The 121,011-nt window shown below is 37.0% G+C and overlaps 4 protein-coding genes across 10 annotated transcripts; 1 reads left to right on the top strand and 3 right to left on the bottom strand.

Annotated features, from left to right (window-relative positions):
* Positions 1-21,661: 21,661 nt before the first annotated feature.
* Positions 21,662-57,835, top strand: LOC132145008 (collagen alpha-2(XI) chain-like). Of its 6 annotated transcripts, none has more exons than XM_059555681.1 (65): positions 21,662-22,103; positions 28,368-28,529; positions 29,226-29,436; positions 29,728-29,890; positions 30,823-30,945; positions 34,602-35,375; positions 36,619-36,747; positions 38,129-38,350; positions 40,283-40,336; positions 40,521-40,562; positions 40,759-40,821; positions 41,851-41,925; positions 42,115-42,201; positions 42,299-42,355; positions 42,460-42,513; positions 42,680-42,733; positions 42,939-42,992; positions 43,155-43,208; positions 43,383-43,436; positions 43,594-43,638; positions 43,771-43,824; positions 43,998-44,042; positions 44,231-44,284; positions 44,372-44,416; positions 44,576-44,629; positions 44,831-44,875; positions 45,118-45,171; positions 45,689-45,733; positions 45,843-45,896; positions 46,049-46,156; positions 46,380-46,433; positions 46,537-46,590; positions 46,812-46,856; positions 47,050-47,103; positions 47,278-47,322; positions 47,423-47,476; positions 47,564-47,617; positions 47,709-47,762; positions 47,901-48,098; positions 48,230-48,283; positions 49,054-49,161; positions 49,246-49,353; positions 49,442-49,495; positions 49,687-49,740; positions 49,826-49,933; positions 50,026-50,079; positions 50,187-50,240; positions 50,411-50,464; positions 50,563-50,616; positions 50,743-50,850; positions 50,931-50,984; positions 51,135-51,188; positions 51,283-51,336; positions 51,513-51,566; positions 51,653-51,760; positions 51,851-51,904; positions 52,084-52,245; positions 52,819-52,872; positions 53,081-53,116; positions 53,271-53,324; positions 53,464-53,743; positions 53,835-53,947; positions 54,058-54,126; positions 54,626-54,862; positions 56,221-57,835. In XM_059555681.1, exons 1-65 carry the CDS (start codon positions 22,022-22,024, stop codon positions 56,365-56,367), a joined length of 6,069 nt encoding a protein of 2,022 aa, XP_059411664.1. In that variant the 5' UTR covers positions 21,662-22,021; the 3' UTR covers positions 56,368-57,835. The 6 variants fall into 6 exon arrangements, with proteins under 6 accessions (XP_059411664.1, XP_059411659.1, XP_059411660.1 ...); XM_059555678.1 differs by lacking the exon at positions 34,602-35,375 and adding an exon at positions 32,254-32,352 and having other exon boundaries at positions 21,664-22,103; XM_059555676.1 differs by lacking the exon at positions 36,619-36,747.
* Positions 57,836-65,422: 7,587 nt separating this feature from the next.
* LOC132145016 (SLA class II histocompatibility antigen, DQ haplotype D beta chain-like) lies at positions 65,423-71,848 on the bottom strand. The gene is made up of 6 exons (XM_059555694.1): positions 71,728-71,848; positions 71,252-71,336; positions 67,482-67,751; positions 67,046-67,327; positions 65,643-65,759; positions 65,423-65,556 (listed from the first exon to the last, which is right to left on the bottom strand). Exons 2-6 carry the CDS (start codon positions 71,313-71,315, stop codon positions 65,531-65,533), a joined length of 759 nt encoding a protein of 252 aa, XP_059411677.1. The 5' UTR covers positions 71,316-71,336; positions 71,728-71,848; the 3' UTR covers positions 65,423-65,530.
* A 1,736-nt stretch (positions 71,849-73,584) lies between these two features.
* LOC132145011 (bromodomain-containing protein 2-like) lies at positions 73,585-84,497 on the bottom strand. 2 transcript variants are annotated; one of them, XM_059555685.1, is made up of 12 exons: positions 82,317-84,497; positions 79,592-79,886; positions 79,348-79,485; positions 79,013-79,157; positions 78,020-78,219; positions 77,433-77,897; positions 77,219-77,347; positions 76,190-76,411; positions 75,786-76,048; positions 75,371-75,693; positions 74,103-74,231; positions 73,585-74,010 (listed from the first exon to the last, which is right to left on the bottom strand). In XM_059555685.1, the coding sequence occupies exons 1-12, from the start codon at positions 82,346-82,348 to the stop codon at positions 73,880-73,882; spliced, it is 2,472 nt and encodes an 823-aa protein (XP_059411668.1). In that variant the 5' UTR covers positions 82,349-84,497; the 3' UTR covers positions 73,585-73,879. The 2 variants fall into 2 exon arrangements, with proteins under 2 accessions (XP_059411668.1, XP_059411667.1); XM_059555684.1 differs by having other exon boundaries at positions 76,178-76,411.
* A 26,823-nt stretch (positions 84,498-111,320) lies between these two features.
* Positions 111,321-120,363, bottom strand: LOC132145017 (proteasome subunit beta type-8-like). Its single transcript, XM_059555695.1, has 6 exons — positions 120,140-120,363; positions 119,848-119,927; positions 114,004-114,077; positions 113,358-113,469; positions 111,655-112,211; positions 111,321-111,488 (listed from the first exon to the last, which is right to left on the bottom strand). The coding sequence occupies exons 1-5, from the start codon at positions 120,278-120,280 to the stop codon at positions 112,070-112,072; spliced, it is 549 nt and encodes a 182-aa protein (XP_059411678.1). The 5' UTR covers positions 120,281-120,363; the 3' UTR covers positions 111,321-111,488; positions 111,655-112,069.
* Between the last annotated feature and the right edge of the window lie 648 nt (positions 120,364-121,011).

Here is a 121,011-nt window from a genome sequence, read left to right on the forward strand (position 1 = left end):
TGATTATCTTTGGATCTTCTAGTTCAGCTTCCCCATGTGTTTGTTTTGTTGAGGCCAGTGATAGGAAGAATCCTGTTTCGAGTCTTTTCAATGTGATCAACAACTGACTTCTAGTCCTTAAATCTGGCTTCCCAGTAGTTTAGAGTTTTCTGTATTTTCTTGCATGTTTTGTCTACCAAGTTTCCTTTTATCCAGGAATTGGAGCTAATTGGGTTGATGTTGATAGTCTGCTTTATATCTGAACAGTGGGAGCGAGGCTTATTTGATTGTGCACTGTATGCTTGTGTTTCACATGGGTTGTCAGTCAGCCTATGGTGTGTGTGTGTGTGTGTGTGAGCGTGAGCGCGCAGCAATGCAGAAGTAGTCCTATGTGAAAGAAGCATACAGGAGTCGTTCCTTGAAATGGATTTTGTCTCCCATTACTTGATTGCAGTTTGCCATAATCAACTTTCGCTTGGATCCATATGAATCCAGACATACTCTGTGAGCTTGTGTGTTCGTGTGGCCGATCCTCCCTGTTTTTTGGGGTCCACTTTTATTTTCTCTCCCCAAAAACGTACTTTTTTTTTCATGATTTGTTCTTTTAACAGCTCTCTAGGGATGCAAAGCATTCATAAAAATGCATAAGGCTTGCACAGGTTTTGTACCATGTGTCTCATAACCCTTGAATTACCCATGATGCACCTGAACTGATTGAGCACTGCCAAACAGGTGTGAGGGGCGTGTTTTCTTGGGTGTCCCTCCTGACTAACCCCTACTGGTTGACTGTGTACTGTGATGATCACTAAACATAGCCGCTGTTGCAACTATTTATACAGAGTCAGAGATCTGGAGGGTTTTGTTAGTGTGTTTTTCTAAGGCCTCATTGCTGCAATTTTCGTCAGATGCGGGAAAGCCCTCCTGTTCGTGTGTCTGAAGCCAAGCAGGGGTGCTCTGAAATATGCACAATGCAAACTTGAATTAATCTCTGCCTGAGAATGAAGTGGTTATGCACGTTTTCTGCATCTGCGTTTGTGGTGTATCGCTGAATGTTTGCTTGTTTTAAGAAAGAGAAATGCATTAAGATATGAGTGAAGGTGAAGTCAAGAATGTGTCTGGGTCATGCTTCACCACAAAATCGTAATGTATAGTCTATTTTAGGACATTTTTAACGCACATTAGAAAAAATTTATCACTGTAAAATGATATTTAAATTGTGAATTATGCTGATTTAAATCAAAATCATTGACATACAATAGTGAAAATCACCATTTAGAATAATTGGAATGGTGCTTTTTTTTATATTACATTTTAAAATATTTTTCCCCATTGATTTTGAGGTGAAATGTGACCCGGGTCTGAGATTCAGTCATTCAGGATCATGTTTGATGGATGTACAGCTGAAGGAGGGCTATCTGATGATGATTTTGTATTTGTAAATGGATGGCCGATGAAAATGGTGATTGTTCAGTGGGAGGCTTTAAGAGATTACACTTGATATGAAAGAGCTTTCTTAATTTACTCCCACCAAAAGAAAAAAAAAATATTGCTTCTCACTATATGTTTTCTGACTGCTCTTTTCTTTTCTCTGTGTATCCTGACGTATTAGTGCAAAACTGTTCTGTTATTTGGGCTCTTTTCCCCTCACACCCTTCCCTCTTCATTTCTCTTGTCTAGTTTTAATCTGTCTCCAGCAGTTGTGCAAATGATTGACTGTACTGAGTGTGGAGAAAGAAAATGTCTTTCTTTTTGCTTTATTGTCATTCATTCAGAATCTGTTTTTGTTGGATGTATCATGTGTAAGTAAAGGTTTTAATACAGCAGCACAGTTGTCAACTTTTTATCTCCTCTTCACAATCTGCCTTCTCACAATCAAGTTGTTTTTCACATCACTTACCAGACCTATAGGTGTTTACGGTAATTGCTTTCGTTTTAAATAAGATGCAGTGCGTAGTATTCATCAAACAGTGTCGTGTTAGGTGGCTAAATCTAAAACTTAAACAGTTCTCTAATTACTGTAGTTAATGATTAATTATTTCTTGATTAGTTACAACATCTAAACTTTTTCTAAAGTATACAATTTAATATAAATAAACACTTATAAAATATTTTAGCCTGGATTCTTAATGTTAAGGCATGACAAAGATTTTAATGGGAATGTGAATTTAACTTAAATCACTGTTCTTTTAATAGGATTGAGATCCTATTGTAATTTTTGTTAACGTATCATATGTTAGTCATATGTCACATGGGTATATTAATAGCAATAGCCAACAATACATTGTATTTTTCTTGTGCCAACAAATAATTAGGATATTATGTAAAGATCATGTTCCATGAAGATGTTTAGTAAATTTCCTACCATAAATTTATCAAAACTTTAATTTCTAAGAACTTCATTTGGACAACTTCACAGGTGATTTTCTGGTTGTTGTTTTTTTTTTACCCTCAGATTCCAGATATTTAAATAATTGTATTTCAGCCAAATATTGCCCTATCCTAACAAACCATAACTCAAAGGAAAGCTTATTTAGCCAGCTGCCAGATGATGCATACATCACAATTTCAAGAAACAAACGGCTGGCTGGTTTTGTGGTCCAGTGTCACATATATATATATATATTCTCCTTTCATGTTAATTTGAGAGTTTTAATAATTTTGTTTTTGTCAATTGTTTGTGTTGTTTTATATGTCTAGTCCTTATTTTAATTTTCAATTATTTCAAAAACGTTTTTTTATGGGTTTAGATAACTTTAACAACCCTGACTCAAATTCCGATTTCCTCTTTTTAAATCATATTGTTAGTTTTTAAAGTGTCTCTCGACTGCTGTGGTTGTTTGTGGTCCCTCGGGCGGGAGGTGAGGTGCTCCTCTCTTCAGTCCAGCAGGACCCCCGGGCCTCGAGCGCTGCTGTCGCTGCAGTGTCGCTCTGCGGCCGCTAGAGGGAGGACTTCTGCAGCGCCACTCCTGGAAAAAACCTCCTTCACTTCCTTCTCCCTTCTTTTCTAAATTCAAGGCCATGCACACAGGAAAAAAAGCATTTTAGATAAGAGATTCCGAATGTCCAGATCGAGGTATTTTTAACGTTACATTTTACCAGTTATAGCAGTCAGAGAAATCTGGATATTTTAACCCATTTAATCTCACTATAAAAATGATTTTAATTTATGAAGCACTTACTTTGGTGCATTTCCTGCAGATGTGGAAAAATAAAGGGTATAAATTAAATATGTTCAGTTTCAAATTGTTAGTGCAAATTGTCACTTGACCATAGCAGTTTATTTCCTGTTTGCACCATGAGAAGATGATGACTGCATCAGAACTCCGAGATAAAAGGCTGGTAAAGAATGTTGACAAAGATTTTTGATCCACGTTAGCTTCAAGGTGTCTATTAATAATATATGAATTCTAATTTATTACGTTTTATTGAGTGTTTTCATAGATATAGAATGAGATTATATATATATATATATTTGGGACCGACCATAAAAAATTTTTCACACTTTTCCAAAAATAAATATTTCAAAGGGTTACTAATGACATATCTGTCTGGAAAAATTTGGGGTTAAACGGGTTAAGTGATCAAACTGACAAATAGGTGCCTTAACTGGTCTTAATTTCCGTTTTGATAGTGTAATGTATGTATTATATCTTGATATTAGATCTGCGTCTTGAAGCATCGCTCAATGAAAAGCGTGCCCCGTGTGTGTGAGAGACAGAGAGAGAGCGAGAGAGAAAGAGCGAGATGCGCCTGCAGTCCCTCTGTCCGCCGTCAGGGAGCGCTCTCACAATGACTCCTCTGTACTGGAATGATGAGGGCAGCATGTTTTCGCAGTTATATTTGCGCAGTAAACGTTCTGCAGATCTAGGGCTGACGCCAAAACCTAATCCTTAACAATTTAGAATTTTGTTTGCAACAGCAGCTATTTCTGTGACATTTCACGAAAAATAAGGCACGGCAAGCCATTTTACCCCTATACCTTTCCAAAGTAATTTGATTGAAAATATGGCTTATTGCTGGGATGGTGATTTTTTTGTCATTACCTGTTCAGCAAAAATTACCTTTCTTTTGTTATTGCAGTTTTAATGTATAGGTTCAGCTTTACATAAGTGATGTGACAGTAGGACATTTACAGCTCCAGTAAACTTAAGACGCACATGTTAAGTTCACTGTGGACTCCATTATCGCTCCACCTTGCAGCCGGACTAGCAGTGGTGTGAGGTGAATGCAGGACAGAAAGCTCACTGCTCTCTGTCAGGGACCATCACTGCTCCTTAACATGCTGATCCCCAGCAATATAGACCCTGTGTTAGCCATACATTCAACATAAATAAATCTGACCTTACTGATGTTAGTGTTGTAGTTATTATTATTGTTACTAAAATTCCACTTGCCTAATTTGACAATGCTTGCAGAAATATTTTTTTTATGTATTTTACAATATTTAATTATATTTTTATTTTGTTTTGTTTTAAATGACTCTTCTTTTCCAAGGAATGCTACAGCTGTTAAATATTCTACTGGCTACAAGAAGTGGACAAAATGATGTGAGTGTTATATGACGGAGGAGCTTAACTAATGAGTATTTGCTAAATTAGAGCTGCAGAGATGAGGGTTCTTGCAAATGAACAGTATGTATCAGCCATAAGAGGTTTGCAAATTAGCACTTTGGTTTGAGAGTTTAAACAGCAATGTGAGGCCAGTGCATTGGACACAAACACAACTGAAGTAAAATCCAAAAACAGGACTTTTTTCTTTTCTCCTTTGTCCTTTAAGACTTTCTTTTTCTTGAATAGTGGTGAAGTATATTCAAATGTGAATCTATTATAGTGGCAAAGGTCTTTATGGACATGTTTTTTTTATATGTATCATTTAAAAATATATCTTTTTCTCATTTTGATCTGTGCAGAAGTTGTTGATGTTTGTGATTGGTTTGTTTCTGGTTTGGATTGTGTTAATGTGAGGAATGCATATTTTAAACTATAGAATTATAGACTAAATTATAGAAACGCTACAGTCTGGGGACGCTGTGTGGCAGTGTGGATGTCCCGAGGCTTGTGTTCTCTTAAAAACACTACTGCTTATAGGTTCTTTTTTTCTCAAATGTAAATTTTCTCTTCATCTTGTGCAAGCACACTAGAGAACAAATGAAAACAAGTGCATGAGAATATAGAAACCAACACTATAATTTGGTGTAAAAAAGTGAGTGATGATCAACAGGTTTATTATTTCATGTGTTTGTTTATTCATGAGGTCACTCACTAAAGCTGCTGGAATGACTGGAAAAGTGAACTAAATTGGAGCAACTGACCTTTATGCCAATTAGGTTTTCTGCTGCTAAGTTTTTCTTCAAAAGGCATGTTTTTTTTAAATGATTTTTGTCTTGACCTGGTTACCCAGATAACTTTTTTTTAATCATATGTATATATTAAAGTTTTATTGGACTCTATTATTGGATCATTTGTTCACCTTTTTTTAATATGGAGTTACTTACATTTTTGTTAAATGATAACTAGGGAAATAAGCATCAACTATGAGCAACCTAACCTAACTATCAGCAGGTTAGCAGTTAGCTTTGCAACCATTAATTAAAACTTTACAAAAAATAATGTACACTGTGCTTTTTAAAAGTCTGGGTTCAGTAAGGTTTATTTTCTTTGAATTAATTGTATAATTATATTCAGCAGAGATGCATTAAACTGATCAAAAGTGACAGTGAAGAAATTTATAGTGTTACTACTTGTATTTTAAATGAATTCAGTTCTTCTTGCTTTCTAGACATGAAGGAATTCTGAAAATATGCTTCACGTTTTCCACAAAAATATGAAGCATGCTAATAATAAGAAATGTTTCTTGAGCATCAAATCCTCATATCAGAATGATTTCTGAAGATCATGTGACGCTGGAGTACTGTGCTGAGACTGGAGTAATGATGCTGACAATTCAGTTTTGCATCACAGAAATAAATTACATTTCACAATATATTCACTTAGAAAATAGTTTTTCAATTGTAATTTTATTTCACAATATTCATGAAATAATCATCTAAATTATCTAAAGAACATGACACCATACGTATCATACTTATAACACAGTTAGTGGTAACACAGCCAACCCTTTAGGTCAATTTTGTGTAAATTTGTGAGTTCATCGCAACAAACCATATTTGGTTTGTTTAGCATAAACCTATATTTTTAGGACCTAAATGGCCAGGTTTGGTTGTTTTGTGAAAGCCTCACTCCCTCCTCACATCTCTCTCTGCCTCTCAATCTGTGCTTCTGTCCTCTCCCATCAGGCTTGTACTGTACCTACAGCTCTCTGTCTCTCTCTTCCTGCCTCACAAAAGACCCCTCTGTTCTCTGTGCTTTACCCCTGCCCCCCCACCCCCTTCCTCAACACCCAAGTGGTACATTCCCTGTCCTCCTCATCCTCCCCCTGCAGCGTGTCTCATTGTGAGGCTCTTCTCCTCACCTTCAGCTGTAGTCCGGCCACAAAGCGGCATTATTACGGTACAGTGCTGCAGACACCTGAAGCTGATGTGTGAGATCAGGCTCCACAAACAGAACTGTTGTCTCACACATGCTCCAGAGCGCAGCGTAACGCTAAGACACTTGTCTTCTTCAGCTCTGAAGATAGAGAAACACAGAGAATCAGTCATACCTAACTTAGCTTAGTATGATACACTGCTTTTAAAAAACGTTGGAGCTGGTATTCTTTTTTTTTTAATGATTTTGTAAGGATATTTAATGCTTAATACTGCAGTTATTTATCAAAAATGAAATATAGGGAATTAAAATATATATTACTATATGAAATCATAAATCATTTTTTTATATATTTTTGTTAATATGTTTTGTTTTTGACATTTTTTATAGTTTTTAAAATATGTCTTTATTTGTGTTTACTCTACATATTTGTACATTATATATATGCTATATTTCTTTACTGCCACTTTTGATCAATTTACTTGATCCTTGCTGAATGAAAATATTAATAAAAAAAAAACACCCCCCAACTTCCTGAAGGGGAAAAAGGTAGTAAATACACAAAACAGAGTTTGAAGTTTGATCATCACATTTATCATTGTGCTTGACTGACGCATTCAGCTCTAGGTTGATTCTGAAGGGGTTTTCCTGCAATTAGTGTTCTGGAAATTGCATGTTGTTTTTGTAGAACTTTCTGCTAAATGACATGTAAGCTCTGTTCCAAACTCCTGCCAGCTGCCTTGCTGTCTACTCCCTAAATCAGCTACTTTCTAAGGCAGCTTCCCAACCACAATAAAACCAATAAGAAGACCTGACCCACACGGATCTGAACACACGAAACTCCACTGATTAGAATATTAATCATTCACAAAAGTCCTAAATAAACAAATCCATCATTAAGACATTTTAACTTTGAACCGTCGCTTCTAGCCAAAATATGAGTCCATAAAAACGTTTCCTCCAGTGAAAAAATCACATCAAAATCCACCCACATATTAGTTTACACTTGTTTAATTGGTGCTTGATCTGTGCATATTTCTCTCCTGATAAAGATAATGTGACCTGGAGAAAGCAATATTATAGATGGCTTGTATTTTAGCTGGAATCAATGGTTTGAAGTTAAAAACATCTTAATAGTGGATTTGTTTCTTACAAACATGCAGCTTTTTACTTTACAAGTCAATAACTGATGGACTGGAGTGCTGTGGATTGTGATGTTTTTATCAGCTGTTTGGACTCTCATTCTGACGGCACCCATTCACTGCAGAGTATCCACTGGTGACTCGTGTCGTGAGCAAGTGATGTAATGCTATACTTCTTCACATCTGGTTGAGAAACAAACTCATCTACATCTTGAATGACCTATGGGGGGGGGGGGGGGGGTGAACTATCCCTTTAAAATTGTGTTTCTGTGGCTCAAGTGGTAGAGCATCGCATTAGCAACGCAATGTTGTGGGTTTGATTCCCAGGAAGCACGTTAGGTAAAAAATGTTAGCCTGAATGCACTGTAAGTCGCTTTGGATAAAAGCATCTGCTAAATGCATGAATTGAATTGAATTTTTTTTATTATTTAAAATTCATTTAATATATTTAGTATAAAAACTGTGGATGTTTCTCTTTTACTGCCATGTATCAAATGAGATTTTGAAAGGGTACTGCATCCAGGAAATTTTCATGACATCTCTCCCTCTCTCTCTGTGTCTCCTCCTTTGACTCATCAGTATGTCCCCATATTTCCACTTAAGTCAGTGGGTCATATGAACCAACCTCCTCCCTTCTGCTCAGGACTCTCTCCCATACCACCTCTCTCTCTCTCTCTCTCTCTTTCTCTCTCTCTCTCTCTCTCTCTCCATCAATAGGCCTCATTCATTCCCTCTCTCCTGCTGCATGCCATTGGACCCCCTTACCTTCCCTATATTCATTCCAGTGAATTTTTTCTCTCTGTGAAGTTTTCTGTGACTTCTTAAATAGCTCAGTACCTGCTCTCTCTCTTCTCACATCATCTCTTTCCATAATCATTTTCAGTATTTCTCTTCTCTGTCATCCTCCCACACTTGTTTGTTTCACTTGTTTTGAATAAATGTAAGTAGTTCTGTGACATTGGTTATTAAGCTATGATAAATACTTCTCTCTCTTTCCCTGTCTCAGAAAATACACACACACACACACACACACACACACACAATTAATCAGAAATGTTAATTTAAAATATTAATTTCTTCAGAGAAATAAAAATAAAGGGAAAGATGCTATGAATGCTAACAAAGAAAGACTTTACTGCTCTTAAATGAACCTTGGAAAAATGTGATGAGAAACGTATGAGTTTATAATGAGATCTCCCACATTTTCTGTTGCACACTAATTTGGCACATCCGAGTAAAGTTTAAGATCTCGCCTCAAACTCCACACGAGACGTGGGTCTGGAGAGTGAAGTTAGGTCAACTCTCCTTTTGCACTCCATTTAATCTCATTGCTTTCTTGGTGAAACTGTATCATATCTGTTCTCAAATGTCCATTACATGAGCTCTCAATGTATGTTCCATTCCCTGCACGCTTCTATAAGTGTCCATTAAATAGTCGCCATTACTGAGGCGACTGAAGAAGCTGAAGTAAATTTGCTTAATGATGCATAATTGTGCTAAATGATCTGAGGCGCATTCAGTGGCTACATTTAGAAAATCTGAAAAAATGAGTCAAACCGAGAGCTTATGTGAGTGTTCACACGCTCACACATGCTATAATGATCTGCGCAGCAAACAAACAAACATTTATTTGTTGCTTTAAACTCTTACTAGCGTAACTGACGGTTTAATATGGCTTTTTATAAAAAGGCTGGCATTACACTTGCTTCCCAATTTAGGGTATATGAGTCCGGCATCCAAAATCACTGAGCCATTCTCTTTGACTCTTTTATTTTGCTCTCTTCTTCTGGGTCTCTACTTACTGGGAGCTCTGTGTAGCATAATACATAGGTACATACATAGGCATTTTTTTTCAGTGCTCCAGCTGTAACCCTGTACCAACCCAGTCCATTTCCTCACAAACACGCACACATAAACATACACATGCCAATCTCATTCCTCCCCCCTTCTCCAATCTATTTTAGTGTGTTGTAGTGGGCTAGGGTGTGTGTGCGCGGTTTGCAGCCCTGCCCAGTAAAATACAGACTTTTTAAAGGAAGTCTGCAATATAATCTGGTCGCTTTATTGTAATTACAAGGTCCCCATTTTGGAAATAACCAGGCTGTCCGCAAGCACTTGCCATGTCTGACTCCAAGGAAAGCTTGAGTTAGCTTTTGTGTGCCCCCCGTTGAACTGCTTTATGCCCGGCACATAGCCCTATTGAAAGATAATTCATTTTCTCACACACACAGCGAATCTCAGATGATGTCATAAAATCTGTTAGCATGGGTGGCCTATCAAAACCTACACAACCGCATGGCTAGTGGCCTATCGTCAAAGCCTGCAATTACTGTGGACAAATTAGTAGGCTGTATTAATCCGAACAGCTGTATTCACTTAAGGTGGGAAACATCTGTCTTGAGGATTTCTCTGTCAGAGTCTGAGTGGCTTTTTACCTTTTTGATTTCTAAGTTTTATCGGTTGCATGGTTTGTACAAAGGCCAAGACATTATGTCAGTCGTCTATCTACAGTATGTGGATGTTCTCAAGGTACTTTGCTGTGTTTGAGCTGAAGTCCTCTGGATGTAAACTGGTCTCAGGCTATTTCAACCCAGCTGTATTTTAATACTTTTTCAAGGTCTGTGCTCACCTGTATGCCATCCTCTGCTTGGTTTCATACTTTCTTAATGTCTGTGTTCACGAGTGGTTTCAGAAAGACCAATGGTAGGCATTTTAATGCATTTAATTATTTAATGTCAGTTTAGAGATTTTTTTCTTTTTCCCAAAAGCTTTTCATGATTAAACTGTAATTATGAACAACACTGCTATTTTTATACTACTCGGCATAGTCGGAATCATACTCTAGATTTAATAGTGTCACATGGAATTGATGTTGATAGTGTTGAAATTATGCAGCCAAGTGATGATATCTCAGATCATTATTTAGTTTTGTGCAAACTTCATATAGCCAAAATTGTAAATTCTACTTCTTGCTACAAGTATGGAAGAACCATCACTTCTAACACAAAAGACTGCTTTTTAAGTTATCTTCCTGATGTATCCAAATTCCTTAGCATATACAAAACCACAGAACAACTTGATGATGTAACAGAAACTATGGACTCTCTCTTTTCTAGCACTTTAAATACAGTTGCTCCTTTATGCTTAAGGAAGGTTAAGGAAAACAGTTTGACACCATGGTATAATGAGCATACTCGCACCCTAAAGAGAGCAGCCCGAAAAATGGAGTGCAGCTGGAGGAAAACAAAACTAGAGGTATTTCGTATTGCTTGGCGGGAAAGTAACATATCCTACAGAAAAGCATTAAAAACTGCTAGATCCGATTACTTTTCTTCTCTTTTAGAAGAAAACAAACATAACCCCAGGTATTTATTCAATACAGTGGCTAAATTAACGAAAAATAAAGCCTCAACAAGTGTTGACATTTCCCAACACCACAGCAGTAATGACTTTATGAACTACTTTACTTCTAAAATCGATACTATTAGAGATAATATTGCAACCATTCAGCCGTCAGCATCAGTATCGCATCAGACAGTGCACTATAGACCCCCTGAGGAACAGTTCCACTCATTCTCTACTATAGGAGAGGAAGAATTGTATAAATTTGTTAAATCATCTAAACCAACAACATGTATGTTACACCCTATACCATCTAAGCTCCTAAAAGAAGTGCTTCCAGAAGTCAAAGATCCTCTTCTGACAATAATAATTCCTCATTGTCATTAGGATATGTCTCCAAAACCTTTAAACTGGCTGTTATTAAGCCTCTCATCAAAAAACCACAACTTGACCCCAAAGAACTAGTTAATTATAGACCAATCTCGAATCTCCCTTTACTGTCCAAGATACTAGAAAAGGTGGTATCCTCACAATTATATTCCTTCTTAGAGAAAAATGGTATATGTGAGGATTTCCAGTCAGGATTTAGACCGTATCATAGTACTGAGACTACTCTCCTTAGAGTTACAAATAATCTGCTCTTATCCTCTGATCGTGGGTGTATCTCTCTATTAGTTTTATTGGATCTTAGTGCTGCGTTTGACACAATTGACCACAACATTCTTTTGCATAGACTTGAACACTTTGTTGGCATTAATGGAAGTGCATTAGCATGGTTTAAATCGTACTTATATGACCGCCATCAGTTCGTAGCAGTGAATGAAGATGTATCATATCGATCACAAGTGCAGTATGGAGTACCTCAAGGCTCAGTACTAGGCCGCTACTCTTCACACTTTATATGTTACCCTTGGGAGATATCATCAGGAAACATGATACTCAGCTCTATATTTCTCAGCTCTATATTTCTTTTATGTTTTTTATATCGGTAGTCCGATATAAAAAACTGGATGACGAGTAATTTCTTACTGCTAAATTCTGAAAAAACAGAGGTGTTAATTATTGGAGCTAAAATCTGCTTGTAATAACCTAGAACACTGTCTAAGACTTGATGGTTGCTCTGTCAATTCTTCCTCATCAGTTTGGAACCTAGGTGTGCTATTTGATCGCAATCTTTCCTTAGAAAGCCACGTGTCTAGCATTTGTAAAACTGCATTTTTCCATCTCAAAAATATATCTAAATTACGGCCTATGCTCTCAATGTCAAATGCAGAAATGTAAATCCATGCATTTATGACCTCAAGGTTAGATTATTGTAATGCTTTATTGGGTGGTTGTTTTGCACGCTTAGTAAACAAACTACAGCTAGTCCAAAATGCAGCAACAAGAGTTCTTACTATAACCAGGAAGTATGACCATATTAGCCCGGTCCTGTCAACACTGCACTGGCTCCCTATCAAGCATCGCATAGATTTTAAAATATTGCTTATCACTTATGAAGCCCTGAATGTTTTAGCACCTCAGCATTTGAATGAGCTCCTTTTACATTATAAAGCTCTACGTCCGCTACGTTCTCAAAACTCAGGCAATTTGATAATACCTAGAATATCAAAATCAACTGCGGGCGGCAGATCCTTTTCCTATTTGGCGCCTAAACTCTGGAATAACCTACTTAATATTGTTCGGGAGGCAGACACATTCTTGCAGTTTAAATCTAGATTAAAGACCCATCTCTTTAACCTGGCTAACACATAACATACTAATATGCTTTTATTATCCAAATCCGTTAAAGGATTTTTAGGCTGCATTAATTAGGTAAACCGCAACCGGGAACACTTTCCATAACACCCTATGTACTTGCTACATCATTAGAAGAATGGCATCTACGCTAATATTAGTCTGTTTCTCTCTTATTCCAAGATCACCGTAGCCACCAGATCCAGTCTGTGTCCAGATCAGAGGGTCACTGCAGTCACCCGGATCCAGTACGTATCCAGACCAGATGGTGGATCAGCACCTAGAAAGGACCTCTAATGCCCTGAAAGACAGCGGAGACCAGGACAACTAGAGCCCCAGATACAGATCCCCTGTAAAGACCTTGTCTCAGAGGACCACCAGGACAAGACCACAGGAAACAGATGATTCTTCTGCACAATCTGACTTTGCTGCAGCCTCGAATTGAGCTACTGGTTTCGTCTGGTCAGAGGAGAACTGGCCCCCCAACTGAGCCTGGTTTCGCCCAAGGTTTTTTTCTCCATTCTGTCACCGATGGAGTTTCGGTTCCTTGCCGCTGTCGCCTCTGGCTTGCTTAGTTGGGGTCACTTCATCTACAGCGATATCGTTGACTTGATTGCAAATAAATGCACAGACACTATTTAAACTGAACAGAGATGACATCAATGAATTCAATGATGAACTGCCTTTAACTATCATTTTGCATTATTGACACAGTTTTCCTAATGAATGTTGTTCAGTTGCTTTGACGCAATGTATTTTGTTTAAACCGCTATATAAATAAAGGTGACTTGACTTGACTTGACATAGCAGTTAGGTTTAGCATCAGTGCTGATTTAAAGAAAATACTTCAACCTGCTTTCCCACACATCCAGAAGTGCTCCGATTTGCTATTAAAATCTTGCCACATGGCTGCATGCTTATCTTTTTATTAATTTAATTTTTAAATTGTTAATTTAATATTTATTAATTTTAGATGAATTTTATATTTATATATATTTATTTTATATTAATTTATATATTTAGTTGACAAATGTGAGCAAGAGCATTCTGTACACCTGATTCCCACTTTCCATCCACATCTCTCATTTTCCATGATCTTTTCTCACATTTTTTAAAATACCTTTATTCTTTCTCACATTCTCCTCTGGCCTCTCTGTGTCAGTGGGAACACCACATATTTAAAGCATATGATTATACTGTTTTATTATAGAAATGTTAGTGAGCACCAGAGGCCTTACCAGAGGATTGTCTCCTTTAGGCCATAATGGGCCACAGAATATATTTTTCCTGCAAATCAGAATTTCCCTGCAGGGAAAAGCTCTCGTCAGCTCCTAATAGAGTTAGGAGTTTTAATAGAGGAGCTCATGTTGATTGGTCGCTGCTGACAGTATGGCATTTTATTACTATTCTCTTCCATAAATTTTTGTTTTATGCATTTGAGGAACTTTATTTATTTATTCTGGAATTTGTGTAAACCAAGACTCATTATAATGGGTTGGTTCTTCAAAAGCACAGGTGCTTATAAAGATCTTTGGACAGAGTATAGGCGAAACCTAAATAAATGACTGGGCTTCTTTTTTTATCCCTTACTTCAAAGAACGGCAGTTTGCTGGATCTATAGGAGGCAACTAAAGGAAAAAAAGAAGGAAAGGAAAAACATGAATTGGTTTCTTTGGTGTATCAGAGAATAAATGTGAGCGAGCGCATTACTTTAGTAATTTTTGAAACTTCAAAGATCTGCTTGTGTGTAGGGCTATGACTTTTATATAGCCCATAAACTAGACTGTTTGAAGCAAATATCATGCTTTACTACAGCTAGTATAAATTCTGGTAAATTTGGCATCTTTTGAGAATTAGAAATGTATTTATTTATTCATTTTGATTTATATAATTAACAAAATTAACATAAATAATGAACATACAAACATACAATAAACATGTCTTCAATAATGGTGTATGACTAACCGAAATTATGTTTTGCTGACAGGGATATACGTTCATTTTGTGCCATACCTGCTGGCGTGGTCATTTAATTTGAGTAACCGAGTTGGACCGAGCCTTTTTTTTTTTTAACTTTATCTTTTTTTTTTTTAACAAAATCTTTAACTTTATCCATCATCATAGTGTCCATTTCTATTTTCTTTTCTTGCTATTTTCTTTTTACTGTTTAGCTCCGTGTAGCTGTTTTTATTTAATTTTTTTCTCTAGAATCTTTATCTTACTATCACTCTCTGTTTTTTAAAGTGGTAAAATATAACTTAATTCACACCATATTTCTGATATTATCGATCAATCTTATCAGATTAACTTTGATCGTTCACTTTTATTTTATTTCCGTGAGTGCAGTACACCTGCAAAGCGTTAGCACTCGTTAGCTTGTCATTAGCGTCTTCATTCGAACCTATCGCTGTTTTCTTTTCTCCTCTCCCTCGCTCCAGTTTTTCACAAGTTCATCAAACAACCGCAGTAAGAATATTTCATCAAGCACGGTGAGTAATGGCTTCTCCTATCATTGTTTCTTGCACCTCTTGCCACATGTACAGTTTATCTATCTCTGTCGCTGATGAGGGATTCACATGTAATAAATGCAGGGAAATAGTTAGGCTGACAGAGAAGATTTCAGAATTAGAGACACGCATCCAAACTTTAATTGAGGACAGTAAGAATGTTAGGGCTCTAGATACGGCTTTGGATGCGTCTAGCTCAGGGATTCCTATACATTGTTCGGTTCCGGAAACAGAGCCCCAGCAGCAGGGCAACTGGGTGACGGTGAGGCAGCGTAGTCGTGGGTCAAAACACCGCTCTTCTGTTCCGATCAAAACATTAAACAGGTTCTCCCCACTCAGTGATGCACCCACTGAGAAACCTGATGAAAGTGCTCTAGTTATTGGTGATTCTATTGTACGGAACGTGAATATAGAGACACCAGCCACCATAGTCAAATGTTTACCGGGAGCCAGAGCGCCTGACATCTTGGCAAATTTAAAAGTGCTGGCTAATGCTAAACGTAAATACAGTAAGATTGTTATTCATGCCGGCGCTAATGATGTTCGACTTCGCCAGTCGGAGATCACTAAAAATAACATTAAAGAGGTGTGTGAACTTGCAAGCACGATGTCAGACACTGTAATATGCTCTGGTCCCCTCCCTGCTTACCGTGGTGATGAGATGCATAGCAGATTGTCATCACTCAATGGCTGGATGTCTAAGTGGTGCCCACAGAATAACATAGGTATCATAGACAATTGGACGAGCTTTTGGGGCAGACCTGACCTGTTTAAAAGAGATGGTCTTCATCCCTCCTGGGGTGGCGCCACTCTTCTCTCTAGAAATATGGCAAATAGTCTTAGTGTTTATACTTGACTAACTGGGGCCCAGGTCAGGAAGCAGACAGACTGGCTAAACCGACCGTCTGCTAGCTGCCTCCCGTCACAGAGGTCAGTTAATTCTCAGCACATAGAGACTCTTTCACCTAGATATCACACTATAGAGACTGTGTCTGTTCCCCGAACTAGAAAAAACAAAAAACGTCCAAACCAGGTTAAGATTAACAATTTAATTGAGGTTCAACAAATAAAAAACAGAAGCAATATGGATAAACAAATGATAAAGCTTGGCTTATTGAATATCAGATCCCTTTCTACGAAAACACTTTTTGTAAATAATATGATCACTGATCATAATATAGATGTACTCTGTTTGACAGAAACCTGGCAAAAACCTGATGATTACATTATTTTAAATGAGTCCACCCCCCAAGATTACTGTTATAAACATGAGCCACGTCTAAAAGGCAAAGGTGGAGGTGTTGCTTCAATTTATAACAACGTTTTCAGGATTTCTCAGAGGGTAGGCTACAAGTATAACTCGTTTGAAGTAATGGTACTTCATATAACATTATCCAAAGAAACAAATGTTAATGATAAATCCCCTGTTATGTTTGTACTGGCTACTGTATACAGGCCACCAGGGCACCATACAGACTTTATTAAAGAGTTTGGTGATTTTACATCTGAGTTAGTTCTGGCTGCAGATAAAGTTTTAATAGTTGGTGATTTTAATATCCATGTTGATAATGAAAACGATGCATTGGGATCAGCATTTATAGACATTCTGAACTCTATTGGTGTTAGACAACACGTTTCAGGACCTACTCATTGTCTAAATCATACTCTAGATTTAATACTGTCACATGGAATTGATGTTGATGGTGTTGAAATTATTCAGCCAAGTGATGATATCTCAGATCATTATTTAGTTCTTTGCAAAATTCATATAGCCAAAATTGTAAATTCTACTTCTTGTTACAAGTATGGAAGAACCATCCCTTCTAACACAAAAGACTGCTTTTTAAGTTATCTTCCTGATGTATCCAAATTCCTTAGCATATCCAAAACCTCAGAACAACTTGATGATGTAACAGAAACTATGGACTCTCTCTTTTCTAGCACTTTAAATAAAGTTGCTCCTTTACGCTTAAGGAAGGTTAAGGAAAACAGTTTGACACCATGGTATAATGAGCATACTCGCACCCTAAAGAGAGCAGCCCGAAAAATGGAGTGCAGCTGGAGGAAAACAAAACTAGAGGTATTTCGTATTGCTTGGCGGGAAAGTAACATATCCTACAGAAAAGCATTAAAAACTGCTAGATCCGATTACTTTTCTTCTCTTTTAGAAGAAAACAAACATAACCCCAGGTATTTATTCAATACAGTGGCTAAATTAACGAAAAATAAAGCATCAACAAGTGTTGACATTTCCCAACACCACAGCAGTAATGAGTTTATGAACTACTTTACTTCTAAAATCGATACTATTAGAGATAAAATTGCAACCATTCAGCCGTCAGCTACAGTATCACATCAGACAGTGCACTATAGACCCCCTGAGGAACAGTTCCACTCATTCTCTACCATAGGAGAGGAAGAATTGTATAAACTTGTTAAATCATCTAAACCAACAACATGTATGTTAGACCCTATACCATCTAAGCTCCTGAAAGAGGTGCTTCCAGAAGTCATAGATCCTCTTCTGACTATTATTAATTCCTCATTGTCATTAGGACATGTCCCCAAAACCTTCAAACTGGCTGTTATTAAGCCTCTCATCAAAAAACCACAACTTGACCCCAAAGAACTAGTTAATTATAGACCAATCTCGAATCTCCCTTTTCTGTCCAAGATACTAGAAAAGGTGGTATCCACACAATTATATTCCTTCTTAGAGAAAAATGGTATATGTGAGGATTTCCAGTCAGGATTTAGACCGTATCATAGTACTGAGACTGCTCTCCTTAGAGTTACAAATGATCTGCTCTTATCCTCTGATCGTGGGTGTATCTCTCTATTAGTTTTATTGGATCTTAGTGCTGCGTTTGACACAATTGACCACAACATTCTTTTGCATAGACTTGAATACTTTGTTGGCATCAGTGGAAGTGCATTAGCATGGTTTAAATCGTACTTATATGACCGCCATCAGTTCGTAGCAGTGAATGAAGATGTATCCTATCGATCACAAGTGCAGTATGGAGTACCTCAAGGCTCAGTACTAGGGCCGCTACTCTTCACGCTTTATATGTTACCCTTGGGAGATATCATCAGGAAACATGGTGTTAGCTTTCACTGTTATGCTGATGATACTCAGCTCTATATTTCTTCGCAGCCCGGTGAAACACACCAATTTGAAAAACTAATGGATTGCATAGTCGATATAAAAAACTGGATGACGAGTAATTTCTTACTGCTAAATTCTGAAAAAACAGAGGTGTTAATTATAGGACCTAAAAACTCTGCTTGTAATAACCTAGAACACTGTCTAAGACTTGATGGTTGCTCTGTCAATTCTTCGTCATCAGTTAGGAACCTAGGTGTGCTACTTGATCGCAATCTTTCCTTAGAAAGCCACGTTTCTAGCATTTGTAAAACTGCATTTTTCCATCTCAAAAATATATCTAAATTACGGCCTATGCTCTCAATGTCAAATGCAGAAATGTTAATCCATGCATTTATGACCTCAAGGTTAGATTATTGTAATGCTTTATTGGGTGGTTGTTCTGCACGCTTAGTAAACAAACTACAGCTAGTCCAAAATGCAGCAGCAAGAGTTCTTACTAGAACCAGGAAGTATGACCATATTAGCCCGGTCCTGTCAACACTGCACTGGCTCCCTATCAAGCATCGCATAGATTTTAAAATATTGCTTATTACTTATAAAGCCCTGAATGGTTTAGCACCTCAGTATTTGAATGAGCTCCTTTTACATTATAATCCTCTACGTCCGCTACGTTCTCAAAACTCAGGCAATTTGATAATACCTAGAATATCAAAATCAACTGCAGGCGGCAGATCCTTTTCCTATTTGGCGCCCAAACTCTGGAATAACCTACCTAACATTGTTCGGGAGGCAGACACACTCTTGCAGTTTAAATCTAGATTAAAGACCCATCTCTTTAACCTGGCATACACATAACATACTAATATGCTTTTATTATCCAAATCCGTTAAAGGATTTTTAGGCTGCATTAATTAGGTAAACCGGAACCGGAAACACTTCCCATAACAACCTATGTACTTGCTACATCATTAGAAGAATGGCATCTACGCTAATATTTGTCTGTTTCTCTCTTGTTCCGAGGTCACCGTGGCCACCAGATCCAGTCTGTGTCCAGATCAGAGGGTCACTGCAGTCACCCGGATCCAGTACGTATCCAGACCAGATGCTGGATCAGCACCTAGAAAGGACCTCTACATCCCTGAAAGACAGCGGAGACCAGGACAACTAGAGCCCCAGATACAGATCCCCTGTAAAGACCTTGTCTCAGAGGAGCACCAGGACAAGACCACAGTAAACAGATGATTCTTCTGCACAATCTGACTTTGCTGCAGCCTGGAATTGAACTGCTGGTTTCGTCTGGTCAGAGGAGAACTGGCCCCCCAACTGAGCCTGGTTTCTCCCAAGGTTTTTTTCTCCATTCTGTCACCGATGGAGTTTCGGTTCCTTGCCGCTGTCGCCTCTGGCTTGCTTAGTTGGGGACACTTCATCTACAGCGATATCGTTGACTTGATTGCAAATAAATGCACAGACACTATTTAACTGAACAGAGATGACATAACTGAATCCAATGATGAACTGCCTTTAACTATCATTTTTGCATTATTGACACTGTTTTCCTAATGAATGTTGTTCAGTTGCTTTGACGAAATGTATTTTGTTTAAAGCGCTATATAAATAAAGGTGACATTGACATTGACATTTTAAGAAATTGACAGCGAGGGAAGAGAGCATGTGACGTCACGAGCGGATCAGAATCTGATTGGCGGATGAAATCCTTCATGCCTACGGACCCATCGGTCCTACATGGTTCAGCTGTGAAACAGAAATAAATACAGAGGAATAAACAGCCAGATCTACATGCCAATCACTGGCACGTTAACATCAAAAGCTCATTTGATATTTTGGGTTATAGGCTATAGATCCTTTCATAAGTTCTTGAAATGAACGTCTGTCGATACATAACAAACGTGTAGAAAGCCGCATAAGTCCCCATACCATGGCTGGACTGGCCATTGGGCATACCGGGCATTTGCCCGGTGGGCCGACGTGCTTTTTGGGCCGATATCTCATACTCATACTTTTTTTTTTTTAAATGGCCCATAAAATTTGTACATCGGCGGCCCATTCGTTTTGTTTTGTTTTGCTTAATTGGCGGCGCTGGGTTTGTGCCGGTGTAATGCATTGGTCAAAGTCAGTGTTAGTTTTTTTTTTCTGACAGACCAGCCCATGAAACACGTAGATCAGCGGCCCATTGGCTCTTTTCTTGATTGACAATGGACTGTCCCAATCACAACTTTAAACGAGTGAGCGAGCGGCAGCAGTGTCAGTGTGTATCTGTAAAAAAAGATGGAGAAGAAACGCAAGGAATGTGCAGATAAATAGCGTGAAAAAATAGAACCAGGCCCTTAAAGCAGACACTGTAAACTGTGTCAAAATATATGTTTTCTGACCTTCATCAGCTCCTGTGACGGATGATAATAGTGAGGACGGAGGATCAGGAGAGAGATGAGAAAGTGTAGAGCCTGCGGTAAGCATAACTACTTTCAAAACACTGAGGCCATGTCATGAGTGTAGATTATTTCCACATCTGCATAGTTGACGATTACCGCAATTCACTAGAAATTTAATAAGAGGCGTTTGTAAACCATGTTTTCCGCCAAAATAAAAGCTTGATGCAGTTTGCTCAAAATAAAAGATCATGTGCTTATCTCTTTCAAGTATAGAAATTGGTACAACTAATTAAGAAAGTTTCCTTTATTTTTTTGTGCATTTGTTTTACAAAATATGGCTATTACTGTCATTGGATTAATATTATAACTATTATTATGTATAGGTGTAATGTAAATAGACACTGTAACTAAAAGAGGTTTGAATTTTTCTTTGTTTAATTTGCACACTGAATATGGGTTGGAGCTTTTAATTTTGAACTCTCAAAGTGCATCAGATTAATGAATTTAACATTAAAATGCACAAAATTTTCTCACGGGGGGCATGCCCCCGAACCCCCCTAGAAGGACCAAGGACACACCACCATAGTTTTAATAAAAATCCTGTAAGAAACACTGGTATTGCTATGCCAGAGCCGCTTATAGCTTGTTTTAGGATTCACCGCTGTGGAGTATAGTTCAACTGTATTAATAAATATACAATTTTGACTTATTTCATCTGTTAACTCTCACTCGTTCCTGTACTCACTCATTACATGGCATTAGTGGTTTTAATGAATAGGGGTTGGTATGCATATAATTAAGGGCGTGCAAAGATGGGTGGTGTTTATGATCATATAGTGGGCCGGTCTGGGCAAAAATGCCCGGGCCGATTTTTTGTCCCAGTCCAGCCCTGCCCCATACATGCATTTCCCTCCCTCTTTTTAGCTCTCTACCCTCTCATTCACTCTCTCTCCACACACACACACACACACACACACAAGCTCCCTCGTATTTTGTGGGAGAAAGTAAGAAGAGGGAGAGAGAAAGAGAGAGATTGAGAGAGAGTGATTGGAAGCCTCTCTCTGCTCTCTCCGCTTTTCTGTTCACTCAGACTCAATGGGGCTCTAGCATTAGGGGTTTCAAGCTGTAAAACTAAATATTTATTACCCGTTCCCTTCTTTCTTTTTACGCTTTGTACATAACACAGATAACTTATTGAAGAACAAGGTGGGTGTGCGTGTCAAGAAGTCTCTTAAGACGCACCAAGTCGTTGATGTTAAAAGAACGAAAAGGCTAATTTGAAACTGTCCTGCCTTGTAGTCCAACCAAACTGGTCAAAAACTTGGGAACTATGGATATTCGGAAGAAGCGGAGGCCGTGGTGCACGGAGAGCTCGTTCTTGCTCCTCCTGTGCCTTACTCTATCACACGCAGGTGAGCATTTAGTTTTTTCGGTTTGTGTTTGTGGGATTTGACAGAATAAATTGTAACGTGATTTATGTAGCCATTTTTTCCTCAGTGCAACATTGGGTTTTGATGTGCTTTACGCACGCCAGGTATCCACGAGATTACGCAGGTGGTTGTGTTTTAGTGTTTCCAAGAAGATTCTTGAATCTTTTTGCGAACGTGTCTTCTGTTAAAGTGATTTAAGTGCGTGTTGGATACCTGGCTCTTGGTGAGCCCATATTAGTAGACTAATATTTGGTTCGAGTACCTTAAGTTGATACCACTCTTTCATAATTTTTCAAGAACTGAAATATGCACAAAACAAATAGAGCCATGAGTTGAGCTCCAGGCCGCGTTGGCACACGTTATGTGGCATCCCAGACGGTGGCATGGGACAGGACGGTGCTTTCACTGACAGGGTTTCACATCCTGGTATGAGCTTCATTTCAGTGCACAGCATCTTGAGAGGATGCGTTGTTAGTGCAAACCAAAAAACCATTAATCGTATCGTGAATTAAAAATATATCGTTTATTTTTATTTATATATATTTTTAACCAATTGTTGTTATTGTAACTTTTTATTAATTATATGTCTTTCTGGAATGCTTGATTGTGATTGGTCAGTCTCGGCATTTAGCGATCAAATATTTTTGAATAATTAATTAACTGACTGCGCCTCCGAAGCGTCGCCAGCTCTTCACGTTTCCTTAAAAATCATTTAAAAAAACAATATTTAATGCGGTTTTTTATTTGTAAATTTATAGCCAAAATAACTCACTTCAGATGGTCCCAAAACATTAACTTTTCATTAATTTTTTTTTCTTTTGGCTGACTGGACATTATTTCTTACAATATTCACCTGCTCTGTAATGTTATTTTTATTAATACGAGCGTTTTTCATCTATGTACATATAACGTTATGAACTTTTATCCAATGCGCTTTTTGTTGCAGTAGGTTTTTGTTTTTTAAGTATAAAATTAATCCATAATTAATATAAGAAACACCATTTGCAGTTAGTATTTTATTTAGCCCAGCCGTTTAGACATTAATTTCTGCACATACAATTTTGTAGTTGTTGTTGTTATTTTATACGTGAATCGTCAGCTGCGCTTCTAGTGTTCACCACTAGTCGGTGAGTGGCGCTCGATCCAGATGCTTCTCCACAGACATTTCATTTACAGTGGAAGCACATAATCAGATACAGTACATTTAACACCAGATTTGGACGGACTTAATTTATATTTAAAGATTCTGGTTGAATTAAAAAGTAAACAACAAAACGATTTTGTATATAATGGTGTGCACCTAACATCCCTACGGCTTGAATGTAATTCCAGATTTCTGATTTGATCGCTCATTTTTCTCTCCTTTCCCTCCCTTGTGTGTTTAGAGGAAGTCTGAATATTTGTGCCCCGCATGAGTAGGTCATTATTCTGCCCTGTGGTTCACAGAGATGCAGTGAATGAGTCAGTGTCTCTGTGTGAGCTCAGTGATATTTGTGTAAACGCACACATCTATTACACCTGGAGAATTTTCCACAGTATGCCAGTTTTAGGCCAGTGAATGTTGCACTGTGAATATTCCACAGCAGCCTGTTGTTACTGGTTCAAATATCATCTATGATTTTTAACACCAGTACCAGATTATGTTTTTCGAAACTGAACTCCAAAAAGTTATGTACTGTAAACCAATGCACTATTTAGGATTCCCTTTTTATGTTCAAGTCCATTTTTATATATGCTAGTTAACTTTAAGCAGTCATCGTTGATCCATATTGTTAATTTTGGGACAGTAGACAGACTTTTGAGAGTGCAGTGTTTTTTAGGTGGGGAATATTTATTTAACATGGATGTTCCTTCAACCTCATTTCAAAGGCAGGAGACTCAAAGAAAAGTCTGTCTCACTTCTGTTAACCAAAACACCCTCAACCCAATGCAGCGAATGAGGACTGAATGGAGCCACTGTGTGTGAAGGAAATGCCTGGAATATTCGTGTGTATATTCACAGCACGTGAGAAAAGACTGTCCTCATGGGTGTGTCCATCATTCCTGACAGTTTATGAATGTCATTGTGTGTTACTTATTGCTAATCTTCCCCATCACTACCTTACTCTTGTCCTGAAGTGCACTGGAAATATGAGGGCTGGTGCTCCTCAGATCCCTTATTAGATTTGTTGAATTTATGCATGCATGCATGGAAAGAGCAGAGCATCACTATTATAATTGTGCATCCTTGGTATTAAACTGGTAACTGTCACATGGATGATACCTCAAGCTAATTGTTGTAGTGAGCTGTGCTATAGTTTTCTAAGTGATCAGCTTTATGCTTTTCACTCTGAGCAACCTTTTCTTTATTATTCTTCTCCCTTAACTAACAAACAAAACTAACCCTAGTGACTCAACTGCAGCTGTAGGAACCTTTTCACACTCTGACCGCAACAGGCCTCCAGAAGCCTCACACTTCCACAAACGGCTCTGTTGACAACAATACTGTTCCTCTGGTTGAAGAAGCACAGCTTTGCGGTATGTCTTAGAGAGATAGCTAGTCATCATGTCTTCAAGGCTCAGTCCACACAATCATTTTAGAAAGGGTTGTTTTTGAACCTAAAAAACAGAAAGTTGGCTTACACTGTTAAAAAAAGGTTCCAGGCCCATAGAAGATCCATTTTAGTTTCCCAAAGAACCTTTCAGTGAAAGAACATTTAAATAATATAAAGAACATTTTCCACTTTACAGAACCTTTTGTGGAATGGAACATTTCCATTGAAAACCACTTTGCTAATATAGAACTCATATTTTTAAGAGTGTAATGTCTGAGCCATTAATACCTTAAATAGATCGCTGTATCTCTCTTCCAGACATGCTTCAACTTTCATTGCATTGTGTGGCTGATTATTCTGGAAAAAAATCTTAAAAACAGAAACATGCAATGAAAATGTCTTTACCAGGATTGTTGCAGCAGGTTTTATATATCACAAGTTTCAAGGATAGTTTAAAATAGTTTTTTGGGAATGTACACATCTCACCACGAGAGGGCCCAACTCATGCTCAAGCTTTTCAGCTCAATAGCACCACAGCTAAAGGATTCACTGAGCACATAATAAGCACCCTCTTCCTTTAGTCTGGCTTATTTTTTTTTATTTACATGTCTCAGGGAACTTAAACTTCTGTGCATGCCTTAGGATTGTACGGAAGTATCTTTATGGTTGTAAGCTGATGAAAGCCATCTGTTTTCACACTTCTGTGCTTAAGATCACAACTGATTCAGTTAACCATATTATCTTGGATTGCTATTAATATACATTTAGTTTGAGTGATACTTAGTAAAGTATTTTAACCTTTCTGTGAGTAGTGTATACTTTGGTTTACAGTGATGAGTGTATACAGTAACTGTGGGGAGTCTGTATAAACGCTCAATCTTTTTTAGTTTGCATGATGTTTAATATAGCGGCCGTGTGGTCAGTTTATCCATCCTGGCAGAGGCAAGAAGAGGCGCACTGTAAACCACACACACACTGACTCATACTGAGCAACCTAGATCCAGAATATACGCTAGCACATAATATATATATATATTTGTGCACATAATATTAGTATGGCATTATAATGTATAATAATAAATTCACAACCTTTGTTTAAGGCAATATATGTTCTAAAGCAGTTCTTCGCTGACTTTCAACAGGCCAGGCCCGCCATCTCTTGGGCATGAGGATAATATTAAGCAGGAAATAATTATTTGAAAATATTGCTGAATGTTTTTTTTCATGTTGAGTTAAATAGCTTTCTGCACTTGAACTGAATGGACACATTATTTTGACAGCACATATGAACTGGCCTATTGTTTAGAGGTAGATTACTGAACGCCTGTTTTAAAAAGATCACATGTTTGTGTCATAAAAGTCCTACATTTTTTGAGAAGAACATTGATTCACTTCCTGGAAAGTATCACTAGTCAGGCTAACGTGCTTGTGTCAGCCTTTAGCTTTTTTATTTCCTTTCATCAAGATAAAAAAAAAACATCAACCACACTAACACACTTGGTAATCTGTGAACATTAAATAGTCGTTTGATATATATGTCTCTGTAACCCCATATTATGCCAGGAGTTGGAGGCATAGCTGTCTGCGTATTATAAATAAATCATAAATATAGAGAGCCATGATTTAAATTATAACCTCCACACAGGCCTGTACATGCACGCCTAACTACTGTGGTCGGCGGGAAGAGAGAATGAGACAGGGGAGACAGATCTAGACAGCTCGATGGATTTATCTTCCTGTCTTTTGCATCTTTTGAAGTTGCATCTGTTGTCACATTTGTTTGATACATCTGCATGTGTTTCCTACTCATTTGTTCAGAAAATGTTCAACCTCTCCTCCATCAACATCTTCATCCTCAAATCTATCCATCTTGCCCAAAACAAGGGCATCTTTGTGAGAAGTAAAGGTGAGAGTTGAAAAGGTCAAGGTGTCAGGTGGTATGTCCCGCTGGTATTTAGCACAGTTATTTGAAGCTCGCAAGAAGACACTAGAACACCAAAGCTCAAAGAAAGAGGAGATGGAGAAACCAATCTCCTGGAATGTCCTGGGACAGAGTTCTGGTGATGGAGGTTTGTTTAGGGGTCACCTTGACTGCTAATGACTCGCTGTTGGGAATGTTGGCTCTTTGAGAGCCATTGTCTGTTCCTGTGTTTGCGGACTGTGTGAGCACACAGTGTTTGTTTGTGTGAATGCATTGTGAGAGCATCCAGGGACATGTTTGCCATTTACAAAACATTTACTAAGCTCTGTTGAATGTTGGTGTTTGGTAGATGAAGTAGAAGCAGCAAAGTCTTCTGTAATGAAACATGGCTCAGCAGAAGTGATTTATTTATTTAGCTAATATGAGCTATTTTGAGATTATTTTCACCTAGTTTCCATTGACAGATTTATATTTAGAAAGTGTGTTTCTTATGATTTGGAGCAATTTTTAGATAAATGCTCATTCTGTTAAACTTAAAATAATACATTTCCATTTTAAAGCAATATTTCAAAATTGCATTCTCAAAATAGTTTTTTGATCTAATTAAATGATATATAGTGTTTTCATTCACAGTTTTTTTTTCTCTTTTCACTTTGCAAGTGTGTTATTTTATTTTTGCACTACGTGCCCTTATTCCCAATTCTGCTCTATTTGAGAAATGCTTTTTGGGCCTTTCCTTCCTTATTTTATTTAATTTAGCTGAGAAGGCCCAGTGGACATACAGTAAATAGGGCTGTGGTGGAGGTCTCAAACAGTGCCACACATTGTGCAGGTTGTCTCTTTTTCTTTTTCATCTCTTGCTCGCAGTTATTCAAACGTGTGTTTGAATAAATTCACCTTTTGAGAATCAAGGAAGCATTGCATTTTAGCTATAGAAGTGCCATTTTAGACTATTTCTGCATTCTTGACTCTGTTTCCTTATAGTATTGTGTTGAATACTGTACACTAGCTACTCCTCTAGTCTATTATCCTCTTGCAAACATCTGTCTCTATATTTTTTGCATGTCTAACTGTGTACTTGTGTTTTAATTAGTAGAGTTCCTCGTTTTTGGTTTGAAATATGAATATGCTAGTTGCTAAATGCAAAATGACTTAACTACCCATTGTGGTAACTACACAGACCACATTTGGTCAATGTGGTTATAGGGAGCAAAAATACTGCCAGAGCCTCAGAGGAAAATGCTAGCGCTAAAATGAAAGGAAATCGAAGATTTGTCAAGCCCTAGGAAGAGTGTATGGAGACAGAGCCAAACATGCTTAACCTCAAATAGGTATTGCAAATACATTAAGACTTGGTAGAGTGTTTAACACAGTTTTAGACAGTTAATAATGTAGTACACATTGTGGGTTGAGCAGATGGCATCAGGATTCATATGAATACCATAAAGAGCAACAGAGCTGCCAAGAGCAATAGGAAGATGGAAATAGACATAAAATGTTATAACCTGTCGGTGTGGGGTCTGTTGAACAATTCAACATCTGTTTGAACTCACATTTGAACTGTGTAAAACAGAAACAAGTGGATTTATCTTGTCTGAAAATTATGTTATTTAATTTTTAAGGCTCATACCAACAGAAATATGTGCTATGGACTCTCTTTGGATCTAAATGAACAGAAACTGTTAATATGAATGCATAATCATGTTTTATAAATTTAATGAATGATCATGTTGAAAAGTGTGTTAATGCACTTTTCTATTCTAACAGTGATGTACACTTTTACTTCTACAGATCCGATAGATGTTTTGCGGGTGCTGCAGTTGCCTTCGCTCCCTGAAGGTGTGCAGAAGGTCCCGGGTTTCTGCGCCTCTCGACGGTCCAGCACTCCTGATCATGCCTACCGCATCACTAAGAAAGCCCAGATCACTGCCCCCACCAAACAACTATTCTCTGGTACGTTCTTTTAACATCTAATCGTTTCAATAACATTACTCACAAAAACCAGATGTGAAGACATGCTGTTGTGTTCATAGACACACAATTATGTAACTTAATGTTTATCTGTAAAAACAGCAATAGGATCTTAGTTATACTGTATGTATCTGAAAGTCACTTATGAGATGTCAGGATGTGTCTGGAATTTGGAGGAATTCAAAAAGAACAAGGGTATGATTTGTGTAAAAGATAGGTTCATAATTGAAAGGCTTGAAATGAAAAGTGCTGAGACACTGAGAAAGCAGCATACTTTTGTAGATGCTTGTATATATAATTAGGATTTGTACATTTTGGTTATAGAGAAAGTGCATTATATATATATATATATTCTCATACTGGTTTCAAGTGTTTTTTTTTTTTGGATGCTGTTTTAATATGCTTAGAAAGATTACTAGGTCTAGGTGAAAATTGTTTGGGTCTCTAACATTCAATTACACCTCAAAAGCAGAATGAGATCTTTTCAGTAGCTTATGAGACGGTTGCATAGTTAAAGCTAAATCTGAATGTTAGCGTCAGTGAATTGTGTGCAATTTCTGCAAGTTGAGTCATGAATCATAGGCTTATCCCAGACTGCAAATGTGTCTGTGCTTAAAGTAACCTACTTTTTTTGTCTTAAATCTTCATATTTACATTTTTTATTTCGAATTCTTGTAGGACGTTTTCCAGAGAACTTCTCCATCATGACTCTGGTAAAGGCCAAGGCTGGTCTTCAGGCCTTCCTGCTGTCCATCTATAATGAGCAGGGTGTCCAGCAGCTCGGTCTAGAGTTGGGACGCTCACCCATCTTCCTGTATGAAGACCAGAATCGCAAACCTGCCCCAGAGGACTACCCACTGTTCAAAGGGGTCAACCTGGCTGACGGCAAGTCAGTAACCAATGCCTGCTGAGCCCCATCAGCCCATCCGGTTTCAAATAAATTATAATCATTTGTGTTGTGCAACCCTGATGCTGTTAGTTTCCAAGCAATGTGATGTGTAACTGTTGTTTAAATTGTAAACATCACATTTTAGACTAAGAAATGTATGCTGGTGCTGAACGGTTCCTTACAGTTTATATTAATTGCTCTAGGCAAACACAAATTATATACAGGAACCCTTTGTAACTATCTGCCCAGTTCACGCAATTTAAACTTTCAATATCTCCTCTCATCCTTTAGGTGGCACCGCATTGCCATTTCTGTGCAGAAGAAGAACATCACTCTGATCCTTGACTGCAAGAATCGTATTACAAAAACTCTGGCACGTAGCAACAAACCAGTCTTGGACACCAAGGGCATCACTGTGTTTGGAGCCCGTCTCCTGGATGAAGAGGTCTTCCAGGTCTGGTATACATTGTGCAAGAGAAATTTTAATGAATTCTGTGATAGACACTTTGTGATTGACAGATGATAATTAAAGGGAGAGTTAACCCCCCCCCCCCCCACACACACACACACACACACCCCATGATGAGTAAATGATAACAGGAATTAAATATTTTTAGTGAACTACGCCTTTAAGGAGTTTTTTTTTATTGTCTGCATGATATGAACTTCAGTTTATGGTTATGCTATAGGCAAGTCAAATAACAAGATTTGTCAACATGAATTCAAACTGATCTTATTTCCTGGGTTAATACACATTCCTGGACTAACCAAATTCAGCTAATGGTGAATGGTGAACATTTTCAAATGTTTTCATTTTGCATCTTCATGCATTTATCTTCACAAAGCTAAATAGTTTTTTCACTAACAGGCCAAATGCTTTTGTTAAGTCAACTTACAAACTAGTTGAAAATGTGAAAACCTAACATGTTAAGTTGAATAAAAAATCATCAAGTCACCAACTTTGAAACAGCTAAACTATTAATACATTTCTACTGCGTACTCGTGTTGCATGCCCACTTGGCATGATGCAGTCAATTGCTTATGGATTAAATTAAGTCCTGTCTTACATTTTCTTATTGAATCTTATTGAGTCTAAAAAGTATGAAAAAAAGTATGAAAAGTCACATAACAAGGTTGAAAATTTCATTTTATTTTGACTTTAAATTCCTCCTATATGGTATATTTAGAAAATCACATGTGAGACAGTTTTGTTGCGCTTCACTTATTGCTAATGCTATTCAAATACAATTTTAAAAAATCTTGCACACATACTTAATGCCTTAGTATCCCACATTACCTGAGTTTGACCTCTGGTAATAAACTTGATTCTTTCTTCACATCTTGTTGTTAAAGTGACATCTCTTCTTTTTCTTTGCTTCTCTCCAGGGTGAGATCCAGCAGCTGCTGATCGCATCCAATCCTCAGGCCGCTTTTGACTTCTGTGAGCACTACAGCCCCGACTGTGACTCCCCTCTGCCCAAAGTTCAGTCCCAGGACCCAAACACCTACGTGAGTACCACGGCACATTTTTACAGTGAGCAAAGTGTCCTGGTGTGAGATATCAAAATCACTTCTCAATGCATCAGTGTATGCTAAATGTGCGACTCATCCAAATATTTGCTGTAGATTCTTCCTTGACTCATTAATCATGCCATTCAAAAGCTGCATCTGTATTTGACTTGGATTGGATTTGCACTAAATGCAAATTTGTATGTTTCAAAGCACATAAGTATCATGTTTCACCTACAGTATAATAGAGCCCCTCATGTGAGTCAGACTCCCCTACAACACATTTTCATACATCCTCAGATCTTCCACCTCATCAAAGGTGCTCTGTCCTAATGCAGTCTCAGTTTCTCATCAGTGCATGTGGCTTTCTTGAGATTTATCTCTTACAAAGTATACAAGAGGAATCTCACTGCAATCTTTAGGTCAAATTGGAAATGAGGAAACCTAGAGGAGCTTCATATGCACCGTGGTTAAAGATACAAATTTAGTATGTAGTTTTTATTATTATTTTGAGTTTCCTTTTTAAAGTTTGTTGTTTTGTTATTGTAGTAGTCATTTTCTATATCTATATCTGTCTAGATAGTTTTTATATTTGTCAGTTTATTTAAAATGAAATATTGCCTAGCTAAAAAAAAAAAGTTATGTAATTAATGATTTTTTTATATATATTTTATACTATTCAAGTTAATGTTTATTTTATTTAAATTTTTTGTATGGTTTACTTTTAGTTTTATATACATATAATAACCCAGAGACGGAAATATGATAAATTACTCCAATGTTCAATAAATAGTGATATTCAATACAATGGCTTTTACCTTTTATAAGGACTTCAAGCACAGCTCATACAATATGAATTTAGGGTGAAAACTATTTTTTAACGTCCGATTTAATCTAAATGCTGAAACTAGATATAATAGCTTCATTTTGCTTACTGCTTACATTATACCCTTGTGTCATCTTTTCATATGAATGCATTTGTTTTCTCGTTCATGAAGTTCCCTGTGTGTTTTGCAGTAACGCAGAAACATCTGACTGTTACTCAAAGCCATGAGTCTGATGAACAAATGATAAAGCCATTGTGCTTTCATCTTGCCCTCATTTCTAGTTTCTACATCTCACTTTACTCATCCTTCACTTTTCTCTCATCTCTCCCTATTATTCTCTCAATCGTTTTCTCTTTCCAAAGTCTTCTTTTTTTCCTCTTGTCATTTGCTCCATTCCCTTTCTGTCACTCACAAGGCCTCTCTCTCCTTCCCTGCATTCCTCTGGCTTCACTGCTCCTTTCTCTCCCCCCATGTCTCTCAGTTCTTTGATGAAGAGCGGGATGATTATGAATACCCCTATTATTATGAAGGAACTACGAGTGTCCCTCCCTCCGTCCCAGCTGGGGACCGCACCAAAGAGGTAAAGAGGGAGATCACAAAATGGAATCACAAAGTGAATCAGAAAAGAGAGGAGGAGAAAGACGGCATGATACCTGATTTAGGATAAGTGTCTACAAGGCAGAAAAGAATATTGTTAACGTTTTAAATAAATTTAATAGTTTTTAAATCTGCATTTTTGTCTTGTTTTCTAAACATTTCTCTGACAAAACAGATCTAACTCAATTTTATGAGGTTTATGATAGAAAGAAGACAGCAGGGGGGAAAAAAGGAAAATAAGTCTTTAAGTAAACATATTTATTTTAAAGATGTTTACTAGAAAACGAGATAAAATATTTATTGCTTTAAAAAAAATTGCAGTGTTTACTGTGACTGTAGGCTTTAGTTTTGGGTAATGCATTTATATCAGAAAAATTGACAGAATATAGATTAAAAAAAAAACACAATATAGCAAATTAAATAAAGAACAGCAATATGAAGTCAGCATGCAAATATTTCTATGACATTGCTGTGCATTCAAATGTAAAAAATGTAAAATATTGGACGCAGAGAGTTTAATATGAAACTCCCCTGTCTCTTTCAATTGAATAGGTTCATCCTCTCTTTTCTGTTCACTCTTGTCTCATATTGTCATGTGATGTCCCACCTCTTTCCATTCGTCACCTTGTTTCACGTCGCCCCTCACCTGTCACACTATAATATATTGATGTTGCTTGTGTCATTTACATGTTGTCCTCTGTCATATATTTGTACCAGTATAGTGTCAGAATGTTTGTGTTGGTCAGTACATGATTGTGTGTATGTGGATTTTTAAGGGGCACTGGAGGTTCAACACACACACACACACACACACACACACACACACACACACACACACACACACACACACACACACACACACAGACAGTATATCACAGATCATGGCCCCACTGTGTTAAACCAACAGCTCTAGAAAAAGAGACAGAAATATTGATTTACTAAACAGTGAATATAGTGTCTATAGATCCAACTTTAAATCTGGTTTAATTTACTTTTTTTTTATGGCTAAAGTCCATATTCTAATTAATTGCTGCAATTCAGTAATTTAACCAAAAACATTTTGACCATTCAGAATTTTAATGTGCATGCAAGCAGGGTCATTGTAACTTATTGATTTGATGCTGACATAATAGCTCAGGTAAACAGAGTTTTTTAAGAGAAAGACTTTTCATTCTTCCCAGTTGCATGGTATTATTCTTCTTAAACCTGGTTTCCGTCTTGTGTATTTGCATGTTTTAACAAAGTGTGAGTAACAAAACTTGTGAGTTCGCTTGTGTCTTGTGTCACTCTGATCTGTTATCATGTACAACGAGCGTCTGTGTCTATGTGTTTATTCATATCCACTTCTTCACTTTATAGGTTTACTTTCACTTTGGCCAAGATTGTACTCTCATTTATTTGTAGTGTTGTTTTCTTGCCCCGTGGACAGTCATGTCTTTATCTTGCGTGCTCACTGAGCTCTTTAAAAAGCTATTTTGTGTTTTACTGTGAGTATAGTTAACCTATACTAGTTTAATTTAGCTCAGTATGTGTCTACTTGAGGATTAGTCTTGTTAATTAATATGCCTGTTTTATTTTCTGCAGCTTTTGCTTTTGCTTATGATCTGAATCTGGGTAGTCTACGCCATTCATTCCTTTCTCATTGATTGGTGTCTAATATCTGAATCAATAATCAGATTTTTATGTTATTTACTTAAACAGTTTTCTTTAATGATTTGCTAGCAATGTAATTTTTATGGGATTATGAATGGTGCATTATGACTATCTCCCTTCCTTTCCTTGAATATCCCTCTTTTCTTGTGCAGTTGGGAGCACAGTGTACCAGCCATGCATCTGTTTTATCAGCAGATGCTATTTGAGCAAACTTTCCCCCAGTGCCTCACAGCGTTACATCCCCATTCGCACATCATGCTGCTTTTTTACTGTGGAGATTGGCATTATTGGAGAAAACAGTATAAATGATTGACATTTCTTTAGGTATGATTGAAGTTCACAAAGTCTAAACTTATTAAATGACTAAATCTGATTTAGCTTCATACTGTATCCAGTAATGCCAGTGAAATCTCAGTCAGCCATTCCAGCAATCTTAAATTCATTGTGTTGTCTCTCTCTTTTTCTGTCCATCCCCACTGCTTTCAATCCCCCATCCCTATCTCCCTCTCATTCACTCCCTTCTCATCAACGCTGACCTGACACTTACACTTTTAAATAAAAATGATATTAAACAAATAGGAGGGAAAGGCGAACAATGGCAAAGCTGATAAGATAAAAACTGCCCCAGCCAAAGCTGCTCCAGCTAAACCAGCTAAAGTCAAGCCAACTCCAAAGCCGAAGGCCAAACCTACTGCTGCGCAAATCTTGATCTCAAAGATAAAACCTACTTTACCTTCTAAAATAGCATCCAAACCAAAAGCAGCACCAGCCCCAAAGACTGAAAACAAAAAGAAGGCAAACGACAATGGAAAAAATAATGGTCAAACTAAAGTAAATGGTAATGGCAATGGTAAAAACAATGGGAATGGGAAAGATGCTAATGGTAAGGCTAAGGCTGGCAGCAATGGCAAAGCCAATAACAATGGCAACGGAAAGGCAACTGTGGAGAAAAAAGCAAATGGAGAAGTTAAAGCTAATGGCAATGGTGCAAAAACAGTGAAGACTGAAAAAGCAGCAGTGACCAAAATAACAGTAGCAAAGAAGTCAGAGACAACTGCGAAGAAAGCAGAGACCAAACCACAACTAGCCAAAGACAAAACAAAATCAAATGCACCACCCACAAAGCCAAAAGCAACCAAACCTGTGCTAGGAAAGGTTCAGACCAAAGTCACTAAAACTCAGAAACCCACCCATGCTCCTTTGCCTCTCCCTCCAAAGTATAAGGTTTTGGATGTCAATAACGTCAAATCAACGTCCAAAAATGTCCCACCCTTCGACAAGGCTGCTGTGAGTGGCACGACCATGTCTTCTCCAGCAATACCCAAGAAGAGACCCACCAATGGTTATCAACAGGTACAAAATCAAGAGCCCGCGTTGGCTTTCCAGAGCTGTATTTCCAACCTCGCCATCCTGGTAGTCCAGGACCGTGTTCATAAAGTATCTCAAAGAAATTGTTGATCTGGGATATGTCTTCATTGAAAATGTTGAAAGATCTCAGATGCAACACATACTCTGGTGTGCTTTGTGAATAAGGTCCAACATCTTGCCTTTCAGGTTTTACATACTGCACATTTTCAGTACTAATGTCATTCAAAACAGTATTAGGAAGGTGCAGAAAAAAAAGATTTTTACAGTATAATCTTTTGTACTTTATTACTTTTCAAACAGTGTGTAAAACCATAAAGGTATCATGAGATTGACCAGCTGTGAGGTTGGAGATATACAAACCCACTGGATCTCCTCCACCCTTTCATACATCAAATGATCTGAGAGATCATTAGAAGGATATGATAAGCGGTATAGACTGAGTCATCATCACATGGCTATTTGTACAGTCTTTTATCTGTCTTCTTTTCACTTCAAAACTACACTCTGTACTCGGTTAGTTTTTAGAAAGTAGATCAGCAGGTAATACCGATTAGAGCATGTGATCAGTTAAGAAACATAAGTCAGAGTCATTGGTAGAGCTCAATGTTACACATGACACAACGAGTCTCTTTCTTCGTCTCACTTCATGACTTCAGCCTGTTTCTCTTTTATGTGTTGTTTGTTAAATGCTGTCCTGTCAGTAGTATGTGAATGAAGCAGTTTCACAAAACAGCGACTCTGTGACGCTGCACTCCATGATTATCAACTCTTTCTGTCTTTGTTAAAGATCTGAAATTGTGGACAAATGTTCGAAAAGTTGTTTACTAATGCTGTCAAACTGCTGCTTCAATGGTTTATTGACATCAACATCAACAACTTTAAAGTCAAGTTTTGACCCAGCTTGACTATATTTTATCCTTGACATGGCAAAGTGGCTAATTAAACCAAATCAGGTTGAAAGGAAAATCTGGGAAGGCAAATCTTATAAGTCTTTCACAATGTAAAGGCTTTTTACAAGATTTCTGATTCCAGCTGCAGTTTCCTGTCCTGATTTTACTATGATATGAGATCAATGGTGTTTTTGTGTGTCTATTGGCAAAAACACATTGATTTTTTCTTTCTACAAGTTCATCAGACCTGAGCTTGTTTTATACTAATCAATCTCTCCCCCTCAAATCTGCTTTCCTCCTCCCCCAACTCCTCCCACCTCTCGGCCTCCTCCAATCAGGACGTAGATCCTGCTTACTCAGAGGCTGACCACACCCCCACAGAGACCGATTATTATTATGCAGTAGAAGAAGAGGCGAGCCCACAGCCAGAGAGTGATCTGACTGGATATGAAGAAACCATTAACAAGGTAACACACACCCAGATTACTGAGAGAGATGGAGTCACAGTCTCTCAATTACTCTAACCCATTACAATGGAGGTGAGACCAGCCTGTATATAATTTACCTTAGCCATTAACCATCCTGCAGCCACCTTTGCCATGATAAGTGCTGTATTTGAATGGAAAATGAATGCATAGCATCCATTTTATCAGATATTCTTTTGTGATTCTAACTGCCTCAAGATTATCCTCTTGTTTCTATGTCAAACTGGACTTGACACCATCTTAACATAAGAACAGAAATCTTGAAAAAACAAAAGAAATGGTATAATTATGGAATGAATACCATGCATTCATTTCTGGACAGCTTCTTTTGAGATATTTTCTGGGGTTTCAGACACTGCCAATAAGACTAAAACATTTCTTGTCTAGAGTGGCACTTCTTGGTCAGGTTTGAATTTAAGAATAAACAAGATGTTTAGGAATAGTTTGGAAATGGACATGGCCAGAAAATGTAAATGAAAGAGTCAACAATACAATGGTAAGAGACTATAGGAAGTAGTGCTTTAGTTTTTGCCTCAGAGTAAGTGTGTTGCCATAGACCTGAGTGATTCTGTGGTCTCATTTTTAAATTAATTAATTGATTTATTAACAATATTTGAAAAAATTCACAAGAAAAAGGATTTCAGTTTTATCTTGAGACACAACACTCATAATTATGGTCACTCATATTGCTAAGTCAATGCCTTGATGATGGAGAAAAAATGGACAAGTGCTTTCTTAAGGACCATTCACATCAAAGATGATAACTGTAACTATACATTTTGAATAATCATTCTTATTCTACATTACAACACAACTATAATAGCAACAACACAGTGGAATGACATCATTGGAATCACTTTTAGAACTTTATTTTTTTTTTCAAATGATGTGATAAAGAGCAGGATTCCATCCTGCTTTATAGAGCTTGGATGTAAAGTGGCTGTGCGCAGTTATAATAAACAGAACACTATCATCCATTATGTGAATGCTAATATGATTAATGTTACAGTTATCATTATAGTTATTGTTCTTGGTGTGAACGGGCCTTCAGAATCAACAATAAAGTGGTAAATAAAACTATTATTTCATTGGGTAAAATCAGACATGAAGAAGACTGTGTACTGTCTGTGTGTATGTGTCCGTAAACCTGTGCCTGTGTGTGGATGTTTGTCCCTCTCTCATATCTGTTTTATAGCAGGTAAGATTTATTATTCTGATTATTCTGTCTCATTGCCTTCTAATTTCTGCCTTCCCCTCTATTTTCCTATTTTCTATTCATTTATTCCCCCATCATACCATATAATCTTCCGTCCTTCAAACCATCCACTCCACCCCTACCTCTGCTCCCAATGGTACGGCCCAGGTTGACGAGACTGTTGGCGCTGAGGAAGTAGATGCAACCAAGACAGGTGGTGAAGGGGTGTCTCAAACACCAGACGAGCCCTTCACTGAGGAGTACATTACAAGCGACTTTGGAACAAAGGAGTATGACTATTCCTACAGGGACTACAATGAGCCCATCATCGAAAGCAAGACAGAAGACACCTTTGGTCCTGCTCTGTCTGCTGTGACAGATGAGGGAGGTGTAAGTTACCTTGTGCTTTCCAACAAATTCACTTTAAAGCTTTGATAAAAGCTTAAATGGAATTTGCAGTGGCTTTAAATCTTGCAGAGGAATCCAGGGGTAGTTAAGATCAGCTAAGCGCTGGTGCTGGTCTAAATACTGGTCCAAGACTTGAGCTCTGTTTCAAAACCTAGTTAATTGCCTAGACAGAAATTTAAGGTAGAATGTGATAACAATTCAAATACCTTGTTTGAAGACAACATCCCATGTGTCTTTACGTTAAAGGCAAATTTAGAATTAATTTAAGATGGCAAAAAAAAAATAATATTAAATATAAATGTTTATATTTAATGAAATTGACAATGTTGATCAAATGTATTGATATGACTATCAAAGTATCACATGGTTTGCTTAGCAACATGTTAAAATGAAAGTGAAAAAAAAGTGAAAGTGACATGACATTCAGCCAAGTATGGTGACCCATACTCAGAATTTGTGCTCTGCATTTAACCCATCCGAAGTGCACACACACAGAGCAGTGAACACACACACACACACACTGTGAGCACACACCCGGAGCAGTGGGCAGCCATTTATGCTGCAGCGCCCGGGGAGCAGTTTGGGGTTCGATGCCTTGCTCAAGGGCATCTAAGTCGTGGTATTGAAGGTGGAGAGAGAACTGTACATGCACTCCCCCCACCCACAATTCCTGCCGGCCCGGGACTCGAACTCACAACCTTTCAATTGGGAGTCCGACTCTCTAACCATTAGGCCACGACTTCCCTAAATCAAACTCTTGTTATAGTCATAGATTTACTATAATAGTATTTTGAATTGGCTTTCATTATTATATTTTCAGTTTTAATTTAAGTTGCAGTAATTATATGTACTTTGTCATTTTTTTTTCTTTTTGTTTATATATTTTTTTCTTTATACAATTTACATGATTTAATTTATTTGTATTTATTTTTGTACTTGAAGGAAACATTTCAAATTTTAATAACTTTATTTATTTATTTTAGATTTTCATCTAGGCATATTTGTATTTCAGCTTTATGTCAAATTTTGAGCCTTGCTCATGACGTGAAAAAAAAATGTAGCCACAAATTAGAATCCATTCTAATATTTTAATAATTTAGACATATCTATATCTAAAACAAGAGAATTAACTGATTAATCATGAGATTGAATTCTTAATCTGTGGCCACAATATCTTTGATTTTGTTTCCACATGTGTCATGTCCATGGCTTTTGACATTCTTTTTCCTTTTTCATTTTAGTTAACACTGGTAGACAGTTGACAGCAAGGCTGCTCACTAGTTTTTGGAAGAGAAGTTCAGAGTCAACAAATTTGCATTCAGTGTTTACTTAAGACTAAATCAAGTTTGCTAAGAGTAATTATTTATAAAGTTATGCCAGCAAACCTTGTTTATCACAAGACTTACACACTACTTCTCCTGCACAAGATTCCTCTGCAAGACTGCATACAGTGCTTAGTTCAGTAGAGCTCCATCAGTATTGGTTGACTCCTCTGCTCTTATGCTGATCTGAGAGCAGCTCTAATCTCGATCAACATAGAACAGCTGTCTCTTCTTGGAAGAGTACAACAGTGTTTCTGCTTGACGTCAGCTCCAGAGCTGAACAGTATGTATTAACATGCTGTAGACCCGAATATACAAGAAACAAAATGAATAGTGGTCACTTGCATTTAGATGGATGGCCTCACAACAGCAGATAAGTAAAGTTTAAGCCAGCTAAGTATCTACTTAACTTGTCAAAAAATGTCAGTCAAGGTAAATCTTAAGTTTCAGTGATTTGTGTATCACGTCCAAAACCACAAAAAGGGGTTCTAATGTATAATGTAGGTGGGTACCTGAACATCTAGGACTGATGGTTTCTTCTCTTTGTATATTGACTGGGCTCTGTTTTGGGTTACATATCTGTTTTCCTCAGGCCTCCGTGCGAGCCCAGAAGGGAGAGAAGGGAGAGCCTGCTGTCCTTGAACCTGTAAGAGTCATACTTCCATAATCAAAACATTACTCCATTATGACAACTGGAAATAATCAAGGCAACTGATTTATCTGTTAAGACATGTAATTCATCCAGGCCAGCAGAGGGTGCTACAAAATAACATTGTGGAGTATTTCATGTGTTAGTGTTTTCTGAATGTATTATTTTTGTGTTTTCACAGGGCATGTTGATTGAAGGACCACCTGGACCAGAAGGACCAGCAGTATGTCCATTTTATTTGTTTGTGATTATTTAGCATTCTTCGTCCTCCCCGAAATTAAGCTAATGAACAAATAACGTTTGACTCCTCTAATTGAAAAGCATTGCAAGTTATCCAGTTTGTTTTTTCACCACATAGTGTATGTTATGATCAAATGTAAGTTTCACAGTTGTTAATTATGCAAACTTTCTCTGTATAGGGTCTCCCTGGCTCCGCTGGCCCCCAGGGACCCCCTGGTTCTGTTGGTGATCCTGGTGAGAGGGTGAGTGCACAGTTTTTTGTGTGTTTAAGGCTGTTGTTTCTCTGTTTCTATCTCAAAATGGAGTTTGGGTTCCTTGCCGCTGCTTAGTTGGAGCCTAAAAGACATTTAATATTCATTCACTGATTTGATGGCACTGATGCTGGCGGATGAGAAGAAAAAACTGAATCGACCTAAATAGCTCTTGTCTTTTGAATTATAGCTGACTTTAATTTACTTATGAATAAATTTTGCAAGATCGACACTTATTGAAAACATTGAACTGACTTGAGCTGAATAATGACATTGCTGTCTTGAGTAGAGTAGTGATGATTTTGTATATGAAATGTAGCAACAATATGTCAGAAATATATATATTTTATTTTTATATGTTATTTATATAACTGTTAAAACAATATATATGCAAACATTTGCTTGTTTCTAATAATTTTTTAATACATGTCTGTCTTTTTTTTTTACTTACATAATATCAAGTGTTGATGGATTTTAGGATAGATATACATGTACATGACATGTATGTCCAAAAATGTATTGCACGTAATCATGCTTATTTTGTGAAGGCTAGAAAAAAAATAATATTCATATACAAAAATTTCTAAAAGGTTTCACATGTGTTTTTACTTCACATGACAATAATATGAAAATGTAATATATTACATTTAGGTATGCGTGAACTTTACACAATTATTGAACTAAACTTAACAAACGGTGAACTGACTAGAGCTGAATGGTGACACCACTGTCAGCTTTATGGCAGAATTTAGATTTGCCTCATTTTTGACGTTTGCATCATTCTGTTACTTTCCTGTTTAATTCTGAGAAACTGCTTTGAAACGATCTCTATTGTATAAAATGCTATAAAATAAGGGAACTTGACTTTACATACTAGTTTTTGACTATGCTAGTTGTAATATGCTGTGGTGCTCATTGTTTCAACTTTGCATATCTCCTTGTGAACATATATGTTAGGTTTAGAGTGTTTATAATTTGAGTTAAAAGCAGTATTATTCATTCTGTTGGTTGTTTCTGTAGGGTCCTTCAGGTAAAGCTGGTCTACCTGGAGCGGACGGGCTCCCAGGACCTCCTGGAACTTCTGTCATGCTTCCTGTAAGTCTGTCTATCTTTCTTTCTTTCTTTCTTTCTTTCTCACCACTAGATGTCACCATTATTCCATTATGATTAAAGTTAAATGTGACTTTATTCTGAACAGTCTCCCCATGAGTTCCTTCATCCACGTTACTTAAAAGAAATCATTTCAAATCCTTAATTTGCAAAACTCTTTTCTTATTCTTGCAGTTCCGTTTCGGACAGAGTGCTGGTGAAAAAGGGCCCATTGCCTCGGCACAGGAGGCCCAAGCTCAAGCCATCCTGTCTCAGGCTCGGGTTAGTAGCAGCTGTCATATAGCAATAATTGAATTTTTATTCATTCATTTTCCACATTGAGGTCTAACTTTATGCATCTTAATTTTCTTCTGTCTAGTTGGCAATGAAAGGCCCACCAGGGCCAATGGGTTTCACCGGCCGTCCAGGACCTACGGTAAAACAACTACACACCGATAGATAAATAACACAGGCATGTCTGTTACAGTATTACAGTGTTGTTTTCAAGTGCTTACATTTTGTTGTTGTGATCCTGTATAGGGAACACCTGGAAGTCCTGGCTTAAGGGGAGAAAGCGGGGACCCTGGTCCTCAGGTAAAGTCCTTATTGTTCCCTACATTATAATTTTTAGCCATGCTTAAAGAACACTAGCAGGACACTGAACCATTCTGAGATGCTCTGACATTCAGAATGTGTAAATATCTTGGAGTTAAAGAGACAGCCTTCAAATGTATCATGCATCCCGATTGTGTTCTTGCAGGGCCCCAGAGGTCCTCAAGGATTGTCTGGTCCTCCTGGTAAATCTGGTCGGAGGGTGAGTCTACTACAGTGTTCATGTACATTCAGGTTTACTTTGACACAGGCCTAGAATATCATAGTAACTTCAAAGCAGTAACAAAAACTGCCTAGCAACAACCCAGAACACCCTAGCAACCGCATCTTAGCATCTTGGTGGTACTACTTGCCTTGCCCTCAAGCTATCTAATAATCTAGTTGCTTTTATTTGATATTTCCTGCAGGGTCGGGCAGGTGCTGATGGAGCCAGAGGGATGCCAGGAGAGACTGGAATTAAGGTCCGACATCTTAACCATTTTTGGTTAAAATTGTCTTCTGTGTGTGATTCATTTATGTATTTTTGTGTTATTCCAGCTCTGAAATGTCTTCATAGAGATAACTTCTTCTGAGCAGCGTCTGTGGCTTGTAAAGTCATGTATGTGTATGTTTTTCTGTATTAGGGCGACCGTGGCTTTGATGGCCTACCTGGTTTGCCTGGTGACAAGGGTTATCGTGTAAGTGTCGTGGTTAATGTTCAGAAGCCCTGTTCCAAAAAATAGTGATCTTTTTAAGGCAATGTAATTACAGATACCTTTTTTGGGCCAAAATCAAAATGCAGCTTCCAATGCATACACAGTAGACAGCAGGGGTTTTGCTGGATTCTTTATGTATTTATTTAATTTTTTAAGGGTCAAACTGGTGGCATGGGACCCATAGGACCCCCTGGAGAGGACGGAGAAAGGGTACTTCTCAAGGATTTTGTACTTTTGTTACAGTAAATTAACATGAATGGATATGATGTGTTCCTGAACATCATTTTGATCTTTGTTGATCATTTTTTCCTTGAATATCTATCATCATCTTTTTGTAATTGTCCTCTTCCTCCTTGATAATTGTCAGGGAGACGATGGGGACATTGGACCTAGAGGTCTTCCCGGCGAACCGGTGGGTGTTTCTGTTTCTCACACCTAAGACGTTGTATATAATAGTACTGACCTGTGTAGTGCAATTTAAAAACTGTAAGGCTACTTAGATTTCTTTGTACACTCTTTGATGAACCTCTTTCTTGTTCTTTAGGGGCCCCGTGGGTTGCTGGGGCCTAAAGGGCCTTCTGGTCTTCCTGGACCTCCTGTGAGTATTCATTGAAAGATCAACCACGAATACTGCATTATAAAATGTACATTTTTAAAAATGGCAATGGCTGCACAGCAACTTCCATAAAAATGTAACATTTATAAAATAAATATTTATAAAGGGATGTCAAGATATTTCTTTAATTTCTCCGTATGATCTGTCTCTGCCAGGGTGTTCGTGGAAATGATGGTCCACATGGTCCAAAAGGAAACTTGGTCAGTAAATTCTTTGAGTTCTTTAACATTACCCTAATGCACTCTGACTACTCTGTGAACGCTCTTGAACAGCGTAAAAATATGCAATAATTAACATATGTGTGTAAAAGGTTAAATAAATGTAATGTAACAGAAAATGTAACAGAAAAAAAACAGTATATGTCCTCATTCTCCTTGTTGTTTTAAAGGGGCCTCAAGGAGAGCCTGGTCCTCCAGGACAGCAGGGGGCTCCAGGAACACAGGTGAACTATGAGTCTATTACATATGAATGACAAATGTACAAAATCATAGTGAAGTATATTAAATATTATTGTTTTTCTGTGTCATAGGGAATGGCGGGTCCCCAGGGTGCTCTTGGACCACCAGGAGAAAAAGTGAGTGCTTTGTGGAACACAGAGCTAAAATTATCAATAATCAATTAAAAAGTGCTTTACAGAACTACCACTTTGAATTCTGCATACATGTCCAGTCTTATTCTGAGATCAAGTATTCAAGTATGACATTATAATGACATTCTGTATTTCTTCTTAAAGGGGCCCACAGGAAAGCCAGGTCTGCCAGGAATGCCCGGAGCTGACGGTCCTCCAGTGAGTGCTAGAGGGGGTTTTTAACATTCAAAACAAGCCTGTTGGTTATGTGTTTTAACATCTTTTAGTTTATGTGAATTAATACTTTTAGAACAATTGTCAGTTTATTTAATGAGGCAAAACAAAATAAATACAGAAGACATGCATGTGTTTATTATATCTGTGGAAAAGAGTAAAGAATAGCTGTTCGTGTTTTAACAGGGTCATCCCGGAAAGGAAGGCCCCGCTGGGACCAAAGGAAATCAGGTGAGGCCATATGATAATGCTGCTAAGTAGAATTCTCTTTATAACTTCATAAATTAAATTTCAATTGTGTCTAAACTGTTTGTATGCTTTGTGCATTTGTGCACTTTTGTAATCAGCTAGTGAACAAATATATGTGTATACATATCTTTGTTAGATATATAGACAGACATTTTCAGGGCAGACATGTTCATAAGTCCCAGCGTGTTTATATGTTAACATTTATTATTCTTGTTCATATTTAGGGTCCTAATGGTCCTCAGGGGTCTATTGGCTATCCTGGCCCTCGGGGAATTAAGGTAAGATATATATCTTCTTTAATCAGTTTGGATGCATATGGCTTTTGTTTTGATTATTGCAAGTATTATTAAAATCCTTTAATCACCCTGTGTCAAAATTTTTTCTTTTATGAAATATTTTTATTAAACAGATTGTAAAACACAAATGTAATTTTCTTTTTTAACAGGCATAATAAACCAAATTAAAAAAAACAACACTATCCCAGATTAACCCACAGGAACTAAAAAAGTTAAAATAAAATTCTCTAATGATGATGCAGTTTCAACAAAATAAAGGACAGACTTCCACATGTTTTAAAATGAGTCTCTAATTGTGAGCTGAATTTTTTTCTGGGTGTAGAAAGGACATTAAGTCCTCTAGCCAGGAAAAGTCACAAGGGGGTCATGACCCCCTGTCCGTGTCATTTTTATATGCAGTTCTGTCTATGGTGATTTTTATGTATTGGTAATGCCTTTTGATATCTGCTTTCATGTGTAAGACTCAGATTAAGGTATCAGACTAAATGTTTTATTACAGGGTGCTCAAGGTATCCGTGGACTGAAGGGCCATAAGGGAGAGAAGGTGAGGGTTTTTGGTCCTAAACATCAACATAATCCAAAACCATTTTGTGCTACAGTTTATATGAATCAATCAGTGCTAAATAACTTTTTTTTCTTTACTTTACTTTCAGGGAGAGGACGGATTCCCTGGAATCAAAGGAGACTTTGGTGTGAAGGGAGAGAGGGTATGTCTTACATCTCACAAATCATCAGTGTATAGAAGCTCATCCATTAACGTGATTTAGCACAAATGTAAAATGATAGGAAATGGTAAGGAATCGCTTGACTTTATTGAGCCATTTTCAAATGCCCATTGTGATTTGTTGTGCCCCATCAGGGAGAGGTGGGAGTGCCTGGCCCAAGAGGAGAGGACGGTCCCGAGGGGCCGAAGGGTCGTGTCGGTCCCCCTGGTGAACTTGGTCCTATTGGCCTGCTGGGAGAGAAGGTTAGTTTGATTATACAAAATGAGTCATGATTTCTAATTTGTTGCATTTTATACATACTGTATAAGCTACGTTTTGCATTGCCATTAATATTGACAGTAAGCTGTAATGAATGTAATGTAATGTAAATGTATTGTTTGTTATTTAATTACAGGTAATATATAATTAATATATTTTAGTTGCTAGTCTAAAGATTATTAAATCGTACATATTATGCCAATCCAGGGTAAACTTGGTGTGCCTGGGCTGCCTGGATATCCTGGAAGGCAAGGAATTAAGGTGAACAAAAATAATACTGTTTATGATGCATCATAAGATATATAGCCAAGTGTTTAATCAAATTGAATGCATTTTTAAATCAATTTAATGCTTGTATTTTTAGGGCTCCCTGGGTTTCCCAGGATTCCCTGGTGCTAATGGCGAGAAAGGCGCGAGGGTAAGGATTTTTAGACTAAATCAGATTAAAATTCAACAGTTCCAGTAGAAGCATTTATAGCTCACAGGGATGTCAATGAAAGGTCTGCATTAAAGTTCAAAGTTGAGTAATGTGCTTCATTCACCTTTAAAATGTAAATATTCCCACATAGACTATCTTCCTTTATTTTGGAAAATAATTAATGATGCTGAAATATTCTGAATTGATCTTTCTCTTTCCAGGGTTTGACTGGAAAACTTGGACCAAGAGGACAGAGAGGGCCGACAGTAAGGGCCTGTTTTAATTCTTCACTTTTTAAACAAACACTTTTTGTTTTCTTTTGATTTGAAAGGGTCTGATTTGTTTTGTAGATTAAAGTTGCGAGTTTTGATTCAAGCAGATGATAGATTTCAAATCAGTTGACCTGTAAAGCAATGCACAATGATTTTTCTTTCTTTTTCCCTTTTTTAATCTTTTTAGGGTCCCAGAGGCCAAAGAGGACCCCGTGGGGCAACAGGAAAAACAGGTGCTAAGGTATGAGATTCATTTGAAATTATTTTCGTTTTTATTGCTATTTTAAATTTTTATTGTTGTCAAATTAGTGGACATTGTTTGAGGAGCTGCTCAAATAATTTGTATAGTTTTTCAACAATGACAATAAATATCAATTGATTTCAATCAATCAATGTCTTCGTTCTGGTGTTTTAGGGTGGATCTGGCAGTGACGGGCCTTCTGGACCACCTGGAGAGAGAGTATGTTTATTTCAGACCTTTATTTTATTTATTTAAAATCTTTCAGTCTAGGTTTTTGCTTCAGATTAAATTTATTTATATTGTTTCTGCACATTTTCAGGGACTAACTGGACCTCAAGGTCCAAATGGATTCCCTGGGCCGAAGGGACCTCCTGTAAGGAACAGTTGATTAGTTTGATCTGATGCTTAAAAGCTTTCATTTTTCTCTGTTGCTCATTGATATGTGAATTGATTTTTGAAGGGACCTCCAGGGAAAGATGGACTGCCTGGACACCCTGGACAAAGAGGCGAAGTTGTATGTGTCTTTCATTTTTATCATCTAAAGCAAACAATTCACTCTGATCAAAGTTAAACAGCAACAAATATTTTTCACATTGCATCCTTAGGGTTTCCAAGGCAAAACTGGACCACCTGGGCCACCAGGAGTTGTTGGACCACAGGTGATTTTTTGTGCTTTTATCAAGCAAAATGGGTTTCTTTCTCGATATATTTTTAATAAAATTCCTCAGAAGTCTTTAAAATCAATTCAAAAATGTATGGGCCTGTACAAGCTTTACTCAAGTCTAGTTCTTGTTTAGGGTCCCTCTGGTGAGACTGGACCAATGGGAGAGCGTGGTCACTCGGGACCCCCAGGACCACCCGGGGAGCAAGGTCTTTCTGGGCCTTCTGGTAAAGAGGGAACCAAAGGAGATCCCGGTCCCCCTGGCGGTCCCGGTAAAGACGGACCCCCTGGACTGAGAGGATTCCCAGGAGAGAGAGGACTTCCAGGAACCCCAGTAATAAGTCTCACCCATTCTAGTCAATTTTATATTATAAAACCATTTCGAAATGTATTTTGTCAACCAACTTTAAAACTGCACATGAATTTTTCTATACCTAACTGAGCTGTACCTTTGTGTTTTCACAGGGCACTGGAGGACTGAAAGGAAATGAAGGCCCTGCTGGACCACCTGGACCTGCTGTATGTTCCACATAATAACCAGAATCTGAAATATTAAGCAGATACACTCTTAAAAATAAAGGATCTTTATTATTATTTACAGTTCCATGAAGAACCTTTAACATACATAAATAATTTTCATCACACAACAGGTTTTTTATACTGAAAAAAGGTTCTCTAGATTATAAAATGTTCTTCACACTTTAAGAAAAAATGCCTCTCTTAAGAACTGAAACGTTCTTTGGGGAACTCAGAATTGTTTTTCTATAGCATCACTGCAACAACATCCTTTATCTTTAAGAGATTATAGACATTGATTAGTGCCCCACTAACTTATGAATTCATATTGAAATTGCTCGTATTTCACACCAAAATCAAAAGGAAATATAATAAATTACATTCTGCATAAAATAAAGCCATTTTAATTTCAATCTGTATCTCTATATATTAATCATTTAATTATTTTAAATTAGCATAAATTTAAGTTAGTATAATAAATACAATACTGTAATGTAGAATGTACTTGTTTGCAATTGCAATGTTTATAGGATTTAAATTAAAAAATAATTTTTTACAAAATATATTTTTCTTTATGAGAACTCTATTTTCACATTACATTGGGCTAGAGAGAATCAATTATGTGCTTAGTTGTTATGAAAATTTATAAAAAAAAAAAACATTTTTGATTAAATAATAATGATAAATAATGAGGTCTATGATCTTATTTTTGATGAATTAATAAATTAAATGATGGCCTTTCAGTATGTTACCATAACTGAATTTCTATGCAGGGATCACCTGGAGAGAGAGGAGCAGCTGGCACCGCAGGTACTGTCGGCCCCCCTGGACGACCCGGACCTCAGGGACCCCCTGGAGCTGCGGGAGAGAAGGGCGTGCCAGTAAGTGTCTGCTTTAGGTTTGCTCCTTATCTTTAATACGGATTTATATATAGGCCTGTCAAACCAGATAACTCTGTTTTACAGGGAGAGAAAGGTCCTATTGGTCCAGCTGGCCGTGATGGCATCCAAGGCCCAGTCGGTCTCCCAGGCCCTGCTGGACCTCCAGGTACTGCTGGAGAGGATGGAGACAAGGTCAGCGACCTCTCATATCTCAGTCTCAAATCAGCGCAGTTATGTGGATGATCTTGACAAATGTACATTTGAATTGTTATTTTTATAGGGTGAGGTTGGAGAGCCAGGACAAAAGGGCGGTAAAGGATCCAAGGGAGAACATGTGAGTAAATGAGCTTTCAGCTCGTGAAATCATAATGTTCAAGAAAAAAACGTGAGCTTCCTGTTTCAATAGAATGCGTAAAGCAATTTCAGTTGGTCTTAAAATGTGAAATTTTTGCATTATTAGATTTTGTTTTACTTATTTTGGTGGACAAAATATAATTCTATAATCAATTATTTGTATGTTTGCAGGGTCCTCCTGGTCCACCTGGGCCAATGGGTCCTGTTGGACAGCCTGGTGCAGCTGTGAGTGTGGTGCAATGCAAACAAATTCATGCTACTATTTACAGCTAGTCAAAAGTAATATTGGCTGGTGTGAATCTCCTCTCAGGGTGCTGATGGGGAGACAGGTGCGAGGGGTCAACAGGGACCATTTGGCGCTAAGGGAGATGAAGGGACAAGAGGGTTCCCAGGTCCTCCAGGCCCCATCGGACTGCAGGTACTGCATTCACATTGTGTTTTATTCACTCTTACTAATGTAATTCTGCAAACTGGATGTTTTAGTTATTTGTACTTCATTCACATCTTTAGGGGTTGCCAGGCCCAGCTGGAGAAAAAGGAGAGACGGGAGATGTTGGTCCATTGGTGAGTCAATAAACAACATATGATGTTTCAGCATTTTGAATCACCCTGAGAATGAATATATATGATGCCTGTATGTCCTAATGTTTTCTGCTTATATATTTCTATAGGGTCCTCCTGGTCCCCCAGGTCCACGTGGTCCAGCTGGTCCTAATGGTGCTGATGTAAGTACCTTCATTTGCACTATGAATAATAATTTACAAATAAGTTCATTATTATGTTTTATGATCATTAAGCAATGACTCTCTAGAATAGTTTATTCATATTGGTCAATCATGGCATTCTGTAGTCAGTCAATTTTTGTCTAATTTAATGCACATCCTTAATTTTTCAGGGTCCTCAAGGTCCTCCAGGAGGTTTGGGTAATCCAGGTCCCATCGGAGAGAAGGCAAGTATAAAAGAGTTCAACTTTCTGCATGGATGATACTTTTATTGACAAGATCAGTAAAAACATGGCACTTGACATCTTTTTATTTGTATTGACAGGGTGAGCCTGGTGAATCCGGACCACCTGGAGTCGGCGGAGAGCCTGGAAAAACTGTGAGAATTTTAGTCAAAACATTTTTGTTGACCTCTGAACCTGTGCAAAATGCTTACATTTCTATGTATTAATTTAATAGATGTAAAATAGCTAACACTTTATTGTTTTTTTTTATCTGATGGCAGGGTCCGAGAGGAGAGCGTGGAGAGAAGGGAGAGGCTGGGCAGCCGGGCACCTCTGGTCCTCCTGGTGGAAAAGGACCCCATGGAGATGACGGACCCAAAGGAAACCCTGTATGTATTAAACATGACAGCTTTGAAATGAGAACAGGTCCATGTGTGAGTCTTCAGCAGCTGATTTTTGTGTTTTCAAGGGTCCTGTTGGTTTCCCTGGCGATCCTGGACCCCCTGGTGAAGTCGGACCACGAGTGAGTAGAGCTGTCATTTGTATAATTAAACATGATTTGCTTAAAGTCAACATGAAATTGAATTTGACCCATTCTTCATACATGTTCCCGGTCTTATTGTATATGATTCATGCAAGAAAAAATGTTTGACTGTCTTTCTGATCTTTGCAGGGCCAAGATGGTGCAAAGGGAGACAGAGGAGAGGATGGAGAACAAGGAGAAGCTGTGAGTGATCTTCCTCCTATAGAGCACTTCTTCTTATGCACACTTATAAGGTGTTTTTTAGGATATACTGAGCACTATTTTTGCATGGCTTTAGGGTTCACCTGGACCAACTGGTGAGAACGGACCACCTGGACCACCAGGAAAGAGAGTAAGATCAACTTATTTTACAACAGCCCAACATTACCACATCATCTGTAAACTCTGTATTATTGTATAATGATCACTGATGGTGTATTTCACTGTAACAGAGAGTAAGTTAAAAAATAAGAAATAAAAAAGTACTAGGTCTATTATAAAAATGCATATTTAATGTTCATTTTTCAGGGTCCTCCAGGCACAAGGGGACCGGAGGGTCGTCAGGGAGAGAAGGGAAGCAAGGTAGGACTATAGAAATTAAAGGACAGATGCAACAAATAAGCAAGTTTTCTGTAGTTTTTTTTGTCCTCATGTAACATGTTTTTTAGGGGGATTCAGGTGCCCTTGGCCCTCCAGGAAAGACCGGCCCCGTGGGGCCACAGGGTCAACCAGGAAAACCAGGAACTGAGGGTCTAAGAGGGTTGCCTGGAACAGTGGTAAGATACTGGAATTGTGTTTTTAATCGGTTTATTTAACAATAGCTAATGTGGTGTTCATCAAAATGATCTTCTGATCGTTTTATTTAGGGTGAGCAAGGTGCTCCAGGTGCAGCTGGCCAGAAGGGTCCTCCTGGACCGATGGTAAGAGCCTCTGTGTTAGAGCATCACAGCAAACACACACCTCAGTGAGGTGCAGGTCAGGGGAAAAGACTGTACTGTCAGTGTGTTCACTATACAAGTATTGATTCCTGAATCACTTACACTAAGAAGTGAACTATTATTCCTGTTTCATGAGATACATGTATATATATTGAATCCAGGGTCCTCCAGGTTTGGCAGGTCTTCGTGGTGACTCCGGTGCTAAGGGTGAGAAGGGACATCCAGGTATGCTTGGTCTAATTGGGCCTCCGGGAGAACAAGGAGAGAAGGGAGACCGAGGCATGTCGGGCCCTCAGGGATCTTCAGGACCCAAGGGAGAAACGGTATGTGATGTCTGGTCATGTCCTGTGCACATCACTGGTGACATTAGTGACATTGAAGATGTATAATGTTGCAAAATATTCTACTTCATAGATATGCTGTCATCAAAAACTTTCTATTCATTCAAGAATCCTGCTAAATAAAATATATCATTTTCCACAAAAATATAAAGCAGCACAACTGATTTCAATATTGATAATAATGTTTCTTATAGTGTCATAGTGTTTCTTGTTTCTATAAATTAGGATATTAGAATGATTTCTGAAGATCATGTGACAATGAAGACTGACGTAATGATGCTGAAAATTCAGCTTTGATTGCAAGAATAAATCACATTTTAAAATATATTACAATAGAAAACATTTTTTTTAAATTGTAATAATTTTTAACAAATTTTCATTTTTTTACTGTTTTTTAATCAAATAAATGCAGTATATAAAAGAGACCTATTTCAAAAACCTTACAAATCTGTCCATGTAGCAGTAGTGTACATGGAAACTTTCCCAGTTCATATCCTGTTCATATCTTCAAATGCCATGTTTTTTCTTCTAATTTCTTAATGTGTTTTCTTGTAGGGTATGCCTGGAGGAACTGGTCCTCTTGGTCCTGCAGGTCCTGCTGGTATGCCTGTGAGTAAACCTTCACTGCCGTTTAGTAGAGCTGTTCATCATACTGTATTTTGTCTTATGTACTTAACGGCACTGATTCTTCATGCTCAATCCTTTTAAATAATCTTGAAACTATGAGTACTCATCTTGAGTACTGACGCACCCAAATATATCATCTCAAACACTGGTGTCTTTGATTAAAGCTGAATGGATGTGATGTTTCTCACAGGGTCCGAGGGGTGTCAAAGGAGCTAAAGGTGCCACTGTGAGTATTCTTTCTTTAAATATTTGTAAATGTGTGAAAAGTATATCATGAGCCATATTATGTGAGGTAGTGTTTTAATAAAGTATTATACATAGGTCACATGATTTTACACTAAAATGACACTGGTTTTGTATGCCTTCTCTCTGTGGTGCAGGGCGGAGGCGGTCCTAAAGGAGAAAAGGGTGTACAAGGACCACCAGGACCACCTGTGAGTTATATCTGTTATCTATCAAACAAAATGCACAATCAATATTGGGCAGTAAAATAATTGTGTTGATATGAACAAATTATAGATCAGTGAATCCCAATGTTCCTTGAAATGCAACTATCTTCTCCTTTTTCTTTAGGGACCCCCTGGTGATGTCATCCAGCCGCTGCCCATTCAGATCCCTAAGAAGTCCAAGCGCTCCGTCGACGGCAGTAAGATGCTCTCTGAGAGTGACGCTGAGGCTGCCGACGCCACGGGCGCAGAGTTCCTGACCCGTAACGAAGGAATGGAGGAGATCTTCGGCTCGCTCAACTCGCTGCGGCAGGAGATCGACAGCATGCGCTTCCCGCTGGGGACACAGGAAAGCCCCGCCCGCACCTGCCAGGACCTCCACCTCAGCCAACCAGATCTGAAAGACGGTACGATCGTCATGGTTACTGTGTGATTGACACATTCTTTGACCAATGGCAAGCCATTTCCCATTCAAATCATTCTTATTCTTTCATTTAGGCGAGTTCTGGATTGATCCGAATCAAGGCTGTGCTCGGGACTCGTTCAAGGTTTACTGTAACTTCACCGCTGGAGGAGAGACATGCCTGTATCCCAGCAAAGCTGTGGAAAATGTAAGAACTTACTGTCATTCCCTTTTATATGTTCATGTTTAACTGCAAAATACCTAAGACTTCTGAAATCTGGATTGGTCTGAATTTATGAGTCCTAAATTCTGCCATAGGTAAAGATGAACACTTGGCCAAAGGAGAAGCCTGGGTCCTGGTTTAGTCAGTTTGCACAGGGCAGCAAGGTGAGGTTATCCCCTCTAAACTCATCTCTTCAGTCCATATGTTTAATTTAGACAAGTAATATACGTAAATGAACCAAAAGCTCTTTATTGCATTGATACTTCACCCAAAATGCTGTCATCATTTACACAAAATAAGATATTTTGAGGAATGTGTATCTTGTCCCCCATTGACTTCAATAGTATAGAAAAAATACCATGGAAGTCAATGGGGACCAGCAATTGTCTAATTACCCAAATTCTTCAAAATATCTTAACTCATACGTAGATCATACAGGTTTGGAATGACTTGATTTAAACAGAATTAAAATTTTTGGGTGAACTATCCATTTAAACCATGTTCACACTGAGAGTGATTTGATTGAGAGTGACAGAGCATCCGGAGGTCATTCATTTTTAGTTCATTCAGTGTGAATATTATTTAGATAAAATCTGAGAAATATTACATTGTCCAATGCATTATATTGTGAATCATGAATTCATATTGTCCTTCCTGCTGTAGTTTTCATATGTTGACTGGAGTGGAGAGCCCGTGGGTGTCGTACAGCTGGGATTCCTGCGACTGCTCAGTGTTCAGGCTCGTCAGAACCTGACCTTCCACTGCCAGCGGTCAGTGGCCTGGGCCGACCTCACTGCCGACGGCGGATACGAGAGGGCACTACACTTCCAGGGTGCTAACGATGAAGAGCTCAGCTACGAGACCAGCCCCTACATCAAAGCCCTCACGGACGGCTGCTCTGTAAGTTAAAAAAATTGACAAACAGACGGAGACTGCAGTATGATTGTTTGCTAGATACAAGCAAGTATAATTTCACTGTATAATAAGCATTTTAAGGCATGCAAATAATATATGTTTATACATTAGAGTCATATTAAATTTACATTAAATAACAGTTATGTAACTTTTTTTACCTTTGTGGTCAGTAACAGTAATGTTTTTTAAGAAACTTTTCTGCTCAGTAAAAACAGTAATATTGTGAAACAGTGTTACAATCTACATTTACCAGACGCTTTTATCCAAAGCGACTTACAATTTGTTATATATGTCAGAGGTCGCACGCCTCTGGAGCAACTAGGGGTTAAGTGTCTTGCTCAGGGACACATTGGTGTCTCACAGTGGATTCAAACCCAGGTCTCTCACGCCAAAGGCATGTGTCTTATCCACTGCGCCAATACCATCTAAAATAACTGTTTTCTATTTTAATATACTGTACTGTCAAATGTAATTTATTCCTGTGATGCACAGCTGTATTGTCAGCATCATTACTCCAGTCTTCATAGTCACATGATCTTCAGAAATCATTCTATTATGCTGATTTGCTGCTCCAGAAACATTTCTGATCATTATCAATGTTGAAAACAGTTGTGCTGCTTCAGATGTTTGTGGAAACAGTGAAACATTTGTTTTCAGCATTTATTAGAAATTTTTTTGTAATATTATAGTCTTTACTGTCACTTTAGATCAAGTTGAAGTGAATACTTTCTGAATAAAAGTATTAATTTCTTCAAAAAAAATTATACAAGCATTATAGATTATACAAGAATTATACAAGCATCAAATTTATTCAGAAAGTTTTTTTTACATAAATAAATATAAATAAAGTTTAAAAATTCTTTTACAAAAACGTTGTAGTTTGATCTTATTTATGAAATCAAATTCAAAAATAGTTTGTTAAACAACTAACTTTTTGTATGTAAACTGCAGCTCGTGTCTTGATTACACAATTTATTTTAGGTTTATTTTTAGAAACCAAAATGCAGCGTTATTTAAAAAAATATTGTGGTCAAACAATGAATCGCATTGAAAATAAACGTTTTTGTTTACGTAATATATGTTTCTGTACTGTGTATATTTATTATGCATATATAAATACACGTGTATGATATATTTATTATATTTAGTTTTATTATATTATATATTTATTATATTTAAGTTATATTTATATATCAAATTTATGTATGTGTAATATCAGTTATAAGAATATAGATATGTACATATTGTTATTATTAAAAACCTTACACACACCCCACCCCCAACCCCTTAATAATCTAAAGGTGTTCTGTCCCTAACTGTGTTTTGGCCTCTTCCCCCTGCAGTATCGTAAAGGCTTGGACAGGACAGTGCTGGAGGTGAACACACCTCAGGTGGAGCAGCTCCCCCTGCTGGACATCAGGATCTCAGACTTTGGGGAGGACAATCAGAAATTTGGTTTTGAAGTGGGACCTGTCTGTTTCCTGGGATAAACACACACATGCAGAGGGCGAGGGGAATACAATCACCAATACAATCAAGAACACAAACCCACCCACCCACACACACACAAACACACACACAAACACTCATTAATCATGCACTTACAACCTAGACATAAGTATCACCACATAGAGATGTGCCAACACTAATGAAGACATTTGAAATCACATGTAACAAGTGGGTACACACATAGATTCACACACATACACACATGCACACACACACACATTGTTGTAAAACAAAGTTGCACACAGAGTACACGCCCAGGGAAAAACACTCCCAGCAACAGAGGAGAAGAGAGCCATTCTCGCAGGAGACAAGAGAAGATGTTCTGTGATGGAGCAGATACTACTGGCCCTGTTTCAGCCCCCTCTCTCTCCTACAGATCCCCTCCCCACTGTTCCTCTTCTGAGACGTCCCATTCTTCCTACCTCCACGCCTGAGCGCTCCCAAACAGTCCTGTGTGAAGCTTCCTTCCTTCCTTTTTTTAATTTTAATTTAATTCCTTACATAAACAAAATAGAATGATCTGCAGGTGCAACATTTAAACTGAGGAACGGAATCTGAGCGTGAAAGTTCAATTAGAACCATTTCAAATCCCACCAGCAACTGTCATCAACATACACAATCAAAAGCCATTTACAGTGTAAAATTGTATTGAATTTGATATCGTTGTGCATTTATTATAGAACTATAAAATCTGTAAGAATTTTTGATATTTTTGTTCATGCCATGAACATGCTGCCAATTTACCCGTCCAGTATTTTTAGTAAACATATATAAGCTGGTTATTGTTTCATTACTTTCAACATTGTGCTATTTTGACCCACAGCCAACCCATGGGTTTGTGACCTTTGACCTTTCGTGTGGACAGTGTTCAGGCTGGAATTGTGCATGCGAGCCATTTGTACAGAAATATTTTATTGTATTTATTTTGTGAAACAAACAGGTGCTCAAAACAAAATGACCAACACTTGCAGTCCAAAATAATGTGGTATTCATCTGTAGTTTTTTCATCTATTAAATATGTAAATGAAACCCCAGAAAGCAAATCTGCCTTCTCTGTATGATATATATTTATATATGTGTGTGTACATTTGGTGAGCTCAGCTCTTGCTGCATTATTTCAAAGCGTTTACGTCACAGCCTGAGGTTTAGGAGAGACAGAAATGTCTGGAGACTCAGACAGCAGTGGAGAAGGGACAGGAGAGGAAAGAGAGGGAAGGAAACTGATGCTGGTTTGTTTTTTATGTATATTTTTTGTTTCTTTTTCAAAACATGGCAAGGGGAATGAAAAGCTATAAAAAGTATTTGTGAATGAAAAGTTGTTTGTGTGGTTTTCTCACAAGGACAATAACTGCGAGGATCAAATCTGTCTTTATAAAATATGGTGCTAAAACGTGTTCTATGTAAGTACTTCAGAATCTGTTTGTGTAATATATAATCTATTTAAAGAGCTGTTGGACTCCTTCGTTGTTCTTTTCCTCGTTTGTTTCCTGTTGTCATGGTACTTTTGCTCATATTTCATCTGCCTCTTCACTCCTCTGAGCCAAACTCCTTTTCACTTTTCAACAAATTAACAGCAAGTCTCTCGTGTCTCAGAAAAAACACAATATGTAATCTGGCCCTTTTCCTTCAAAGGACTCTTAAACCCCTTTTAAATGATGAAGTCTGGGGTTTGAAATGTTAACTGTTTTAATCCTTTGACCTGATGTTGTTTTGGTCCATACGTTCCCATTAAACCACACATCAACACATTTCCTCCTGTGTCAAATCAATTGTTTTATAAAAGAGGGTTTTAGTATAAAATATTCAAACTTTAATTGTATATATAGAATTTTAATTTCCATTTGCCACATTTTATACAATATTTTACTGCAAATAAACAATTTACACAAGGACAATTTGACGAAGATGAAGGCACAGATCTGCTGATCAGTTTAGTGTTGTTCAACAGTTTTCAGCCAATGAAGAGTCCACCTGTATTGATTCAAGAGAAAACTCCACATCAGCTCAAAACACTGAGAATGAAATAACAATTTTTGCTGTTCAGCAAGAGATCAAGCGTCTTACCAGCAACTTGAACGCTGACTCCAGAATATATCCACTGTCATCAGAAGCCAGCAACGCACATGCATCAGCTACATCTGCACAGACAAGCAAGGGTGAGAAATAGATATTTATATAGAATTATTACGTATTTTCTCGATGGCTTTCTCAGGTACTTTATCTGTTATGGGTGTAGTGATGAAACCCAGCAGGACACAGTTGCGGCGAATGCCAAATCTACAAGAAACAAAATAATTTTTGTCATATAAATTTATAAAAATATAGAACTATAAAACTGTTTTCAGTTTAAGAGCTCAACCAGCTTATAACATACATAAGCAGACCAAACCCTAAAGCAAAACATAAAATAGATTTAATGCAGCTGTGTAAATGTTACTGTGTGATGTTATAGTGAAATGCTCACACACTTGCTCAGCTCTTCAGCAGCGGTTCAAGACCCTCCACTCCAGCTTTACAAGCAGATCAATTCAACTGCCCCATATTCCCAACCAAAGAAAAAGACACTTAAGACACAGTATGCAACTCAAACTCTGAAAATGTTACTGACTTTATTAACTGCCTGTGGGGTAAAATTTTTAAATGTGCACTATAATAAAACAGTGAGAAATGAATCCAGTGTGTCCTTGTCCTATATGCTATTCACAGTGATGATTGAGCCCTTCACAGCGTCTGCAGAAACTAAAGCCTTCGAGATGGCCTGAGTCATGAGAAACCTGCCCTGAAAGACATCAGCAGTGCCGAAGATCAGACACAGACCTGCACACTGCCATGATGTACTTATAACATTCTCAGAAACACTATGTAAAGAGGACAGTTTAATGGGAAAACCTATAGCCCATATATACACTACTATTCAAAACTCTGGGCTGAAATAGAAATCTTCAAAGAAATTCACTTGTTTTCAGCGAGGAGGAATTAAATAGATTTTTTATTAGTTTTTTTTTTTTTTACAAATGTTATTTTGAATGTTCTATTCGTAAATGAATTATGAAATGATGTATCTTAGTTTCAACATTGATAATAATCAAAAGTGTTCCTTGAGCAATAAATGAGCATATTAAAATTATTTCTGAAGATCATGTGACTATCATTTCTTTACATCACAGAAATAGATTACATTTTAAAATATTCACATAGAAAAATTTTAGTTTTCAGGTTTTTTTTTCATCAAATATATGCAGCCTTGGTTAGCAGATAAGACATTTAAAACAAGTGTTTTTGTTCTTTCACAAAATGAGTGACTCTTGAATTTGCTGGTAAGATTGAGTTACTTTTGTAAAAAGAATATGTATCTATTTTCTCCATCACATCTAGCTCTCAGAAACTCTGTAAAACACTGATCAGAGACCCTTACTGCTTCTCAACTGTAGATAGTGACATGTTCATAATTAAACTCCACAGTTAGACTCTGGACTGCAGTACCTTCAGATTACCCTCAATGACTGTCAAAATCATCTTCTTCCATCTTGAGAATTCATCTTGCATGATCCCAGCTGCGTTTACACAGACAGACGGTGGCTGGAAGTAACGGTGCTGCAATAAAACAAGAATAAACATGTGAACTTTCTATTTTATTGTTTGACCCCTCAGAAGTGTAAAACTGGTGAAAAATAGACCTGTGGTGCTGTTCAAAATACAAACATCAATATATTTCAATTAAAATATAACTCAATTTAGAGTTTTTTTTAAGTATAATACAATATTTTTAAAAAAAAAGTTGTAAATAATATATAAAGTCTAATACACTTTACTATATGGTTCAAAAACACTATAGTATTTATTATAAATTACTATAGCATTTTTTCATGTGGGTTCCTACCGTAAATATAACAAAACTTAATTTTTTATTAGTAATATGCATTGCTAAGGACTTAATTTGGAAAACTTTAAAGAAGATTTTTTCAAAAATATTTTCAAATAGTCGTATCTCGGTCAAATATTGTCCGATCCTAACAAACCATACATCAATGGAAAGCTACTTTATTCAGCTTCAATAATAAAAAAATAAATAATAGTAAAAACCTTATGACTGGTTTTGTGGTCCAGGATCTAAATATTCATGATGTTACACTACAAAAATCTAGTCTAATTCCAAAGGTTGGAAAAAAACGCATTTTATGTATTCTGCTTGATCTATAAATACTGAAAACAATGTGGTAGCTGTAGCTTTAAATATTGCGTTCGTTTTCACTGTCAATCTTCAGTTTGCATGATCTACTACTGTTTCACAAGCACTGAAAGCGGTAGCTGTATGACTCGTTTGACAAAAGTATCAAACTATGAAATGTTACTATTAATTTAAAGACAGTAAAATATATACATGTGTCCATTAAGACAAATGAAACGTTGTTAAATCTCAGCTGTCACTAATGTCAGCCTGGATATGAGTCGAGAGGACGCCGCAATGCTGCTGTTGTACAGTGGGTTGTAGTAGCTAATGATGTCCGCTAGAGGGCATCAAAACACAGTTAATTTATTTCCATATATTTCTTTCAAAGTTATGAATGGGACAAAATATTTCGCACAGGCTGCACAGCTGGTGTTTTCTTAAAGGATCTGTGAAAATAAAATAAATATACTCACATTTATCCCACTTAAAACCCTTATTACCTTCTTTGATGAGTTAACTGAATGTTGAAGCAAACAAGGGCGTCTGAGTATAAATGACACGGTTTAAAAGTCAATTTAAGGTTAAAATAATTTATTTCTGTTTTTTTTTTTGCGTTTCTTTGTGGTAACTTTAACTGTTGTGACTACTCGATTGTTTCTTGTGCATTAAATGCGTGGAATCAAGTAAAATTAGTTCAAAACGGATTTTACAAATGTCCAGCAATACTGTCTCTGACCACAGGAGGGCGGAAGTATACAACTGGAAAAATAGACCTGTGGCGCTGTTCAATATGGAAGCACATGGGTAGCGATATTCAATTTGCAATGTAATATGCAAAATGACAATGCAATATGTAAAATGGTCATGCATTTCTGTATTTACCTTTACATTTTCCAATACATTTGTGCAACGTTTGGTGCAAAATGAAAATGAAAATTAAATTACATAATTTTCATTTGGCATTTCATACACCAGTTTTAATATGTAAAATTAATACTAATTTTAACGCTTTATAAGTTGCAAAATTAAAATGAAAATGTATTACAGAAATGATTAGATATGTATAACATGTTCAAGCAAAAACTGTGGCAAAATTAACATTTAAATGCTATTTTTCTTAAATGCATTAACACTCACAGTCAAGACACTTACGATTGCATTTTCATTCAATGTCCCGCAGTGAATATAGCAAAATTCAATGTGCACATTGAAAATGCATTCCGAGCCGATCACGTGTCCGCCCCCTCCCGCCATGTCAATCACTGCGTGAACAAGGCGGGGCTTGCAGAAGGTCAGAGACTCAAATCTCAAGAAGAGGATTCAAGTGAGAGAACATGGACAAGACAGTTGGTCCGTGTACGTTTTGATCATTTTGGTTTATGGCTTCAATATTACATTCGCACTGGTGGGCGGAGCTGAAACGCTGCTTTCATCTGATTGGTCGAATCGCTCCACCTTCAGCTCGGTCTTTTCATTCTTTCAGACAGAATAAGAGTCAGTGCGAGTGAAGCACTGTAATGTCTGAAACCAGCGCTCACTGTTAATTAGCATAATATTTGAATCAGATGATGCTGGCCACATAAATCGTGCTCCTGCGACTTGCAAGAGACCCAGTTAAATTATTTCTAGGTTATAGTATTGTATAAATATTGTCCCACTGATAAAAACAGTGCAAATAGTTCTGTCTCCTTGGATAACAGTGAAGTGGAAATAAATATAGTTAAATTTATGAAATAAATAAATTTTAATAAATTTTTTGGGAAGGTAAGTCTGGCCAGTTATTCAGCAACACGAGTCAGACGAGTCTGAAGATCTGAGCTGAATTTGGTGAAACATTAAAGTTCTAGTCTGTGTCAATTACTCTCATAATAAATAATAATAATAATAATGTTACCCGTATTTTTCGGTATAAGTTGCATCAGTCCAAAAATACGTCATGATGAGGAAAAAAACATATATAAGTCGTATTTATTCAGAACCAAGAAAAAACATTACCGTCTACAGCCGCGAGAGGGCGCTCTGGGGTAGGCTACAGGAGCACTGAGCAGCATAGAGCTAATTTTACTATTTTTATTTAGAAATGTAACAATATTAATTTTTACAATTATTTATTAACGTCACACACACATACCTAGTGCCTTATGACTTAAAAGATGAGAGTGGTAAATGTTACAGACATGGAACTGTTCAGTCTATTATTGATTTTTATTTCCACTTCACTTTTTTCCTCTTTAGCCCGGAGGACACGGCGTGCGTGATTTCCAACAAGAATGTCAAATTTGGACTCGTCTGACCATAAAACACTATTCCACTTTGAAATAGTCCATTTTAAATGAGCCTTGGCCCACAGGACACGACGGCGCTTCTGGACCATGTTCACATATGGCTTCCTTTTTGCATGATAGAGCTTTAGTTGGCATCTGCTGATGGCGCGGCGGATTGTGTTTACCGACAGTGGTTTCTGAAAGTATTCCTGGGCCCATTTAGTAATGTCATTGACACAATCATGCCGATGAGTGATGCAGTGTCGTCTGAGAGCCCGAAGACCACGGGCATCCAATAAAGGTCTCCGGCCTTGTCCCTTACGCACAGAGATTTCTCCAGTTTCTCTGAATCTTTTGATGATGTTATGCACTGTAGATGATGAGATTTGCAAAGCCTTTGCAATTTGACGTTGAGGAACATTGTTTTTAAAGTTTTCCACAATTTTTTTACGCAGTCTTTCACAGATTGGAGAGCCTCTGCCCATCTTTACTTCTGAGAGACTCTGCTTCTCTAAGACAAAGCTTTTATAGCTTATCATGTTACAGACCTGATATCAATTAACTTAATTAATCACTAGATGTTCTCCCAGCTGAATCTTTTCAAAACTGCTTGCTTTTTTCGCCATTTGTTGCCCCCGTGCCAACTTTTTTGAGACCTGTAGCAGGCATTAAATTTTAAATGAGCTAATTAAGTGGATAAAAGTGTAAAATTTCTCAGTTTAAACATTTGCTATGTTATCTATGTTCTATTGTGAATAAAATATTGGCTCATGTGATTTGAAATTCCTTTAGTTTTCATTTTATTAAAATTTAAAAAACGTCCCAACTTTTCCGGAATTCGGGTTGTAAATTACTATAGCATTCCTACAGTAAATATAACAAAACTTATTTTTTAATTAGTAATAGGCTATGCATTACTAAAATCTTCCTTTGGACAACTTTAAAGAAGATTTGATTAATATTCTGTTTTTTCTTTTTTTTTGTACCCTCAGATTCCAGATTTTCAAATAGTCGTATCTCGGTCAAATATTGTCCTATCCTAACAAACCACACATCAATGGAAAGCTAATGTATTCAGCTTCAGTAATAATAATAATAATAATAATAAATTTGACTGGTTTTGTGGTCCAGGGTCGCATATACCCTTAAATATTCATGATGTTACTCTGCAAAAATCGAGTCTAATTCCTAACGGTGAACAAAAAAAAAGACTTATGCATTTTATGTATTCTTCTTGATCTATAAATACTGAAAACAATATGATAGCTGTAGCTTTAAATATTGCGTTCGTTTTCACTGTCAATCTTCAGTTTGCATGATCTACTGTTTCACAAGCACTGAAAGCGGTAGCTGTGTGACATGTTTGACAAAAGTATCCAACTATGAAATGTTATAATGAATTTAAAGACAGTAAAATATATGCATGTGTCCATTAAGACAAATGAAAGGTTGTTAAATCTCAGCTGTCACTAATGTCAGCCTGGATATGAGTCGAGAGGACGCCGCAATGCTGCTGTTGTACAGTGGGTTGTAGTAGCTAATGATGTCCGCTAGAGGGCATCAAAACACAGTTAATTTATTTCCATATATTTCTTTCAAAGTTATGAATGGGCCAAAATATTTCGCACAGGCTGCACAGCTGGTGTTTTCTTAAAGGATCTGTGAAAATAAAATAAATATACTTACATTTATCCCACTTAAAACCCTTATTACCTTCTTTGATGAGTTAACTGAATGTTGAAGCAAACAAGGGCGTCTGAGTATAAATGACACGGTTTAAAAGTCATTTTAAGGCTAAAATAATTTATTTCCGGTTTTTAACTGTTGTGACTACTCGATTATTTCTTGTGCATTAAATGCGTGGAATCAAGTAAAATTAATTCAAAACAGATTTTACAAATGTCCAGCAATACTGTCTCTGACCACGGGAGGGCGGAAGTGTACAACTGAAAAAATAGACCTGTGGCGCTGTTCAAAATACAAACATCAGTATAAATATATTTCAATTAAAAAAATAACTAAATGTATAGTAGATGTTGTTGTTTTTTACCTAGTTACACACGAAATCTTTACTTGGAACACAATTTCTGAAAGCTCAAACAGCAGAACCACACACCAAATCTGCAAAACCATACACTAATTCTGGTTTGGACTGTTTCATAAAACACGTTTTGCAAAACACAACACATTCACACAGTTCTCTGTGTAACACTCAAAAATCAATCAGGAATTAATATTATGGCAAAGGCAACAAAAAAAAAAAGCAAAGTTTTGAATATGTGTGTAAGCAGTTGAAATAAACTGCAAACTTCCCAAGAGACCCTCAATATGTCTTACATTTATATAAAATAGTTACATTTTAAAACCTTATGTAGAATCTAATAACAATCTTTTTTACAATTATTTTTAAATGAAATTCAAAAAAGTTTGTCAAATAAATTAAATGTAAAATAGAAATTCTTCAGGGAGTCGTTAGCTTTAATACAAAGAGCTTGTTGCAATTTGAGGCATTTATTTTGGATATTTTTTCTGTCTGTCCCTATGTTTTGTTTAGATCTGTGGTTTTGATATGTAAATGAGCCAGAGGCAATCATGCACAGCTAAGTTAAGCCATTAATTCTTTATTAAAATGAGCAATAATATGGAAATAAAATATTTAAATACACACACACACACACAGAGTGGATGTTCAATGGTTCAACCCAGCTCTCAATTGAGGGCAAGAGAGGTAAAACCTGGGAAAGAAAAGAAAAGATTTTACACATTCCTGCATTATCATAGTTGTATTATTATTTTCGGACCAATAGTGGTCGAGGTTTACCTCTGTGCCGTTTCTTGTAGTGCCAGTATGCAGCAGAAATAGTCACAACAAGGCCGATAAAGAAACAAGAGCAACCCACAGCTAACTTTATGATTCTGGTTTCGAGAGAGGTCGAGTCTGAGCGTGAGAAAACAGTGACAAAGACACACACAACATGTTTAACAGTACATGCAAATCAATACAGCAACAGCGCAAGAAAAACACCCGGATATCATGACTCCATGCATTTCACAAGCTGGAAACTTCTTCAGTAATGCCAGCAGGATGACAGAAGAACTAGTATTTCATGAACACAAACAAATACAGAAGCATTTGAAGAAGTGGCTTTGTATTTGCTGACAGAAAAGAGGAAGTGATACTTTGGACTGGACCACATTCGTTGGGTAATGGACAGAGTACCTTGTCACTTCCAGTGCTATATAATATTTATTTATTTGCCAATATTATTTATTTGCTTTTTTAATTAATATTTATTAGTCTTAATTTTTCTTTTCATTTAGTTTTTAAGTAATTTTGTTATGTGCCAGACCACATTTATCAGTTGTGGACAAAATGCCTTGTCAATTACACTGTCATTTTAATATTATTTATATATTATTATAGTTATTCATATTTTTAAATGACATCCATGCTTCTATTTTAAATTTTTAATTTTATTTTTTTAGTTAATTTAGTAAATATTTAGTAATTTTGTTTAGCACCAGACCACATTTGTGGGTCATTAACAAAATACCTGCACAGTTCAAGTGTCATTTTAATATTATTCATATAGTATAATTGTTTAAATATAGTATATTTCTTTTTTCATATTTTGTATCATTATTCATTATTTTAAATTAACCTTTATTTTATATATTTTATATATCATATATCATTTATATATTTATTTTATATTTTATATATCATATATTTAATTTTAGTGTATTATTTTAGTTACACTATTTATTATTTTTACTTAATTTTTAGTCATTCTGTTATGCACCATCTGTTGAGTCACGGATACAATGCCTCTTCCCTTCAAGAGTTATTTTAATATTATTTATATACAGTTTTTGTTTTGCACAATAATTAGCCTTTCATTTTTTTTTTCAGTCATTTTAATTTTTAGTGATTTGGGGCTAATTTTTATTCGTATTTATAAATATTACAATTCAATTTTTATTTCTGTTTAAGTTTTAAGTTTTGCATGTACTATTTATATTTTTATTTATTACAGCTTTATATAAATAAATAAAAAAAGTTATTGTAAAAATGTACTTAATACCTTTATTGATCAGTAATAACCCTGGTCAGTTCTTCTGCAGGAGTCAGATGTAACATGTGCACTGACAGTCATATGATCATGTGACTAATGAGCCGTGGTGAGCTGCATGAGTCGTCTAATGACTGTGAGTGTGTCTCACCCCACTGAGAGACGAGGGGCTCCTCCAGAGCGCTGTGCTCCACTCTGCAGCTCACTGGGACTCCTCTGTGCAGCACCAGCTCCAGGTACGAGTGCATCTGGTAGCTCCAGTCACCGTTATCCATCAATTCAGTAGAGACCACGTCTCCAGTGACCTCTGACCCGTCCAGCAGCCAGGTGATGTTGATATCCTGGGGGTAGAAATCGTACGCATGGCACTCCAGCGTGGTCAGCTGACCGTAACGAGCTTTACTATCGGAGCGTACAGTAACAACGGGGGGCACTGGTGAGAAGACGAGAGAAATGAGAAGGAAATCCATCAAATTTAACTGATGCATCTCTTCAATCAATTCAGACTCTCTCATAACTCAAAAAGACATCTTTTATACTCCGGCTCAATAACCTCATCTAACATGTGAGGAGTTGAGGTTGCTTACCCTTTCTCTTTTCACTTTTGATATAAAGTCTGGCATTAGCTCTGCATATTGTTTCCAGCTCCTCCTTCCGCTGTTTCATCTTCCAGCTCTGATTGTTGAAATGCTCAGCACTTCTGATCCCAAGCTCATCGTAACCAACGTACTTCCCCAACCTCGAGTCATAGCTGCACAGAAGCTTTTGGTTGAAGACCAGCTTCACTGTGTAGACCATGTCAGACAAATCTTCTCTGATAAACTCACATTCATCGATGTCCTGGAACACATAAACATCTGAAGGGAACAGAGAGTTACTCAAACAAATGTCAGCATGTGCCAGTTAAGATGCACTCTTGAGGGTTCAATATGACATAGAAGACCATTTCTGGTCCCTTTCAGTAAACGGAAAAGAGCATTAATAATCTAATGAATCTTCTTCCATTGTAAACAACCTTTTGTGGATTGGGAAGGTCCATGAATGTTAAATGGGTCATGAACTATGGAACGCCGAAGCTGACTTAATTAGAAATAAATAAAAAAAGAAATTTACAAATGAAAAGCAAATGATAATAAATAAATAAATATACAAAGAAAAGTAAAAAAGCAAAAATAAATAATTATTTATAATTTTATTTTTTTCCCCACATTTATTTATTTTATATTTTATTTTTACATTTATGTATTTATTTCTATCTACATTTATTTATTTATAAATGTATTGATTTTCACATTTATATATTTCTAGATTTATTTATTACTACATTTATATATACATTTATGGATTTCTAAAATAAAAAAATATATAATAAATAAAAAAAAACCTTTACAATGTCATTGTGATATAGAAAAGGAAAAAGAAATATGGGCACAAAGATGAAATTAAGTCCATTCTCAGGATTTGTAACTCTTGTGTTGTCCTCTGTCTATACAGTATAAGCTTTCCAACTGAAGATTCATGAGATGAACCTTTGAGCTATTTCAGAGAAATGGTTTATCTTTGGTTTATCATCTACATTCTCTTCATTAGTAAAGATTCACTTGCACAATTCATGCCAAATTTACAAAAAGTCTAATAATAATGTGTAAAAATACAAATAAAAAGTGTGCTTGGCAGTTTATGACAACTAGATTAACCATTTTGCATTGAATGACTTATACGATGAACTAAAGACTATGTTTTGAGGGGTAAGACTATTGCAAAGAAAACTATATAATACATTTGGAGCAGCATGACATTAGCAACTAATAATGTAGGAAACTGCAGATAAATGTGCGTAATCAATTGCATGAATGTACAAAAGCAATCGCAACTTGTTCAAAAGAATGAGGAACTGGTTTTATGATGTGTATAAATGACTGGATGATGTGGAGGTTGTACAAGTAGTTTTGAGAATTTCATTTCTGATCTGGTCTAGTTTTTCAGAGTGCGAACCATCAACAGTCTCTTCCACATTTTACTGGTTTTCACGCACCTGGACTTACAACCAGCCTTCATCTGAGCGCAACAATATTCCCTTGTCATTTCTGATCTGAGAAATGCACCAAAGTGACTGAGAAAAACTGTAATATTTGTGACTGACACCATCGGTTGTATGCAGCTGTACAGTGGAGATGTTCACTGTCAAATATCATTCAGAAAGCATTCGTTCTAAAATGATTTCACATTTTTTTCTTGATTACAAGAAAAAAACTAAATTGTTCTTGTGGTGATTTATTTCTTGTTTTTCATTTAATTCATAAGTTAACACTGCAAATGAACTGGTTTCAGGTTTTTTCTGCAGTCGAGGAAAGTATGGCCTCAATTATGTCAGTGATCGCTCTCATTTTAAAGATTATCAAGAATGATTTTTTTCGATCTGCAGTCTAATAAAATGTATTAAATTAGCCTATAGTTTAGACTACAGGCTAATTTAATTCTTTCTTAACTTTTTACTTAACATTAGTTCTGAAGAATTTTAAATCAACTTCATAATAAAAAGGCTATGGATTTTTGTCATAAGAAATATAGGTAACAAACATAATGAATACCCTAGCTATTAGTCTAGAAAAAAAATCACAAATCACGAATATGACTGAACAAGCAGCAATAAGCTGCTTATCATTGCTCTTTTGTTGATTCTGACTGCTTCCATTGTCCTCATCTATAAGACGCTTTGGATAAAAGCACCTGATAAATGACTAAATGTAAATGCAGAGAGGAGCACACACCTAACTGAGTGAGTCTACACACGTCCCGACTGGACAACACTGAGAACAACATGGCGCTTTCAGCTATTGAAACGCTGGGGTTTGCTTTACTTTTGGTTTGTGTTTTCCTCATGTTGGTGTTCCTGATAACATAAATAAGTTTCTTGAATATGTGTTGCATTAAGACCGATGCTTCTCTTTCTTTTTGGAATTATTGCTTGAGAAGACAAGATATTTATTTCCCTTAATTATAACATTTCTAGTATTATTTTTAAACATTTAGTCAAACAATAATATATTATCTCATGTATGTCTAATATCAGGGCTTAAAAATAAATTGGTTTTAAGTAGAAACAATTACATTTCCCGTGTTACAGGTTAGAACTTTCAATGTATTATTTTTTTTTTTATGAAAATGTTGTTTTATAGAATAGCTAGGGTATTCATTATGTTATATTGCTTATGACCAGGGCTGTCGAAGCTCAGTTCCTGGAGAGCCGCAGACACCCAGAGTTTAGATCCAACACACAAATCAAGTTTTCGATTGAGCCTGAAGGACTTGATTAGCTGGATCAGGACTGGGGCTAAACTCTGCTGGGCTGTGACCCTCCAGGAATTGAGTTTGACACCCCTGCTTATGATGAAAATTCATTAGTCCAGTGCTTCCCCTGTCCTGCACCTTTTGTATTCCTCCCGAATCAGACACACCCCATTTAGTTCTTGCAGTCTCCACTGACCAGCTGAAGAGAGGGATCAGGTGTGTTAGATAAGGGAGACATACAAAAGGTGCAGGACAGGTTTGGGAAGCACTGGATTTATTATGAAGTTGATTTTAAATTCTTCATAAAGAAGTAAAAAAAAAAAAAAAAAGAATTAAATTAGCCTGTATTCTGATCTATAGGCTAATATTTTAACTTTTATTAGATAGCATATCGGAAAAAAAAAATTCTTAAAGATTTTTTAAATGAGAGAGATCACTGACATAATTTAGGCTAACCTTTGCGTAACACTTTGTGCCCTTTGTACTTATGAATTAAATGAAAAACAAGAAATAAATGACAACAAGAATTTGTGATCAAGAAAAACATATGTGACATCATTGCATGGCATGGCGTGTGTTTCACTAGCTCCATTAATAAATAAATGTGGAAAAAATAAAAAAGGAAATAACCTTCCAAATAATTAAATATTTTAGATTTTTTTTACTTTTCTTTGTATATATATATATATATATATATATATATATATATATATATATATATATATATATATATATATATATATATATATACATACATACATATCTTTGTACATTTATTTATTTCTAATTAAGTAAGCTTTGGCATTCTAGAATGAACTGCCTGTTTTTTATTCTGTACAGTTCTCTAAGGTCTACTTATGATGTTATCAAGATGTAAACATAGAATCCAATTATTTCAGTCCAGAAGATTCCAGAAATCAGCAATTTGTCATTTCACTTATCCGGATTGAGGTTTGGAACAAACCATAAGAAACAGCTCAAATGTATTTGATCCTATGTTAAGTCACCATGAAATGGCCAGACTGGCACTACAAGTCAGTCCAGTTTTTATAAGAACTAAACTCACCTTTAGACGAGACACAACAAAAAACAAAGCCCACCAAGACAAGTCCAAGTCTGAATGTCCTCATCTCTGTGTTGTTCTTCAAGTGCTGTTCGAGGAGAGAGTTTAGTAATCAGTCTGAATAATGACAGCATTCATAAGCTTCGCTGCTTGTGGATACTTCCTCATGATTTAGTATCAATCACGCAGAAACCAGGAACAAAAAGTACAATGACTGTAAACACTCTTTCAACAATTTTGTCTTTACTAAAACACATTTCAATTATAAGATCTTGTTCTTAAACATCTTTTCACACCACTATCATTTAAACTTTTTTTTAATAATAAATTAAAATACAAATCAAAGAGCATTAAGTGTGAATTAACTAAATTAAACAATAGTTAACAACTCAGTTTGACAACCCAATGAACTACTCTCTGACCTAAATAACACAAACCAATCTATACTTACACTTGTGTTACCCAAATATAACACTTACCTCTCAGCACAACACACCACTGTCTGGGGAAGTGTCATCGAGATGAACGGGGAGGCTAGCAGATGTTAATGCTAACATGATTAATTGACTTACTGACGATATTCAGCGGATAAAAAACATCTACTGCCACCTTCTGATGTAGATCAAGATAATATCCTGATCTGTGTTATGCATTTTTACAGATGTTTAATACATAAACGAATTATAATTTGTTTTAATTCGTGCTATCAAACGATTAATCGCATCGAAATTAAAAGTTTTTGTTTACATAATATAGGTGTATACTGTGTATATTTATTATATACAAACACATGCATGTATATAAGAATATATATATATATATATATATATATATATATAAAATATATTTCTATATTATATAAAATATAAGAATATTAATATGTAACTGTATAAATATTTTAAAAATATATACTGTATGTGTTTATACATTATACAGTACACATATAATGTAAACAAAACTTGCACTGATTTTAATATATACATGCATAAAATCTCTTTAATAATATATATAAATAAAAAATAGTGTCTTATATACATTACAGTCATTTTTTTATTGTTTATATAGTTTTATTGAATTAAAGTATTTAGAACAAGATAAATTAAGTGAGCCATTAGCTGAAATATTTTTTTATATACATTTTGTTTAAAATAGCAATTTATTTTCATGGTTTTAACTAAATATAATATGCCTAGATGCAATAAATATTCCACTGAAAATCATAGAAATGAGATCATTAAATAGCTTGCACCTGAAGTAACACACTGAGCCACAAGTTTGTTTTAAGGACATATCACCCTTTATATTATCGTGACATTTTTCAGATGAGAATAATGATCGCATGGAGCATCGGTTGAGATGATGCTTACAGCTTGAGGTTTCATTTCATGGTTATGTTTTGCTGTTGTCTTCTTAAAAAAAAAACACACAATGAGCTGTGGAAAAAAAAAACAGCCACAATACTAAAGAGAAGAGCTGAAGATAGTAGAAAACAAAGAAAAAGAAATTATGCAGGAAACAGAAATCAGGTCATATTGACAGATGCAAGCTGCGAAGTCATGAAACTTACATATGTACAAATTTTGAAATTTTTTTTTTTTTTTTTTTTACAAACGTCAGATATTTGTTTTGTTATGACACAAACTATATTTCCAAGTATTTAATTTCTAAATATGAGGGTAACTTTGTTAAAACCATAAACTGTGCATTAAAACAAAACCAGACTAAAACTCAAAAACCAAGATTTACAAACAGTATTCACATCAACACCTAATCAAGCAGCTGTGCACCTCTCATAGTGCATCTAAGACTCTGTTATGCTCTAGAAATCATGACCGAAACCACATGAACATAGAAATAATTTATGCATCCACAAATAAAACCGAATGCTCATGTTGCCCAGCTAATTTCAAAGAGCAAGATTCTGCATGTTTGTATATAAAACACTGGAGGATTTGAATGCATTCAGTTGACCACAGGGAATAAAGCAGGCTGGATGGAAAGTTATCAGATTCAAGTTTAAACACGCCACTAAAGCCAACAGCTCGCCCCACTGGACAGAGACGGGTGACGTTTCTCCCTGTTCTCATAACTTCTGGGTGTACAGGTGCCATTTGAACAGGTAGAGCTTTGTTTTTTCAAATCCATGTATGTGTGAAGTGTGTAAAGAGGAAACCACGGGATTCAACGGCACACATCACAATCACTCATGCACACAAAAGTGACAGCAGCTTCCACTCCAAGCCTTTTGTTTTCTTTAGGACAAACTACTAAAGAGTCAAACGAAGAGGGGGGGAGGAGGAAAAAACCAACAAAATACTCACAAAGAAAAACTCAGATTTAAGTTTTCTTCCCTACCAGGGAATAGCTTACAATTCTTCTTTATAAAAGAAAATAGATATTTATATATCTTTGTACATGTATATACACAAAGTAAAGAAGGATGGACTAACAGAAAGGTCTGCCAGTTCCTTCTCAGTCCAACATTTCCCAGAATTCTCTCTGACCTGCTTCTACACATCTAAAGAGAAACACTGCTCTTCTTTAAACATAATTTCATTAGTTACTGTTATCAAGAGCAGAACGCTATTCTATTCTGGGCTGGAGTGCATGTTTTATTTGATGTCCGTTCTTTCAGTCTGAGTCTGAGTCACTGGTGTCAGAGGAGGAGGAAGAGGAGGACGAGGAGGAGGAGTCTGAGCTGGAGCTGCTGGCGCTGAGACGAGACGCCGTGGCATGAGCCTCCACCCCGGTGGGCTTCTCCACTGAGACAGAAACAGAGACGTGTTATTCGGTTAGTCTCGATTAACCTGACTCTGAATCAGCGGTGATCATTTAGAAACATTTCAATCCCTACCTTTGGTTTTCTGTGGTTTCTTGGCAGAGTTGAGCTGGCCGCTGACGTCCTGCAGTCGTCTCTCCAGCTCTCTCTTCTTCTCCAGAGCCAGTTCCTCACGGGATTTGCCTGCAGTTCCTTTGACAGACACTGGAGAACACAAGAAGCACATTCAGTCTTCACAGCACGATAGAAGAGCACATTATGTGATAATCAGTCAAGAGAGTCTCTACCTATACAAGTGTGACAGCAAGATATTTATATTGCCTTTTTTTCTTTCAAATATTTAATTGAACATATATTATTTGTTTTTTGAAATAAACTTTTTTTTGTTCATTGGAGAATACTGAATTTCCAAAAAACATTAAGCAGCAAAACGGTTTTCAGCATTGTTGATATTGTCATCAAATCAATGAATTAGTAAGATTTCTGAAGGATCATGTGACACTGAATACTGGAGTAATGATGCTGAAAATACACAGAAATAAGTTACATTTAAAAATATATTGAAATTGAGAAGAGTTATTTTTTTAAATTGCAATAATATTTCACTATAGTATTGTTTTTACACCATTCTTGATCAAGTAAGAGCCTTGGTAAACATGAGTTTCTTTCAGAAACCTTTTTTCTTTTTAAATCCTATAAACCTCAAATATTTAAACAGTAGTGTATTTTTCTTTTTTTCTTCCTCTTAGCATGTAATTATTAAACCTCGCACATATATTGATACACGAGTCACTTCAGTGATAACTCTTTCTGACAGCAGTGGAGGAATGAAAGAACGGCTTTGTGTTTGTTCACAGGAAGAGTAAAGGGCAGATTACTCTCTACCTGTAGAGAGTGCTGAATAAAACCAGGAAAGGTGGGGCTGACACAATGCATTATGGGTTAACATCTAGTATCAGATTCCCATTAGCTGCTCAAGAAGAAACCTCATTTTCCCAAGAAACTCATATCATTTTAAGCAAATCTACTGCACATATATAAAAAGGGTCTGAATTAGGGCTGGTCACCTTTTTTTTTTTTTCATATAAATAACATAATATGCCAATTAATCCATGTAATTAATCACATATTAATTTCAGCTAAGAAACCACCCCCCATAAGAACAGATTCATTCAAACATCTGACTAATTCAGAAACGAATTAACATTTGAATGCATTTTACATCCATAATTACATTGCTCCAAATTTTAAATAGAATTAAGTAATCAAGCTATGCAATTAATAAATTATTCCCTATGGATAAATGGACAACCCTGGTCTGAATCCTCTCTGAATGCTCTCACCGCTAGGTTTCCGTGGTTTCTTGCGTAAGCACATCATGACGTAGTTCTCCAGCTCACGCAGCGTGGACGGCTTGAGCGTCTCGAAGTCGATCTCGATCTCCTCGGGGTTGGTGTCACGCAGCGAGGGCTCTCGTGATTGGATGATGTGAACGACGCGTCCCAGTTTCTCGCCCGGCAGCCTGTTGATGTCCAGACTGAGCTGCCGCTTCTCGTCGTAGCTCATGGGGCTGGTCTCCTCTTCCTCCTCAGAGTCGTAGTGTGGCGTGAGACCTCCTTGGCTCATTTGAGAGTTAAAAGAAGGGGCTTGAGATTTCTTTGAGGATCTAAAGAAAAAAAAGGAAAAAAAGGACAAGTTAATGTTTTTGTTGACATTGGGGTTTAAATGAGTTCTACAGAATCAGTGTTTGAGACATACTTGCTCTTGCTGCTCTTCTTATTGGAGGTCTTCTTGCTCTGAGTGGAGCTCGCCGCTTTGCTGTTACTCCTGCTCTTTGGTGTCTTGGAGAGTTTTGGCGTTTTGGGCGGCCGGATGAGTGCATCATCCTCCATCATACTCCTGGGCCGCTTGTGTTTCTCCAGCTTCTTCTTTTTCTTCTTGTCTTTCTTTTCTTTCTTCTTCTTGGGCTTGATGATGGGTGTAGAGGACAGCGCAGCCAGCTGCTCGTGCACCGCTCTCAACTGCAGACAAGCGAGTGAGTGAGTGTCACTGTGTAAACCCACGCTCACTGCAGCTCTCAGTAATGTATGACTATGTCAAATCTGTCAGTGCCAGTTTAGCGGACTTTGCTGGAAAAGTTCAGTCGCTACCGGTGTACACACCTGTTCCTGAAGCTGGGCCAGGCGATTCGCTCGCTCCTCCTCGCTGTCGGAGCTCGGGCTGCTCTCGCTCTCACTCTCGCTGCTCACGTCGCTCTCTGATGACGAGGAGGAAGAGGAGGAGGAAGAGGAGGAGTGACCGCCCAGGCCTCCGCCCAGAGACGCAGGTGGGTGGGACACCAGGGGCTCGTCTGGCATCTTGGCGAAGCGGAACTCAAAGACATCCTGAAACAGAGAGAAGACATTATTAATATTCAGCTTTTGAATGGGTTATCAAGGGAAGTGGAAGTAGAGCTACACAGTTAATCGTATTTCAACTGTTCTCTCAATTAAGCTTAATAAAACACATTGGCCCGCTGGTTAATTAATTATCCTGATTTTTTTTTTTCTTTAGACAATTCTGTTATCTTGCATTGGTAACAAACCAAGTTGCCAGATCTCAAGAGTTTAAATCCTCCAATCAGAGCTTTGATTCCCTTAAAGAGTAAAGGGTTTTACTAACCCATGAACGTATTTTCATTGGAAAGCTCAAAAAAGTGCTGGTGGTCTGAATACACAACAAGCAAGTATGTTGACGTTTACTGATTACCGATGAAGTCTTAATAAGGTCTGTTTGTTTCTAGTTGAGGGCACTTAAGCTATGCGATGCATCTAAATTTGCATGCAAACCTGCTTAGTGATAACATTTTTATGATTGTGATGAACGAATTCACATAGGCACACTCTGAGGTACAATACAAAGTCTTTTCTGTTATTTTAATAGAAAACTTAAAAAAAATTTTTTGAGATAATAGACAGGGTAGATTGACAAAGCTGTGAGTGAACGTCTACAGTATTTAAAATGGCACACACTGTGCAATGGTTCAAAATCACAAGGTAATGAGTAATTACTCTTGATTTGCATTAAATTATTGGCTGTTTTGTCTGCTTTCACAAAGCTTTAACCAGTTTTCATAATGCAGGGAGTGTTGAAGTGTATTATAAATATGATAAATTAGAAAACTAAATACATTTAACTGCAAGCATCTGTACCTGTAATTTTCGAGCCATGGCCACCACATCGTGATCTGGGGGATTGTACTTGTAACAGTTGGAGAACATTAGCCTGATGTCAGCAGCAAACTGCAACGCATCCCTGTACTCACGATGATCCATTTTCCTCTGCAAGATAGAGCAAATCATCAGGTCTGAACATGCACATGGTTTCATATTATCATGTAACACATCTAAACGTCTTTATACACACCTTAATTGTGCTTAGATCCATGGGATACTTGATGATATCATGATAGTCGTGCAGTCCCAGTGAGGAAGCGTCCACTGGCTTGTAGAAGGGCCAAGCGTAGGCCGCATGCTTCTTTGACAGCAGCTCTTTGAGAATCGTGCTGCAGTACCGAAGCTGCTGGCTCATCTTCCCGCGACGAACCGGCTGATGTTGGTTCTGGGAGTCGGGCAAGTCTTTTCGTGGTGGTTTGATGGGCCTGCCACTGCCACCTCGTCTTGCCAGTACTTTGTCTCCAACCATGCCTCCACCAAGACCCATGCCCAGGCCCAGGGACAGGCTCTGTTTGGGGTCGCCACCCAAAGCGGAGAGGGTGAGAAGGGAGTCACCTCCGCCCATGCTGAGACCCATCCCACCTACACCCATAGTGAGCGGCATGCTTGTGGTGGTGGGGGTGGTCGTGTCTGCCTTGCGCTTGACACCCTTTTTCTATTAAAAAAAATGGAGAAGAATGAGCTAAACCCGTGTGTTGGCATTTCAACTAGGTTATGCTGCATATGAAAACTGATATGCATAAACAGATGTGATTAGGAAAGAGGCGGTGGTGTTACCTTTGCAGTCGGTTGGGTAGGGGGCAGGCCCATCAGTGCAGGGGTGCTGTGTAAAGTGGGAAGCAAAGTCTTGGTTATAAGCGTCTGCGGTGGGGTGGAGAAGACCGAGTCTGGGGTGTCTGGAGTGGGAGGGGAGTAGGCCAACAGGGACACGGAAGATATCGCAGGGACCTGATGAGCTGTCGTGAATCCACCTGATACTAAAAAAATATATATAGAAATGCATGAGCATGAAAACACGCAAACAGACAAATATTAGCACCAATTAAATTTGCAGGCAAATCAATTGTAATTACTCAGTTTTTTTAAATCATTTCAAACAAGTGATATAATATAATTGAATTCAATTCAATTTAATATAAGTAAAAGGTGATAAATCTACATTTTACAAATACATAATTTAAACGATACATTCATATATTTTACTATCTGAAAATGTAAATTTTTTACATCTGAATATACTATTTTATATACTCAGGTTTATTGTTAAATAGTTTCTGTTCTATAAATTATTTTTTTTTTTTTTACATTTTCCAAATTACAAATTAATTCCAAAAGTTACAAAAATTAACAAATTCCAGAAACAAAATTATATGATTATATATGATATGATTCCAATCATATGTTAACTATTTACATAATTACATTACAATTCATATAATATTATAAATTACATAATTACATTATATCAATACCTATAATTAAATAAAATGTATAATGTATATATAAGAACTTTATAGGATGTTGTTCATTTCTGTAACTTTCGAGGTCTGAAACTGTATTTCGACTAGATATCTTATCAAAAAAAGATATCTATAAAAAAAAATTATATATTATATATATATATATATATATATATATATACATACATACACACTATATATGTTATAAATGTTATTTTCAAGTAGCAATAAAAACCATGACCATGGAAATCCTGTCAACTGCTGTCTTTATCAGATTATTCAGGTTCATCAGTTTTCCCTGCAGTCTTACTTGATTTATGGCCTTTTTGAGGTTTGCCCTGTTTGCCCCTCGGGACAGGGGCGGGAATCTCTTCCTCCTCTTGGGGCATCTGTGCAACCTTCTGCAGGAAAGCCTTCTCCAGAGACTGAGCCATCAGGACGATGTCATCTGTTGGCTGTAATAAACAGACGACTATGAGATCACATGGTATTTCTAGACGATACCACTGATGCAAGTAATTGCTCCATAATAGGTTGTGCAGAAGACCTGAGCAACTTGATGGTGAACAACAAAATAGATCAAGCACTGAGAACTGTCTGAGCACTTACAGAACCTTTCACCTAAACATAGACTTACTGACTGACCTTGTTGTAGATGTAGCAGTTGGTAAACATGGTGTTAAAATCCTGCAAGCACTCGCTGGCACTGCAGTAATAGTTGTTTTCCAGTCTTCTCTTGATAGTCCCCATATCCATGGGCTGTTTAATGATTTTGTAATAATCCTGCATGAGACAATACAGTTGAGTTTAGACCCATAACTCTTGGTATTTTATGCCATCTTGTTTAATATTTAAACACAGAGCCTAATAACAAGTCCCTAAATCTTACAGGCAGGTTGAGTTTGGTAGCATCCACCGGCTCATGGAAAGGCCAGGCAAAGTGATGCCTCCAAAGCGTCTTCTGCAAAGCCTTCTGGAGGAACTGCAGTTGGTTGGTCATGCGGCCCTGTCGAGCGGGGTCCTGAACAGGGGGTTGAGGGGGTCCAGATTGAGGCATCTGGGGCAGAGCAGGTCCCTCAAACCCCTCGTACAGCAGCGACGGCTTGCGGATGCGTTTGCCGGGAGTGGAGATGCTCTGCTCCATCATGATGACCCCCTGCATGCTGTCGCCCCCGCCCAGAGAGCTATGGAGAACAGGAAGATGAGAGTGAGCCATGTAGAGAATAAACTAATTGTCTAACTATACATAGAAACAGAACAATGAACAACATTGTGACTAAATGAAATGAAACATGCATTAAAAATGAAAAGTCATCATCATCACAGTACTCGTCATGACTCAAACTCTGACTAAATAGAACATATTGCTAATATGGACCTTGCATGAAGACACAACTGCAGTTTATCTGTCCCGGCTGGGTGAGTTATGCTGGTACACATTCCACACCCATAAACCACTGTCCTACGGGAAACTAGGGGCGGGGCTTTAAACAGACCTAATAACCCAGATCAGGTCACGTGTGTTTATCTGAGGAATTAGCCAATGAGATTTGAATGAATCAATCATTCCTGTCCTTTGGACAAATTTAATTATTCACCCTAAGATTTTCTCTCTAAACCGTTAATAAATATACCATTATTTTAATTGATCCTTCAAAAAAAAAAAAAAGATATTACCCGTTCAACTTCTCTAAAGTATTATACTGCTTTTATATACATAACTTACCTCAGATATGAATTCATAATTTCAAAAAAGATTCGTAACTTTATAATATCATTATTTAAAAAATGAATAGGAATATACAACATGTATATAGGATTGTATGACATTTAACACTGTAGGTGTTTAATAACTTTAGGTTTCGGACACTTTTTTTTTTAACTGAACCGAACTTCCTCACGAAAACTTACCTTCTGGAGCCTAATCGTTGAACACTTTAAAGGGAACTTGTTGGTAGCATCCAATTTATTACGTGCATCCTCTTGGGATTCATTCAGTGTTTGCACAGATAGCACATAATGATGCAACATTTATAAAGCCATTGCAGCAGTTACTCGATTTTAATAACAAAAACTGCAGAGACAAAACACTTGAAGTGGGTGTTCACTCCTTCTGCAGAGATGTTGCACTAATGCCTTCCAGTCAGTTTCTGTAAGTGGTTTTCATACCTGCCCCAGTATGGACTGAGTGTCATTTAACTAAAGAATACTAATGCAGACAGGCTGCTTCTAGAGAAGTCATCTTAGTAAATACATATCGATCATCTCAATTCACATTTGTAAACTTAAAATCTTTAGTCAAGTTAACGTAAGCGCATTAAGCAAAATTTCTAAACAAACTTGGAGTTGAATGTTTAATTTAAACCGTGCTAAATGATACAAAAACACAAAGTGTTCATATTTAAAACTTTTATTTTCAGTCAAATAAAATGTTGGCATACAAACAATGTTTGGAAAAAATAAAAACAAATGATAGGTCTAATTATTCTGTCCCATCTAGTGCATGCTTGTCAAGAGGGGGCAGATGGCAGGCTTCATGTGGCTCCTTTAACTATTTGAGTTGCTAAGCAACCAAAAGCGAAACAACCCCACAAATGATTGTTTGTCGTTGTCGTGATGTGATCAAAGAGGCTCGAGCACAGAGCTTCGGCCTCCACGCGTGGAAAATGTTGACAGAAGTCCACGTGTTGCGAGGCGGAAGCGCAATAATAGACGAGTTTCAGAATGACTAAAACCTTTGGCGAAACTAAAATCGGTCAAAATAAATATATCTATAAAGTAATTAAAACAATCACAGCTTAAAACAAAAATAACCCCCGATGCTGAGATATAATCACTAGTTTTTGAAGTCAAGGCACCGCCTTACGACCTAAATCTGTAAGTTACATATCATCTAGGTTAACGTTACATAGTATTGAAATATCGATCTAATACCACAACCCCGGTATCATAATCTACCGGAAAAACTCACATGGTCAAGATAAGACATTAGCGGAAGAACGGTTCAATGCACCACAATATTATTAATACATCAGAACACACTTTCCCCAAATCACATTTCTCTATTTTTTTTATAATAAAGAGTCGACAATCACTGCTGTGAATTAAAATGTTGAATACTAGAAAATACTACTAGACGCTGGTCGCTGTTAGCACTAGTTAGGCAACCAAGCTAACAGTTAATTTCCCGTTCGCACTCCACGCGTAACGACCCACGAACACTTATACAACTCAATCGAGTCTCATGTGAAAAATAGGTTTTGTATTGCTCAAACTCGACAGCCTTTAACACGGACAGAACATTTGTAAATAAACTATCTGCCCGTTTCATTGAGCGAAAACGCGCCTGCGCACTAAACGCGCCCAAAAACTTGGACTTTAAGACTTTAAAAACTTGGAAGACTAACTTAACATTAAAAAATAGAGTCTCCAACATCAGTATCATTGGAAAGTGTAAGTCAATGCAGTCTTAATACTCCAGTCTTTCATCTGATGTTATAGCGACAGTTTGCAAGTGATTAAAAGAAAATTCCGAGCGATGCCAAATTATGACAAGGTTCCAACAACATTTTCGTTCACAGAACAAGTGCAATGCCATTTACTCCAACCGGTACCTGTCAAAGAGCGGGCTAATGGCCGTCTCCATCGGGATGGATCCGTACTCCGTTTATAAACCGGTTTCGCTCGCGGATCGGAGTTTCTTGACCCTGTTTTCCCGACTTCCTCTATTCTCCTGCTCAGAGCTACAATGAAATGGCGACGTAAAGGCTCCGCCCGTCTTTTTATAAACCCATCGACGGCTCCATTGGCTCATGGAACGCCAAACGTACACGCCTACGCGAATTCTACTGGCCGCTCTAGCTGTCAATCAAATATACCACGCCCGCGCATCCCCCGGCGACCGATTTGTGGATTTAAACCAGATTATTTCACAAAAAACACTTGCCTAAGCAATGCCACTGCCATAGATATGAGACAAACATTCAGTCAAACATGTCGGCGAATAATTTAAAACACTCAAAGACGCGGTAACTTTTCCAGAAATGCTGCGTTTCTTAACAGTTGTGTTACGTCAACAGACTTCGCTGATTGGCTGCTCAGAACTAAGGCGCGCTCATCGAGAGCAGGTTGGAGACACGCCATTGGCCCGACCGATCAGTCACGCGTAAAAGACAAATGCGGCACGCACACGTACCACTCCCCTCGGCTTACAGCCCGCTTCTCATCCACTGCCTGAAAATTACAAAAATACCACATAAAATCCCCAACATCTAAACTAGGCAACCTCGTGATGTAAAGTAGGAAGTAGAATGAAAGTAAAACAGCAAATCCGAGGCCTAAAATAAACAAAAACAATGCTACGTTGACTTTTTAACCCAGTGTAAGAAAACACCTAACGTTAGCAAACTCAGACTCTCAAGCAAACAAAAAAGCCGATGCCCTTCTCTGTGTCGATCCAACATGGCCTTCAAGGAGTGTCCTTCATAAATGACGCAGCAACTTCGGTTTTTTAAACGACGACACGTAGTTTTGAAGACAATTACCGCACATATAGGTTTAAACTCAGTTAAATTGATCTAAAGTTACGTAAACATTCGAATTACTTTAAAAAGTTACACAAAACTTCGAAAAAAGACACTATCGCGATTAGGCCAGCATCGAGCTCTAACTACCAAAGCCAAAATCATCTACAACACCGAAAATACGTATGATTTGCCTCAAATGTGTGTTTATTATAATAAAAGGCCATCATATAATAAAAGGCCATCATTACTAACAAATCACGTCGAGGTTTTCAAATAAGCCGTAATACTTTTTTTAGAGGACACTTGAAACACACAAATTAAGACTTTCTTCCAGAAGCCACTAACCAATGTTAAAGTATATTACAACGATTACAACCTGTATTTTCAAACGATTTTTAAGTGTAAACACTAACAACGGGTTTTAGTCAAATATCTTTCCGCCCATCCCCCATGACAAGGTTACAGATTTGAAACAATGTCACAGATTGTGGGAAACAAAATACGCTAAACCGGTCAAATTGTTCGTTATCTATAAATTATTTAAACCAAAACGCCTGATTTGAATTATTAACAATGTTTTACAACTGAATTTTGTTTTCTAAAAATAAATCTAAATCTTCTAACATATACCTCTATCCACATTAAGTGAATTGAAAATATAAAGGAAAAGCATATATGTCGAATTCCTCATTGTTTGGGTAAAATCCTGATTTTCTTCTTGTCTTCGGCCACGTTTCTTTATTCAACACATTTCCCTCAAACATGTCCGACTTCTTCTTCCTCTTCATTGGATCAAAGTGGGGGCAGGGAGAGTCATGTGACACACCAGTACTCGTGTGGCTTCAACTGGTTTTAAGCAGGAAATTCCGAGAACAAGTCTTCTTTTTAAGATACGTTGCATTCGAAAGCATTCCTTAGCGATTAAAGACGCGATATTTAAACAATCCATAAACTTTAAACTAGCAATTAGTCAGTAACGTTGATAAATCCAGAACAAAGAAGACATGGCTGTCGTTGTCGCACCATGATTGGATAGAGTCGGTCACGTGTCTCGCGAACCATCGCGCCATGGCAAAACATTAAACCTGGATATTTTTGCACTGAGATTATCTTCTTGGATGATATAATCCGATTCCATTCGATCCCTTTCCAAATGCTCTGAATAAAATAATTCCGTTTAGAAAACCCCCTGGCAAAAAGTTTATTAGGAGCACGAAAAATCCACGTAATCAATAGCTTTCATCTCCCTTGAATGGAATCCTCTCTGCGCATGCGCAGTTTCACTCGACTCCCTTCCACACGAAACCCCACAGCAGGCTCTTTGAGCTAAAACTGGAAACTTGTTCTGTGACTAATTTATTTTGTCTGATTAAAAAGTATAGCTACGTTGAAACTGGAAATAAGTTTTAGTAATAACTAAAGCAAACAAGTACTTTTACTTGTAAATTAAATTTATGCATTTAGCAGACGCTTTTATCCAAAGCGACTTACATTGCATTTCCTACTATCATGTGTTCCCTGGGATAAGAAGCAAGATATCCGCTGGGTACATTATTCAAGTTATATATTTTTTACAAAAGGGCACAGATATGCTAATTATCATTTTAACTGATTTTCTAAACTAATAAAACCTACCATATATAGAGAGAGAGGGAGAGAGAATGTGAATTCTTCATATTGTGGTTCTCAAATATGACTTCTGTAGGTTTACTTTTTAATAACACATTTAAATATTACCAGACAGTTCTTTGACTATGTTGTCTTACATCTAACAACAACAGCATGACGAATGGGAAAGTACTGTAGCCTTGCCTGTCACTCATGTCCCACACAAGTGAGCACAGACAGCACTAACCCAGTCTGACTCAGCATCACAAGACTTGGCCAGCAGGGAAACGGTTGCTATGGAGGCTCTCACTCACACACTCTTTTTTCCTAATAGCGTGATGACACTGCTCTGAAGGAAAGCACACACTTTTACAGTTTAATGCTCAGTGATTGGGTTTAGGTGAGGGGTGTTATATCCATTTGCATCTTTTGTTTAAATGGACTAGTTTATAGAACCTTTAAAGAAAATGACAAATAAATGTAAAAATGTTTGTTTGTTTGTTTGTTTTTAAATATCATAAGCCTATTTTATACATCAGGCTTTTATGGCTCTTATCTGATACAGTGAGAATATGAGCTCCTACTTGAGGAAGAAAGAAAAAACACTTAAATTCAGAGGCTCAAATTAAATATACTGCAGATGTTATTTATACGACCAATAGGCAAGATTAAGTTTATAGCTTGTGCTGTAAATCAATTAAATTCTTAAAATAATAAAACAGACTGCTAAGGTGCATATACATGTCAAATGTCACTATGTGCAAATTATATGTGTTATTAAGATTTTTAAATGCTTAGTTTTATGCTAAAAGCTCTTTATTTATTTTTCTTTGTAGGAAGTTTCTTTTATGTTGCAAAACAATGATTTTAAGATTAACAAATAAATGTTCCCCAAAAGCCAGATGTTCCATATTTTATATTTACATTTTAACATTATTTTTCTAAAAAAAAATATCATTTAAGGTGCTTCAGACCAGTATGTTCATCTTGAAATATTTGCATAATTAATATTTCTACATTTACTTTACCACAAGGATCAGAAATCCTTGTCCTGATCATGTTTTAGAGGTCTTAGAAATTAATGCATCAAATATGGGGATATAGGGATAAATGTAAACATACCTTTGACAATATCTATAATCTATTCTTTCAATTCAATAATGATTTAAGCAGCAGAGTTATGTTATTGTCAGAAAAAGCCTTCTAGTTCATAAAAACATATTCTCCGAATAAAATGTTTACCCTGATTCAGTTTCAGTCAATTATTTTACAGAGGCAGGTCTAACACTATACTGCAATGAGTGCAAGAAGTCCATTCTTTGAGGTCTAACATACTTTTCTGTGACGTCACTAGCTATAATTATGGAGCTATTAAGAGTGATTCTAACAGCTATTCGCACTTCTATTCTGAACACAGACACAATGAGCCTCAATAGCTCAGCTCTGCACAGGTGTGAAGTGTTGCTATGCAGAACCATTGTTGCATTATCTCACATTCACCTCTGCAATGATGTGTGGGAAGAAAGCTGAACCAAACCCATTAAGCACAGGAGCATTTGATATATTTATTACACTGTAGCTTTTGTGATACATTTTAAGCATTTGGTTCACATAAATGGCATTTTGTGTATATTTCTCTTAAATGTCGTAATATAAATATTTGCTTTTAAACTGTCTACTAAGATTGTTATATTTTAGTCAGTTTATTTGTGCTTTCTTTTTCAGATGTGTTGTATGAGACATCAGATATAAGTGATGACCTACAATGTGTGTCAGTGGCATATGTATTTTAATATGCCTTCAGATATTTTGTCGTAACTCTGAAAGGGAAGCACAGCAACAATTGAAACTATAGTACACATTAACACTGAGCCAAGCAAAGTTAACAATTATCAGTTTCCATCTGGCAGTATGCAATCACTTTTGGATTAGGCAGAAGCTTCAGTGATGATATTTCTCACATTTCTCACCACCATTGTTATATATCTGAGTAAAGCTTTTTAACTCGTCATGTGAGTTTCTGACTGCATCCAAACAGTAAGAGGTGATTTATTTCTTTACTCAGAACCGTTCTTAATTGTGTCATGTCAAATATCAGGATGATAGAAAAACAAAACTGAAAACCTTCATAATATAATACTTTAGATAATACTAATACTTTTAACATATTCTAGAATTTAATCTGGAATTGAGGTTGTAAAATAGAATCTTCTCTCCTCATTTTATTTGTGATGTCAGAGCGTCTTTAAGTGCTTAAATCAAAGACAGATTATAAAATACTTTATAAAAATAATTATAATTTTAGTATAGGAATATATAATACTTTGCATAATTTGCCACATCCGGAAGATTTTATTTTGTGTACAACAGTGGCATCTAGTGTTTATATTGGGAATAATCAGAAACTTCAAAAATCAGCCTTGTGTGTAAATGAGTAGATAATAGATAATCTTTTCAACATTTTAAAGTCTTTACATCGAAGTCATTTTTCTAAAAAAAAAAAAAATGTAATAGTGCAATTATAGTCCATATAATATCAATGGAATATAACTTTTAAAAGGACATAAATAACACTTTAATATGTCATGACCAGTGTTGGGAAGGTTTACAGATTACAAGTTACCCTATTTAAGATCTAATACAAGTTTTAACACTTCTTTTTACTTTGAGATCATTCTGCTTGAAATTCATATTTAAAATAATGAGATATAGTTGAATAGGTATAATTTTTTTAATTAAATCCTTGCATAGACAGGAAACACTGGCATCTAATAATTCCATGAAGAAGAAAAAAACAGTTAATCTTTAAAAAATAAAGCATAGACATCACCATTAATAGGAAATACAACAGTTTTCAAGCACGTGTCCTAAACTCCTGAAACATTGGTGTCAAATTTTTTTAGAGCAGTTAATGCAAACTTGGAAAGAAATCAATCCCATCTGTATGTGTGTGAAAATATTCAGATGTGTAAGGGTGAGTTCCCTGGTTCAGGCTGTAGGATCGCTGAATGACTAAAGAAAAAGGGAGAGAAAGGATAAAGCACCAAGAGGAGCTCCAGTAAAGAAAAGAGTCAGCAAAGAACCAGAGCTACAGTTAGAATCTTATTTTAGAAGACTAGAAACAACTGTGAGACATTCAAACTGATTAATCAGCAGATTACAGTTCCACCCACTGGGCAAAAGATGTGACAATTAGCAGACAGGCCTTGATCGTTATCAGCACCTCTGTGCCTTCAGGAATGCCAAATGGCCCTCGAGATAGGTTTGGGACAGGAAAGCAGAGGTCTTTGATTATTTTAGATAACCCCCTTCGTAATAATTTATATTTTCATAAGTAACTGTAATTTACTTCGTTTTTTCTTTTCAGTAACTGTAACAGATTACAGTTACATTTATTTTGTAATTAAATTATTTAGTTACATATAACTAGTTACCAGGCATGTGCACACAAAGAAATAAAAAGGGGCTTTACAATGTGCCCTGTTTTACTGGGGAGATTTTTTGTTTGTTTTTGTTTTTAATAAGTGATTATATATATGTGTGTATGTTTCAGTTTGTGCACAGCTTTCCCTGTCAAACAAATAAAAAATAAAAATATCAGGTTGGGTCTGGAAATGTTGAGAATTTCTCCCCTCTGCGCAGAAGCAGCACAGCACTGTAGCACACATTGATCAGCACATGTTCATCACTGACAGACAGAGAGCCTCTTTTACCTGATGAACAACAGACTAAGCTACCTGTCCCTCAACTTTACAGCTAATCATCCAAAAGATAAATACGGTTATTTTTTCTTGCTAACATCCATGACTCATGAGAGAAAGTAAGTCAGCTAAAGTTTAGCTAAGGCAATGGGAAGTCTAGTTTAGACCAGTGCACGTTCTTTAGCTGCATGCTTCAGTTTATTAAAATACATTTAGAATTATCAAAACATTCAAGATATGGGGGCAGAAATGTATATATTTATATAATTTAATATAGTTAATCAGTATAACGTGAAGACGCTTTCTTTCACCAAAAAGCAGCATGATTACAAATGTGAAATTGATTATTATACAGCAGTTCAATAAACAAGAATTTAATATTACAACACTCCCTTTTAGACATAAAATTGACTGTTTTTGCTCTATTTTGCCAACAAATATTATTCAAGTTTGCATCTTTGAGCCATATGAGCAACATGATGTTGATCCTGAATGAATCAATCAATGACTCACTTATTAACAGTTACTTGCTGCCACCTACTGGCAGTTTTAATTTTACATTTAAAGTATCTTTTTATTTTTTTTATTATAATTTCAAATATCAGGAGGCATATTCAACGTTTTATATTTAAAATATCAAAACATTATTTATGCATTTGCAACTGCAGGTTAAATGCATTCATGTACTGCATTAAACAGTGTAAATGCATCTAAATGCCCCTTCAGATGCAGCTTCTGTGTTTCCTCTACATTGAAAATATTAATTTTGTCAATACTGATTTAATTTGCTTGTTAACAGCCCAAATGACTTGTAATTCTAATTGTCTTTTTCAATTTAATAATTTGACTGAAAAGATGATATACACTTAAAATTTTAGGTAAAAATGCCCATTAAATTTAAACAATCTATTTAAACTTATTGTAAAAGATTAATTTCTCTCACTGCTGTGAACTAATCACCACACAGAATATAATAAAACTTTAGGAGTCAGCTGTCCATGATAGTCCTTAAAATATCAGCACAATATTATACTTATCGAGAAAATCCCAGTAAATATTGAGATATATTTTTTTCAATATTGCACACCCTTAACATATTTAACGTTTTGTTTAGATTTTTTTTTTTATTATGAGAAGTGCCCTTATTTCCCACCTGCCCCTCAAAATGTCATCTTTTCAGTCAAATTCTTAAATTGAAGTCATTTAGAATAATAAGTCACTTGGGCTGTCACCAAGCAAATTAAATTTTAAAATTGATATTTTAAACATTATACATTGAATACTGATATTAAAATATATATATATATATATATGTATATATTTTTTTATATGAAGATACTTTTAATGTGAAATTAAAACTGTCAGTAGGTGGCAACAAGTCACTGATAATAAGTGAGTCATTGCGACTGAACCGAATCATTTAAACGGTTGATTCATACAGGAACAAAACAGCACAATTTTGCTCAGGGATGAAAATTGAAATGAAATTTGTTGATGAAATAGATCAATGTGTGCTACACTGCTGTCCTGAGTAAAGACTCGGCAGATACAGGGGATCTGATCTGGCGCTCGTCTAGTTGTCCTTCATGTCTACATGTGCACGTCCGCAGACTGTTGCTGGCCCCTTGATGACCGCCCCATGGAAATATCCCTGCACTGCCACTGTCTAAGAGGGCAAAGAGATTAAGCAATTCATTTCTGAGTATTTGCTATTTTAAATTGTCATTTTGAATTAGGCCATCTATGTGATTCAGGTAGATCCAATAAACTGAAAACTCTTCCTACTTCAATACAAAACAATGCTGAACTTTGACAATAAAGGGATTTTTAAATGCTATAATAGTGCTTTTATAATGTCTAAATATAAATCCATTAGCAAAACACATGAAAATAACTATATGCCGGAAAAGGTAAATGAGATTTAAAAAATAAAAAATCCTCTGCTGCCATCTAGTAGTCATAATGGGAATCATGACATTCATCTTAAAACATTTGCTAGTTTCCCATGAATTAACTCTATAATAAGTAAAAATGAAAAAAGACAGATGTTATTTGAAATTAATTTATTATGTTCTCATATAAAATATGAATAACTGCGATGCAAATGAAAAATATATACATATTAAAAAAAATATTTTTTTTTTTTTCACATTTGGCTCCCAAATTCTGGAATAGCCTTCCTGATAATGTTTGGGGTTCAGACACACTCTCTCTGTTTAAATCTAGATTAAAAACGCATCTCTTTCAACAAGCATTGGAATAATGTATCTTAAATTGTGAGTGTAGTTGCATCTGATCAAATGCACATTTTTATTCTTTAGCTTGGGTTAAACTAATTAATTTTACTTTGTTGGATCAGCAGCTATGCTAATGATGTCTCTATTTGTTTCTATGTTTTGCCACAGGATGTAGGATTTACACAAGCTCCAGTCTGGATCCAGAACACCTGAGAAGAGATGATGCTGACCCTCAGAGGACCTCAGATGATGCTAACCCTGAATCAACAAACAGAACTAACAAATATTACTACAAGTGTGATTATGTGGCAGGATGGCTAGATCCCCCTATATTGATTGTTAGGATTGTTGGCCTCAGTAGTTATGGATGAGCATATAAAAGGTGGAGTTGTGTCACAAGGATGTGTTGCTCTTATTTCATTTGTTTATTTTAGTTTAATTTATTCTCTTGTGAATGTTTTGTTTGGAATTGTAAATTGTCTTTTTTTTTTATCTGGTTTGTTCATTTCCAGGTGCTTTGGGTCAAACCCCAAAAGGGCAGAGAGGCAGATTTCCACATGTGTGCGGTGGTGGTGCTATCTTGTCACCGTGTGCAGTGTTGTGGCGTGTCGATCACCAACCAAAATCTCACTGGGTATCGAGTGGGTGTATGTGAATGAATGGGTGCACCGATAGTGTGTGATAACTGCATTTTGTGATTTCTTTAGGAGTTGATTCCAGCTGACCACAGCACTGTAAATCTTTACTCTTTTTGTGTGATCAGCAACAAGTAACCAAACATTAAGTATGCCAGCGCTCATGTGATTTCCCTTTTCTTTTTTTTTGTCATTTATTATTTGGATTAATAAAGCTTTGTATTTTGGTACCCATGTCTCTCGCTCTATTTTGTGGAACTGAACCTGTATTGCCTTGATTAGCACCTGTGAGTGCGTAGTATTTCCCTGGGTGCAAGTCTTGGTGGCGTAGTCCTTTGTCTAGTGTTATAGTTTCTGTTGCCTATGGCCATGCTGCCACAATTACATTTAATAATGTTCATCGTCTGGCTGACTACGTCTTGTATGTATCTTTCTGAAAAATCCTGTCAGACGTGCACAAACTGAGTCACCACTTAAACTACTACTAAATATTGTAGAAACATAATTTTCTCTAAAGTTGCTTTGTAATTTGTATTGTAAAAAGCGCTATAATTGAATATACAGCGGGGAAAATAAGTATTTGACACATCAGCATTTTTATAAGTAAGGGGATTTCTAAGTGGGTTACAGACACAATTTCCACCAGATGTAGCCATTAAGCCAAATATTGAATTCATACAAAAGAAATCAGAACATTTAAGTATACAAGTTGAGTCATAATAAAGTGAAATGACACAGGGAATAAGTGTTGAACACCCTTTATTTAATTCTTTGTAGAAAAGCCTTTGGTGACTACAGCTTCTAGACACCTCTTGTATGGAGAGATCAGTCGTCTGCATTGCTCAGGAGTGATTCTGGCCCATTCTTCCACACAAATGCTCTTTAAATCTTGATTGCTTGGGCCTCTTTTATGAACTTTGATCTTCAGTTCTCTCCATAAATTTTCTATGGGATTTAGGTCAGGTGATTGACTGGGCCATATAGTTTCCTTGGCCTTGTGTTTGGGATCTATGTGTGCTTCTCAATGCTTATTTTTGCATCCTCATTTCCTTTCCTCCCTTACTTTCCTCATGTCTTAGCTCTACCCCTTCAGGATGCGAGGGAAGGACGCAAGGAAAAGACGTGAGGCTGGAGGACTTGAAATGATTTATCCTCACTCCCTTCAGCGTTACTTCAAAGTGTCATCAGCTGTGATTAAAGGGATCTGCCCTTATGTTGTTCAAGTTTGTTAATTAAGACACTCATAATACATATTAATAAAGCAAGATGTCCTGTTTGATGAAAGGACAGAGGATCGAGGAAAGGAGGAGGGATATTGAGAAGCACCCACTGTCTTGCTGAAATGCCCACCCTCTTTTCATTTTCAGCTTTCTATTAGATGGCAGCAGATTTTTATCCAGAATGTCCCGGTACATTTCTCCATTCATCCTGCCTTCTATAATATGACTGCCAAAAAGAAGATTAGAGGAAGATTAGACCCTTCCTGTCAGAGCAAGCCACCCAACTTCTTGTCCAAGCTCTTGTTCTCTCCAGACTGGTTTATTGTAATGCTCTCCTGGCGGGCCTTCCTGCATGTACTGTCAAGCCTCTGCAGTTGATCCAGAACGCAGCAGCGAGGATTGTCTTCAATGAGCCAAAAAAAGCTCCCGTTACTCTCCTCATCAGGTTACACTGGCTACCAGTAGCCGCTCGCATCAAATTCAAGGTACTGATGCTAGCCTACAAGACGACCACTGGCACGGCACCAACATACCTAAACTCACTGGTTAAATCTTATGTGCCCTCCAGAAGTTTCACTCTGCAAGTGAACGACGCCTTGTGTTGCCATCCCAAAGAAGTTCAAACTGTGTCCAGCTGGTGGAATGACCTCCCAATCTCAATTCATACAGCTGAGTCTTTACTCATTTTCAAGAAACAGCTAAAGACTCATCTTTTTCGACAGCACTTAACCAACTAACACTAGCACTTTTCCTTTTCTTGTCTTTTCATTTAAACAAAAGAAAAAGAAAAAAAAAAACCTGGCTATGCGTTCAGTACTAGACTAACTGAGACTTGTCATGGCACTTGTATACTGTTGTTGTTCTCTTGTTGACCTGACTGCTTCTATTGTTCTCAATTGTAAGTCGCTTTGGATAAAAGCGTCTGCTAAATGATTAAATGTAAAAAGTTCAATTTTGCTTTCATCTGACCATACTATAGTCTCCCAATAATCCACAGACTTCTCCAAATGCTCTTTTGCAAACTTTAACCGAGCCTCAACATGCTTTTTGTTCAGCAATGAAGTCTTGCATGGTGAGCGTGCATGGATGCCATGGCGGTTCGGTGCATTGCTTATAGTTTTCTTTGAAACAACAATACCTGCTGATGCGAGGTCTTCCTGAAGTTCTGCCCGAGTGGTTCTTGGCTCTTGGAGAACTCTCCTGATTATTCTTTGAACTCCTCGGACAGGGATCTTACGTAGAGCACCTGATCGTGGCCGGTTTATGGTGAACTGATGCTCTTTCAATTTCCGGACAATGGCCCCCACAGTGCTCACAGGAACCTTCATAATTCTGGAAATGCGCCTATAACCATTCCCATCAAAATGCTTTTCAACAATAAGATTACGAAGATCTTGAGAGAGTTCTTTGCTTTTACCCATCATGAAGTCTTTCCTGTGTGCCTCCTGGGCAGTGATGGTGTGGCCGGGATCTATTTTTTCGGCCTCACAGACACTGCTACCGCTCGCTCCCTTTGCTTGACAACATACTTACTGAAGTCACTCACTTTACGCTCGTGCATGATTTGCGGGCTAAATGTTCACATTTGGAAAATTTGCCCCGGATCGTGAACTACACGAATTTTGCATCTAATGCTGGAAAGAGCAGCGCTAAATGTTGTGTGTGTAATCACACAATCGAGGAAAAGACTGGGACAACTTCAAACTTTAACAGACACCTGTCACGGATGAACCCAGAAAAGTAAATAAAATGCTTTCCATTGGCTAACGTTAGCTTTTAAAAAAACTATTATTGACTAATGCATATGATAATAAACACGTTGCTTTCTGACCAGTCGCGTGCCGTCACACACACACATTTACTTGAACACATAAAAACGCACTCACGCTAAATCACTCGGTCACTCACACACAAACGCACTCTCTCCCTCTCTCCCTCTCCCCCCCTCTCTCTCTCTCTCTCTCTCTCTCTCAGTATATCGTATTGATTTTTATGTTTTAAGTATCTTTAAAATACAGTCCTGTAAAGTGCATGTTTCTTTTTTTTCACCGAGTGTATTTCTATAATACAGTGTTAAAGGATTAGTTCACAAAATGAAAACTTCCTAATCATTTACTCCTCCCAATGCCATCCAGGATATCCATGGCTTTTTTTCTTCAGTGGAAAATAAATGTTTTTTTAAGGAAAACATTTCAGGATGTTTTCTTCATATAATGGCCTTCAATGCCTACCAACAGTTGGTTGCTATTGTTTCCTCAAAAAACGGGACTCGGACTCTAGTAATGGTGACTCGACTCGGACTCTTCTTTGGTGACTCAGACTCGACAGTTCGTGACTCGACTACAACACTGCTCCTGGGTAATGAGAAGCCTTTATAGGCCATCAGTTAGGACTAAAGCAGCTGATATCAATTAGTACTGATGGGAGCGGGGGTTTCTCTCTCAATTCTGACAGATTTCAGGATGATTCTTGGCTTTCTATGCCATTTTGCACCTTGTTTGGGGGAAGTCGTGGCCTAATGGTTAGAGAGTCGGACTCGCAATCGGAGGGTTTGTAGGTGAAGGGGAGTTCATGTACAGTGCTCTCTCCACCCTCAGTACCACGACTTAGGTGTCCTTGAGCAAGGCACCACACCCCCAACTGCTTCTGGGCTCCGCAGCATAAATGGCTGCCCACTGCTCGGGGTGTGTGTGCACGGTGTGTGTGTGTGTGTATGTGTGTGTGTGCGTGTGTGTGTGTGTGTGTGTGTGTGCGCACAAATTCCGAGTATGGGTCACCATACTTGGCTGTATATCATGTCACTTTCGTTATCTTCATGTGTTCAATACTTATTCCCTGTGTCATTTCACTTTATTTATTATGACTCAACTTGTATACTTAAATGTTCTGATTTCTTTGTATGAATTCAATTTTTGGCTTGACGGCTACATCTGGTGGAAATTTTGTGTCAATAGCCCACTTAGAAATCCCCTTACTTACAAAAATGCTTATGTGTCAAATACTTATTTTCCCCACTGTATTCAAATTACCTAACTAAAAAGTGAGCAATATTACATGTGTTTGAAAATAAAAATTAATTTAAAAAATGTGTTCTACTGTCTGGGGTCTGCCATCAGGAGTTAAAGGGGATGTTATGTGACACACATTTTTCTTTCTTTCTCCCTATTGTATTGAAAATGGGTGAAGGGGGTTCAAACATTCAATCAGAACTTAGAACACTTTGTTTTATACTTTCAGGTTTCTCAAAGAGTCGGTGTGAATCATAGCCCTTGAAAAAAGTAAAAACATCCCTCCAGGATCCTGTATTTGAAATATAACTTTGTAAAAACCAAATAATCTTTACAGATCTTTATTGGAAAAGGTATAAACAGTATTTTTCATACTTGTTCAATGAACCATAAACAATTATTGCACGTGCATCTGTGGAACAGGAGCAGGAACCTTTAAACACTAAATCATCTCCCCGATGTATCAAATTATGCAAAAGTATTATATAGGCCTATTATAAATAAAAAAGAAAATGAAAGGAAATAGGTCAAAAGTCAGGACAAATTACTATTTTACATTTTAGCAAGAAGTCACTTGGTCATCAACACTGCGTTTATTCAATCAAGATTTTAATATACTTTTCAAAATACATTTAATGCCATGTTGATCTATCTTTAAGTTTTTGTTTTTTGTTTTTATTCAGCAAGGATTTGTTAAACTGATAGAAACGGTGGTAGTAATGATTGTAAGTGTTAGAAAACATCTCTAGTTTGAAAAAAATTGTGTTCTTTTTTTATTTTAGTTTTTTATTAGTGAACCCCAAAAAAGGATAATAGGTTCCATATATATAAAATGAAAAATTACTATATTTAAATAATAAAGAATAAGCACCACATCTGTTTCAACATAATAAATAAGCATATTAGAATAAATTCTGAAGGATCATGCACTGAAGACTGGAGTAATGATGCTGAAAATTCAGCTTTTCATCACTGGTATAAATTATATTTCAAAGTATATGAAAATAGGAAAGCATTCTTTTAAATTATTATTATTATTTAATCAATTAAATGCAGACCTGATGAGCAAAATAACCTTTCATAATGCTGAAGAATGATCAAAAATGGTAATTTAATAAAGGTAATTTAAAACTTTCACTCGACTACACTTCACACAACAGTCCTGTAGGTGGCACTCGGGCTTCATTAACTGTGAGAAGTGGGTTAAAACAGGGTGCAACATTTTGAACACAAAACCTTGTACACAGACAAATGAAACTACATTTATGCACCCTCTATGTACTAAACTACTGAGCTATGCTTTGATTCAACCTCCCAACTTTTCTCTTTTTTAATCAAAATGTGCTTTTTAACCACAGACTGTAATATAATTTCATCTTTATCTTTAACAGCAATTAAGATGTTTAACATTTCAAAACACATTCTAATGTTAGCAGACACATTACCCTTTCACATGTGACCAACAATTCCTCAACAGATATAAAATATCTTACCCCTGGTTTCACAGACAGGGCTTAAGACTAGTCCTAGACTAAAATGTAAGTCTGAGCTGTTTCCACTGAAATAAACTTGCACTGACTGATCTTAAAAATATATCAGTGCCTTTTTAGTTTTAAGATGGACATCGGTAATGTTTTTTTCTAAGCATGTTTATAAAAATTACTTAAATGTCCTAATTGATCTATGGTCTAATCCTGGCTTAGTCTAAGCCCTGTCTGTGAAACCGGGCCATAATGAAATATTATCAAATTATTCAGATGACGGAGTTGACACATCTGACGGTGGTGATGAAAAACATGAATTTTCTAGTCATTTTAACTATCAAATACATTGAATCGATCAGTTACTGTATTAAAAAAACACAACAAACAGTGAGTATGTTACTGTTTATAAAGCTTTTATTCTAGCGTCATTATTTTGATCACTGGAGCACAAAATCTTACAGCATTTCTATCACAAAACAAATAAAGTTCATGTAGTGATGCATGATGCTAACAGAACCTGCTTCAAGAGAATAATATTATCTAAATGTTTCAAATAATTTCCTCTGACAGCTGCCCCTGATATTCCCTGATTTTATTACATTTTAAAGGGGTCATATGACATTGCTGAAAAGAACATTATGCAGTGTATTTGGTGTAATGTACCAGTGTTTATGCAGTTTAAGATAAAAAAAACACACATTATTTTCCACATAATGTACATTATTGTTGCTCTTCTATGCCCGGCCTTTTTAAAATTCTAATTGTTCTGAAAAGCAAGGTGTGCTCTGGTTGGCCAGCTATACAGTGCATTGTGATTGGCTGAATGCCTTAAGCGTGTGACAGAAATGTTACACCCCTTAACTTTGATATCACGACCAGAAAAAAACTATAAAACACATTACAGACGCAGCATTTGTTGCATCCAGTGGAGACATTATTACTGATTATAGTGACTTTTTAGTGTGACTGTAGCTTTATACTGTATTTTTACACGTTGTGTTGCTTTTTGCGCCGCGTAAGCATAAAACCATGTCTGCATTTGTGATTGGAGAAATGACAAACAATCAGCACTACTCTACACTACTCACATTTGAATCATCATCAGAAAATTATATAAATATAAAAATGTACTTACAGGCTGTGAGTCAGAAGTGCCAGACTGTCCTTGCAAAGTAGGAACTGCCTCTCTTTATAGAAACAACCTTTGATCACAGACTCAATGTAGACTGCTCTACAGGTTCAGGAAACAGTCCTCCATAAACTGCGTCACACAGCATCACACACTTCAGGCTTGAGTGAGGAACATTTGGGCGGAGTTATGCAAATCTCCCCACACAGTGATGTAGACATGTGGGGGCGTGTTTAAACAAGGTGTTTTAGGAGAACGTGGACAAGTCTCAACTTTTATAAAGAATATCACTTTAGATTTGAGACTTTAGTCTTTGCAACTTTACAGACCTTATTTATTCACCAAGAGCTTGTAACACTCCAAAGAGAAAGGAAAAATGTAAATCACATCATATGACCCCTTTAATAAATGTCTGACGGTTTTGGCAAAAAGTGGAGACACAACTTTGAAACCTTATGAAACATGCATGTGTCACTGAAAAACAAGCTTGCTTTGATATGAGATATTATTAAGTGTTTCTTTTGATAAAACAAGCTCTTTTTCATCATTAAAAAAACATTTTTAGCCATTATAAAGCATATGAATGATTGAACCCTTCTCTGTGGACAAACTGTTTTAAATGTAGTCAGAAGACTATAAGTGTCATAGATTTCACATAATAATGATAAAATTAAACCCGAAAGGGATAACAGTAAATGTGTGTATCATAGTCAATTTATTACCGATTGTGACTTTTGGCTCTGCAAGGATTTGTGCATTGCTTTTGTAGTCATTTAGCATTCATCATTCTCAGCGATGTAATTTGATTTATAATATGAGACAAACTGCAGCTACAGATCGCTTCACAAGTGTGAGCTCGTCTGTCCATGTAATTTTTAAACTGATTTATGAATAAGAACAGAAAATGACTGCTCCACTTCACATTAATGTTCAATAAAATTGAGTATTATAGGTAGGCCTACATGGCAAATGGGCATTGATGAATTAAAAAATATTCTAAAATATAAAGGCTTAAATAAATTGACTCATTTGATTTAATTATTGATGAAAAAAGTTTAAAATATCCTTTGGTTTATTCCTTACGTTTACCCACTCTCTTGAAGAAACATGGCTTGAGAGAGCCATAGGTTTCCGAACAGACTGGAATATCAGTCAGTCAAGCAAAATGCACAAATAATTCAAATAAAAATCAGTGCGTTCATCAGTAGTTGATGCAATGTTGAAACACTTCTTAAACCTAAATTGATTTTTGTAAATCCAGTGGTCAAATGCAATGTCAGGTGACTAATAACTGATCTTTGTGTGAATGTCCACAAAACTTTTTGATTTTTGGAATCAGTTTTTAATCCAGATTATGTAATCAGTTGCTACCTAGCTCTGTATATATATAAAGATAAAAAACATTGTGCACTCGGAATGTTTTTCTTAGAATGCAGTTCTATGTTATCATACAGAACATATAAGAAACACCTGCCACATGCCATCTAACCCACGGTTACCACATGACTGCAACAAAACTAATTCATTGCATATGTTTGGTTGACTTACTAACACACAAACCACAAACCATGACACCTAAAACCACATGTACTTCGGTACGACAAACAATTTGAACAATAACATCAATGATAATAATATGAAATATAGATACTTATTTATCTACTGTAAATATAATTTATATTAGTTTATATAACTGATCTTTAATGAAATTTTGATAGAAACACTAAATAATGGCATGTTATTGAGAAGCAGTTCAGATGTGCTCACAAGAGGGCGCCAGTGTCTGTGCATTAGCGTTCAGGATGAAACAGCAGATTTGACGCGTTGCATTAGTTTGATTTCTGTTGATTGGTTGCGTCAGTCGTAAGAAGTTGCCATGTGCGCGAGGACAAAACAGGTTTGGATTACACAGAAAACAATGCATGTTGTTTTTAGGTCATGCATAAAATACAATTTTGGGTGATGATATTCTCTGACAACACTATTAAGATGAAGTCTTATAAAAATGAATAGCCTACATAAGAAACGTTTATAAGAAACTATTTACTGACAGAAACTGTCTTATATTCGGTCAGGATGAAGTGAAATCTATTTCCTAGTCTCTAGGAGGAGCTCTCTATCAGCCAACCACCTAAATAACGATTACTGCAGGGGGGGGAATTTCCAGACTAGAACAGCTCATCTAGATGAGTGCCATTTGACCACATTTCTGTTGATAATGTAACCATAAAGCTACACACCCCTCCAATTCCCCCGCTGGGAACTTTAGGGGTTTTATCAGGTTTAATAATCCGAAGCAAGCTGAGACAATCTCTATGTGGCCTGCTCCTGAAACAGTGTCATATTAACTCCTGTTTTATATACATTTATAATAGGGCTGCGACTATCCATCCATCCACCCATCTTTTATTTTAGATGAGATAATTATTTGAAAGGGTCATAATTAAATTATATTTAACAGGAAAAGCTGATTTGTATTATAACAACCTCGTAGTCTCACACATTGTTTTGTCTATAGAGCATAATAGTTTTGGGTGAAAAGCATGAAACAGCATAACAACAAATAACATGTTAACAACACAGTGGATCTCACTGAGACAGGTAGTGCATGAATATTTAATATTTAAAAATATTATTTCAATTTAGCATTTATATGCTTAGTTCAGCCACACAGAAGCTATTTTTGATTGATTGCTTTATTAAGGTTGTCTGTTTTTCATAAAGTAGGCTATGTCAGTATTGTGTTGGTATTAGTCAGGACTGTAAAAGCCCAACCCAGTGGTTTGTTTAGTTTCATTATCACAGGTCATTTTTGGAAATTAATTTTTTTGTTGTTTGTTTGTGATGACTCAATGAAGCAGGCTCTTTCAGATCCATCTGCAAACCTGTTTTCACCAAGTATAGTAAAAATGCTAAGAATTTCCCCAAGTTTCCCTGTAACGTCCTCTACAATATCACTTCATAATTTTTATAATATGAACTGATTCAGTGGCTATAAAACTGAATAATCATTGATCAGATTCAAAATAAGTTCAGAGTTTAAAGATCATATATTTGCAAGGGAGCAGTGAGTTTGCACTTGATCCATCTCTCCGTCCCTTCCCTCCCCACAATCACAGAGTCACATGACGTGAGCTTGGCTTTGGCTTGGCATCACCAACAAAATGGAAAAGAAAAGAAAGTGAAAGAGTGCCGGCTCGGGACTTTCCAGGGTGTTGTTATTATGCTTGGCATGTGATGTTCAGCCACTGCTGGCGTGATTATACAACCAAACCAAAAGAGGAGCGCGGGAAAACGCTTAAATGCTTTGTCAGGTCCCAAGGAGACAAGAAAAAATGTATATTTTAAACACACTCTTACTTGACACACCGATGCTCGGTTACCTTATAGGGATAGTTTACCCAAAAATGAAAACTCATCATCATCCATCATTTACTCACCTTCAAGTTATTCCAAACCTCTTTCTTTTGTTGAACGAAAAAAAAGAAAAGAATATATTTGGACGAATTCTTATAACTCAACAGATACCGGCAGCCATTGACATTTATAGTAAGGGAAAAAAAATACTACGGAAGTCAATGGCTACCAGCAACTGTTTGGTCTTTTACATTCAGCAGGAGAAAGACACTCATACAGGTTTGGAACAACTTGAGAGTAAATAAATAATGACAGAAATATCATTTTTGGGTGAACTGTCTCTTTAACTTAGCGTGAGCTATTGTCTCGTTGGTTTCGCTGGTGTCTGTTGTTTCGTTTTTGTCTCTAGCATGCATGGGCAAAACTAAAAAGTACCTAAATATTTGTCAGGCATTTCATAATATCCCATCACTTCAGAAAATGGCTGCCTTTACTCTGCTTTGTATGCTGAAATAACAGTCAGTAACAATATAATATATTTAATTTAAAAGCCAAATTATAGAACTGTAAGTCTGCAACTTTAAGCTTTATTACACATTTTTTTAAAGTTATGTTGCTCAACTTCCATTAAGCATTAAATCCTAATGTTCAGTCTCATTCAAAAGAGTTAAAAATAATGCTTTTGAGTTACAACAGAGGGACAGATCATTTAACATTTTGAATAAAGTCCTCAAATCCCTGAAAATGTTTGATCTCCATTTATTTCGGCAGCAAATATTATTTATTGTGCAATGTAATGGCAGTAATTTTGAGGCAGTACCTTGTACTGGGAGGCCAAAATATCACCGAAACCATTTCTTGGCAGCAGAATGGTTTCCAATAGGGGGTGATAAAACACAACAGCGTTATCTTGGAGACACCATGAGACGGATGACACCAGGCAGCAAACTAAACAGAACAAGTGCAACCGGGACTTTCCAAAAAGACAACGTCTCAAGCCAAAGATGAGCAATAAATATAGCAACAATCTGAATATTTAGGGGAAATTATTAAGTTGATGTATCATGACAACACATATAAAATGGTGGCATGGTTTTAAAATGACTTTTAAACGATCATTGGAAAAACTACAAAACTTTTGTTGTCATCCTGAGGATGTTGAAGGAAAGAATATGTGCATATGCAGACTCTCAGTCTCTTTGCTGAAGAGAATAAGTTTGATATGTGATGAGATCCTTTCACTATCACCTGAGCTTCATGATTTCTTTTGATTTCAGGTCACAAAATGTCCGGCGATCACAAAATGGTGCCGATAATCTGGACTGGCAACCTGGGCATTTCATGGAAGTCACGTGATTTCACAAAACCTAATGGTGCACCTTCACTGGCACGAATAATTCTGCCAGCACTTAACTCATTCATGGCCAGTCGCTTTGTTTTTTTGTTAGACACACACACACACACACACACACACACAAAAACAACCTTTCAATACTATTATAGTATCCATGTAAGTCAGAAATCAGTCTTTATCTTTCTGCCTTCCTGGTTTGTATGGCAATAGATGTTTTATATGTGAAACGATGGTATCCTTCATTTGGCTTGTTTTTTATGCAATAAGGTAATATGGATTCCTTTCACACTATAACATTTCACATTTTGTTACTGAAATCTACTCAAACAATATACTGGACCTGCTAACTCATTGCAATTTAAATCTAAACCACTATTCATCACCAACATGCTTTCATGTTATAAGAACACCGATACATAGACCTGCATGAAGGTATACATGATGTAATGAAAAATGTTGACAACCATTTTTAAGGTGGGTAGAGACAGAGCTGTCAGTGTCAGACATGTCTGTCCCGCAGGCAACAGGGGGTGATAAAACAACATCGCAACCGTGGACGTACCAGGCAGCAAAACACACCTACAATACCAAATCAAGAACAATAGGTACTTTCCGACAAGACAATATAAAAAAACCTAAGGAGATCTATAAAAACAGCAGCACTCTGAATATTAGGGGAAATTATTGCAATGTTCCACGACAACAGGCTAGTAAGAAGTGAAAGAAAATATTAAATGGTGCTATTGTTTCAAAATGACTTTGGCAAGTAAAAAAGAAACGGGCACACAAAAACAACAAAACCTTTTGTCATCCTCAGGACATGAAATAAAAAACACACTCTCACTCTACCTTCTAAAGAGAATAGGTTTTGTATGCGATGGGATCCTTTCAATGTCACCTGAGATTGGCAGTTTTTTGTTTTTTTTGTTTATTGCGACACACACACACACACACACACAAAACTATCTGTAATTTTACAGTATCCTGTGAGTCATAAAATAAGTCTTTATTCCCCTTACCATCCTGATGTGTTTATGTCTATTGAAATGTTGGTATCTTTCATTTGGCTTGATTTTATGCAATTAAGTAATATAGATTCCTTTTCAACTATAACATTTCACAGTTAGGTACTGAAATCTACCAAACAATATATTGGCCCTTGCCAACTCACTGTAATTTTATTCTGAACCACTGTTTATCACCAACATGCTTTCATGTTATAGGAAAACAGATACATAAATATATAGACCAGGAAGGCATGTGCAATAATGAAAAAGGATGGCAGCCATTTTAAGGTATGTTGTCAGGGCTGTCATATCTGTCCCGCTGGCATTAGTGGTGGAACATCACCAAATGAACCAGGTACAGCCAGGCACCAAGCCAAACACACAAATGTGTAATCAGGTGAAACAACAATAGGTACTTTCCAGCTAAACAGAGTTTGCTTATTTGGTAGATGATCTAACATTTATTTCTCACCTGCATATTGACCCATAACAGTGTGCATATGTGTGGTGAAAGCTACATAATGAAAGCTAATACATTTTAATTTTATGGGTATTGTTAGCTGATTATGTGATAACAGGAAATGTGGTCAGACTCATTTTTTTCTTCTTATAGAGCAGGAAGAGCTTAATTTGGGTTCAGTTAAAAATATATACACTAAACTTTCTTAAAAGACATTATACATTTTTTATTTAATATGACTATATAAAGTTGCTGTGATAACTTTAAATTACATTTGCAACTTTTGACTGTGTTTGTTTGTGTGTGTGTGTGTGTGTGTGTTTTGCATCAGCACAAATTCAAATCAGGGTAACTATCACAGTAACAAAAAGATGCTGTCAGGCAGAGCGCCAATAAACAGGACTGGCAGCTTGGGCATTTCAAGGAAGTCACGTGTTTCACAAACCAGTTGTGCACTATTTCTGACCTTGATTCTGTACGCACTATTTTTTCAATTCAATTCAAGTTTATTTGTATAGCGCTTTTAACAATACAAATTATTGCAAAGCAACTTTACAGAAAATTAATTTTCTACAATATGTAGTAGTAGCTTATCAGTGGTGACTGTCAGTTTATGTGCATATGACAAACATTTTCAGAAAAATTAATACAAGACGTAGTCAACCAGACTATGAACACTATTAACAGCAATTATTATATGATGCAATCACACTTGTAGCAATATTTGTTAGTTCTGTTGTTGATTCAGGGTTAACATCATCTGAGGTCCTATGAGAGTCAGCATCATCTCTTCTCAGGTGTTCTGGATCCAGACTGGAGCTTGTGTAAATCCTATTTAAATAGGGAAGTCGTGGCCTAGTGGTTAGATAGTTTGACTCCTAACTCGAGGTTAGGACTCCTAAGGTAGTGGGTTTGAGTCTCAGGCCAGCAATACCACAACTTAGGTGCCCTTGAGCAATGCACTGAACCCCCAACTGCTCTTCATGCGCCGCAGCATAAATGGCTGCCCACTGCTCCGGGTGTCTGTTCACAGTGTGTGTACACTGTTTTTGTGTTTGTTCACTGCTGCTGTGTGTGTGCACTTTTGATGGGTTAAATGCAGAGCACGAATTCTGAGTATGGGTCACCATACTTGGCTGTATGTCACTCACTTTATGTAAATCCTGTGCCAAAACAGAGAAACAAATTGAGACATAATTAGCATAGCTGCTGTTCCAACCAAGTAAAAATTAATCCAAGCTAAAGAATAATAATGCGCATTTGATCAGATGCAACTGTAGTCACAAATTATGAGATGCATTATTGGAATGCTTGGCGAAAGAGATGCGTTTTTAATCTAGATTTAAACAGAGAGAGTGTGTCTGAACCCTGAACATTATCAGGAAGGCTATTCCAAAGTTTGGGTGCCAAATGCGAAAAAGCTCTACCTCCTTAATTGGACTTTGTTATCCAAGGAACTACCAAAAGCATTTAGGGCCTTATAGGTAAGTAATGATAATTTGTAACTGATACGGAACTTAATAGATAGCCAGTGCAGAGACTGTAAAATTGGGGTAATATGATCATATTTTCTTGACCTGGTAAGGACTCTAGCTGCTGCATTTTGGACTACCTGTAGCTTGTTTATTGAAGAAGCAGGACAACCACCTAGAAGTGCATTACAATAGTCCAGTCTAGAGGTCATGAATGCATGAACTAGCTTTTCTGCATCAGAAACAGGTAACATGGCCATGCTTGTACATAAGTAATATCCCTGTCTTATCTGAATTTAATAGGAGAAAGTTATTGGCCATTCAATCTTTTACATTTTTGACACACTCTGTTAGCTTAGATAATTTAGAAGTTTCATCAGATATATTGTCTTTGTTTAAAAAAAAAAAAGCGGGAACTCGTGGCCTAGTGGTTAGAGAGTTTGACTCCTAACCCTAGGGTTGTGGGTTTGAGTCTCAGGCTGGCAATACTACGACTGAGATTCCCTTGAGCAAGGCACCGAACCCCCAACTGCTCCCTGGGCGCCACAGCATAGATGGCTGCCCACTGCTCTGGATGTGTGTTAACTGCTGTGTGTGTGCACTTGGATGGGTTAAATGCAGCGCATAAATTCTAAGTATGGGTCACCCTACTTGGCTGTATGTCATGTCATTTTCACTTTTTTTTTAGTTTATTTTCTAATAATATTACCAAGGGCTAACATGTATATTGAAAATAGCAGAGGACCGAGGACAGATCCTTGTGGCACTCCATATTTTACTGGTGATAAATGAAATGACTCCCCATTTAAATAAACAAAATGGTAGCGATCGGACAGGTAGGATCTAAACCATCTTAGAGTCTGCCCTTGAATACCCGTATAGTTTTGTAATCGTTCTATGAGTATGTCCTGATCTATGGTGTCGAACGCAGCACTAAGATCAAGTAAAACTAGCAATGAGATGCAGCCTTGATCTGATGCAAGAAGCAAGTAATTTGTAATTTTAACAAATGCAGTTTCTGTGCTATGGTTTATGGTTTTTGCACTTCTGCCCAGACGGTAACGCTGAGACATATAGTTAATATCAGTGATATGCAGCATGCAATATACAAGGAAATGGTCAGTAACATCATCACTTTGAGATACGATATCTATATCAGTAAGATCAATTCCATGCGATATAATTAAATCTAGTGTATGATTAAAATGATGAGTGGGCCCGGAGACATTTTGCTTGACTCGACTGAGTTTGTTAGGTCAGTAAATGCAAGTCCTAATGCATAATTTGTATTATCAACATGAATATTAAAATCTCAGACAATTAGTGCTTTATCAACTGAAACCAAAAGGTCTGAGAGGAAATCTGCAAATTCTTTTAGGAATTCGGTTGTATACGGAGGTCTATACAAAGTAGCCAGAGCAAGAAATACAATAGATACAATAGATTTCTTTTGCATGTCTGACAGTGTAGCATTAAGCAGAAGTATTTCGAATGAGTTAAACCTGTAGCCTGTTTTCTGGGTAACATTGAGAATATCACTATATACAGTGGGTATGGAAAGTATTCAGACCCCCTTCAAGTTTTCACTCTTTTGCAGCCATTTGCTAAAATCATTTAAGTTCTTTTTTTTCCTCATTAATGTACACACAGCACCACATATTGATAGAAAAACACAGAATTGTTGACATTTTTGCACATTTGTTAAAAAAGAAGAACTGAAATATCACGTGGTCCTAAGTATTCAGACCCTTTGCTCAGTATTTAGTAGAAGCACCCTTTTAATCTAATACAGCCATGAGTCTTTTTGGGAAAGATGCAACAAGTTTTTTCACACCTGGATTTGGGGATCCTCTGCCATTCCTCCTTGCAGATCCTCTCCAGTTCGGTCAGGTTGGAGGGCAAACGTTGGTGGACAGCCATTTTCGTTATTTTAGCTGTGTGCTTAGGGTCATTGTCTTGTTGGAAGGTGAACCTTCGGCCCGGTCCGAGGACCTGAGCACTCTGGAGAAGGTTTTCATCCAGGCTATCCCAGTCGTCCTGTCCCTGCAGCTGAAAAACACCCCCACAGCATGATGCTGCCACCACCATGTTTCACTGTTGGGACTGTATTGGACAGGTGATGAGCAGTGCCTGGTTTTCTCCACACATACCGTTTAGAATTAAGACCGAAAAGTTCTATCTTGGTCTCATCACACCAGAGAATCCTTCAGGTGTTTTTTAGCAAACTCCATGGGGGCTTTCATGTGTCTTGCACTGAGGAGAGGCTTCCGTCGGGCCACTCTGCCATAAAGCCCTGACTGGTGGAGGGCTGCAGTGATGGTTGACTTTCTACAACTTTCTCCCATCTCCTGACTGCATCTCTGGAGCTCAGCCACAGTTATCTTTGGGTTCTTCTTTACCTCTCTCACCAAGGCTCTTCTCCCCCGATAGCTCAGCTCTAGGAAGGGTTCTGGTCGTCCCAAACATCTTCCATTTAAGGATTATGGAGGCCACTGTGCTCTTAGGAACCTTATATGCAGCAGAAATGTTTTTGTAACCTTGGCCAGATTTGTGCCTTGCCACAATTCTGTCTCTGAGCTCTTCAGGCAGTTCCTTTGACCTCATGATTCTCATTTGCTCTGACATGCACTGTGAGCTGGAAGGTCTTATATAGACAGGTGTGTGTCTTTCCTAATCAAGTCCAATCAGTATAATCAAACACAGCTGGACTCAAATGAAGGTGTAGAACCATCTCAAGGATGATCAGAAGAAATGGACAGCACCTGAGTTAAATATACGAGTGTCACAACAAAGGGTCTGAATACTTAGGACCATGTGATAGTTCAGTTTTTCTTTTTTAATAAATGTATATATATATAAATGTATATAATTTTATCAGGACCAGTCTGACTGGGCTCATGCTTATAACAGTAGTTTGGTGGAGTAGACTCATTTAGATCAATATAATAATTTTATTATATTAGGTTTTAGCCAGGTTTCAGTCAAGCAGAGTATATCAAAACTATTATCTGTGATCATTTCATTTACAATAACTGCTTTGGGTGAGAGTGATTTAATGTTCATGAGCCCAAGCTTAAAAAATTTTTTTTGTACGTTTATTGGACATTTTTCTGGTTTAACCAAAATAAGAGTTTTCCTAGAATCTACATTGAATTTATATTTTGACCACACTATTTTGGGAGCAGACACAGTCTTAATAGATTGGACAGTACAAGTACTTCTATCATTTAAGCGGGTGGAACAAAAGTCATCATAGCAGTTATTTGAGAATTGTCTTACTAGTCATATAGTGCGAAACATCCTGGAGATATTGTCCGAGAGAAGTTCCACTCTGACTCTGCTGGGGTGCAGGTCATCAGTGTCAAAAAGCCTAGGACGCTCCCAGAAAAAAATTCAAATTATTAACAAAGAGCAGTTTCTGTTCTTTACAACATGACAATAATGATTCATTTAAACAAAAAGTCTACTGAACCTTTCATATCCTCGTCGATACGTGGTCAGTGGTCCTGACACAATGATCATCGCAAATGCTTCATATAATACTATACCTATGCATATCTAACTTACTGACAGAATTTGAATATGAAAATACTATATATAAATGTTTACCTGGGAGTGGTGTTGGTGCAGTGGATAAGACACATGCCTTTGTTGTGAGAGATCTGGGTTTGAATCCACTGCGAGACACCAATGTGTCCCTGAGCAAGACACTTAACCCCTAGTTCCCCCAGTGTGACCTCTGACATATATATAGCAATTGTAAGTTGCTTTGGATAAAAGCGTCAGCTAAATTGATAAATGTAAATGTACCTATATATAGACTGTGAAAGAAAATATGTAGACTACATATATAGACTATATGAATGCTTCACATAATACTGTACATGTGCAAAGAGAAACACTGTAAGTCAAGCAGCTGGCTGGGGAACAGTGCAAGATGATTTGTAGTGCATGAGCATGTAAACATCCACATATTACTGAGTCTTTTGTTTAAAATACCCACACCCCTCGTATGACTGGGAGGGGTGGAAGTACTGGTCTCCTTATCTCAAAAGAATGGAAATTTAATCTTCAACCATCACCTACAGGTAATGGTTCATTTGAATCACATGCCATTACTGTAACCCATCCTGTTAGAATCCACTTTGTGGTCATTTATCATCCCCCAGGTCAATTGGGAAACTTCTTGGAGGAGTTGGATGTGCTTCTATCAAACTTTCCTGAAGATGGTACTCCTCTGGTACTGCTTGGTGACTTCAACATCCACCTAGATAAGCCCCAGGCTGCTGACTTTAAAACTCTGCTCACCTCATTTGATCTCAAGCTAGTGTCTACTACAGCGACTCACAAATCAGGCAACCAACTGGACCTCAACTACACGCGCTGTTGCTCTGTGGACACCTCTTCAGTTGCTCCACTGCACACCTCAGACCACTTCCTCATTACTGCTAACCTAGCACTTACTCCTGAAGTGCCTCACACTCCAACGCAGGTCACCTTTCGACGGAACCTACGCTCACTCTCTCCATCTTCTGTGGTTTCATCTTCGCTTCCTGCACTCTCTGTTTTCAGCTCTGGACATGAACAGCGCTACTGAAACTCTTTGCTTCACTCTAACCCCTTGCTTGGACAACTGTTGTCTAGACCAGCATGCACCGCCCCATCTGCCCCCTGGCTGTCTGAAGTTCTCCGTGAACATCGCTCTAAACTCAGGGCTGCAGAGAGGAAATGGCAGAAATCAAGAAACTCTACAGACCTCAGTGTGTATCAGTCTCTCCTCTCTTCCTTCTCTGCAAATGTCTTCACTGATAAATTATATATATTCAGTTAATATACAATTTATATTTATTTATTTGAATGTTGAGGATGACAGCAGTAATATATTTATTTCATGTAAAACGTAAAAAAGTTTTTTGTCTCAATCAAAATGAATAAAAAACAAAGTAAAAAGATGTTATTGTGGCTTCAGGGAGAACATAAAGCCCTCCAAAATTGTACCTTATGTCTGTTAGCAAAACAAATGTGAAATTATATTAATATAATATTAATGATAATTAACTATATTAATATAAACGGATAAAACTAAGTGTTTGATATGCTGTACAAATAGCAAACCATAAGTGGTGATTTACTTGATATTAAGATATGTTTTCACCTTTGTTTTATAAGTAATACACTGTAAGGGTGAGCTGAGGTAAATATTGGTTCATTGTTATTTTATAAATGGTTTTGCTCTACTTCATTTGAACCAAACCAACCAGTCAGTTTACCTTAAAAGACAATTACTGAAGCTGGTGAGACAATGTATGCTACCCATGCAGCTGAACAAAAAAAAAAAAACTTCTTCAATAACTATTCATAAATACACATTCAGTTGTCAAAAAGTACTTCATAGTCACAATCGTGTTAAAACAAAAGCAATTAAACAGGATTTTTTCATAGTGTTTATTGTATGTTCACTCCTGTAAATCAACAATAAAAAGTGATCAATGGCAGTTTTCATTTTTTCTCTGCAGCAAAACGGTGATACAGCTGCCCAACATCCTCCTGAGAGACTTTAATCCAGCCAGTCTCTTGCATGTGATACACTGTGAAAGAAAACGTTTTTTTATTGGGTATTATGGCAATCATTTCAAGATGCAGTTTTTCATTAAACATTATTTGTAAAAAATATATCAACACTCTAATCTTATAACTTTAACTTGTAACTTTCTTTATAAAAGTTAAATACATGATAACTTTTTTTGCACTTACTGTTCACTGTTCCTCCAGAGTAGGCATCTCTGTGGGTGGCATGAAATATAGCTCGCTGGGCCAAATCATAGGCTTCTGGCACCGTCAGGTCATAACGATAACCACTGTCCATCACGCCATAGGCATAAGAGTTCCCAGACCCCGTGGAAAACATGTTCCCACTCAGTCGCAACCCGTTGTCATCAACATAGTATAAACCAGGACCCTGAAATGATGCGTTTTGACACAGCAGGTACATTAATGTAATGCTCAAGTTGTGATAAAGAACACACTTAAAAGAAAATAATGTGAACAGATTCAGAACGGCTCAAAGTATTTTTTATGTTAATGACACACTGAATTTGTTTATCATGGTAGAACATTTTCTTAATTTATTTGAAAGGAAGTCCAGGAACTTGTTTTAAGTCATGCAGAATTAAAAACTTGCCTTGTTGTCCCATCCACAGATCATGGTACCCATAGAAAGACCCATGCCTCTGTAATTTGCCACCATATTAGCCAGCAGCTTAGAGGCAGCAGAGACAGAAATCCTTTCTTTGTTTCTCAGCTTGTAAATCCTGAAAGAAATTTTGGAATCAGTCATAAGTTCATTTAAATTTAAAAGTTTAATTGTTAATCTATTTTCAAATTATTCTCATACTTTTCAGTGTGTTAAACATCCACAAGAAATAAAGAATGCTTATACCTCATTTGATATTATGAACAGAGGCTTCATGATTCTGAACTTTTTAAATATGAGTACATAATCTCTGTACTATTGCTGAATCATAATCCTTCACTGAAATCAATTCAATGCCTTAAACCTGGCACTCCACACCAGTTGCTCAGGCAAAACATGCTGCACTGAAAAACCCAACACATTTAGGTAACTCTAATATTTAAAGAAATCAATTGCTTTAAATGTTATACATTCACAGTACTCATAAATATTTTTAAAGTTAAAAGGTTTGAGATAAACTCTTTTACTTTTTACAAACAGCTCTAATGTTTTTTGGCATACAGGCTATTTACCATTATGGAAACCCCAAAAACAGAAACCAGTTTAAACGTAACAGGATATTAAACACTAACACATCTACCTCATTAATCTTGTGCACAGATGTGTAATATAATCGGTTATTAGTATTTCTGTTAATTACAATGCACTTTCAGTTATATTTGAGTAAACTTGTTTAATTTTGAAAATTTGACGGTTAGGTTTTACAGTGCATCAAGGGCATTGAATTTGGACATTTCCCTAACAAAATACTAAATTGTCCTTAGCAATCATTTTGGTCAAACAATTAAATTTACTGTATGTATATGTGGCTGTAATTTTGGACTGAAATAAGTCAAACCATTACAATAAATACATTTGAAAATTACGCTTTCTGTTGCTGTTATGTATGAATATCTATATCTGCTATAGATTTCAGCAGGTGATTTTGCTTAGCTAACAAAATACAACAAGGGGAAACCATTAGCTAACACAACATTAAAAAGTTTCTATAAATTAAAAAAGCTGTAGTATTGAGTTCATGTTGCATAACCATTCCATGATCAATCCTGAGTTGGTGACGTCACTACGTGCATTCTGCCGGCGGGGTTTTTTAAGGCCCGGAACGGTTCCTAAAGCTGAGCTCAATTAGAAACATTAACCATTCCTTATTCTTACAACCGTTTGGCCTGACAGTGGAAAAGCAGATCTAGACTCTGATGCTCACCTGCACTCTTTGGCCAGGAGCCTCTCCCAGTACACACAGTCTGCTGCACTTCCAGACATGGTTCCCAGAAGGTAGGGATTGATCTCAATCACCTTCTTAAACATCTGGGTGCCTGAAAAAGTCAAGACAAGCAGGCATGAATTCAAGGCAAGCATAACATTCCAAAGGCTATGCATGTATAATGTGTATGTTGGCTAAACTTTGACTCATTAACAGTGCTAGTATGGGATGTTTTAATTTTATTATCAAAATGGGTAAATTAGTTTCTCTTTGTTTGTAAGTATACTCTTAAAAATAAAGGTTCCTTATTGGCATTGATGGTTCCATGAAGAATCTTTAACATCCATGGAACCTTAAAAGGTTCTTCAGATTATTAAAATGTTAAGAGAAATGGTTATTTTAAGAACTTTGTTCGCTAAAAGGTTCTGGCCTTGTCACAAACTAGCATGTTGGCATGCTGAAGACAATTATAGTTACAACTATATAAGTTGTGACAAAATGTTTAAGAATTTAGATGCTTGAGCTAATTTTAATGAAGAAATTAAAACATGCAGAAAAAATACTTTTTGGGTGTATGTTGATGTCTTTGTGGGAAAAGGTTTTTATTTTTTTTTATTTATTTTTTTGTGCAGTGTTCTTCACTTACTAACGTATGACCCTGCAGAGGCTCTGGAGTCTACAGCTACCATCACACCATGCTGAAATTTAAAGGCCAGAGTGGTGGTATATGGGGTGAGAATTGTTGCTTTATTCCAAATAAATAGATTATGATCCACAAATAAATGTAACAAGATTCACAAAAATATATCAAATTCACAAATAAATGTACAGAGTTTCACAAAAAAATATAAAACTCACAAATAAATAAAATGAGATTTGCAAATAAAAATATATATATTTACAAATGTGTTTAATGTCACAAACACAACTCTACCTGGTATTTATTTGTGAACCGCTGTCTGTGCATTTGTAAATCACTGCACGCATTTGTGGATCGGTTCCTGTGCATTTGTGGATTTGAAACACTTCTAGCGTCGACGTGCAGATAAATCCACAAATAAGTGGACTCCACCCACCGTTTACTCAAGCCAATCAAATAACGGCCACATTGAGCTGACCAATCGTAGCACGTTATCGCTTCAACCAATCACGTTTTGGCTTACAGCCAGGGGAACTGCGGGAATAGACACCGAACTTGAGACCAACAACAGACAGTCAGGGCATTTCTCAATACCAAGTTCGCAGAGTCTGGACTTCCGTCCTTCCGAGTTTGGACATGCCAAGTTGGACTCAGAAGAACGAACTCTCGAGGACGGGAGGACGCGAGTCCAGTCATTCTACAAATGGAACGGCAGCGTACTTGATAGCTTCACTCAGCATGCATGTTTTACTTGAATTAACTTCTTTTTTATTTTCAATATATTAAATATATTAGTATTAAAAAACTAATATTTACCTACTCTGATTATTTTCACTTTATATTTATAATGAAATTGAATATAATATTAAACGACTGTCTCTTTTTTATTTTAAAAACTATTAAACATTAATATGTGGTTCAGGTAACATTAATACTGTGATTATATTTACGTCGTTCAAAATAAATAAAATATGTGGAAACAACTGCCTCTTTTCATTAAGAACAATCTAGCAATAAACCCACTCAGCTACAATTTAAATAATACGGTTGAAAAGTGTAAATCAATTGTAAATAAGTGTAAATCAAAATGGAACAGCTTAGGATTGCCATTGCAATTGCTATTTATCAAGATGCTGAAGAGGAGGCTGCCGAACGGAGGAGACAAATCCTTCAAAGAAAAGCCAGGATGCAGCGGAGGATGGCGAAGAGACGTGCCATATTAGCATGTCTCTCTAGCATTGTACGTTTTTCTAATTATTCTTTCTTCATAAACTGCCCATATACTTATGTGGACTTAGTTAGGTATATCCAAATGAAAAGTCATAATAAAAATTTATTATAATGTATCATATAGGCACCCTATCAACAGACTACAAAGTACTATCTCACAAAAAGTTATGTAAACTATTGCAGGGATGTAATGAGACAACATTAGATTTTTCAGTATACCAAATAAACTGACAAGTACAATAGGTTTGACAGTTGATAACATTTAAATTAACTAGCTTACACTTCACACACCTTTTATTTGTCTTTGTGGTGCTCAAATAAGTTTATAGTTTATCATCTTTATATAGCTAGGTGCACATCATATTACTGCATTAACACAAACAGGACAATTTAATATCTATAATAATCATATAGGCTACAACTTTTAGACTCGGGGATGAATGTTGTGCTAGAGCTTATCAATAAATGAATGAAACCGAAATAGAGTATAAAGAAATACTTCACGAAAAGAGCAAATGTTAGAGGGAGATTTAATTATGGCAGATTTTAGTAAATTTTAGACAAAATCCTTAAAACAACTGAGTATATAGCTTATATTAAATCCAAAAATATAATAAATACAATGCAACGACAGTACATATAGTAACAACTTTTTAAAAGCAATACATATAACAAATACATAATACAACAAAAGTAAAAACATTCTTAATATATTATCTATATATTTTAACAGGAACAAAGTCCCACTCGCAGGTATTCACAGATCAATGACCAGGTACCAATCCTGGTCAAGTTTTTTTCTGGAGAGGATTTAAAGCCAGCTTTCAGGCTCTCCAGGAACAGCATCAACATGCTGGTACAGATGCTGCCCCGTCAAAAAGCCCATGGATGGAGCCGTGAAATTGAAGTACTTGTTACGGTTTATTGGCTTGCCTGTTGAGCATCCTACAGGGTCACATCAGATGACTTCAGCATGCCACTTTCAACAGTTTGTAGGACTGTTCACAATGTTGTGGAGGAGATGATGACCATCCTCCACAAAATTATTCATTTTCCAAAAGCAGAGGAAATGGATGAGGTGGGGGGCCTTGCTGGCCATGAGGCATTCCGCTGTGCTGCTGGTGCCACATCAGGATTGTTCCTCCTGCAATGCCACAAAAAAGATGCTACATAAATAGAAAGATCTTCCCTTCCATCATTCTACAGGGCACCTGTGATGCTAAAGGCATATTTATAGATGTGTATATTGGCAATCCAGGCTCTGTACAGGATGCCCTTGTGCTGCGCAGATCACCAATGTACCAGCAGGCTTTGTATTCACCAGCTGGATACTATCTTTTGGGAGATGGGGGATACCCTTGCTTGCAGCATCCTATTGCAATCATGACCCCATACCGCCAGCCTGTCGCAAGTAAGAACACTTTTTTTATGTCAGACAGACAGACACACACACACGATAAACCAAATTTTTACTGTTATGAATTTGCAATACACTACACATTTTCTACACGATTTTTGATTAACAGGCCAAGTTGAAGCCCGATACAACAGGCATTATGCACAAGCACGGAACATCATCGAGCGCACTTTTGGGATGTTAAAAACTCACTGGCGTGCAATTTTCTTGCGGGCCCTAGAGATCAGGCCACTGTTCGCCCCAAAGGTGATTGGTGCCTGTTGTATCCTCCACAACATCTGTGTGATGGGAGGTGATCTCTTGGAGGAGGAGGAGGAAAGCCAAGGACAAGAAGACAGCGAGGATGGTGAGAATGCAGCAGTGGGTGAGAGGGACCTATCAGGGAACCATCTCCGAGGACGTCTGGCTGCTCAGCTTTCTTCTCCCGTGGAACTGCCTGGGTGTCTAACTGAACAGTACTACATCTAGACAGTAAACCTTTCCAGATGTTGTCATGTTCATTAAAAGAGCAACATAAACAGTTGAAATAGCTATGACATTGATTAGAAAGATAGGTATGAATAAATGTGCAAGTAGATGGGTATAGATACATTTATACGTTTTCTTAATGTTGGTATGTTCTTCTTGAGATTTAACTGCATGATTGTAAATAATTGTATACCACTATAGACATTGGATATTACATTATTTTATATTATTTGTGTTTTTGTTGTAAATATAAAGAATACACTGTTGCTATAACAATGATTTGCCAGGGTTGAAATTGAAACATTCATTTTTATTTTTTTTATTCAAATAATCTATATAAAATCATTTATCATTAAATACAACATTAATTTAGAATTTATTAAGTTTTTCAAAAAGAGACATATGTCTCTGCTCTGGCTGTTGCTGCCCTCTCTCTCTCCTCTTCTCTCGCCAATGCTTCTCTCTCCCTCTCCTCTTCCCTCTCTGCCTGTTCTTTTAGAAACTAAAGAAGAGCCTGGCTGTCCCGTCGCCTCTTTCTTGACTGCTGGCTACTCCTGGCTTCCACAGAAGGGGCTGAACCTGGTGTGCTGACTGAGCCACCTGTAGTGGCAGTGGGTTTGATGCAACAACTACGGGCATAGTAACTGAGTGCTGCCCCTGGAGTGCAGCATCCATTGCAGTGTACCACTGCCAGGTTGCAGCAGTCACACTACCGGCCTCTACCCCTTTTCCTGTGGGTGGGTCCCTAAGCTCCTGAAATAAAGCAAAATGCTGTCATGTTCTCACCTCACGTTGTTCCACACTTTTAGACATTTTTTATTTTTGCTCTACACAGAGGAAGATATTCTTAAGAATTTTTGTAACCTAACAGTTTGAGGCACCAAAAAATTACACATGTCAGTGGTGCCCCAGAACTCTTAGGTTACAAATATTCTTCCTTTGTGTAAAGCAAAAAAAAAAAAAAAAGAATAAATAAATAGTGTATACAGGTGTGAAACAACTTAAAATTGTAGGTGAATGGCAGAATGTTCATTTTGGGGTGAACTATTCTTTTTACAGTCTCAGAGTAAACAATGTAAACGGAGTAAACTACATTTTACAAAATAAAATGTAAGGGCCAATGCATCTATGTTAGGTTTCAAATATGACCGGAAAGTCTTTACACACATCTTGGTAAGCCACTTTCAGTAACAGAAAGTAGAGAAACAGGCAGATTACCTTGTATTTATCTTTTAGGTTATTCAATTTTTTCTTTGCCTGTTTGGCAGTTATGGCCAAACCAGAAGTGGAACAAAATGCCTATAGGCAAAACAAAACCATAAAGATTTACATGATTCCACTTCAATAACGTATTCATTTTTATGGATGAAGACTGTCCAAATCTAGCTCCAAACCTTCAGACATGCAGGGAATTATACAAGCACTCAAAATGAATACTCACTCCCATCAACTTTTGGAGGAATTGCGCCTCCCGGTGAAAAGCCTTTCGTTGGCCGCCCGCCACTCTATCAAGGCCCGAGTTTCCTCAGCAGTCCCTTGATAAAAAATAATGCTTAATTTAAGTTGATGAAAAATAATACAATTATAAAAGAATTTGTAAAAAAATTTTAAATAAAGACAAGCAAACTATTTGGTTAAAATGACAAGAGCACTCTAAAATAAGGTTTGCATTTGATATAAGTATCGTTAGGCAAACGTTAGTTAGGAAACTTTTCCCTCAGGCAAAACAATTGCCCATTAGATATACCCAAAGCAAAATATATCAAATGTTTATCCACTACAGAATCAACACAGGCAGCCCCATATTTTACAAAATGTTACAGGGCCTAGCTACTTTTTAGGAGGACTTGCCGAGGGTTAGGCTACTTTTCAACTCGTAACGAAATAGTCTGAGCAAATTTTCAAAATTCGACGGTAGCTTTGAAGTTTAAACAACATTCTGGCATCAAAACTCTTAGAACTACGTTACATTTTGTGATAAAACAACAATAGTATTTCGAAATGTATAACTTACAGTTGTGAGTTTTCTCCTCCGCCATTGATGCTAACCTGGTTCGAGCTGAATTCTGGGTTATGGCCCGTATCAAGTCCGCACAAGTCACCTCTCCATGCATCCTCGGTAAAAGGAGCGGAGCAAGAACACATCCGGGGATTTGAACTGGACTTGGCTAGATGTGAACTTTGAAAAGGGAAACAGTACTTGGGCAGCGACTGATGACATTTCACAAGTCCACAAGTAACGTTACAGACAAGTACGCACAACATGGCCGATCAGGCAAGACGCCCCCCCCCCTGGATTTAAGCCAAAACGTGATTGGTTGAAGCGATAACGTGCTACGATTGGTCAGCTCAATGTGGCCGTTATTTGATTGGCTTGAGTAAACGGTGGGTGGAGTCCACTTATTTGTGGATTTATCTGCACGTCGACGCTAGAAGTGTTTCAAATCCACAAATGCACAGGAACCGATCCACAAATGCGTGCAGTGATTTACAAATGCACAGACAGCGGTTCACAAATAAATACCAGGTAGAGTTGTGTTTGTGACATTAAACACATTTGTAAATATATATATTTTTATTTGCAAATCTCATTTTATTTATTTGTGAGTTTTATATTTTTTTGTGAAACTCTGTACATTTATTTGTGAATTTGATATATTTTTGTGAATCTTGTTACATTTATTTGTGGATCATAATCTATTTATTTGGAATAAAGCAACAATTTTCACCCCATAGTGGTACCATGTTCCAGCTTAATGGAGACCCCCTCAACCCCATCCTCACAATCCGTAAAGGGTTTCAGAAAATCAGCTGGCTGGAAAAAAAGACATAAACAATAGAAATCTAGAACTCAATGATGTATCATTACTATCTACAACAGCAGCCACATCGAGTTAACAAATGAAGTCTGTAACAAGCATTATGCACAGATATCAGTTTCCCCAACGATCAGACGAAAAAAAGAGTCACTGAGACAAAAGTTTGAAGAAGCGCCTCGTGATAGCGATAATGAAAGATGCCACTCACGTCCACTCCGAGCGGGACCGCCAGCTCTGGCTCTCGCGCTGCGAAATTAAAGTGGTTAACTCGGTCAACCGAGGCTTTCTGTGCGCTGAACGTGTCTTCTTTCACCCAGTCTGATATTCCGCAAACGTCTAGAAGAGCCATTTTCAGTTAATGTAGACTACCTGCAACGGATATACTAGTTCTTCCTTGTTCCTCCGCCTTGAAATCGAAACCGAAATAATCTTTGCCTTGCATTTCGCATCTGATGCTTTTCTATTCTCAGGCACAGGATGGAAGTTTTTACATGTAATGTTTTAACACGTACAATTTATTTATTTACTTTATTTTTTGTGTGTGCGTTCAATCTATTTTGCCTGCATGGACCGACACATAACATGATAACAATAATTTTTTTAATTATTATTAAGAGCCCATCCACTGTCTCTGCAAGTATTCAGTGTGCAAGATGTTACCTAGTTTCCCTCAAGTACTACAAAAAGGTGTGCAGTACAGTACTAGCCAATTTCATTTACATATATATATTTAAAAATTAGACTTCTAATTTCGCTTAATAGTTGTTGTAGTCTTGTTATATGACAACAAATATGCCTAAATCACAGGCGAATCAGAGACCAGAATGCTTACTGATGCAATCAGTTACTTGGCAGAAGTTGGAATTCTAGGTTCAGTCAGCTCGATGCTTTAGAAAATAGAAGGCACACCACAATTTTAAAAGTGCTTAAAAAATTTTTATATATAGCGATATACACTATACGCCACACGTTTGTCTTCCTCCCTTTGGGTTGTAAGGCATGTTACCATTCTTTGTGAAGAACCATATTAAATTGAAACAATAGGATACACACACATAGTGAATAACTACATTGAGACAC

Source organism: Carassius carassius, chromosome 8 (genome assembly GCF_963082965.1).
Source record: "Carassius carassius chromosome 8, fCarCar2.1, whole genome shotgun sequence".
NCBI lineage: Eukaryota > Metazoa > Chordata > Actinopteri > Cypriniformes > Cyprinidae > Carassius > Carassius carassius.

Excerpts from the sequence above, each read along its gene's own strand:
- LOC132145008 (XM_059555681.1), top strand. The coding sequence starts at position 22,022 with ATGGATATTCGGAAGAAGCGGAGGCCGTGGTGCACGGAGAGCTCGTTC. Across the intron at positions 38,351-40,282 it reads CTGTGACAGATGAGGGAGGT|GCCTCCGTGCGAGCCCAGAA; the intron begins GTAAGTTACCTT and ends TGTTTTCCTCAG. Across the intron at positions 51,567-51,652 it reads AGGGAGAGAAGGGAAGCAAG|GGGGATTCAGGTGCCCTTGG; the intron begins GTAGGACTATAG and ends CATGTTTTTTAG.
- LOC132145016 (XM_059555694.1), bottom strand. The coding sequence starts at position 71,315 with ATGAGGACATTCAGACTTGGACTTGTCTTGGTGGGCTTTGTTTTTTGT. Across the intron at positions 65,760-67,045 it reads GCCCCTCGTCTCTCAGTGGG|ACTCGACCTCTCTCGAAACC; the intron begins GTGAGACACACT and ends TCTCACGCTCAG. Across the intron at positions 65,557-65,642 it reads CTACAAGAAACGGCACAGAG|GTTTTACCTCTCTTGCCCTC; the intron begins GTAAACCTCGAC and ends TTTCTTTCCCAG.
- LOC132145011 (XM_059555684.1), bottom strand. The coding sequence starts at position 82,348 with ATGGAGACGGCCATTAGCCCGCTCTTTGACAG. Across the intron at positions 77,898-78,019 it reads CTACCCAACCGACTGCAAAG|AAAAAGGGTGTCAAGCGCAA; the intron begins GTAACACCACCG and ends TTTTTTTAATAG. Across the intron at positions 75,694-75,785 it reads AAGAAGAGCAGCAAGAGCAA|ATCCTCAAAGAAATCTCAAG; the intron begins GTATGTCTCAAA and ends TTTTTTCTTTAG.
- LOC132145017 (XM_059555695.1), bottom strand. The coding sequence starts at position 120,280 with ATGGCTCTTCTAGACGTTTGCGGAATATCAGACTGGGTGAAAGAAGAC. Across the intron at positions 119,928-120,139 it reads CGGTCCCGCTCGGAGTGGAC|CCAGCTGATTTTCTGAAACC; the intron begins GTGAGTGGCATC and ends CTTTTTTTCCAG. Across the intron at positions 113,470-114,003 it reads CTCTGCAGGGTCATACGTTA|GCACCCAGATGTTTAAGAAG; the intron begins GTAAGTGAAGAA and ends TGACTTTTTCAG.